The 144,179-nt window shown below is 43.5% G+C and overlaps 2 protein-coding genes across 2 annotated transcripts in view; both read right to left on the bottom strand.

Annotated features, from left to right (window-relative positions):
* The window catches only part of BFSP2 (beaded filament structural protein 2), a 69,092-nt gene extending 10,377 nt beyond the window's left edge, over nt 1–58,715 (bottom strand). Inside the window, exons 1-4 of the mRNA XM_047099556.1 lie at nt 58,224–58,715; nt 22,779–22,861; nt 16,926–17,082; nt 15,702–15,863 (exon numbers count right to left, since the gene is read on the bottom strand). Of these exons, the coding sequence (XP_046955512.1) occupies nt 15,702–15,863; nt 16,926–17,082; nt 22,779–22,861; nt 58,224–58,715 (894 nt within the window). The remainder of the gene's footprint in view (nt 1–15,701; nt 15,864–16,925; nt 17,083–22,778; nt 22,862–58,223) is intronic.
* A 4,072-nt stretch (nt 58,716–62,787) lies between these two features.
* Nucleotides 62,788–142,074, bottom strand: TMEM108 (transmembrane protein 108). The gene is made up of 4 exons (XM_047098885.1): nt 142,026–142,074; nt 76,349–77,776; nt 67,392–67,546; nt 62,788–62,910 (listed from the first exon to the last, which is right to left on the bottom strand). The coding sequence occupies exons 1-4, from the start codon at nt 142,072–142,074 to the stop codon at nt 62,788–62,790; spliced, it is 1,755 nt and encodes a 584-aa protein (XP_046954841.1).
* Nucleotides 142,075–144,179: the final 2,105 nt, after the last annotated feature.

Genomic DNA, 144,179 nt, shown 5'->3' with positions numbered 1-144,179 from the left:
CATGAACTTTGAGATCATGACCTAGGCAGAGGTCAGATGCTTAACCGCCTGAGCCACCAGGCACCCCTCAATTACATTCTTTTAAACGGCTCCATAGTATTGCCTTGTTTGGAAGCACCTTAATTATTTAGAAGCCCTTGCACCAATGAGCACTTTGTTGCCAGTCTTTGCCTGTTATAAACAATGGTGTGAAGAATGGCTTTATAACCCTCGTTTTCCACATAGGCGTATCTCGGAGGGGGTAAATCCTTGCAGTGGAACTGCTGAGTCAAAGGGCATGCATTTATCATTTTGAGTAACGTTGCCAAATTGCCCTTTAGAGAACTTCTAACTCTGTCCGGTACTGTAAGGCAGTGCCAACTATCCCCACATCTGCTTCAGACGAGGAGCACTCCAACTTCTCTGACAGCCCCTGTTTCCTCATAAAAAGCAGTCTGGCCACAATTGTGAACACAGGGGGAAGGTCTGTGTTTCGAAATTTCTCCCTGAGCGAGATGGACACAGTCTGGTTCTTCCCCATACTTTCAGTGGAGTAGGTCATCGCTCCCCTTTTCTTTGTGCTGGAGAACAGGGAAAACTAGAGGTCACCTTCATTCATCTGAGAGTAGTCGAAGAGTTATCTCTGAGCCAGTGATATGGGAGAAAACACCTGTTTTCTCTCCTAGGTTACTGGCTGGCTGGGTTGGCCATTTTTACTACATCTGAATACTTATTTATAGGGTTATGCAAAAATAGCCCAATCTAACTGACTAACTAAGAACACCCAGGTCAGAGGGCTCATATCTCAGGAGTAGTTCTTTCTGTGTGAGGGCTATAAAGACCTCAACAAAAACACCCATTAAAGAAAGGTCTGGGAGGGGCGCCTGGGTGGCTCAGTCGGTTAAGCGTCTGACTTCACCTCAGGTCGCGATCTCGCGGTCTGTGGGTTCAAGCCCCATGTCGGGCTCTGTGCTGACAGCTCAGAGCCTGGAGCCTGCTTCAGATTCTGTCTCCCTCTCTCTGACCCTCCCCCGTTCATGCTCTCTCTCTGTCTCAAAAATAAAGGTTAAAAAAAAAATTAAAAAAAAAAAAAGAAAGTTCTGGGATTGGGAGCCTGAGTGGCTCTGTTGCCTCCAGATTTCAGCACAGGTCATGATGTCATGGATTGTGGGTTTGAGCCCTGCGTTTGGCTCTGTGCTGATGGCATGGAGCTTGCTTGGAATTCTCTCTCTCCCTCTCTCTCGCTGCCCTTCCCCTGCTCATGTTCTCTCTCTCAAAATAAATAAATAAACATTAAAAAAAAAATTCTGGGATCGGCTGAAGGAGAATGGAAGCTGTGGGCCCAGCTCTGACTGGTCAGTGCATGGCTGTGTGTCCCTGGACTGTCATTCAGCCTCTCTGAGCCCCGTCCCTGCCCACAGAATGCAGATGACAGTGAGTGGAGAATGATAATCATATGACTATCTCTAGGGGTCACTCTGAGGCTTCCATCAGGTTATGCATGTGGAAACTTTTAGAACCTTAAAAGCACGCAAATAGTGACAGCATATATTCTCTATATATGTAAAGAGTACTATTAGCCAATAAATGAGTTTGTAAAAGATATTGTGGGTTGGATACTACTAATGATAACTCATAGGCGTTAAGCACTTAACTGTGCCGAGCGCTTCATTAACAGGGTTAAGTCCATGATTTCACTTAATCTTCACGACCCTATGAAACAAGTGTCATTGGTATTCCTATTTTACATGAGGAACTGAGGCACTGAGAGACTGGGCTATTTACTCAAAATCGTATGTCCTAGGAGGGCAGAGCTGGGCTCCAGTGTAGAGACAGATGCCAGACCTGTGCTCTTAACCAGTACTGAGTGCTGCCGTTTCCACCAACCCATCAAGACTCCTGAAAGCAGAGTTGCCTTCACCCAAAGTGAAGGTGGACCACTCTAAAACATCTTTGTGGTCTGCCAAGCCCTCCTGCGATGGGTTGCCCTATTTTTCTCTGTCTCTTTCCGGTTGGGACTTGACCATGTAGGCCGTGTGGCTGGGTGGGCAGTGGGAGGGTGGTGCTCTGGCAGACAAATGGAGTCTGGCGGTGCAGGGGCACAGAGCGGCCAGGGGCAGCCGGGAGCTGGAGTCGGCCCCTGACCCCTCACAGGAGCTGAGTGTTAAATTCTCAGGATGTTTGTAAGCTGGTTGGTAAACACCGCCATCATTAAAAATTAAATTGCATCAACTTACACTTAATTAAGTTTTATTAAAATGGTAACAAATACTCCAAACACATCACTTGCTAATTTATTTACATTTTATCATTATCTGTGCCATCCATGGTCTTTATATTGATGGAACCTGTGTGGTGGGAATAACATTTAATGGACCTCTGAGCATGTCTTTCAAACTCTGTGCTCATTTACATCAAGTTAGGAGTTTGAAATCAGCCATGAGAGTATTTACCTCATGGAAATTGGTAAACACCACAAATCAGGGATTGAATTATTGTTTTGCTGACTATCTAGACTTAAGGAAATGTTAATAATGCAGATTAAACTTTAAGTTGGGTCATGTCTGTAGCCATTGCATTAAGAATAGCAAAAACAGGGGCGCCTGGGTGGCTCAGTCGGTTAAGCGTCGGACTTCGGCTCAGGTCACGATCTCACAGTTCATGAGTTCGAGCCCCGCGTCGGGCTCTGTGCTGACAGCTCAGAGCCTGGAGCCTGCTTCACATTCTGTGTCTCCCTCTCTCTCTGCCCCTTCCCTGCTCATGCTCTGTCTCTCTCTGTCTCAAAAATAAATAAACATTAAAAAAAAAAAAAAAGAATAGCAAAAACAGGGGCGCCTGGGTGGCTCAGTCGGTTAAGCATCTGACTTCAGCTCAGGTCATGATCTCACATTCGGGGGTTGGAGCCCCTCATCGGGTTCTGTGTTAACAGCTCAGAGCCTGGAGCCTGCTTCCGATTCTGTGTCTCCCTCTCTCTATGCCCCTCCCCCACTCACACTCTGTCTTTGTCTCTCTCAAAAATACATAAACATTAAAAAAAAGGAATAGCAAAAACATTAGAGGGAGTATTTTCCCAATATTTACAAACTATTATCTGATTTGCAAAGAAGTTACTCATATCATTGATGAAAGGACTCATTAAGGTCAATGGAAATATCAACCAAAAATTCATGAGAGCTATCCTCATTTATCTTTGACATGAGTGACTTTTTGCTTAATCAGATATTAATAATCAAGCATATTTTATAATCTGATTTTGTGACATGGTTGATGACAGAATTGTAAAAACAATTGGCAGATTTTGCAAGATTTCAGCAAGTCACACTGAAGGTATAGGTGCAAATGGAAAAGCAAAGTGAGTATTTTATCTTAAAATTTATGTTATCTCTTATCACCTCACATCTGTCAGAACGGCTAAAATTAACAACTCAGGCAACAACAGATGTTGGCGAGGATGTGGAGAAAGAGGAACCCTTTTACACTGCTGCTGGGAATGCAAACTGGTGCAGCCACTCTGGAAAACAGTATGGAGCTTCCTCAAAAAGTTTAAAATAGAACTACTCTACGATCCAGCAATTGCACTACTAGGTATTTATCCAAAGGATACAAAAATGCTGATTCTAAGGGGCACATGCACCCCAGTGTTTATGGCAACATTATTGATAATAGCCAAAGTATGGAAAGAGCCCAAATGTCCATCGACTGATGAATGATAAAGATGTGGGGTGTGTGTGTGTGTGTGTGTATATATTTACATATATATATATATATATATATATATATATATATATATACAAAATATAATATTACTCAGTGATCAAAAAGAATGAAATCCTGCCATTTGCAACAATGTGGATGGAACTAGAGTGTATTATGCTAAGGGAAATAAGTCAGTCAGAGAAAGATAAATATGATTTCACTCATATATGAGATTTAAGAAACAAAACAAGTGAACATAGGGGAAGAGAAGGAAAAATAAGATAAAAACAGAGAGGGAGGCAAACTTTAAGAGACTCTTGAATACAGAGAACAAACTGAGGGTTGTTGGCAGGGTGTTGGGTGGGGGAGATAGGCTATATGGGTGATGGGCATTAAGGAGGGCAATTGCTGGGATGAGCACTGGGGGTTATATGTAGGTGATGAATCACTAAATTCTATTCCTGAAATCATTATTATACTATATGTTAACTAAGTTGGATTTAAGTTTAAAAAAAATTAATGTTATCTCTAAAATTATATAAAGAAAACATCAACAGAAACTTCTCTGTTACCTTTCCAACGTTTTTTTTTTTTTTTTTTTTTTTTTTATTTTTGGGACAGAAAGAGACAGAGCATGGACGGGGGAGGGGCAGAGAGAGAGGGAGACACAGAATCGGAAACAGGCTCCAGGCTCCGAGCCATCAGCCCAGAGCCTGACGCGGGGCTCGAACTCAGGGACCGCGAGATCGTGACCTGGCTGAAGTCGGACGCTTAACCGACTGCGCCACCCAGGCGCCCCACTGTTACCTTTTAATGGTACTGTGAAATCTGACTAGCACATAAATACACATGCTTATGTCTACCCCCTCCAGAGAGCAGGTGTGAAACATGACCAGCACATCCTGGGTAAGAAATGGAGATGGGTGGAAATCAGGTCCTTTGGAGGGCAAGTTTCAAAGCCTAGGTGGGTGGGTCTGGGGTGAATCTGCTGGCCCAGGCTCTCATAGTCCCCCATATGATCTGCCCTCCTCTCAACTCAGGCAGTAGGTGGTTTGTATTCAGAGTTTCACACTGGTCTTTGAGGGGATGAACACTTTATCCAAGTGTTTCCACAAGCAGCATGGTTTTGCACATACCTGAATACTGATTTAAACAATTTTTATTTAAATCAATTCATTTTTTCTTTATAAAGGAATGTGTTCAAAATGGAAACTGTAGATAAGTTCTCAAATTTTGTGCACATCAGAATCATCTAGGGGGGCTTGTGAAAACGTAGATTCTGATTCAGGAGAGTTGAGCGGGCCTGGGAACCTGCATTTAAAAGTCCCATGTGATTTTTGGCTCAGGTCACGATTTCACAGTTCGTGGGATCCCTGATTGCCCCTCTCTTTCTCAAAATAAATAAAGTTAAAATAAAAAAACTGCCATGTGATGCCTGGTTCATGGAAGCAAAGTTCTAGATTGCTACAGAAACTGCTAAAGCTGTGTCACTTGTCACAGACAAAAGATAGTTGAAAAATTAATCACATTAAAAAATTTTAAAAATGGAGCAAATTTTGGTTGTCAGGTTGCTAAGTGCCAAACCCTGCTTTCTCTTCATTGGAAGTTGAAATTAATAATGTAAGAGAAGTGTCGGGGTACCTGGGTGGCTCATTAAGTGTTCAACTCTTGATTTTGGCTCAGGTCATGATCTCACAGTTCACGGGGTCAAGCCCTGAGTTGGGCTTTGCACTCACAGGGCACAGCCTGCTTGGGATTCTCTCTCCTTCTCTCTGCCCCTCCCCTACTTGCGTGCTCTCTCTCTCTCTCTCTCTCTCTGTCTCAAAATAAATAAATAAGCTTAAAAAAATAAGTACAGGGGAAGTGTTAATGACCTACCAGCAGCAAATGGAAACTTTCTTATACAGTTTAATTAATATGGAAAGAGAAAAATAAATTAACTTGCTTACTATGGGTTTCAGTATCATTTTATATCATGCCCAATACGTTCTCAAAACAGCTTACCACAAGTAATACTTACCCTTCATTTAGGGACAGTTAACTGCTTTAACTCACCTAAAAGTATTACCTGTTCTCTCCAATTGCTTTTTGGAGTTACGCTTTCTGATTAATAATTACTTTACTTCTATTTCCATTTCAATCCAATGCTTCCAGATTTCTCCTCACAGACCAAACAGTAGGTGTGTCAGTCTAGACCCTGAGGATAGGAACATAGGGCTCTGTTTTGTTGCTCAGTGCAGTTGCTAGGATGTGTAATGAGATTCAAATATGTTGGTCCCCAGGCTTTCAAACCAGCTTGAAATCTTGGCTCTACTGTGCAGGAGAAGGCTCCCATGTTTGCACTCCATCTATATTTCTGGGACAGGAGAGTATATTGACATTTTGAAATCTGGCAAAAGATTTCTTAAAAAATTTTTTAGCGTTTATTTATTTTTGAGAGAGAGAGAGAGAGAGAATGAGCAAGTGTGGGGGGGGGAGGGGCAGAGAAGGGGACAGAGGATCCAAAGTGGGCCCTGTGCTGACAGCAGAGAGCCTGATGTGGAGCTTAAACTCACAAACCGTGAGATCATGACCTGAGCTGAAGTTAGACGTTTAACCAACTGAGCCACCCAGGTGCCCTGGCAAAAAAAAAAAAAAAAAATTAATTTAAATTAAGGGGGCACCTGGGTGGCTCAGTCGGTTAAGTGGCTCAGGTCATGATCTCGCAGCTCGTTAGTTCGAGCTCCATGTCAGGCTCTGTGCTGACAGCTCAGGGCCTGGGGCCTGCTTCGGATTCTGTGACTCCCTCTCTCTCTGCCCCAAACCCTCTCATGCTCTGTCTCTGTCTCTTTCAAAAATAAATAAACATTAAAAAAATCGTTTTAAATTTAAAATTTTGCATGTTATTGCACATGTAAGATGGGTGTGAGAAAGAACAGCAAGCATGCTTTGGAGTGAGTCAGAATGAAGTCTCTGAGAGTCTCCAAATGGAGGGCGAAAAGGGCCATCTCCTAACCCAGCCCTCTGCTATTCAGGCGTGTTCTTAGCAGAACATGTATCCAGGATGAGCGCTCAGACGTGGAAATGTGCAATCTGCCTTTTCCCAGCAGGTGCTGTGTGGATTTCAGCAAATCACTGGAGCTCTCTCTTTTTGCAGCTGGTGAAAAACAGCTTTACAAAAGCGTTGCTCTGCTTCAGAGTACAGCTAACCGCCTTGCTCTCAAGCCTCTTGGATCTCACAGGGTCACACTAACCTCATAATGTTCACTATCGAGGAGAAAGGGAAAGCAATGGAGTCCTTGAAGATACCGGGGTTCCCGATCTTCTATCACAGAGGAATCTTATCCCACGTGGGGGCAGGACACAGAAACATGATTTGGAAAGATCATGACAAGAGTCTGGCATACCCTTTTGGACCCTCAAGACAAAGGCTTCTCAACCTCACATTCCACAAGATGTCACTTGCTCATTTCTAAGTAAAGAAAATGAATCAAGACACCCCCACTCCCACCCCATGTGATCTGTCCAGGTCAACCTAGCTGTTAAGAATGTTGATACTGGAGTCAGAATGTGTGGTTTGAATCTCAGTTCTGCCGCTTTGTAACTGTGTATTCTTGGGTAAGTTACTAACCTCTCTGGGCCTTCCTTAGTTCCCTCCTCTGTAAAATGGATAATATTTCAATACTTATCTCATCATGGGAACACGAAATAAGAACAAGCCTGTGAGGTGCTCAGAACACCGCTGTCCTTGGTAAATGCTCTGTTGGCAATGCCTTCATGACACATTGCATTCTGCCTTGCGGAAGTCTTTTTCTTCGTTTTAAAAATGTTTTATTTACTTTTGAGAGAGACAGACAGAGACAGAGTACGAGCGGGAGAGGAGCAGAGAGAAAGGGAAACACACAACCTGAAGCAGACTCCAGGCTCTGAGCTATCAGCACAGAGCCCGATGTGGGGCTCGAACTCATGAACTGAGAGATCATGACTGGAGCCGATGTTGAACGCTTAACCGACTGAGCCACCCAGGTGCCCCTAGAAGAATGGTCTTTCTCTCCATTGCCTCCCACATGCACTCAGCTAACCTCACACTAGATTGTAGGTACCTTTCCTGAGTGGACAACTTCTCACTGACTCCTCTGTCTGCCCTGGTGACCTAACATGGTTTTTTACACCTAGGACATGCTCAGCAACATTTACTAAAGGTCTACAATGTGTCCTAGGCACATTCTAGGGACTACAGAAGAGGAGGGTCTACCAGCAGTGGAATTAAATCACATCTCCTTTTCATTAGGAGGATTAGCTATCATTATTATAACGACTATAAGTCACTTTATAGTCCTGCGGTGTCATATAAATGGTATTTAGCTAAGGATAGCTTTTGATAAGCAGCACACACACCCCTGACCTATCCAGCCAGATGTAGGATTTATTTGGGAGAAGGCTGGATGCTATCCAGTCTTTACCTGAGACATGAGTTCTCCTGTGTGGGAACTAAAAAGAAATACGTGTCTCGCTCGGTGAAACTTCAGTGTTGGCAGGAGAGCTGGCCTGGTGAGGCTAAGCCAGGTTTCTCCTTGAATTTACACAAGAGCCACCTGGCTGTTGAAGCTGCTCACTTAAGGCTATAGGACCAATTCCCAGTCTCAGTGGAAACTGGCAAAGGGCACAGCGAGGAGCACGTGGCTTTGTGGTCTTGCGGCCCCTTGGCCATCAGTAAAGCACGTCCCGCTGAGGAAAGTGGCAGAAGAGGCTCGGCAGTGAGTGTAAAAGTATGAAAAGTATGTTTTCCTTCTTAAAGCAATTGTTGGAGAAGTCTAAATGATAGTATTTTTCTTCTGGTTCATGGAGACCATCCCATTCCTAAGAAGGAACTCCTCTGCTCTGTCTCTTCTTGGAGATTAACACGTGTTGAATGAAAACCGTACTACTTTAATTTCTCAGGGATTGGAGCTGTTTCATCTTTGCAAGTGTCTTATTTTAGAAACAAGGTCCCTGTACTTTTCATGGGGAAGAGCTACCACTGAGAAATATCTAAGATATTTTGAGACCACAGAATCAGGTGGCCAGGGACGGGCCAGGGACTTTGTGCCCACAGCACCAAGCACCTGGTCTGTGTTTAACAAATGGAGTCCGAGTGAGTGAGCGAGTGAAGATTTCTTGGTAGAATGTATGAAGAGGAGCTTACAATGTTGGGTGATCCTCTATATAGATAGTCACTCAAATATTGGTCGTTGACCGGTTATGAGGTTGGAAACACAGTGTGGATGGTGAGGGTCTAGGAGTGCCCTCTGCAGTATACACATTATACTTGGTAGGGTAAAGAACAGGTGAAAGTGGCCAGTGCCTACCTCAATGAGACGGTCGCTTTATTTTCCCTTCTAATAACTACTCTGATTCCCCCGACCTGTCCCCCGGCCAGACCAGCCAGGCTACACTATTGTACCACACAGTGACAGGAACCAAATCCTGGTCTCCTGGCTCCTCTAGTAACCCTGCCTTAGTGGCTAACAATACCTTTTGAAAGCTAGCTGGAACTACCATAAATTAAGTAAAAAGACAATTGACAAGCTGAGAACACATTTACAACTTATTGCAGGGAGAGGATGAACTTTTCTAACATACAAAGAGTCACTACAAACCAATAATAAAAAGTCCAAGACTGGGGTGCCTGGGTGGCTCGGTCGGTTAAGTATCCAACTTTGGCTCAGGTCATGATCTCCTGGTTCATGGGTTCGAGCCCTGTGTTGGGCTCTGTACTGACAACTCAGAGCCTGGAGCCTGCTCCCTCTCTCTCTGCCCCACCCTCGCTCATGCTCTGTCTGTCTCTCTCTCTCAAAAATAAACATTAAAAAAAAAAGTCCAAGACCTAACAAAAATGGGTAAAAGGTATGATCTGATAGTATACATGAGAGCAAATATGGCTGAAATTCAGCATGTAAAGAGATGTTCTACCCACCTTGTAACATGAGAAATGCAAAATAAAACTGCACCGAGAAACCATGTTTTACCTATAATATTGACAAAGATCACAAGGTATGAGAACTCACAGTATTGGCGAGGATGTGGGGAAGTGGTCACTCTCAAACATTTCTGAGGAGAACGTAAATTGTTACACCCTTTACCTAGGGTAATTCGACAACATTTATCAAAATTACCAATGTACATAATTTTTGACCCAGCCATTCCACATCTAGGAATTTATTCAGTAGATGTATTTCCATCTTGGGAAGTGAGGGACATACGTAGTTAGTGACTCATCTCATTTATAAAAGCAAAAGATTGGAAGCCACCTTAATATTCATCAGAAGGGCATTAAATAAATCCTGGGATATCCACTAGCTAGAACAGGGATTGGGAATTTTTTTCTGTAGAAGGCCAGATAGTAAATATTTTAGGCTTAACAGACCATATGGCCTCCAATGCAATTTTTCGCCTCTGCTAGCGTATGCAAATGCAGCCATAGACAATATGTAAATGAAGGAGCATGGCTGTGTTCCAATAAAGCTTATTTGCAAAATACAGGCAGTAGGTCAGATTTGGCTGTGGGCCATAGTTTGCTGCCCACTGGGGTATAATATCATGCATCTAAAAAGCATGAATACTACTATTTGTGTAAAGAGAAAGAGAATATATACGTATTCTCTTTTTTGTGGATAAAATATCTCTGAAAGGACTCATAGTATAAGGATAACATTGACCGGCCCAGTAGAAAAGAACTGTATGTCATTTCGCACATTTTGAATTTTGAAGCAAGTGAAGGTATTATATATCAAAAATGTTTAAATAAAATAAAAGTAAATAAAAAAACAAAGAAAGAAAAACAAGCTGGGCCCAAAGCTCTTCCTGTGACACTCCCCCTCAGTGCTTGTAGTGAGCACATCAGAATAAAACATGGCTTATTTCACTGAAGAGGCATCAGGATTATAGCCAACTCATCAACACACAGGGTCTCCTAGATTGCAGATGCTCTTAGGGGTTCTGCTGTTTCTGTCCTCCTTCAAAGGGACTCTCCCAGTTGGCTATCTCGCCATCTAGAGTCAGTGACCCCAGGTGACTAGCAGAAACCCATTTCAATCCAATTTCATATATTCTAGAAAATATTCACTTTTGTACAAGCAAGCAAAGGGAATGTGTTGACATGGCAGCCTATATAAAATATTTGCCCTTTCAGGATAAATTATTATTTGTGAATATGGGTAATGTGGAGACATGTTATCCAAGGTTTCTAGTCTCCTATGGGTAGATCTAGACCTATGTTGTCCAATATGATAGCCACTAGCCACACATAGCTATTTAAATAAACATTAAATAAAACTAAAAGTTCAGCTTCTCGGGGGACTTGGGTGGCTCAGTCGGTTAAGCATGCAACTCCAGCTCAGGTCATGATCTCGCGGTCAGTGAGTTCAAGCCCCACATCGGGCTCTGTGCTGACAGCTCAGAGCCAGGAGCCTGCTTCAGATTCTGTCTCCCTCTCTCTCTGCTCCTACCCCGCTGGTGCTCTGTCTCTCAAAAATGAATAAATGTTAACATTTTTTTTTTTTAAAGTTCAGCTTCTCAGTTGTATGAGGCACATTCCAAGAGCATAGTAAGCACAGGTGGCCTGTAGCTGCCATACTGGAAAGATGTACAGATTATACAACAACAGTTCCATCTTTGCAGAAATTTCTATTAGAGGGTACTGCTCTATCTAGTCAGTTGCTAATGTGTCTTCCAGCCCTAAGACCATCAATAACCAGAAACCTCACAATTCATCTCAATCTGTTCACCTCTCTTCATTCTCTACTGTCTCCACAATCTGTCATCCTGACTGTGGGAGGCATGATGGTTAGAGCTCCAACGAAGTTCCTGACCACAAATGCCTTGAACTGATCTGAGGCGAGTGCAGACCACCATCAGAATAGGTAGCGTGGGAGCATTTGCTGTGGGGTTCCTGGCCCCCAGGAGCTATTAATAGGAAGCTGAGTTCTCTCTCAGTGGCACCTCCCACCCCACCCCACCAGCTTGTGCTGGTAATTGAGTAAGCCTTTGGTTATTGCCCACATCCTCCCGCTGCAGTGAACAAGGGGCAGGGATGAGGCTTCCAGGAGTGAGGGTGTGGAGACCCCAGGGGGGTGGTTAAGAAGGCAAAACAGAGCCTGTCTTGCTTGCTCCAGAATGGAAAATCTCAGATTAGGAATGCTAGGAAAGAGGTGCATGATAGTGGCCCCCCCCATATTCCCAAGGTGGCCTTGTGAGGGTCTGTGGGCTGCAGACTGGGGGATGCAGTCCATGGCTAGCCAGGAGGTCTGGAGGGTGGTATGGCATGTTGTCTGTGGTTCCCTGAACATCCCCAAATACCTTGAGGTGGGTAACCACAATAAACCAAAGGAAGGGTCAGGCTGCAAGACCCTCCAGAAATTTTCTGGACCAAACTGATCTCCCCAAACATGGAGTTATACAATTTGAGAAGTTCCAAAAACTGGACCGCCAAAGTTCCTGACACCCACGACCGTGGCTGGAGAGAACCTAGCCATAACCTCTTTATAAGCTTTTATTGATTTAAAACTAGGAGGAGTTAGCAGATAACTGGTAGCAGATGCTGATGGCATCCACCTTTATCCCTCAGGCTGAAACATGTTTGTTCTCCCCAGCTTCCATTCCACTGCCAAATTCCATACTTCTTTGCCTGGGAGAGCTTTCTCTGAAGTCTTTGAAAGGTCACTCTGCTAGCAGATGCCAGATGTCTGATGGGGATGGTATTACTACCCCAGCTTCCTCGCCTTTCCCTTCTCTTGTATTCTGTACTGTTCCCCAGAAGCCCTGTGGCTTCAGAGTCCAGTCTCCCACAGTGGCTGCTGGTTGGAGAATGAGTTCTTTGTTGGTTCCCTTCTCTACCGGTATTTTGTACTCCCCACCCGCCCCGGCCAACTTCCAGATAAACCATTTCCACTTTAATATTTGTCTCAGGGTCAGTTTCTGGGGAAACCTAAACAAAGACATAAATTAATCATGTCAATTAATTTTCAGGCTTTCCAGGCTGAAAGGTAATTAAATACATGTTTGTATGCTCTCTGCAAAAGGTTTTGAAAGGAGTGTGTGCTAAGCCATTTCACATTTATGCTTTGCTGCCAGGAAACCGACAGGAGATGCTCAGGACGGGCAAATGTCAGCCCCCAAGGGCATGACAGCAACTGACAAAACTATTTATTGGAGGACTTCTGGCTGTCAGTTCTGATCTCTGTTGATGATCAGAGGAATTCACTCATTCTGCAAATATTTTCTGAGCTCCGCCTCTCTGCAAGAGGCCCAGGCAGCATTAGCCAAATGAAAACAAGTACTGTCTGTTTTCTCTGAGATGCAGCTTTCAGATTACTCTATTAAAAAAAACACTAATGAATCTGTTCAGAATTAATGCTTGAATTACTGTTGGGTTGGTAATGATTCTCAAGAGTGTGAAGAGTGAATAATAATGGCCAGGAGTTTTTTCCTTTTCAAACTATGCAGGATTTATTTCTGTGAATTCAATGCCCCTTCCCTCCTCCCTGAAGAAATAATTGCTACAGGGGCACCTGGGTGGCTCAGTTGGTTAAGCCTCCAGCTCTTGATTTCGGCTCAGGTCACGATCTTACGGTTGGTAGATCCAGACCCTCGTCTGGCTCCACACTGACAGTGTGGAGCTTGCTTGGGATTCTCTCTCTCTCTCTCTCTCTCTCTCTCTCTGCCCTTCCCCTCTCTTCAACAAACAAACAAACAAACAAACAAACAAAGAAATGATCCCTACAGTGTGGTGTATGCCCCAGGAGGGTTGGGACAGAACAGGGTTGCGCACCACAGAGATTCTGCTTTGGGAACAGAGCCAAGCAGGAATGACAGCCCAGTGTGGAGTAAAGGTGCCTGGACTGGGAGCCTGGAGAGCTGGACAGTGGTGCTGCCAGCCAGCTGTGTGACCTCAGGACGTCACTGCCCTCTCTGGATCTGTCTCCTCACCTTTGAAACGAGGAAATGGGATGGTCTCTAAGGTCCTGGATTATAAATATTCATGACTCTTCTAAAAGAGAAGCAATGGACCAAAATCAAACCTGTGGTTTGGTTTCACTTTCCCTTTGTGTTGTTCCACCTCTGGCCTGGTTGGAGGTGGGGAGCTGCATTTTGTGCAGTTAGTAGGCACTATTTGCCATAAAAAATGTTTGCAGTGACCTGGCCCATGGAATTAAGGTTAGAAAGAAAAGGGGCGTTGAAAGGGGATAAGGGGAAGAGAGATGGGGGAGTAAAGATGTTTCCTGGGCTGCAGAACATTAGGGGGTCCAGAATCTGTGAACACCCTGATCTGGAGGTTTCTGTTGATACTTAGGGGCCAGGGGATTGAAGGGCCACAGGGGGAAGAAAGAAGAACAGAAAACGTCCTCCTGGTTTTCTTTTAGTAGCTTTTATAAACTCTTGTGGCTCTCCAGCCTTCCTGTATATTAGAATCATCCAGCGAGCTTAAAAAAATCACAGAGGCCCTCTCCTTCTTTGGATTTGAGTGGTCTTTGATGGCACCTGGAAATGAGCGTTTTTGAAAATGCTCTGAAATAATCCCGCCATGCAGCTGGAATGGAGTCCCACCAAACAGTGACTCAAAGCATAGGAGCAGTCCACTTGCCTTCTCTCCAAAAGATGAGCTATCTCATTTTTCATACCTTTTCCACACCTTTCTTTCTCTTCTGTTCCTCTCATCCTGGGCCTCAAAATGCCCCAAGTCATACATGGCTGGGAGATGGAGAAGGGAAGAAGAAACCCTATGCATTCTATTTTCTCGTTAATTTCTTGATTATTTATGAGGTTTAATAAAAGATATTTTCCTCCATGAATATAACTCATAATATTTAAGAAAAACTTTAAAAACACCGTGCTCAAAAACAAGCGAGCAAAAACATCTCAACATGTCAAATAGGCCCCTCCCTCAAAGACAACTGCTGCTAACTCCAACACATTTTTGCGTTTTCTTTCTAATTCTTCCCTGATGCCTCATTTCTTTGTTTGATTGCTTCACCCTACTGTATATACCAGGGGTTGGTAAACTGCAGCCCACAGGTAAATCCAGCCCACCTCTTGTCTCTGTAAATAAAGTTTTATTGGAACACAGCCATGCTCATTTGTTACCTTTTGTCTACAGCCGCTTTCACAGGACCATGGCAGGATTGAATAGTTTCAACAGAGACTGTCAGGCCCAGGAAGTCAAATATTTATTATTTAGTGCTTTCCAGAAAAAGTTTATTGGTTCCTGGCATATACCCTTCTGTACTCTTGTATCCCCCATTTTACCTTATTATGTGAGCATTTCCCGTGTTGTTATAAATGCTTCGTAAATATTTCTAACAACTTCCTGGAATTTCATTGCATGGTTAGGTTGTGGCTTAGCCTTACCCCTATTATTAAACATTTCTGTGTCCCCCCACCCAGTTTTTTCATTCTTTTTTTTTTAAATGTTTATTTAAACATTAAATAAGAGAGAGAAACAATGTGAGCAGGCAAGGGGTAGAGAGAGAGGGAGACACCAAATCTGAAGCAGGTGCCAGGCTCCGAGCTGTCAGCACAGAGCCTGACGCAGGGCTCGAACTCACGAACTGTGAGATCATGACCTGAGCCGAAGTTGAACGCTTAACTGACTGAGCCACCCAGGCACCCCAGTTTTTTTCATTCTTTAAATGAATGCTTCAGTGAGTATGTTTGGATGTAAACTTTATCTGTGTTTTCAATGATTTGTTTAGGAAAGTGTCCAGATTATTCAACTGGAAGGTAGGGGCATTTCAAGACTTTTAACACATATCATGAATTCCCTCACTCAAACATGTCATACGAGTTTGTACTCCTCAGTAGTAATATAGGGGAGAACCTACTTCTCCACACACTTGTCGGCATTAAGTGTTAAACATGTTCTGCGTTTAGACAGGTAAGCCGCTATCATCTTAAATTGCATTTCTTTTATGTCTAATGAGATTGAAACTTGCATTTCTTCTTTTCTGTGTTGACTGCTTTTCACCTTTGCTTGGCCTCCTTCTGCACAGGGCAGAGGGGAGCACACTCACCTTGGCTTGGAGCAAGGCTCCTGCCTCCGCCCGGTTCTTTTCCACGTCTCTCTCCCAGTGGATTCTGATGGTCTCGAGGATGTCGTCCAGACCAGTGCCAATGGGAACACCCATTTGTTCCAGCTCAGACCCTGCCAGCTGTTTGTACAGCACTTTCACATCCTGCAAATGACGATAGACGCTTCAGGTGAGTTCCAGAGGTGAAGGAAAGGACACAGAAGTTGAGCCAGCATAAGCCCAGGTCTGTTGGGTAATCCTTATGCTTCTCATTCTGCTACTGCCAAAAGTGGGGCTTCGCAGAGACTGGCAAAGTCCCTGACCCTGTCATCAGCGCCGGTGCCATAGTCTCCTTCCCCAAGGACCTATTTCTTGGGCTGGTCTTTGCAAGCCCAGACCCACTCAAAGCAAATGTCAAAATAAATAAATAACCAAATAACAACACAAACAGAGTAAGCAACAAGAGTAAGATGAAATTGATGGATTTCGTAAAGTCACAGTAGGCAGGAAGAGGTTTAAAGGTAACTCTGTAGTCTCTCAAGGGTTGGAGGTGGGGGGAGTGGTACCAAACGACTGAGCTAGGAACAGGAAGTGGGCTTTGGGTTCCTGGTCAGCCTGAGGTCGGACAAAAGAAGGGACTTCCCAATGGAAGCATGGTTAAGTGAGTTTTGACTTTTTCAACTGAAAGCACTTTAAGTGTCTGATCAGCGACTTGTGTGAGGTGGTTTAGAGTCAGTGCCATTCCGCAGGGAACTGGAGGGCTTCCCCGTTGGAGGTCCCACTGAGTCCTGTCACTCAAGCATCTGACCTAATTTCATTAATGAGTGTGTGTAAACCACAGCTTGGATCTACCTTCAGAGCTGTCTTGTTTGTCCTATGCAGTGCTAAAAAAAAAAAAAAAAAAAAAAAGACGTGAAATACAGTGCCTTGAGGTAGAGGATGCTCTCTCCAGTTCAACACAGACTCCGTCACTCTCGCCGGTGTCGACCTGCTGTCTCCTCCATTTATGTACCAGCCTGGTCTCAAAGCCACTTGAATTTGAGACTCCCCGGGGTAACCTTACCCACTACAAGGATTTGAAGGTATTTTACCCGCATTTTCCCTGCAGCCCTGGGCAAGGGACGGGGAGAGGCTGAGATGAGCCACCATCACTGTTGTGAACCTCCGTCAGACAGGTGAGTGCCTGTGGTCTGTGGCCAACCCAGCGTTGCCCCTGCCCCCACCTACCTCCTCATAGCCCCTTGACAGAAAGCCAAGTTCTTCTTTCAGGCTTTCTATTTGACTCTCCAGATCCATTTTTGTCAAATTAGCCTCATCGATGACTTTATACAGAGAGTTAATTTCCTCTTCTGCTGCCTTTCGAAATGGCTGCTCATTTTCATATCTGCAGATAAAGGAAGGTAAAGAGCAGAGGTGGGCAACCCAAAAGGGAAAATAATCAGAAACGTTACCAATAGGCCAATTATGTCATAGACAAACAGATGTGAAAAGTCACTGTTCCAACAGCTTTGAGGGCACTGTTAATGCAAGTCTTAGATGTTGATTTATTATCATGAAAATGATTGCAGCCAACTTCTGATGGCCCAGCTTCACAGGCTGCCAGGCTCAGGGGCTCTGGAGGCACAGAACTCTAGGGAAAGCTTCTCCGGGAGTTGAGATCCAGGTAAGGGGATCTGGCCTTGTCACCATTATTGTGATTTGTCATCCTTTCCCTTGAGGATCTTTTAACAGACATGACTGAGAGTCTGCTAAGTACCAGGCTATGTGCTAGTGATCCCAAAATAAAAAGCATGGTTTCTGCTCCAAAGAACCCATGTGAAATTTTAAAACTGTGGCTGCAAACCCCAGTGCCATCAGGGGCCAAGAGGGGAATATAGATGAGGGACGAGGCCCAGGTCTGGGAAGCAGGGAGAGGTGGGGACGGGACAGGAGCACACAGGACGGCTCACCCTTCAGGCAAGGGGAGGCTGCTGTGTGGAAAGGTGTGTGCCCTTTCTCTTCAAGAGAAACGAGGAAACCTGGATTTATATGTAAAATATCCAGAGTTTTAAAAACTTGCAGCTTATACAATCACGCACACACACACACACACACACACACACACACACACACTGACACAAGTCTGAAACTGTGCCCTTCCCTCCCACCACCAAGTTCTTTCTTTTTTTCCCCAAGTTTTTATTTAAATTCTAGTTTACATACAGTGCAATATTGGTTCAGGAGTAGAAATCAGTGATTCATCACTTACATATGACACCCAGTGCTCATCCCAACAAGTGCCCTTCTTAATTCCCATCACCCCTTTAGCCCATCCCCCCACCCACCTCACCTCCATCAACCCTCAGTTTGTTCTCTGTCTTTAAGAATCCCCCTGAGTTCTTTCCATCTCTGGTTTGTGCAGAGCCTTCTTTCTAAAAGCCACTCAACATCTTTGCCAGTTTCCCCCAGTGTTAACTCCTTTTCTTCCACAGCCTTCCACCCAGGTGTACCCCATCAGCCAAATTTCACACCTTACCTTCACCCATCCATAGGATGGAGAAAGCTCACACTTCTCATTGAAGAAAGCGTCTTAGGGCTTTAGAGTTTTAAGGGCATTTAGGGTTCCTAAATGTCTCCCACTCCGTGACAATGCCTCGATAGCATTCTTGATAGGTGATCATGTAGTCTCTGCTTGACTACTTCCAGTGATGGGGAACTCATCACCTATCAAGGCCACCGTTCCATTTTGGGACAGCTGTAATTATTACAAATTTCTTCCTTAAAGAGCTTAAGCCTTCATTCCTGTAAGAGTCTGAGTTCCACTCTCTGGAGTACCCAAAGTCAGTCTAATCCTTCTTTCTGGCAGCCCTATAAATATTTAGAATGTCTCTTATAGCACTCTTTCTTTCCCGCTCATCTCTCCCTCCAAGCCTTTTGTTCCTCAGGTTAAACGTTCCCGGTTCTTCCGTTCTTCATACAAATTGGTTTCCATGTCCCTCATCATCCGTGGCAGGGACTATGACCTTTCTGTCTTTGTATTCTTAGCACCCACCTCCGGGCTTCAGATAGATTTGTGGAATGATTAGAAATGCCCTAATTGGTCCATGTCCTTCTCAATATGTGATACAGAAAATGGAATGTAAAACTCCGGATGTTCCCTGATCAATTCAAAGTCCTGGGGGACTGTTTGCTCCTTTGTTTAAACACTTCAGTTCTATTCACCATGGGCCCAAAGGTTTCCTTTGAGGGGGTTTGTTTTTTTGTGTGTTTGTTCATTTGATTTTGACCAGCTGTATTTGCTGTTGACTAATATTGGGTGTCCTCTCAACTAGAGACCCTGAGCATTTTTCACAAGTCCAATTACCTTGTCCTTTCTGGGTGCACCTGGCATTTGAACCCAAAGAGAGGATCCGCATATATCTTCTCTCAGTATCATTGGCCCAGTGTTCCAATGTGTGGGGATCATTTTGATTCCTAGTTCTGTCTGTCATCTTTCTCTTCACCACCCCTCCTGGCTTTGTATCTTCTGCCATTTTGCCCTACCTGCTTTCATGCACCTGTGGTTAAAAATAGTAAATGAAGGAACCAAGGACAGAGCCCTGTGGCATACTGCTAGAGACCTTTCCTCAGAGTTGGACCTGCACCTTTGAATCACCCCCTGAGGAGCTGGTTTCTAAAGCATTTTTATGTACTCTCTATGTGGGATTAGATTTTCTACCCAAATGTATTCTTTAGGAAGTACTGTATTTTTATTAACATTTAATCTTTTGGAAACGAGTCTTGCCCTTCTAGCTGGAATGAAAACCCACCCATAGCACTGGGATTGGTCCCTTTTGACCCCCGCTGGAAGAGTCTCTGTGTGCCTCCAAAGTTCTATTGTGCTTATCTCTCCAGGGAGCCTGGTCCTTCCCAGGATATGTGCCACTCAGCATTATGGGGGGTCTTAGGTGCTCTACAGACCTTTGTTTGGAAGTCCTTTAGAATTTGACACATATCTGTGATATCCCCAAGGCTGCTGCTAAACTTTCAGCTTTCTCTCACTGTCTTTTATTCCTTTCCCCTTCCATGTTGAAGTCATCAAATAGAATCTCTGTGTTGGTGATGCCCAGAAGTGCCTGTCTTGACCTGTGGGCCACTCTGGCCCGGCATCTTCAGTGGCCCACCACAACTGCTCCATCAGCTCAGCTCAGCTCAGCTCTGCTTGCTCAAAGCCAAGCTCATTACTACCCTTGAATTTAGACCAGCTTTACTTCCACAATTTTCTATTTTTGTTGAGAGAATGGCAAATCTTCTCACTTACCCAAGTTCAACACCTGAAACTTACCTTTGCCTTCTATTTTCAGGCTGCATATGTAGATAATTATCAACCCCTGCCAATGATTTCTTTGACCCATCCCTCAAGTCTGCTCGTGGCCACCGTCCCAGGCAGACCTTGAGCTGTAACAGCCTCTGATCGTCTTCCCACAACTGACCCACAGTAGTGCCTCCAGAGGAACCATCCTTAACCATACATATCCAGTCACCATCTGCTCAGAGCCTTAAGTGTTATCCTCTGGCCCCTAAGTAATCTGATCTCACCTTACTTTCCAGCCATGGCTCCCAGTACAGACTCTGCCCTTCCACTGGTCCAGCCCCTTTGCTCCCATTGCTTCTTGCTGGTTTGCCCTGCTTCTCCTCTCCACCAGTACAAAGCTGAAATTTTGAAGCTGAAGACTAGTCATGATGAGCCACTGCTCAGATCCCTTCTATGGGTCTCTTCTTCTCTCAGGTCATCTCTGAGCTCTTTGGTAGGCTGACATGATACTCCAGGATTTGGTCTCTCCCTGATTTTCAAGCCCCATTGGTTGTCCCTCCTTTCTTCACTCCACATGCCCCAGTTATAATGAGCTACTTGGTGGCCACGAATACACCATGTTTTCTCATATCCTGCCTTAACACATACTGCCCTCTCTGCCTGGAAATTCGTGTCTCCTTTATTGGCCTGCACAACTCCTGCAAAGGACCCAAATCAGGCATCACCTCTTTGGTCAACCCTCCCTGGCCGACTAAATGTCCCCACCCCACCTGTGCTCTTCTCAGTGATGGCACAACCACCCCATGATGCCACTATCTGTTCACTCCTCTGTCTTTGACACTGAACTGTGAGCTCCTCGAGGTTCCATTTACTTCATCCCCAGGACCTGGCCAGGGTCCGGGCAGCTATTCAAACATTTCTTGAATTTATTCATTTATTCACTAATTTTACAACTATTGTCGGGCATCTATCTTGTGCATGGCACTGTTAATACACTGGGGAACAAAACAGACCAAGCCCCTGCTACTCAGTTGGATGGATGGATGAAGAAATGTATGAATGCATAATGAATAAATGAATGAATTAACGAATGAATGAATGAATGAATGAATGAAATTTTGGTTACATCCTAACTTAACTTCACACCTAATTAAATTCTATCTTAAATGTAGCACAAATGGTTTCATGTCTCTTGGCATCCATCTCTAACTGTGCAGTTAGCTGTCAGTGGCCAGCCGATGGCTTCGCTTTTTTGTGCTTCTGTGACCTTGGCCAGCACAGTGTTGTCCAAAACAGCAACCCCAGCTGATTGAGTTTCCTTGACTCGAGAGTGGCCACTAGTGGAGGTCCTTTTATCAGATGGAGAAGCCTGGTCTTAGAGAAAGGAAACGACTCTGGGTCTGAGGAGACGGTAGCGATTTTCCTTTCCATCACGATACCCTTTCTATCCTAAGACAAGAATGGCAGTGGGGTCACTGTCTTCCCCAAAGGCTCCCAACTATATGCCTTTCCTCTTTGCCTTTATCAATTTAAGGAAATGTTCCTTGAATAACTATCCCATCACCCATCTAATTGCCCAACATCCAGAACACCTTCCCCGCAGAATATTCCCCAAATCACTGTGTTCATCAATGAAAGGTCTTTTTCATTTCACTTCTCCAACACGGACCACAGACCTCATGCACCATCATGACTTTGCCCTAAATGCATCTCTCTCCTGTCACTAGTACTTCAAATTGTTCCTTAAATTTATCTACTTAAAAAGTACATGTTAAATCAGTAAACTTTAAAAGCTCTTTATATTGAATACATTTTAAATTGCTACTATAAATTATAGTAGCTATAGTGGAAAAACAGTTTCATGAGTCATAAATAGAAGGTAACTGTAAAAATCCATAACTATTAAAAACAAAGTGTCTATCCTTCTATCGCTTAAAATGATCGTCATCAGTGGTCTACACACCATATTTTAGGAAACACCGTACTAGACTTCAAAAGATGTTTTTCAAGGCTGGTGAGTTAAAACTACTGAGGCCTGGACCCACCCCCAGGGACGGTGGTTTCATCCATCTGTGCAGCCTGCACGTTGGCAGCTTTAAGTGCCCAGGTCATTCTGACATGTGGCTGCAATTGAGAAGCATTGCTCAAAACTAGCTGTTCTCCACGTGTGGTCCCAGGACCAGCAGGATCAGCATCATGGGGACCTCATTAGGAATGCAAATTTGGGGCCCCACCCCAGACTACTGAGTCAGAAATTCAGAGGGTGGGGCACAGCCATCTGTTTTCTAGAAGACCTCCTGGTGGTTCTGAAGCACACTACAGTCTGAGAATCCCTGCCCTGAACCAGGTGACACTGGGCAAAGTCTCTGAGCCCTGGGGACCTGGTTTGTGTCTAGAAGGAGGGTTTGAACTGGACGATCTTTCCTCTGGATTCTCCTGGGGCTTCCACTATCTCACTCCAGCCTTCTGTGCCGCTGGAAGGGAACGCTGCAGACCCTCGGAATAGCAGTCCCCGAGTTGCACAGTGGTCTGAAGGTGCAGAGTGACTGTCCCCCCTGCTGCAGAAGTTACCTCTCGGGGCACCTGGGTGGCTCCGTCAGTTAAACGTTTGACTCTTGATTTTGGCTCAGGGCACGGTCTCACTGTTTGTGGGATTGAGCCCCATGTCAGGCTCTGCACTGACAGCACAAAGCCTGCTTGGGATGCTCCCCCTCTCTCTCTATCTGCCCTTCCCCCTCCTCTGCTCTCTCTCTCTTTCTCCTTCTCAAAATAAATAAACTTTAAAAAAAAAAAGAAGAAGAAGTTACCTCTCTTTAAAGTCGTCTGCACCCGCCTGGATATTCTCTGTCTGAAGCATGAGCCGGGCATTTTCCAAGACCGCCTCGCCCACCTAGAAAGATCACACACATCAGAGGAGACAAGGTCACTGGACCATCTTCCCTTACTTCCCACTGTGACTCGCATTGGGCACAGAGGTTCTGGGGAATAGAGCACTTTTCTTACAGCAAATATTTTTAGAATTCAAGTATCTCTCTCCAAAAAGGTAGGGAGGAGATAAACCACAAAGCATAAAATCTGGCTGTCTTTTAAGAGCCTTTAGAGTTGGATTTTTGGAACTAAAATATTACTCAAAGGCAGACTTGTTCCTAGCCTCTGTCATAATGCTGAGCTCTCAACTGCCAGTGAAGCTTCTGGCTCCTTAAATGAAGTTTCACTGGTTTGATTTAGTGGCTCTTAACATTTTCTGCTCATGGGTGCCTTTGAAAGGCTAACGAAATCTTTAGGTCAGTGCTGTCCAATAGAACTTTCTGTGGTTATGGCACTCTTCTATGTCTGCACTATCACGGCCACACGTGGCTACTGAACACTCAAGATGTGGCCAGGATGACTGAGGAACTGAAAGTTTAATTTCATTTGAATTTAAATAGCCACCTGTGACTAGTGGCCACTGTACTGGGCAATGCAGCTCTAGAATTTCATTCATCCTCAAAACGTACATATGAACATAGATACACTATGCATACAGTCTGGGAGTTTCCTGGAGCCACGAAGAGTGGCTTTTCAAAACTGGCTCCCCAAACCCTACAGAGTCCTTCAAAAGTGGGAGTTGGGGGGTAGTTCTCTCCTTGATCTGAGAAATATACATATTACATACGTAGCTTTTCTATAATCTTCAGTTTGGGGGGGATAAGAGGACAGTTACTTTAAAAGAAGGACGCAAGTCACTGTTTTCAGTCCTTTTGTACTTGGACGCGAAAGTGTTGTAAGCTCTTCACTGAGTGGGAGGTCTTCCAGCACCAGAAGTCAGAGATGGCATGAGATGAGAAAGTAGGAGAGGAGAGACCCTCATCTGCCTGTTCCCCAGGGTTCCCCAGGGCTGGGCTGGAGCTGAGAGAAGATCAAATTTGGTAGCAGGAAATTCAATGAAACGAGACAGAACATCCCCACTGAAACAAGGCAGGACGCAAATCAGTACTCTCACTGTGGTTGGGACTTGGCCCACCCCTGTGCTCTCTCCGTTTCCCCATGGGACCCCTAGCCCACTGTGTTGACATGGACCCTCCCCAAGCTTGGCTCCTTGTTAACTGCTAGGTCTCCAAAGCCTGGCTTATGGTAGACATTCCATCGATACCTGCTGAATGAATGCATGCACGAATGAATGGTGCGACCATGGGTAAACCGTACCCCTCCCTTCCCCCGTCAGGGTTTGGAGGTCATTTCTATTCCTCAGAAGCCCCCTGAGATTTTGTTTTTAGTTAGGTAGGGCGAGGCCAACAGATTGGGAGATGGCTGACCTTGAAAAGATATTACTCACAGTTCCCAAAGGCAGGGGCAGCCACACCAGGAGGGGCCATATAACGAAGTACAAGGGTTGGCTGCAAAAGGATGAGGGGAAAGTATGGGCAAAAGCCTTTATTGTGGTTTTCATGGGAAGGATGGGAAGGAATGGGTGAGGCAAGGTAAATAGCCAAGCGGGTTTAGGATTGAGTAGTTTGAATCATTTCAGCGGTCTCTATGGGTCCCTGGAATGGTCTCGGCCACCTGGGATGATTAGAGCAGAGGAATATCGCCTCCTGGAGTATAAGTGCCAGAAAGAGAAGGCAGATGGGGTACAGACTCTCGGACTCTTGGACTGGCTGGTTTGCATATCAAAAGCATGTTGGGCAAGTGGCTTACTATCTCTAAGATCAGCTAGCTCAGTGAGGGGCTAACAGCGAGGCCCTAGATGCCAGAGCACCAAGAATACAGAAAAAAAGAAAATACAGTCAATATTGTTGAATATAATTCATCTAAAGGACCACGGCTATGTGAGGCCTCCCTGAGGACTGGCTTTGGCTGGTCTGGCCGAGGCTCTCTTCAACCTCCTGCACGCAGTTGTGGCCCTCACACTCAGGAGCCCCTTTTCCAGACTTTGGTTGCCACTTTACAGATGCCATTTTCCAGATGACAGACTTAAAGCCAAAGGCAATCAATCACCCTGCTGGATTTCTCACAACAATGCCCGAGCAAATGTCCCACTCTAGTGTGGGACACCAGATCACAACAGGTATCTAGACTGCGGGCCCCAAAACTACGGCTGTTAGAGAAGGCGGCTTTACAATCTCTTTAGACAGAGATTGTGGCCACGCAAAGGCAGCTGTGGGCAGCTGTGGGGCCTGGAGCTTATGCAATGTGGGAGACTGCCTTTAAGAAAAAAAATAAAGACTAATACAAAGGGCCATGCACAAATAAGGGACCCTGAAGCTTAAATTCTTAAAATTCTTCACCTTGGTACAGCTTAATTTTGTCTGTTTGTTTCTGCTTTTTAAATTTGGGCCCCAGGGGGTGGGCAGAAAAAGTACAAACCAAGCAACACTCTGGCGCCTATGTTGGAAACGCGTATTGAGAGCCCTACGATTCGGGACGAACAGAAAGATGGCTGAAAATGCAATCGCCCCAAGTCCTGCCATCCAGCATAAGCACTGCCAGCATTTGGATATGTTGTATTTCCTCTCAGCCTTTGCTTTGCCCAGCTACAACAGTACCCGGTGTGTTCATTTTTAACGCTCCCCTAGTTGATTGCAAACTTTATGCAGAAGAGGTGGCAGGGAGCCATCCACGAAGGAGTCTGATAGGAAATGTCAGCCGCTGCGTGACTGGCTGCGGTGAGGGGTCGGCTGCTCAGTGGTCCTCCTGCTCAGTTGGGGTTGAGGACAGGAGCGCTTCCTGGGGTAAATTGGATAGCAGACGGGGTAGTTGCGTCCAAATGTCTGTCCCAGGCAGCTCGTGTGGCACTGGGCTCAGGGAAGCTGGAGGCCTTCCTGCTCTAACTGTTGTTTAGTGACAACCAGGGGCTTATTCAAGCCTCAAGCAGAGGCTAATTATAGGCCCTGACTTGCCAAAGCACGGTTGCTGTCCGTGCTTCCCCATCTCCTTCACATGAGGAGCTTAAAATAAACCGCCAGCCCCCAATTCAGCCATAGAGCCCTTCACTGTTCTCTTGTGGGCACCTCAGCCTAGCAGAGGGGCGTCCTCTCTGGAGTTCGTGGTGGCTCAGCCTCCCCCACTGTAGAAAGGGCCCGTCAGGCAGCATGACCAGGGCTGGCACCTTGGCCGAGGTTTAGCACAGGCTGGGGACCGGGCTGGTGGCCAAGGCCCAGAGTAAAGCACGGAGCCTGCCTCGGCACAGGCTCTTTGTCTTCCCACCTGGGAAAGTTTTGTGAAATCCTCCCCAGGGCTGAGCACGGGAACTGCAGAGGGGAGGGCATGCACTGACCACCTACAGATGTGCCCGCACACCTGCTGGGGCTGGCTTGTACTGGCTTGCCGGGGCAGGCTGGTAAATACTTCAGGAGTTTTGGGAGCCAGTGGTTAAACACAGCCATCACGAACATTTTAATTATGTGAACTTACAATTAAATAAATTATACGAAAAACACCATTAATAAATGCTCAGAATACAAAGGCCATGATTACTCATCACTTCCTCCTATGTTTGACTATCATCCTGCTAGTGAGGTTATTTCCTTCTGTTGTGTCTGCACAGTGGAAACACCGCATGATGTATGTTATGTGCGTCTCTTCTCAAGTGTGCATTCAGTGACAGCATGGTGGTAGCTTCGTATCAGCCGGGGTGAGAGTGTTTACACCAGGGAAGTTGGCAAACACGGTAAACCAGAGCCTTTTATTTGTGGAAAGCTGATTGTTACACAGATCCTGGCTCAGTGGCTGGGCCTCCCATGCTACTGAATACTTAACACTCATGACTTCGCTCAGTGCTCCTGATATTCAGCCCTGACAGCAACACACCTATTTTACAGAGGAGGGTGCCAAGGCCATACAGAAGTTGCCCCAAATCACCCGGACAGAGCAAGGCAGAGCCAGAACGCCAGGCCAGGTCAACGCGACTCCAAAGTGTGCGTATTTTTGTCATCAGCTTTGGAAACTAAAGGGCTCATCAGCATCAAGAGAGAAACTCATTGCGGAGGACTGTCTTCTGTCTTTTTCCTGGAACGGAACAGCCAGGAATCGTGGTTCCTATTTGGGCTGCGTCACGGAGAGAGAGGGATGTCTTCCCCACTGGCGTGAGGCAGCTCACCAAATCAAACCATAGCAAACCAGCTCCCACGCCAACCTCCTGAACTTGCATTTCTGAGCCCGTAAGCTAAGCAGAGCTGAGCAGACAGTGGGGCCAACTCTGAAGAAGGCCTGGAGAAATCCTGCTGCGGAGTGCTTTGCTGTCCGGCCTACAGAAGAGATGGCATCTGCATTTAAAAGTGAGGGAAATGCACATTCGCTATCTGGTCCTCTGAGATTCACGCTTGAAGAGGATGCAAATTAACTTCACCTCTCTGGTCATCTTTTCTTTCCAGGAGTGAAGGCCATACAAAGACCAAATAGTAATATGTACGGTCACTAGGCTGATGCCATGCGTACAAGTGTCCTTGCTCGTAACCCCGGAACCCCTCCTGCCCTCTTTTCTAATAGGAAGAAAGTCAGAACCAAGGTAATAGTTGCACAGCAGTGTGAACCATAAGGGTGGCTGGCTGGCAGCTTGCGTGTGGCTGCTGGGAGGGCCAGAGGGGATGACCTCTCCTCCTCCTCTCTCTCCTTCTGCCCAAACCAAGCTGACTCCTGCCAGCAGCATGTGATGTTGTTTCGTCTGTGCAAGATGATTTAACACCAGGTCTCCTGGTAAAAAGAGACACCGAGGGGTGCCTGGGTGGCTCATCGGTTGAGTGTCTGACTCTTGATTTTGGCTCAGGTCATGATCTCACGGTTCGTGAGGTGGAGCCCACATCGGGCTCTGTGCTGACAGTGCAGAGCCTGCTTGGGATTCTCTCTCTCTCTCTCTCTCTCTCTCTCTCTCTCTCTGCCCTTCCCCTGCTCTCTCTCTCTCTCAAAATAAACATTTTTTTTTTTTTTAAGACAAGCTGATTTTCATAGCAGCATCAGTGAGAATTGGTGTGGGAAATCAGGTGGTCTTGAGGGGATAGGTCTCAGGATTTGGAAGTTTTGCTGGAGTGAGAAACGGAAGATACCTTCGAAGCATACAGTTCAGTGGAGGAGAACAGCAGAGCTGACTAAGTACCACGGGGACAGGCAGTCAGAAGTCAAGTAAGGCACAGGCTTTGTTCTGAGACGGATGGTGCAGGTAGGGGTAAGGGAGTGTTTACAAACTGCTTTGGCTTGGCGCACAGCTCTCTTAGTTACCTCCCTGGAACCATCTTCCTCTCGCCTCCACGTGGAGAATTTCTTAGCACATTTTATGTAGGTGGTTCTCAAAGTACGGTCCCAGGCCCGGCAGCATCAGCACCACCTGAAACTTGCGGGAAACGTGAGCTCTCAGACCCTACCTCAGACGTGTGAGTCAGTCTCTGGAGGGCGGCCCGACAATGCGTGTTTGAAAAGCTTTCCAAGGGCTCGCAGGGCACACTTGGCTTGGAGAACAGCAGCTTTGCGCAGACCTTCCTCCAGTCCTGCTCGTGCTGCCTCCCACCCTGTTCCTGGCTGTTCCTCTGTGACCTTGCCTGTGTCGTTGTGTAAACCTAGAGCACCCCATTTTACCACTTCACACTCCTAGGTCTTGCCTCCTGGAAACCTCCCCCCATTTTAATGCTCATCTCAAACATGCCTTCCTCTGCAAAGTTTTTTAATTTATCTACTCACTCATTCTTGCCTTCATTTCTTCAGCACACAATTATTGTTTCCTCTGTGGCGGGCTCTGTGTTGGTTGTAGGGGAATCAGCAGCTGCTATAAGGGATGCCGTTAGAAAGGTAGGGAAAGGCCAGGCATGAAGGGAAGGCTGTGGGAGCGACAGGAGGCGGGATTTGCTGGGCAGCCAGTGAAAGGTTTTGAGACGGGCACAGGTGCGATCTGTGCAGTAAGTGTGCCCCCTGACTCCTGAGGGAAGGGCAGATTGTAGGATGCACGGGAGTGCGCTGAGGGCCCAGCTAGGAAGCTCTGTGAGAGCCCAAGGGAGATGATGGCGGCTTTGACTAGGGTGGTCATCGGGGCCATGAAGAGAAGCAGACTTATCTTGTGGATGGAACAGATGGGTTTTGGTGATGGAACAGTTGTGGAGAGAGGGAAAGAAAGCAATTGAGGGTGACTTCTAAGTTTTTAGCCTGAGCTACTGGGTGCATGGTGTCTTTGCTGACTCTCTTCCTCCCTCCTTAGATCATTCATGCATTGGAGCCACACCCCGACCTGTGTACCACACCTAGTAGACAATGACATCGGTCATGAACCCCCCTCCTCCACTCACCAGCTTGGGCCAGTTACTTGGACATTTCTAAGATTCGGTCTCCTCATCCAGAAAATGAGGATAACACCACCCCCTGCCTCCTAGGGAAGATGTGAGAGTTAAATGAACCACAGAAGGTAAAGCACTTGGCCGGCTGCCTGGCACAGAGTAGGCTCTCCATGCATGGCAGCCGTTATTATCACTGTTACATGTCTTAGGCCACAGCACTTGGCCCATGACTGCTGAATGGATCTGATGGGTGTGTGCAGCCTGGCACTGTTCCCTCTTCTCTGTGCAGGCAGTTGAATGAAGACTTCCATCTAGTGGCTTTTTTTTTCTTTCAGTTTTTTCCTGTCCATAGTCATTTGAAAAAAGCCCTGGTCACTGGTACTATGATGAAGAGGACCTTAGTCTTTCCTACTGCTGTTCCTTGCTATGGGTACAGTTATTAAAATAAATGATGCTGCTGGTGGCAGGTGAGGAATCTGACCCTCCTTGTGTTTTAAAAAGGCAAGGACAGGGAGTATTTTTAGAAGGGTTATCATTTGGCCCGAGGGTACAATTAATGCTTTATTTGGAGTTAAAGACATTGGCCTGCCAGCAGCTAGAGCTGCAGGTGTGGGGAGGAGGTGGGCAAAACTGGGCCCCTGGGAAATTAGACGTGGCTGGTGCAGTGGCTGGGGATAGGGGTCCCTGGAAACACTTTACACATTTCTTTGACTCTCAAGTTTAGGAGGAGTGCTCAGCACGACTTGTTCTGGCAGTAAACGAACAGGAAGTCATTATCTGTCCCTAGCACCCCGCTGAAACTGCATCTTCATCACGATGGTGAAGACGCACCATGTTACCAAGCCCAACAGATGCTTCTCTGCGCTCAGCTACACCTGCCAGCGACATTTGTCACAGAAGATGTACTTTACTCTCTTGGCCGCCGTGACACAGCTCTTCTCCCGCGCTTCCTCCTACGTCAGTGGCCATTCTTGCTCAGTCTCCTTCACTAGGTCTTTCTCCCTCAACTGACCTCTGCGTGCTAGAGAGTCCCAGGCTGGGTCATGGGACTTGTTCTTTTATCCCTAGGTGATCCGGTACAGTAGGTATCAGTTGAACGAATGAGCCCAGCAACAGCGCTGTCCCTCTAGGGAGAACCAAGGCGGTGAAGACACGGTTCCTCCCTGGCTCCCACCTAAGACCACCTCCCTCACCTCCCAGGTCAGAACTCCATCAATCCCCTGCATCGATGTGCTCCAGTTCCTTTCTGCCGCACTGCCCAGCCTGGGTTCGAGGCCCAGTCGTCTCTCCGGTGGTTTTACCTCATCATTGCTACCCAGGGACGGACAGCACAAAGCCCAAGCACATGGAGTTAAGATTACAGCTACAAGTGCAGTTAGGGAGCGTGTCACAATGTCATGGAGAAGTTGAACCTTCTCCAGCAATAGCTCACCCCTGAGTGCAGTCACAGCCGGTGGGGATCCGGAGAGGACCAGGGACACCTGAGGGCTAAGGTTGGGTCTTACTTTGGGAGGCCAGGAGAGTAGACATTTCTGAGTCTGTACTGCAGAGAAATGTTGACTTCATCATCAAGCTGTGCTCGGTCTGAAGAAAGAATGTTATTGTAGAAGGGGTCAGATGAGCACGGGCTGAGAGGCCAGAACTGGTGAGTGGTGTTATAAACAATTTTGGGGCAATCAGGAACACTCTGATCTCTACAGGCTGTCCTCTGTCTTGATGAGTACAAACCTCCTCAGGCCTCACCTTTCCCAGAAATGTCTCTACCCTTCCCAGGACTGGTTCTGGGCTTACCTAGCATCCTGCCTCCTCTCTGGGAAACAGAGGGGTTGATCTGGAGAGCAGCAAAGCCCTAAGGAGCTGAGCACCAAAGAGTAGCCACCACTGTGTGGGCCCCCCTAGTCCTGGGTGTCTGTATCACAAAGCCTGCCCTTCAGGGCCTAAGTTTCTACAGACGTCCTAACAAAATCTGAGTTTTGAGTGCCAGGCACATCAAGATACAGTGACCCTGGGAGGCTCTGTCTGGGCAGCCAGCTGATTGGTCTCTCTCTCTCTCTCTTTTTCTTCTAGATTTAGAGTGAATGCTTTCTAATCTTCCATTCCCTTTCTTACTGTAATGAGCTTACTACAATGCAAACTTGAACTCACATTTATTCAAGAGGGTGTTCTTGAATAAACCCTTAGTTTGCGCCTTTCTCTGCACTTAGCTTTCTCTCTTCTTCACTCTCCTGCTGTGAATTGAACTATTTCTTCTGAACAGACTCAGGCCTTTCCAGCTTTCAGAACCTCGGCCCATGCTGCTGCCTCTGTATGTCATGACCTAACCATGCCACCCAGCCTCCATGCTTTCCTTCTCTGCCAGGTAAACTCCTAGCCATCCTTCAAAACCCCAGCTCAGGTGCACTGGGAATCCTCTGTCCTCCCTAGACCGCCCTGTGGGCATATCTCTTTCAAAGCAGTTGTCACGCTGTATTTTATTCTGATTCATTTCTCTTTCCCTACCACTGACCTGTGTGTCCCTGGGATGGGGACAGTCTCCCATCTCTGCCTCCTCAGCACCCGGCTCAGTGCCTGGAACAGAGACACTAAATATTTGTTAACTCAGTAGGTGAGGTAAGCTAGCTGAGGAATGCAAATAATGCAAACACATAAGGCAGTACGTAACGAGATGTGTAGGACTAAGAATAAGATGGCTGAGAACTCAAAACTTAGAGCCAAACTTCATAAAACCCAAAATAAAAGCAAAGCAAACCCAAACATTTTTAAAGCACTTAACAACGTTTTATGCCACGATAATCCCTTCACAGTCAATGAACCCCACACCAGTGGCTGCACAAAATGGGTGCGTGTTCATTACAGGGGAGGATATAGACCCAGAGAGTTGCCCACAGCACCACACGGCCCTGCTGAATTTAACCTGTGTCTCCTGGACTCCACAACCCATGCTCTTTTTTACACCCCCTTAAAAAGACACCTTTTTTTATGGGGAATTTCAGCTAGGTAAAACTATATATAAAGGTGGAGAGAGAATAGAATAATGGCCCCCCTGTCTCCCCACTTCAACAACCAAAATCTCACGGCTAATTTTCAAAACCTCTGTTGCTGCAAACCCCCTCTCCCGTCTGAGATTATTACATAAGTATCACTTCATCTATAAATATTGCAGGAGTCATGCTCGATGTTGTACTCCTTGCATTTTAATTTAAAAGGTATCAAAGTAACACGTACACTTGATTAGAAGAAATGCTGGTAAACACTGAGAAGAAATGCTGGTAAAGAAAAGCATTCCCTGCCCCACGTCTTGTCCCAGAGCCCCAGTCCCCAGCAGCTTCCACTTTTCATTTGCCCGGAGCTTGCCCCATATTTCTACAGGTTTTTGATTGTTTGAGTTATCAGCCGTAGACATCATTTACTGACTTCCCAGCTGACAAATGAAGATTATGTCACTCACACTCCACCACCCTTTTCCTGTATTTATTGACCATCTTGATAACTTTAAATAATGAAGCTCTATTTCTCGCTGCATCAGTTATGGAGTTTCTCTTTCACACTTTTGCTCCCTCTTACAATCACAGGTGATTTATCTTCTAAGGTCAAAGGGAAGACACAAAACCAGCTTAATTACTAACCTACTTCACTGATGCTTGTGTGAAATACAGGTCCTTTCTGCTAGGAATTACGATGTAGGTGCCCCTGTCAGAAGCTATGGGCAGATAGCCAAATTGTTTTACTTCCCAGCTGAGCATCCTCAGGCCTGCAGAAAAATGTCAGCTACTTGATTATGTTCCACGGCGCTGCATGCACACCCCCACGAAACCACCTTGCCTTACCACCACGCTGGAGTCCAACGTTAGGTGGCTCCGTTTCTTCTCTTGAGAGATGGGGCCACTTTATCGTGATAGTACCAGGCACACAGTAATCCCTTAGTGGATGTTTGTTAAATGAATAAGTGATACATGTTTAAAGAGGCAAACGTATGAAATAACGAGAAACCAATTCGCAAGCAACAGACTGGCAAACCTGTGGGAGGAGAGGGTGTGGAGAAAGCGGAGGTCGGTCTCACATGCTGTTCCAGAACGTAAATTCGTGTAGCCGTTTTGGGAAGCAATTTGGCAATGCCATAGAAAAGCTGACGGCAGGCATGGCCCACTCTGCTCCTACCTACTGGCCTAGAGCAGGGTCAGAAACTTTGTCGCTTTGTCTACAAAGGGCCGGACAGGAGATACTGGAGGCTACGGGCGCCCACAGTTTTTGTTGCAACTACACCACCCCGCCCTCGTAGGATGAAAGCACAAGCACACAATTAGTATATGAGTGGACGTGACTGTGTTCCAATCAAACTTTATTTACAAAAGCAGGTACTTGTTTGCATTTGGCCTGCCTATTGTCTGCCCACCTCTGACCTAGGGAAGCTCTTCTGTGTGTGTGAGGTTTATGTATGCCCTCTCCTGTTTGCGACAGAGAAAACTGGAAGCAACCTACATCCATCAACGGAAAACTTCATAACCTATGATGTATATACAATGAAATGCTACATGTATCACCATGGATAAATCTCAAAAACAAAATGAGAAGCGAAGAAAGCAAGTCGCAGAAAGAAATATTATGGGATGGTTAATTTTTTTTTAATGTTTATTTTTGACAGAGAGAGAGACAGAGCATGAGCAGGGGAGGGGCAGAGAGAGAGGGAGACACAGAATCCGAAGCAGGCTCCAGGCTCTGCGCAGTCAGCACAGAGCCCGATGCGGGGCTCGAACTCACCAACTGTGAGATCATGACCTGAGCCGAAGTCGGATGCTCAACCAACTGAGCCACCCAGGTGCCCCTGGGGTGGTTAATTTTATGTGTCAACTGGCCATGGTGGTCAGATTTGGACAAACGTTATTCTAGATGTTTCTGTGAGGGTGTTTTTGGATGAGATTAACATTTAAATCAGTAGACTCTGAAAACAGTAGATTGCCCTCTGTAATGGGGAGGGGGGTGGCCTCACCCAATGGGTTGAAATCCTTAATAGAAGAAAGACGAGTGCTCCCCTGCCCCAGGGAAGGAATTCTGCCAGCAGCAGATGATCTTTGGACTTGAACTGCAACGTTGGTTCTTTCTTAGGTCTCCAACCCGCTGACCCCTTAATCTGGGACATGTAGACTCCATTATCCTGTGAGCAAATTCCTTACAATAAATCTTTTTCTCTCCAGAAACATCCAATTGGTTCTGTTTCTCTGGAGAACCCTAATGCACAGTATGATACAACTTAATATCAAGTTTAAAATCATGCAAAACAATCCTATAAAGGGTTTATTATACATATATAGCAAAACTGGAAGAACATTGGTGGGAGTGGTAAAAAGCCAAATTTAGAGTGGTGCTGGCCTCTGGGGAGGGGATTGGAATCAGGACAGAGCACAAATGAGGTTTCCACTGAAATCTTTGATTTCATGTTTAAATATAAAAGGTCTGCAGCAAATAACACGGAGACTGACAATTCTGGATGTTGAGCACCCATTTTCATATGCCTGAAATATTTCATAATTAAGAAGAAAAGAATGAGAGAACATCAACAACAAGGGAAAGAAATCTAGCATGGTGAACGGAATGCAATAGACTCCTAATGTGCAGAGAGGGAGACTGGCTGGAGAAGGCAGGTGACGGAGACTCGGGGGAGGGGAGCGCCTCTAGAGCTCCAGAAAAGGCCTCCTTGGGCCGCCGGAGGTGAAGATGGAGTGGGACTGGCTGTGGACTCAGGTCTGGGGGCCAGCAGAGCAGGACAGGAGGTATGGGGACAGGGGAACCGAGAACAGCTGGGCGACTGTGGGAGAGGCAGTGCGCGTGTGGCTGTGGAGGTGTGGGTGGGCCAGTGTCAAGGTCACAGTCACTGGAGCTCTCCCAGCGGCCCTTTGTATTCATCCTAAGGGGGCCCTTTAGAAATGGTTAGCCTGGACTTCCTTCTGACAAGGTTTGTTTCCTGCGTGCCGGCCAGAGTCAGAGGAGTCCGTGTTCTCACCAGGGACCTGCTGAGGATTAAAGCAAATGAGGAGCTCTTCTTGTCTACTTCAGGGGTGGCTGCTGGGGCAGACCGTCAGTGCTCAGCCCGCAGAGTTTTTTCAAACCGCCTTTGTATGCCCCCAGGTTCCGCTTCTTTTCCCTTCCCACAGTCTGCACCTGGGCTCTTTTTGGAGCGGTGCGCTCAGGCCGCCCCAGCCCACTTTCCAGTTCCCCTGGGCTAACTGCCGCTCTGGGAATGACTGACAGGTGTGGGGTGGGAAAGCCAGCTCCCTTGCTGGGGGCTGGGGCAGCTCTGAGGTGGAGCTTCCCTCCCAGTTCCCTGCAGGGTCAGGCTGAAGCTGAGACCTGGCCAGAGACTGTTCTCTTGCTGGTTCCCCCCTTGCTGGTCTCTCTTGGGAGCACCTCCATAGTGTGTCCCCACTAAAGAATCCTGGACTCGGGCTCTGCTTCTTGAGAATCCATCTGGGACAAGTGTTCTTCTCAGCCTCCTGCCTTGCATCCCAGAAACCCTCTGGAGTACAGGTGCCTTAAGCCTGGTCTGTCTCAGTGGAGCTGGGCACACAGGTTCTAGAACCAAACTGCCCAAACCGATCTCTGTCTAGATGTGTGATCTTGGAAAAAGTTATTTAATTGCTCTGTACCTCAGTTTCCTCATCTTCAAAACAGGAGTCATGAAAGTATTGGCCTCATACAGTTGTTGCGAGGTTGAATGAATTAAGAACCTCAGAACAAATGCTGGCATATATAGATGCCCAATAAATGTTAGGTGCATTAATTAATCTCCACTGGAAGTTTAAATGGTGTTTAAATGGCACTACGTTTTTTTAATGTTTATTTTTGAGAGAGGTAGAGACAGAATGTGAGTAGGTTAGGGGCAGAGAGAGAGCGAGACACAGAATCCGAAGCAGGCTCCAGGTTCCAAGCTGTCAGCACAGAGCCAGATGGCGGGCTCGAACTCATGAGCTGTGAGATCATGACCTGAGCCAAAGTCAGACGGTCAACCGACTGAGCCACTCAGGCACCCCTAAATGGCACTATTTAAAGAGCATTTCTCTCTTCCCCATTCTTGTTTAGGGCACGTGCCTACAGGAGATACAGGGTGTGGGAGCAAGAGGTGAAGAGCTAAGCTGTGGGCTGCCTTCCACATGGGAGGTGGGGGTGGGGAAGGGGGTGGGGGTGGGAGGCCTCTGCAGAATTCTCCGCCATCTGCTTCCAGGAGACCTAAGTCAGAAATGTCATTACACAGTCTTAGAATGCAAAGGGCTCATGAAGATCATGAAAGATGAAGACCTGAGGCGCAGAGAGGTGTGATGGCCGACGCCAGGCCCTAGGGCAGGTCCTTTGCCCTTTAGAGTCCAGCAGCAAGGACTTCTGGGAAGAGCACGGGCTGTGACTGGAGATACAGGTCTTCAAACCCTGTCTTTGTTACTTGGGGATTGTGATGCTCTATTTGTAGACTATCTGTAGCCTGGGGAAAAGGAAACTTGCTCCCCAAGGTTTCAAGATGATGAGAGGAAATGTATGTGGGGGTGCCTGGGTGGCTCAGTTGGTTGAGTGTTGGACTCATGATTTCGGCTCCAGTCGTGATCTTATGGAGCCCCTCATTGGGCTCTGCGCTGACTGAGGAACCTGCTTGGGAGTCTCTCCACCCCTCCCCCGCTCCCATGAGCGAGCACACTCTCCCTCTCTCAAAATAAATAAACTTAATAATAATAAGAAAGAAATGTATGTGTAACAACACAATGTTAACTCATCTGGGCTGAGACTGGGAAGTCCCTGCACTCCTCTAATGGTCCCCAAAGGTGCGCCCATCCTGGGCACAGAGGTGGAGCCCATGACAGGCATGTTAGCCTGGGCTCATTGGAGAGGGGTCCTACCCAGGAGGGCAGCCTGGGGCTGGGGCTGAGGGAGAGGGGCTGCTAGGGGGGCATCAGCTGAAGAAGGGGCTTCTTCTTGTGGTGGGTCCAGCAGGGGACTCTTAGAAGAACCCAGAAAAATCTGTTAAGAGAATCTGTTTTAAACTTTAGTCAGACCCAGACACTGTGAAGTGACCTCACAACAGTTTCTCTCATGGAAGAACTCTCTGGCCCTCTTTCCCTTTCCTTTCTCCCTGTTTACACTTTGGTCAGGTTGAAACAGCAGTGGGGTGTGAGGATAGAAGAACTTCCAGCAAGAGGTGCTGGGCCCTACCTGGGGCGGGGGTGGGGGGAGGGAGACAAGGGTCCACGTGTTGAATGATATACCGACTAGACATTCTATTTACTGACTTGGGACTGTGTTTCATGACTTAAAATGAGCATGGAAGTTTTAGGTAATGACAAGTGATCAGAAAAGTCATGAGACTACCCAAGTTTTCAACCAGAGGCAGGAGACGATATTTACCTCCCAGTGAACCAGGAGAGGTTCCTCTCAAACCAAAGCTGCTTTTAGAACGATGCCTCATGAGTCCTTCCTGTTCAATGTACGGTTGACATCCATCATACAGGTCTTGGCACGTAGCAGGCACTCAACAATGTATGGATTTATTTACTCATCATACCTCTTAGAACTTCAGGTCCTAGAGTCTGAGAATTTTGACTCTTTAATATTTGAATTCCCATAGTTCCTGGTACACAGTAGACCCACATTCAATGCCTGATGAATGAACATAACAAAACTGAATTCTGTGCCAGCCCCACAGCAGCTACCATGACAAATGTAACACTGTCAAGACTGCCGGTGAGGAGGGAGGCAGGGCCAACACATGCCAACATCACTAAAGATTCCGTACTTACAAGTGACACTAATTACACCCATGGACTGAGAATCTGCAGCTGAATCTGTGACACTGACAAAGACTTTTTCTACTCACATTATTCTCCTTAAATTTTAAAAGGGTCGGGCCATGAAGCTGCAGATGGGAGAGATTAGGGACCCGGGTGAAGCCTTTGGAGCCAAGACTTGGGGTATTCAAACTCAAGCTCTGACCTAAAACCCAAATGCACAGAAAATGCAACTGAAAGAGAAAAGGAGCGGGGGCGGGGGGGGGCGGAGAGAAGGGGTTGTTTCTCCATCATAAATGGAAGCAGGAGAGAATATGAACAGACTTGCTGGCTAATATATGCAAAGTCTCAGGGAAAAATGAAATTTTATGGTTGATTTATAATCCTCAGGAAATGGGAGCCATTGTGGAAATTCTGACATAAACAGACTGCAGGGCAGCACGGACCGTGTGGCTGGCCTTTCAGATCAGGGTGGCGTTGGCAGTGAAAGGATGATTATAGCTGTCCAAAACTTAACACAAATGACATCTTGCACCTGGTTGACTAGGTATGCAAGACAGTGCTCGGAGCAGCTAGAAGGTGGTGCCGCCCGCCAAAGGGACAGAGTCAGAGGCAGCAGTCGGGGACTCCCCCATCTCCAGGGGGGGCCCCCGCTGGTTGGAGAAACCTGGGGTATATTCTGGCAGATGTGGGGAGCTAATAAAACTGCTGCTTCACCAGGGGTGGGGCACAGGCTACCACCCGACCCTCAGAAGTGAAGGAGGTGGCCGACATGTACTGACTGTTCCGGGTCTGGGTTGGCCAATCAGCCGAACCACAAAGGGTTCTTTAGGTACTTCTTCCCTTTAGGCTTTGCACTGCTCAGAGATAATGATGGGCGGTGACAGACAGGTGTATTGTTGGAGGCTTGGGAGATCAGAGAATTCCACCCTCTCATTTTACAGATGAGGAGCCTCAGAGCAAGAGGGATCGCTGCAGGGCACAGAACTGGTTAGCTGTCAGAAGCGAAGACGGACGAGGGGTTGGCTGTACTTGGTGTCTTCACGTCCATGAAGGGGTTGGATAAGGCGACCACCTGCTCACCAGAGTTAGGGAAGGCAATCTGGCCTATCCCCTGTGTGTCTGCAGGGAGACGTCAGTGTGACCCAATCTCTTCATTTAACAGTTGAGGAAACTGAGGTTTGAGAATGTGGGGTCACTTGTCTAAGATCACATAGAAACATAGTGACATTTACTGTATTTCTACTACATGAATAGTCCTCTCTTAGTCTCTCTTTTCTGAACCTCCAGCTCCATGCGCTTTGATAGGATTTGGGATCTGATTCCAAGTGCAAAAGGATTGAGGGTGAAATGGAGTATGTACAGAAATATTGATCATTCTGGAACATTTTAAAATGACATTTGAGGAACTGGGATAAAATATTGGGAATCAGGGGTCGCCTGGGTGGCTCAGTCAATTAAGTGTCTGGCTTTGGCTCAGGTCATGATCTCACAGTTTGTGAGTTTGAGCCCCACATCTGCACTGGTGGTGCAGAGCCTGCTTGGGATTCTCTCTCCCTCTCTCTCAATCTGTCCTTCCCCATTTGTGCTCTCTATCTCTTTATTTATTTTTATTTTTTTAAAAATTTTTTTTAATGTTTATTTATTTTTGAGACAGAGAGAGAGCATGAACAGGGGAGGGGCAGAGAGACAGGGAGACACAGAATCTGAAATGGGCTCCAGGCTCTGAGCTGTCAGCACAGAGCCCGACGCGGGGCTCGAACCCACAGGCTGTGAGATCATGACCCGAGCCGAAGTCGGACGCCTAACCGACTGAGCCACCCAGGTGCCCTGTCTATCTCTTTAAATAAATAAATAAACTTAAAATTTTTTTTAAAAATATTGGGAATCAGGACTACAGTGTGAAAGAAAACAATAGTTACTCTTATGTATCGAACTGTGTACCACCCAAAAGATACGTTGAAGTCCTAGTCCCCCAGCACCTGTGAATGTGACTTTAAATGGAAGTAGGGTCTTTGCAGATGTAATCAAGTCAAGATGAGGTCATTAGGGTGGGCTCCTGGCCAATGTGACTGTCCCTCTTGTGAGGGAAAGGTGGACACAGACACACAGGGAAAAGGAAGGCAGAGGTTGGAGTGATGCTTCGACAAGCCAAGAAAGGCCAAGGATGGACACCCAACAACCAAAATAGGAGAGAGATCCAGAACAGAATCTCTCTCACTGTCCCAGGAGGAACCAACCCTGCTGATTCCTAGATTTCTGACTTCCAGCTTCCAGAACAGAAGAGAATAAATTTCTGTTGTTTTACTCCACCCGACTGTGGCACTTTGTTATGGCAGCCCTAGCAAACCAAAACAGGTACCTCTTATTAACCAATTACTTTGCTGGATAAAGACCATTTGTTGATTTAGCCAATGTTCCCTGTGTGTCTGTTGGGTGGAAGGCACTATGCTGGGTGCCAGAGAGAGAGCAGGGAGTGAGAGAAGCTAACTCCTGTCTTCCCGAAGCTTACATTCTACTTAACCCGTATCATCTCCCAGAGTCTTCACAACAGTCCTGCGAAACAGGGATCATTCTCTTTCAACTTAGAGATAAGGAAACCCACTCTTCAGGTGTTAGTAACTAGGCCCAGGCCTCACTTCTGGTAAGGATTAGGAGCCTGGACTTGGCTCGGTCTGAGCCACTGCCCTGCATTCACCCCTCACTGTGTTCTACCTCATTTACTGCTTACGTGCGTGACTGCCTAGATAGACTCTCGAGGGGGAGAAGGGTGAGAAAGGCGGGAGTGTGGGTCCCAGAGGCACCGAGTGGGCCCCAAGTCACGTTAGTCAGGAAATGACACATCAGCCCCAGGCCTCCAGGGGCCTCATAGTTGTGTGAGGCAGAGACCCTTCACACTCCTGCTCTGTCTCCACAGGCCTGCTGTCCCCGTTGAGAATGAGGGGGCTCAGGAGGCCCAGTTTGGGGGGAGGAAGTTGAGCCACGGCCCCGCCAGCTAACAAGTTGGCCATAGAACCCTCACCTGCTCTGAACGTGCATACGGTATCAGTGATAGCCAGACAGGGTCACTCTGTGATCCTGGTGGAAAGAGACAGAGATAAGACCATGCTGAAATCATATCCAAACAGAGAGGAAAGGATGCTCTGCATTCACAAAACTCAACATCCCTCTTCCAGCAGCACAAGTGATGAGGTTTACTACTTACTGTTTATGAATGCCCCCCCTGTGCCTGCTTCATGCCTCCCATCTCCTGGATAAAACCTATAAGACACCCAGTCATCACACTGCCCCCAATTTCTGACAGCATCAGATACAGAACAAATCCTCGCTCTGAACCTTTACTCCAATCAACCAGCACAAGCGCAGACCTCAAAACAAGCCCCTCTGACTCCCTCTTTCTGAGATGTCCCAGGTTCTCCCTTGCTGCAGCAAGCTGACAAACCTGACTTTGTCCACCGGGAAGTGTGTTCTCAGTGGCCTGTCTGGTTTAGGCAGGTGCACACCTCACCCCTCTACCAGGATGCATGGGGGTTGGTCCTGGGGGCTCCTCCCACTGGGTGTGTCCCTTGAGGAACCCTCAACTCTTCAAGTAGTACTTGGAACTGGGTGGTGGAGGGGGGTCACCCTGCAGGGGACAGGGAGCCAGTCCAGAAGTCTGTGGAAAGCACCGATGCCTTTGTGCGGGGTTTGGGAGGAGGACTCATCCCACCTACACTGGAGCGGTGCCCCTCGGGGAGTTCCTGAACTCTGCTCAGATATAGACATTCTGCCTCAAGGGCCGACCGCTCAGCACTTTTTTCTGGGCATTAAAATCACTGAAAAAGAAAAGTTGAAGTCCCTGGGGCAGGGGGAGGGGGATGCCGCACCATTTCCTGGCAGCAAAGCTATTAAACTTTCAAGTCCCAGTACTGAGCTGCTTGACAATCTGGAAGCCACCCAGCCTCACGCATTCTAGCTACAGCAGTTAGTTCCAGTTAAAGTGTGCTTGGCTAAGGATCAATCACTGTTTCTGACAGGTTTTTTTTTTTTTTTTTTTTTTTTTTTTTTTTCCAAATTAAAAGCGAGACAGAGGAGGAGAAAAAGGAGGTTTATCTTAGTGGTTAAACTCCTCACAGAGAATGGCCCTTGTTGACTATGACTCTGTCTTTTCAGACAGTGGGTGCTCACAGTATACCCTTTTAGGGCCTGGGGTGTGAGGCAGGACTGACCCTGTTGTTATAAATGAGTATAACAGGAGGACTTTCATAATATTTTGAGGGTGGAAACAACATTGAATTGTCCTGGCTGGGACACTAATTCAAAGGGGGAACTTAATCTCTGTAGGTCTCAGTTTCTTTGTCTATAAAATGGCAGTTATAGGGTGAATTATGTCCCCCCTCAAATTCACATATTGGAGTCCTAACTCCCAGGACTTCAGAAGGTGATTGCAGATAGAGCCTTTAAAGAGGTGATAAAACCTTAGAGGAGAAAACAGACAACAGCCTCTTTGACCTTACTCGACTTGTCTCTGAAGGAGAGGGAAACAAAAGCAAAAATAATCTATTGGGACCTCATCAAGATAAAAAAAAGTCTGCACAGCAAAGGAAACAATCAACAAAACTAAAAGGCAACTGAAGGAATGGGATAAGATATTTGCAAATGACATATCAGATAAAGGATTAGTATCTAAAATCTATAAAGAACTTACCGAACGCAACACCCAAAAAACAAATAATACAGTGAAGAAATGGGCAAAAGACAGGAATAGACACTTTTCCAAAGAAGACATCCAGATGGCCAACCGACACATGAAAAAATGTTCAACATCGCTCATCATCAGGGAAATACAAATCAAAACCACACCGAGATGTCACCTCACACCTGTCAGAATGGCTAAAATTAACAACTCAGGAAACAACAGATGTTGGTGAGGATGTGGAGAAATGAGAACACACTTGCACTTTTGGTGGAAATGCATACCGGTGCAGCCGCTCTGGAAAACAGTGTGGAGGTTTTTTTAATCAAAAAAATTAAAAATAGAACTACCCTATGACCCAGTTATAGCACTACTAGGAATTTATCCAAAGGATACAGGAGCACTGATTCATAAGGGCACATGTACCCCAATGTTTATAGCAGTGCTATCGACAATAGCCAAATTATGTAAAGAGCCCAAATGTCCATTAACTGATGAATGGGTAAAGAAGATGTGGTTTATATATACAATGGAATACTACTTAGCAATGAGAAAGAATGAAATCTTGCCATTTGCAACAACGTGGATGGAAATGGAGGGTATTATGCTAAGTGAAATAAGTCAGTCAGAGAAAGACAGATATGTTTTCACTCATATGTGGAATTTGAGAAACTTAACAGAAGATCATGGGGGAAGGGAAGGGGAAAAATAGTTTCAGAGAGGGAGAAAACCTGTAAGAGACTTAAATACAGAGAATAAACTGAGGGTCAATGGGTGGGTGGTAGGGAGAGGGGAAAATGGGTGATGGGCATTGAGAGGGCACTTGTTGGGATGAGCACTGGGTGTTGTATGCAAGCAATGAATCATGGGAATCTACTCCTGAATCTAAGAGCACACTGTATACAATGTCTGTTAGCTAACTTGACAGTAAATTATATTTAGAAAATAAACAAATAAAGAGATGATTACGGGGCACTCGGTTTGCTCAGTTGGTTGAGTGTCCAACTTCGTTTGGCCCAGGTTACGATCTCGTGGTTTGTGAGTTCGAATGCCACATCGGGCTCTCTCCTGTCAGCCTGTCAGCGCGGAGCCTGCTTCAGATCCTCTCTCTGCCCCTTCCCTGCTTATGCTCTCCCAAAAACAAACAAATATTTTTAAAAAAATTAAAATATAAAGAGGTGATTAAGTTAAAATGATGCTGTGGGGGTGGGGCCCCAATCCAGTTCCACAGGTGCCCTTATGAGAAGAGGAAGTCTGGGCATACATGTCCAGAGGGAAGACCATGTGAAGACACGGGGAAGGATGGCCATGGAGAAACCAAAGAGAGAGGCCTCAGAAAAACAATGCTGACACCTCGATCTCAGACTTCCAGTCTCCAGACCAGAGGGCATAAATTCTGCTGTTCACGCCATCCTGCCTGTGGTACTCTGCCATGGCCGCCCAGCAGACAGTGGGCGTCTTCCTGGGTGACACAGACGTTGTTGAGACAACCAAATGAGACAGTGAGTGACAGTTCTTGTTAATGCTGATGTCACGCAAAATGAGCATCGCACGGAGGCCTGCTTTCATCGTGAAGTGTGGACAGTCATCTTTATGAGACTTATCACAGTACTTGGTTTTCTCAGGAGACATTTGAGGGGAACCTGTAGAACCCCTAGAGTGACTGTACCTCCTCCAGGGGGTGGCTGGGATGTGGGCAAAAAACCCCAGGAATTCAGGGGCCTGCCTGTAGTGCCTGGCAGGGCTGGCCTGGGGGTGTAGACTCCACATTGAGGGGCCCTGGGCTCCCTCCCAGTCACCTGCAGGCCCTCTGAAATACCACCAGAAGCAATTCACTTCCCAAGCAGGGCTCCTTAGGGACAGGGACAGTGAACTCTAGAGATGCCTCAGGGCTTCACCTCCTTGCCTCATTTAGGCCTCACAACACTGCAGGAGAGAGTTTTCACCGAGGCTCTGAGACAAGCCCAGGTTTCCTTGGCAAGTAAATAATAATAAATCCATCTGTCAGTTCAGCTTCCTCCTCAGCGTTGGCTGGGAGTGGGTCTGAGGAAGGGACTGTTACCCTCGGGTGGGAATGAGGATGAGGAAGGTGTGTAGTCGCAGGCTGGGGATGATGCTTGCAAGTGCTCCCAAGGGCAGCATTGGGGGGGGGGCGGGCGGAGCTGTGGAAGGGTGCCCGGAGGGAGGGGTGCGAAGGGAGGGGGCGCTGAGGGAGGGGAAGGGCACTGGTTGGGGTATGGAGGGAGGGGGGCCTGGAGGGAGGGGCTGTGGAGAGAGAGAAGGCCTGGAGGGAGGAGCAGGGTAATGGTGGGGGCAGACAGGTGTGGGCATTTAGAATTCAGGCAGGGTATTTTGCCTCTGTACAACTTTGCCCAGAGTCTGCGGAAGGGGCCTTTCTAACTTCGTTTCTCTCTGAATACTGTGGTGTTTCCTCTAAGACTTATTCAGAGTTATTCACTGGCCCTCGAAAGAAATAAATAGAAAGTCCCAGTCGTTTTCTGAGAGCAGGTTGCTTTTGTGACGGACATTCCCTGTGCACAGCTTTTCATTACTTACTGATAACAGCTGAAGCAACTTCTCATTTCTGCTGAGTATTGACTTTGTGACAGTCAGCTCTATTAGCTCGTTTACAACCAGATAAATGAGTCTTTCTGTGCATTTCTCCAGCCAGACGATGATAAACTGGGTTTTATTTCCCTAAATTGAGTCCTCGGCTTCAGTGGATCTGCATGAACCCTGTGGAGGAGTGCTGGGGACCTTGGTTCACCCATTCTTTTGATAATTCCCTGGAAGGAACCATCACGTTTGTCCTTGGCACCTGTGCCACCTGCCTGGATGAAATTTTAATTTAGTGCTTCTGGAGAGTGTAGGCCACTACGAAGTCTTGCCTATTGCTCTTACACATGCTTATGTAATTTGGTTGGGTTTTTGCTTTGAGATGAGAGTGTTGAGATGAGCCTTCTTTCCCACCAGGACGTGTCAGTAGCTTCTGTGAGGTTGTGAGGGCTTCGCCCACCCTGGCCCGGCTGGAACACTCCCACTCCCAACCCAAGTCGCTGGCAGGAGTTTTATTTATTATTTCATTAAAAAAAAATTTTTTTTAACGTTTATTTATTTTTTTGAGACAGAGACAGAGCACAAGCGGGGGAGGGGCAGAGAGAGAGGGAGACCCAGAATTCCAAGCAGGCTCCAGGCTCTGAGCTGTCAGCACAGAGCCTGACATGGAGCTCAAACTCACAAACTGTGAGATCATGACCTGAGCCGAAGTTGAACACTTAACCGACTGAGCCACCCAGGCGCCCCTATTACTTCATTTTTTAAATTTTAGGTAAAATATAGCAACATTGCAAAAAGAATAATCGCCCGAAGTACTTCTGCTCCTACCCTTGTCTCCAGCCCTCACTAGAAGCATCTGCTGCTACCACCCCTGGTGTATGCTTTGAGTCTGCCTTCCCACATGGAAACAAAACAAAACACACAGAGTGCCGCATAGCATAGATGGGGTTTTGCAGCCTGCCTTTTTCCTCAAAAATATACACTGGTGCTAGTCCCACATCAGTACATAACAAGCTTCCTAGTTCTTTTCCTCCAGCCACAGAGGATTCTGCTGTGTTAGTTAGCTATATTGGACATTTCAGGCTGTTGCCAGTATTTCGGTGTGGTGTGGGATTTTAGGAGGCTTTCTGCCCGTAACTTCAGGGTTCCCATTTGAAACCTTGAATGTGTCCGATTCTGTATTCAGCCCTGGCTGTGCAACCATCTGCTGGCCACATTTTGTGTACTGGGGCACACCCACTCCACACCACGGACTTAGAATAGAGAGCTGAGGGGGACAGTGCAGAGACCGGGAAGAGCTTGGTGCCTGGTGGTGAGAATGAAAACCCTCAGCATCAATGATGCCATCTAGCCACCGCCCCCCCCGCCCCTGCCCAGCCACTAAGGAGCCTGACCACACTGTGGCATGGCTTCTGTCAGCCCAGACCATGTTCCTAGCGTGGACCTAGTCCCCTTAAAATGCCTGCCTGAGAAAGGTCAATGCTGCCAAAAGAATTTACTCTTCCTTCCAGCTAAAACCTGACAAAAAGCCCCTGACCTCCCTTTTCCTTGGCAGTTATTTTTTTATTTATTTATTTTTAAAAAAAATTTTTTTTTTTTCAACGTTTATTTATTTTTGGGACAGAGAGAGACAGAGCATGAACGGGGGAGGGGCAGAGAGAGAGGGAGACACAGAATCGGAAACAGGCTCCAGGCTCTGAGCCATCAGCCCAGAGCCCGACGCGGGGCTCGAACTCACGGACCGCGAGATCGTGACCTGGCTGAAGTCGGACGCTTAACCAACTGCGCCACCCAGGCGCCCCTCCTTGGCAGTTATTTTAGGAAACTCGAAATTGTAAATCCTTTATCTGCTGCCTTTGAGAGGTAAATCTACAATTCAGAATTTTGCTTCAAGGACCTGGGAGCCATCTCTGTGAAATGCACACTTTGAGGAGATAGTTCCCTGTCTCCCAGTTCCTGTGGGAGGGTCGGATGCTGACTTTGGTGGGCGTCTTTCTCCAATTCGCTCCTGTCATAAAGCTATGAGAAGTGTGTTTCTCCTTTGGATAAGCACCAATTAGCAAACACAGATGGCCGGATCATAGACCACCCCCTCCTTTAACCTCCTTCAGCACTTTTCCTTTGGCACACCCAGCATTTAAAAAGCCTTCTGTCTTTTGTTTCAGTGGAGTCGAGCTCAGTTCTGTATCCTCAAGTGTCTCTCTTCTACTGCAGTAGTCTGAATAAAGTATGTCTTGCCAATTTTAACAAGTGTTCAGGGCAAAATTTCTCTTTGACAGTTGAGAAGTCTGCCTCATGCATAGACTGCTCTGTGGATGGTCAGACCGTTTCCTGATTCCCAACCTTCGTCCATGTGGGGCCCCGGTCTGAAGGGCCATCTTCTGGCATGTTCTGTGGGTCCCACATTGAGTGTCAACCTCCTGGGGTACCCTCACTGAGGACCAGTGAATACCCTGTCTCTTCTCTAAACTCCCGCAGCATGGGTGGGTTGAATGACTCATGAATCCACGTGTGTGAACACAGTTGTTTATGTTACTACTCACTTAATATCTGTAGCTTCTCCTTTACTCAATTCCACAAATTTAATTGGGCATTGGTTATACACGTGGCAACTTACAAGCATTATTTCATCCATATACCCGTCATCCAGCTCCAATGATTATAAATGCATGGCCTATTTTGTTTCCCCTATATCCCCTCACATTCCTACTACACTTCAGATTCTTTTGAACAAATTCCAGATATCATTATTTCTTCTTCATATATTTCAGTATGTAGTGTTAAATTATAAAAATGCCTTAAAAATAACTTCTAAAAACATCTAAAAATGACATCTAAATATTAATAACAATTCCTCAAATACCCAGTTCATCTTTCCTCAATTGTCTAATTTTTAGTTTGTTTGGATAGTGGTTCAAATAATGTCAATTTTAGTGGGGTGATATGTCAGTTTAATCTCTTTTAATGTATAGCTCTACCTCATCTCCCTTTTTGCTCCTTGCAGCGTTTTCTTGTTGAAAACATTGGGTGTTTAGTTCTATAGTTTCCCCAGTCTGCGTTTTGCTGATTTCATTGCAGTGGGTGCCAATAAACATGTTCATCTGACCTCTGCATTTTCTGTAAATTCGTAGTTTTATTTTGAAGCGTAATCACATTCAGTTTTCTTTTTCTTTTCTGGCAAGACTATATCATAGGTGATGTTGTGTACTCTACTGGGGGGTACCTGTCTGCTGGTTTCTCTTTTTGTGATATTAGCAGCCATTTGATGATTGTTATTGCCTAGATCCAATTTTTAAATTATGTTTGCAAAGTGGTGATATTTGAATTCTATTTTAATGATTAATATTAGTTGTAAATACAAATAAAATGTTAATAGTTACATTATTATTTATTTTTTAGCTGTATTATTTCTAAAAAAAGATAATTACTCTCTTCAATTCTTCTTTTTTTTTTTTTTGTTAATGCTGATGGATCTACAGTTCTTATAGGAAAGGTAGGAAAAATGACTAATTCTTTCTAGTTATTTACCAGGTTTCAAAATAATGAGTTGGTTCCCAGTGGACTCCAACACAACTAATAAGTGGGATTTTTTTTTTTTGTATTATACTGAACTCATAGATTTATTTATTTATTTATTTATTTATTTTTTTTAATTTTTTTTTTTTCAACGTTTATTTATTTTTGGGACAGAGAGAGACAGAGCATGAACGGGGGAGGGGCAGAGAGAGAGGGAGATACAGAATCGGAAGCAGGCTCCAGGCTCTGAGCCATCAGCCCAGAGCCCGACGCGGGGCTCGAACTCACGGACCGTGAGATCGTGACCTGGCTGAAGTCGGACGCTTAACCGACTGCGCCACCCAGGCGCCCCTGAACTCATAGATTTAAACATACTTGATGTGTCTCAATGCCTTGTGGTTAATATTCTTATTGATATGTAGTCATCTTTGTTTAGTGGCAGCTTATTCAAATTGTCTCCTAAGTCTTTTCACATGACTCTAGCAGTTCTTTATAGCTTCCTTGGTTTTGGTATGATAAGAGGTTTCATATTCATCTCTTACACTTCCTGTTCCCAAACCTGGATTCAGTCATTTCTCTAACTAAGGAGCCTCAGTTCTTGTAATGAAAGATGGTACCTAGTGATCCAAATCAGAGGCTAAAAATACTCATTGCTAGTGGGTTGACAATTGTTTCTAGGTCTTTTCACTGGCCAGAGTTAGTAAATGGGTATATATTTATTTTGGGACCACATACACCATGATTTTAAATGGATAATTTCAATTCAAATTCAGGACTAGAGAATTGTCACTAAACTTTATCTGCTTTACAAGTGTGTCTCCATTTATCCATACTAAAAGTCTCAGATCTCAATGACACAAATAGAATTACTCTTTTGCTTTATCCCACAGTACAACACACACACACACACACACACACACACACACACCAGTGTCAGAATAACAATATGAACAATATCATTACTGAAAATGATTTAATAAGTTTTTTTTCAGTACTCTTTGCATCCCACTAGGGATGTGCAAATTACTTTAGTATAAAAGTCACTTTTATAATTCCGCAAAAATACTTTCATGGTTCCAAAGTCATCTCCACATAACAAGATAAATTAAAAGAATTCTAGTGCCTATTCCTTTCCCCTCTGCCCTACTCCCTCCATTCTCCTATAAATGATCATTTAAAAACAATTGTGGTTTTTATTTTCAATTACAAGTGAATATGTATGTATATGTTCATATATCTTCCTCTTCCTTAGATAAATGGTAGAATGAAATACACACTATCTCCACCTTGCTTTTTAACTCAACAATACATCTTGGAGATCATCACTCCATAATACTTATAGAGCTCTTCCTCATTCCTTTTGTGGATGTATCATTGCTTATTCAGCTCGTCCCCTATTGCTAAGTATTGGGGTTTTTTCCAGTCTCTTGCCATTATAGCTATGATTGAAATGAACAACCTTGTGCGTACTTCTTGTTCATGTGTTTGCCAGGGTATCATCAGGAGAGATTCCTAGAAGTGGGATTGCTGGATTAAATCACATAAATGCATATATAGTTTGTCTAGATATTGCCAAGTTCTTCTCCATAGGCATTCTAACATTCTATTCCCATCAGCGCTGTGTGGAATTGGCTGCTTCCCTAGCACTTCACCAACAAAATAGATTGACACGCTTTTGGAGTTTTGCCAATCTGATAAGTGAAAAGGATATCTCAGGTAGGTTTTTGTTTTGTTTTGTTCATATTTCTCTTATCATGGGTGAAGTTGAACATCCTTTTACGTGGTTAGAGCCATTTTCATTTATTTTTATGTCAACTCTTCATTTGTGTCTCCAGCCTATGTAACAGTAAGCACATTGTTGGCTTTTATTTTAAAACCTCAAATTCTAAATGCTGTTTATAGAATAGAGGTATTAATCCTTTGAATTCAAAGTTGCAAATACTTTTTTCTAGTTTGTCATTTATCTTTTAGTTTTGCTTATGGTGTTATTTTGTGATGCAAAATTTAAAAATTTTTGGTAATAAAATTAACAGTATTTTCCTTTATTGCTTTTAGATTTTGAATTATATCAAGGAAGACTTCTTCCACACCCAGGTTATAAAGGAATTCACCCATGCTTTCTACTTGTATGGTTTCCTTTTTTACATTTAAAAAATGTATCCAAATGGGATATATTTGGAATTGATTTAGGGAACAGTGAAGGATGGATCCAATTTTATTTTCCTTATGACTATCTAGTTGTCTGAATACCATTTATTAAAAAATCCATCATTTCCTCCATTAGAGTCAAATAGTGCATTTATCAATACTAAATTTCTGTATGTAGCAGGGCCTACTTTTGAATTTTATATTTTGTTCCATTGGTCTTCTTATCTTTTATGGACCAATATGGAACTGCTTTGTGAATGAGATTCTAGTATATTTCAATGTCTGGGAGAGCTGACGTTTCCCTCCTTGCTCTCCTCTTTCAGTTTTTCTTTTTGGCTATGCTTGCCTTTATGTTTAAAAAACTATTTTTTAATGTTTTATTTATTCTTGAGAGAGAGACAGACAGTATGAACAGGGGAGGAGCAGAGCAAGAGAGGGAGACACAGAATCCGAAGCAGCCTCCAGGCTCTGAGGTGTCAGCACACAGCCGGACACAGGGCTCGAACTCACAGATGGTGAGATCATGACCTGAGCCGAAGTCGGATGCCCAACCGAGCCACCCAGGCGCCCCTCTTGCCTTTATGTTTTTACAAATGAAATTTACAATAAGCCATTGTAGTTAAAAAAAAAAAACAACCCCTATGATATTGTAAAATTAGGATTGCATTAAATATGTAAATTAACTTAGGGAGAACATTTTTCTTGAGTCTTTATATTCAAGCACATGGTCTTTGTTTCCATTTATGCCTTTCAAGAGAGGTTTATTATTGTCTCATATACATTTTGGACATTTCTTGTTAAGTTTATTTAGAGTTATTTTAACTTTTGCTATCATAAATGAGATGGCAGCCATTTATATGTGAAATAAACATATGTCTATGTGTGCGTATATATATATTTAGCATATACCTTTAATGTGTATAACCTGCTACTTTCCTAAATTAACTTATTTTCTATTGTACAGTTTTCATGTGGATCCTTTTGGGCTTTCCAGAAAGACCAGCATTTTCCTTCTTTCTTTCCAATCCTTATACCTCCAATTGCTTTCTCTTGTGTGGCATTAACTGTGACCTCTACCAGTGTTCCATAACAGTAAAGATAGTGGGCATCCTTATCTTGTTCTTAATTTCTATAGGAAGTCCTCTTGTATTTCTTTCTTAGCTATTTTATCATGTCAAGAAAGTCTCCAATCATCCTTATTATTCAGGTGAGAAATCAAGATGTAGCAAGATCAGTGAAGAATTTGCTGTCAGTCTTTGTAGCCCATCCCCTATTTTTTGTCACTGGGACAGCCCAGTCCTCTACCCTTCAACATGGCCGGTGCATTTTAAGAGATGTTACGAGATTTGACAATGAGCCTCCAATGATAGGACTCCTTCTCCCCCCTGTATTCTGTAGCAGAATTTTGCTTCTGCACAGATATCCTCTATTTAGCAAAGCTAGAACCCCCAGGAAATCAGAAACTACCCTTCTTAGAAAGCAGTTTGGTGACTGCCTATATTACTGGACCAAGACCCTTGGGGGAAGCCTCATGCCTCCTTCCCTGCCTCTGCTCCCTCCAAAGATTTCTTCCTCTCTTATATGTCACTCTCCCTGAGAGAAATTCTCCTAAATACATTTTTTTCTCCATAAAGTAACATTTCTAATGATACTTTAGTGTCCTTTATAACTTGGCTAACAAAGTAGTTAAATTACTGGCCTCCTCTGACCAAAGTATATGTACAGTACTCAGAAGAGATGGGGTGGTTTATCTTGGGTAAATTTATGCAGGGTGTTGCGGATACTAAAATAGCTCAGGGTTCTTTCTCCCTCCCCCTTTCAGGGACACCAGGTTGTGAATCATGAACAATGATCTTATGGCCTTCTTATTCAGGGGCACTGGGGGCTGGGGCTGGGGGGTTAGTTCTTGTTTCTTTTTCTTTTAAAATAAAAACAAAAAACCCTGTTAGGACCACAGGTTCTGTGGGGAGAGAAACTGGCCCTCACCTGGATTGGCTAAGTTTCCAGCAGTTTCCCCAAATAGGCAGATCCCCAGAGTATGGGTCTCTCTTTGCAAGGACAGAAAGAGGAACTGTGAAAGGCAGGAAATATTCAAATCAGGTTCATTTTAAATTCTAATTCTTTTGCTTTTTAATGATTTTGATTTCCCCTTTCTTCCAGCTAACAACCTTTGCTGTGTGAGGTGTAAGCTGCTGTTTTCTCCCACGGAGACCAATAATTTCAGTGGAAACCGAAGCCTCCACATTCCCCTTTCTTTCCCAGGCAGCATCTCTCTGGCCTTGGCCTTGGCTTGCTCCCTGTGCTCTGAGACTCTGCCTCCATGGCTGCATCTCTTCTGTCCCAGTCTCCTTTTCTCTGCAGCTCTGAGACAGGGAGGCTGCCTAATTCCAAGCTTGTGTTTGGCCTATTTGAAGATGAAAGGGTCTGACATTGCTGCCAGAACTTATTATGAGCACCATTCACTTGGCAAGAGAAGTCGGGAGCACTCGGCAAAGCAGGAGAGGAAAAGAGTCAGTTTCTGCCCAAGCAATGGGCAGGGACTGTGCCCTCTTTGGCCTCTGGGGCCATCACCTGAGAGTTTTACTGTCTGTTTTTACTGCTTAGCAGAAGTGGCTGAGTTTCTAATATAACTGAGGAGTGGGGAGAGAGAGGTTTGGAAGTGAAAAGGGACTTTGTATACATTAACCCTAGCAGGATTGGCTATGGGATTTGTGGGTCCTCGTGCAAAAGGAAAACATGGAGCTCCTTGTTCCAAAGGCAGGGGGTAAAGTGCTTTGAAAGGTGGTAAAATATAAAATAAATAAATAATGGTGGCAAAATATAAAACTCTGTGGTTTTTCTCTTGTCTTGTCATGGTAATTTTTGCTAGTTAATCTTGCACATCCTCAGACACAAGGGTACTCAAGGGGGCAAATGCAAACTCTTCTAGGCCCCCCGGGGGCCCTGCCCCACTATTTGTGGCACTGTGTGGTATACCAACTGCTTGGTTAGCCTTCCTTCCCTGCCTGGCATCTGCCTTTCCCACAGACCGGCCACTCTGACCCATGGAGGATAGGCAACGCTAAGAGGATTGAACTTCAGTGTGGCCCTGCAGGTGCCTGGGTCAAGGGTAGACAAGAGGCTCGCCCTTCCCCTCTAGCTGCCTTCTAGATGCAGTGTGGTGCTGCCATTCCTGGTTCTGTGCCACACCCAGGAAGCAACCCGCCCCTCCCTGAGCCTGTGACGAGGCCCTAACTGGAGTTGGTGGCGGGTGGGGGCCTGGAGTTCCCAGGATCGCAGGACTGAGCAGCTGAGAGCTTTGGATTCTCGGAGCCCAGACACTCTTAGCATGGCATGGCTGCCTCTGAAGCCTGTGTGAGGGGAAGGCAGCACTTTCTGAAATAAATGAATTTCTGGTAGTCTGTTCTCTAGGCCTGGAAGAGGTTAGGGGCCCTGGTTGGGGTGGGCCCCTCTTGCATTTCTATGGGAACTGGCTGGTTGGTGGGTCCAAGGCTCCATGACAAAGCACCCTGGAAGGCAGTGGGGGCCCCCATTCCCCAGTGGGAGAGGCTTTGTCTCTGATTAGCCAGAAGTTGGGTTTCTGAGTAGCCAGAAGTTGGGCCTGCCGTTTGAGGACAGATAGGGCTTGGGAAGGAGCTATCATCGCATGGCTGTTGGGTGAAGAGGACTCTTGGGGTGGAGAAAGGAAGAAAGGATCCAGCTAAGGCCCTGAAGGGGGGCCATGGCCTCCAGAGGCGAGTCTCTTGGTCTGAGGCTCGGCTCCCAGGGTACTGGGGTAGAGTGTTCTGACTCAGGATGGCCTGCTGCCTGCGTACTGTACTTCACAGTTCCCAATGCACCTTTTTGCATCTTATTTCATCTCATGCACACAGGGACCCTGGGAAGTGCTCATTCATTTTATAGATAGTGAAAGGGGGACATAGAGCAAAGGAATGGCTGGTCCACGTAAGTGGCAGAACCAGGATTTGAAGCGGGGCCCCACTCACGGTTGAGCATCAATCCTGTACATGGCTCCAGGTAGCTGCAATGCTGTGAGTGAAGCAGTCTCTCTAAGCTGTCAGTCACTAATTTTACTGGGTCCGTAACATTCAGTTAACCCCCTTAACAGTTCTCCTCAGTAGATAAAGTAATCCCCAAATGGCAACTGAGGAGACAAGTTGAGAGAAGTTAAGTAACTGACCCAAAGGCACCCAGTGAGCAGGTGGCAGAGCCCACATCCAAATGTAAGTTCACTGTAAGCTGAACTAGTTTAAGCTCTTTCCAGTCTTTCCACTGGTGGGGAGAGCTGGTTCTTCCTAAGTGGCCAAGAGTGCTAGGGCACGGCCAGGCAAGGGACCACAGGACAACATGGTAACTAACTACCACCGTGGATGTGTGTAGAGGCTGTCATGAGATCACAGAAGGAACAGGGGGAGCATCACAAAGGAGCAGGCTGAGGACACGCCGTTGTGTTCAGGGTCTCTTAGGTGGGTGGTGGGCTGGGACAGAGATGTGGCTTCATGAGGGCTTTGGGGACTGAGCCCAGAGTCATGGATTGTGTCCTGACAGTGATGAGGAGTCCAGAAAGGTGTTGGGCAGGGACATAATACAGTCAGATCCCATATGTCCAAAAGAGGATGCTGGCGACTGGTAGAGAACACCAGGAAGGAGAGCAGGCATCAGCAAAGCCATCTTAAAGCTTTATGTTGAAGCCTGGAGGGGTAGAAAGCGTGGGTCAGCTCTGTAACTGCAACAAAGGAAAATTAATGTGCATATGTAGAATTTTCTTTGGTTCTTTGTGGCGGAACAGAGCTTAATATGGCTGGAAGGCTGGGCTGTGTGATACAGAAATAACTTCATTTTACAGGTTGGTCTAACTGTATCTTCAAGTTCATGCTTTAAAAAAAGGAAGGAAAAGAGAACTCTGTAGTCATATGAAGGATTTCACTTATGGTCATTTAATGTTTATTTATTTCTGAGACAGAGAGAGACAGAGTGTGAGTGGGGGAGGGGCAGAGAGAGAGAGGGAGACACAGAATCTGAAGCAGGCTCCAGGCTCTGAGCTGTCAGCACAGAGCCCGACGCGGGGCTCGAACTCACAAACCATGAGATCATGACCTGAGCCGAAGTCGGTCTCTCAACCAACTGAGCCACCCAGGTGCCCCAGTTATGGTCATTTAAGAGGAAAATGACCACCAGTGTCAGGGCTGAATGTCTTGGCATCCAGCCTTTGCTTTGGCAGCCCTGTGGCTGTGCTGCTGTCATGGTGTAGCTTTCTGACCTGTAGTCTACCTGCAGGCAGGAACCATGCAACTTACATATCTATGGATTCACTGTAATAGCCACAGCATTAGACCCGTTTTACGGATAAGGCCAATGATGCATAGAGAAGTTGAGTAAGTTGCCCAATCTCCTGTAGCTAGCTACAGCTGAATATGGACTATGTTTTGTGGCCATACTTTCTGACTTAGAAATCAGGATGCCTGACTTCTCATGAAAAGCCTGTGTGGCATCTGAATGTGAGAAATTGTCCTGCACATGCTGAAATATTGGAATATCTGGGGACAGCCTGGTGGTTTATAGGACAAAAATATTTGGACTCAGGGCTGCCAGGGAGGATCTGGGAGGGATGGCTGTCTTAGATTTGACAGCTTTAAGCCCCAAGCTGCTCTTAAGTTGGCTTTCTCTCACAGCCCAGATCGATGCAAGCAGGACAACGGCTCCAGAGGAAAGCCAAGAGGACAGTATTGCACATCACACATACTGAGCTGACAGCCGGGCACTGATTGCCTATGAGCCCATGAAGGAGAAGCATCCTGGGATGAAACGGGAGGCAGGCAGGGAATGGGGAGCCTCTCAGTGTTCCTGCTCTGCATCACCCAGTCACACACAAATGGAGGCTTGTGACCTCCTCTCCGGGGACTGCGTGCTGGGCCCCAGGGTATACAAGGGCAGTTCCTAGCTGAGTTGGAGGATGATCTAGCTCAGAGGGATCCTAAGGCCAGCCTTTGTTGGGTGGAGGTGGGGGAGGGAAGGGACAAGAAAGAGCCACCCACAGAGACCTGATGAGATATGCAATGCTGGCTGGAGTCCCAGTGGTGGAACCATAGGCCGCAGGCCAGACGTGACAGATGAGCTCAGCATTCTGCAGCAATCAGCCTGGAGAGCACATCCTGACCAAGCAAGGGGGAATGATGAAACCTCTGTGTCCTGCCCTGTCCCATGAGATAGCCACTGGCCACATGTGGCTATTTAAATCTATTATTATTATTATTATTATTAATTTATATAGAAAGAAAGAGCACACACAGGGCAGAGGGAGAGAGAGAGAGAGAGAGAGAGAGAATCTTAAGCAGGCTCCACACTCAGTGCTGAGCCTGACCTGGGGCTTGATCTCATAACCCTGGGATCACAACCTGAGCTGAAGTCAAGAGTCAGATGCTCAACTGACTGAGCCACCCAGGAGCCCATATTTACATTTAAATAAAATAAAATAAAATAAACATAAAAATAAAAATTCAATTCCTTATCTTATTAGCCACATTTCATGTGCTCAATAGCCATATGTGGCTAGTGGCTACCAGACTGGACAGTGTGGGTATAGGACATTTCAATCACGGCAGAAAGTTCTATTTCAGTGTAAATTATTTCATTAATATTTTAAATATTGACTACATGTTGAAATAACATTTAAAATATACTGAGTTAAATAAGATATGCTAATATTAACTTTACCTGTTTCTTTTTTACTTTTTTTTTACTGTGGGTAATGGAAACTTTTTAATTACCCTGAGGCTCCTATTTCTATTGGACAGTGCTGTAGTCGATGAATACAGGAACACACCCCCATTTATCCATTGTTTTTAATGCCATATCCATTCGATGGTGTTCCATTTGATGATGTCTGTAAAAACTCTTGCTTAATACAAAGGGTACAGAGTCAGCCTAGGCTAATGCGATGAATGCAAGCTTTGGAACTGGAACAATTTGGGCTCAAAGCTCAGCTTCCCTATGGGCTGCATGATCTGGACAAATTACTTAATTTCTTTGTGCCTCAGTTTTCTCATCTGAAAAATGCAGTCAGTGAATAAGTCCCTGCCTAGCACTGCTTTGAACACAGGAGACAGTGCATGTACAGGGACTCCTATGGACCTGGCCCTTAGTCTACCTCAGTAAATGGCGACTGTCATTGTTATCATTGCCATCAGTATTTCCGAGCATGAAAGAATAAGAGGCTATGGTCAGTTTCTTTGGCCTGAGACCATTCACTCCCCTGCCCCTGCCTCAGCATCCTTGCTCTCTGATGATGACCCCCCAGGCAGCTGTGAGCATCCTCTCTTGGCCCTACACAAAGCCCTTGGGCATAGCCCACGTACTCACCTGTTGGCAGCTGCTGGCCCAGGAAGCCCTGAGGGCACCCCAACTTTCGGAGCGTGTGGCCTTGCTCTCCAGGTGCACGCGCAGTTGTGCCTCCAGCTCCTGGCTGACGTTCTCGAGGGCATGAACCTTGGCCATGTATTCCACCAGGCAACCCCCCAGGTCCTCAACGGCACCGAGGTTCCTCTCCAGGCCTGGAGCTGGTGCTGTGGCCAGACCTGAGCTCCGCAGGCCCTGCAGGAAAACACTGCTGATGCCCAGGGCCCGGCGTGTCACGCGGGTGCCCAGGCCACCTGTGTACCCACTGGGCACCATCCCTACATAGACTCTGGGTCCTCGGACGAGACCACCCATGGCATTGGTCCTGGAGGCTGGGGGGCTATCCAGGGAGGATGATGACCATGTTCCCCCAAAGGACGCCCTGTGCCTCTGGAGGGGCAAGCTGGAGCTGGTACCGGTGGGCATGTCCACCACCACTCGCCTGCTGCTCGTCATCCCTTCTGCCTCTGCTGTGCCTAGTGGGCTTACAGAGCCCAGTGACTTTTGGTTTCCAGCCCCAGTGTCCCTGTGGCTCAGTTGTGGGCCTCTCTGGAAGCTCCCGTATCCCCAGGGCTGCTTTGTCTGCTGTTTTCCATGAGCTTCCACCATTCACCGAGCTGAAAGGGAAACAGGCCCTGCCCAGGACTGCGTGCAGAAAGGCACTCATGCATTCTCTGCAAGGTCATGTGCCTGACCTCCCAGATTTTTCTGCTGGTGATGGGGGTGCTAGATCAGTGCGGACTGTGGGGGTGGCTCATCTGGATTTGTGTACTTTACTACCTAAGAGAGAGCAAGGCAGGCATCAAGCAGCCCATTTCACAGGTGAGTAAACTGAGACCCAAAGGCCTCGGATCACAAGTGTAGTTACCCAGGACTGAATCCAGGTGTTCCAGGGCCGATTTCAGAGCTTTCTACATCCTTACATGTGTTGTGTATGTAAATGTGTGAATGTGCATGCACGTCCACACAGGTAATAGAGGATGGAAATGGATGTGAACCAGCCACAGTGGGAGGCAGCCCCATGAACTGAAGAGAAACAAACCAAACCTGTTGCCTCCCTTCCCCTCCTTCAATCTTGGTAGCAGCTTCATGTCCTTCTGTGGCATTTTTCTTCCCCCAACACTGCTGTTTATCAGCTGCCTGACCATGGCCACGTTGCTTCACCTTTCTGGATCTTGCTTTCCATGCACTGGCCTGAGGTCTCCCTAATGCAGTGGTGCAAGGGATCCTGGGAATTCAGGTCCCACACATGTTGGGCACCTTTTATGCTGTAGCTGTTCCCTACACCTCTGTTTCTCCATTTGCCAGAAAACTAGTAAATCAAAACAAAGAGAAGGTTTTCCAGTAAGCTCTTTAAGGGTGGGTGCTTCAAGTTAGGTTTTGATGACACCCCCTGGGTTTTAATTCCTGCTGTCAGCATCCAGTAAGGCCTGTTGTTATGGTCACACCTCAATTACTTTCCCAGATCTAGAAAAGATCCTCTTTGTTATCCTGAGATAACAAAATGGACCTAAATAAACTCCACTGCATGTAAGTTTTACAGTAGAGAAACCAAGTAGCCAAAACCCAGAGCTGGATATTTATCCCAAATCCTGCACCACAGGATGTACCTCAAGTGAGAGAAGGGGAAGGAAGCCAATTTCTAGTAAGTACTGAATCTATCCTAGTGCTGTACATAATTTCCATACTTTGTTTCATTGAATTCTCAATTTAACCTTGGAAGGTAGGTACAGGGTTGACATGTACTGCTATGTGGGCTGTGCACTGTACAATTCCAGAAGTATGATCACATGTCAAATGATCAGTTATTAACTCCTTATGTGATGAAGATCCTGAAAGCTGCAATGACTTTTCCAAGGTCCCCTCTCCAGAAAATAACAGAGCTAGGACAAGAAAATCTCATCCGACCCCTAGTCCAGTGACTTATGTAGGACACCCTCTGTCTCCTACCACCTAGAGAACAGGGTACTATCCAAAGTCACACAAGCAGAGTTCAAAACTACAGTTACCTACTGGGATATTCTATGTGCTCTTCCTTGCTGATTAGGACACCATAACTGTTTTTCCCCTTTCTACTTTGTCTGAGTTGACACAGAAGATACTGTATAAATATCAATGTTGGTATATGATTAACAGATTAAGGAACCAACTTGATCAAGTAAAAGGTGGCAGTGTCCTTATTTAGACGTGGCATTCTTGGTGCAAACACCACCTCTGAGGCACCCTATAGGCCCCACCGCACCCGCCAGACTCTTATAATAATATCCTCCTAGCACAGGGGGTGCTGCCTGGGTCTTGAGGGGCTGCAGGAATTTCAGGGTGTATCATCCAAGGCTAAATGAAGGGTTCAAACTACTGATGAAGCTGTTTGCACAGGTGTCATGTTTAGGCACTGTTATTTCCTACAGAATGGTAACTCTCAGTGGACAGGTTAACCCCAGCTTTCTCTAACCTTTCTCTGATACGTACAGTAAAACCCCCAGCCCTGTGGAGGGAGAGGGGAAGAAGGGATGTACCTTAATTGACACCAGAGTTTCCAAAGACCTAAAGAAAGAGGACTTTTGGAGAAGTCACAAACATGTTCTAAAGGATTGGTATTACCAAATGACAAACTGCCAATAGCTCATTACTCATAAAACCCAACTTATTGTTAAAATAGATTAAAAAATACAGATGGACATTAGGCAGTGTCGGGACTTAAGGAAGACTTAAAAGTTATTTTAAAACGAAAAGAATGCAAAATGTATTAGCAACTTAATCCTCTGGCTAGTAAAATAAGTTTATTTATATATACATGGTAGTTGAATTCTGTGGATAAGGAAAAATAAGTCATACATCCACATATGTATATATAACATATGTATCTTTGATTACATATATTATATATAATTTTACTTTACAAACAGATTTCTTTCTATATATACGCACACACATTGCTATATTAAATGCAATAGTTAACAGAAATAGAAGGTTAAAAGGTCATACAGCAGCACACTGGGAAATGAATCTCAGAGCAACATTTAACCTGCTTCCTTGTGGGTTGAAGAGTCTTTAAAGAGACACATCCACCAAACTCATGTTAAATAGGTCCATACAACATTGAGAACACACATTTTTGAAGGCCATCTTTAAAAAAAAAAAAAAGAAATGTAGGAAGAAAGGAAAAAGGTGTGATAAAAAGACCACAGCAACAACACGAACATACGAATCAACATTCAAGTTCAATTCCCAATCTGACTATAAGAACATCTATATTGAAAATATACTATCAAACTAATTTTCTTGTAGAGAAAGAGTCAAAGCAGTTATCTTCTCTCCCAACCACTCTCTATTAGGGAAAAGGTGAGAAGCAGTCATCTGTGGAAGCCTCTGTTGCGTCTCTGTGGGTCTGAGCCCTCCTGAGCGTGGACAGGCGAGGGGAGCAGTGGAGGGGAGACTGGAGAACGCGAGCTGGACGGCAAGCCTGTCTGCTGACCCACAGGCAGGTCTGCAACGCCAGGGAGGGATATCAGGATGTCTTCTCCCAAGTGATCCACTTTAGCAATCTTGTTTAAGATCACAGGAGGGCTTAGAAAATTACAGCCCCATAATTCAAGGCCTCTTAACATGTTCCTCAGGGGCACAGTGCGATGCCTTTTGAGAAAACAAAGCTGAACCCCAATAAACATTTGATCCTTGAAGGAGAGCAAGCATACCAAAGCTCCGGGGCTAGGATCCACATCTAAACCATCTCTAGAGAAAGGCACGAGTTTTAAAGCAGATGTGGGTGTTGGAGGGGATGCAGGAATGTGCTTAAGGGGGGGGGGCTTATTTTCCACCAGGGCAAGGCAGTCCTGTTGTTAGCACAGTGGAAACTCCCTGTCGTGGGATGTTAGGGGGATGTGGCCTTGACGGGATGCCCACGATGTCCTCCACAGGCTCCTGAGGGCTGCATGTTCCTGCCAGCGGTCCTTAACTCAGTTGGAATTACGCTCGACAGCCAATGGTGCCACTGTGCAGGTGCAGGACGTTTATCTGCTGGGGTGGCGAGGTGCTCCCCCTTCCTGCTCTGTACACGAGTCTACTGCTTCTCCCCCGGTGGCCCACTTGCCTTCACTGGTGTGTACACAGAGGGGGAGGGAAGGGAATCCCACTGAATCAAGAGGAACCAGAACTTTAAGGAGCATGCAAAGGGCCGTACTCTTGACCAATTTAAAATCGCACCTCTACAGGTCTGTCTCTTCCCTCACCTGCCTGGGGCTGCTGGGACCCCAAGTGCTCAAGGACAGTTATTAAGAGAAGCAATCAATGCAACTGCTTTGCTTAGAAATACCTTTATTTTATAAAGCCACGGATCGTTCTGTAAAGTTTTTTTTTTTTTTTAAACCACACTTGTAAAAAAGATGTTGACAATTCTTAGGGGGAGAAAAAGCTGAAAATGTTTCTCATTTAAGTCAGGGTTACACAAAGGTTATATTTATAATATATATTTGTATATTTATAATTTAGAGACGAATGGTAGGGAACGGCAAAGCAAGGGTTGCTGCTGTTAGATCTCCGACACTTGATCATTTCCCACAAATAGTGTTTCCTGGCAGAAGGGGTTAACAAGGACCATCCCAGTGTCTCTGTAGTCGCCGTTGGCTGGGGAGCGGGGCTCTGAGAGCTGGTCCTGGGAGGAGAGAGGCAGGACATGGGATGATCTCAGAGGGTTTAGGCAGTGGCCATTCATAAAGAAATACACACACGAGGACATTTGTTTCCACATGGGATTGCTTTGGTAAACACCTTTCATCATCTTCACTGCCAGTGTGGAGGCGCAGAGCCCTCTCTGCTCTTCTTTCATATTTTTGCAGCAGCTTCTGAACAAGATTTCCTGCTTCCTGAATCACTCCCAGCTCAGGCTGCCAGAGATGGTGTTGCTCTCCTTGTAAAAGTCCGAGAGGGCCCGCCATGAGTGACATTCAGTGTATCTCGGTGCTCTAGTGGGCAAACCCACACTCTCCCTCCTGCCTCTTTCTCACAGATCTTTGGGAGATGTGGCTGCCTTTCTTCCCTCCACCTTCACACCCTACGCTTGCCCACCTCCTTCCTCTCCTGCCACCCACCTGGCAGGGCCTTCAAGGGCTCACTCCTCCCCATCCTGAGTCCTCTCAAAACCTGCTTAGAATTATAGCCTCATTTCTTGTAGTACTAGATGGTTCTGAGGTGAAAGGACCTGAATCTCTGTGTGACAATGGGTGGTTAAGTGAAAAATACAGTCTGTCTCCACAGCCCCAGAAATGGAAAAGCCTACAAAGAGGTAATTCACTGATTAGGTCATCTGAATAGATTTGGCCTCATCCAATAAAGGCTGCAAGCATTTGTGGGCCACTAAATGTCTATACTCAGATTCAGGCCCAGGTATAATTTAGGGGGGAAAAAAGTCACAGCTTGTCCTAATTCTCAAACACTGAAGTCTCAGAACCTGCAGGCTACATCAGGGCAAAGACTCAGTAATATGCTAAGGCAGAGCTGGCTTAAGCCAGACTTGCTTAGATGTCTCCACTTGAAGAAGACATAATTAATTCTCTTAAGTTTATTTTTAAGCAAAACATGTATAATTTTTGAGGAGTACATATTGCCTTATGGATAATAAGGAGAGAAAGAAAGAAAGGCCATTTGTCGGTAAAATGACTTTCCAGAAGATGAGAATTTCCATCAATGTCTGGAATTGGTTGAGTGCCCATCTCAGAGGCAGACACAGAGTCAGCCCTCTAAGTAAGGAACACAAGGCAGCATGTCACTGAGGGGACTACCATTCCCATTCTTCATTGGGCTTTGGGTGGAGCTGTGGAGGGGAATTTTGGAGGATGAGATCTGGTGTGTCGTTTTATAGTTTTGTTTTGTTTTTTAATGTTTATTTTGGAGAGAGCGAGTGTGAGCAGGGGAGGGGCAGAAAGAGAGGGGGATAGAAGATACAAAGTGGGCTCTGTGCTGACAGCAGTGAGCCTGATGCAGGACTCGAACTCATGAACTGTGAGATCACGACCTGAGCCGAAGCTGGCGGCTCAACCAACTGAGCCACCTAGGCTCCCCCTTTATAGTTCTTACAAAGCAAGTGTTCACCATGGGTGAACCATGTGGACACTTTTTGCAGCATAAAAAAGAAAGTTACTTAAGAAATAACAGACAAGAAAGAAGAAAAAAAAAAAAAGAAGAGGAGGAAGGGAAGGAAGAGGAGGGGAAAAAAAAGCATGGAAAAATTTCCAGGCACTTTTTGGGCATCACAGTTTTGCCTGTATAGCCTAGATTTGTGCTTTGCTCTTTCATCAACCCAGAAGGGGAGCAGGGCACCAGAGAAACTTGCTTAGGCAAAGCACTTGGCAGCCACTGGCGCTGGCAGCCTACAGGGCGGGCGGTAAGGGCTGCCCCAGCTGTGGAGTGTGGGGCACATGCCCTGTGATGGCAAGGCCACTCTCGGGGTGGTCCACAGTGCCTGGGTGTGCCCAGAGAGTGAGAACAAACTAACAATGAGCTAAGTAAAGCAGGATGAGGGCAGGAGGCCTGCTGGGAGGGAAACAGCCATAAAGCCCGTGCTGAAGCCAAACTGACCTTTTTGCTGTTGGTTCTGCTGCAACCTCCTGACCCTGGGAGGGTGACTGCTGGAGGCAGCCTCTACTAGAGCCTCTGGCTTGTGTCTGATGGCAGCCCAGGTGCCCTGGCTGGAATGACTAACTGGGACGCTGCACAGGCAGGGCCCTTTCTATAGTAAGCTCACAGGCACGGCCCTTTGGCTTTGGTTTTCATTTATCAGTTTGCAAAGATACTATGAGAAATTTATTTACTTAAACTTTTTAAAAAAAATTTTTTTTTAACGTTTATTTATTTTTGAGACAGAGAGAGACAGAGCATGAATGGGGGAGGGTCAGAGAGAGGGAGACACAGAATCCGAAACAGGCTCCGGGCTCTGAGCTGTCAGCACAGGGGCCCGATGCGGGGCTCGAACTCACGGACCGCGAGATTGTGACCTGAGCCGAAGTCGGCGCTCAACTGACTGAGCCACCCAGGCACCCCTACTTAAACGTTTTTTAACGTTTATTTATTCATTTTGAGAGAGAGCGAGCGAGCAGAGGAGGGGTGGAGAGAGAAAATCCCAAGCAGGCTCTGTGCCTTCAGCACAGCCTGACACGGCGCTCGATCTCATGAACCGTGAGATCATGACTTGAGCCGAAATCAAGAATCGGACACTTAACTGAGTCACCGAGGCACCCCAGGAATATGAGAAATTTAGAGTTCAGGGATTCACAGCCCACATTCAAAGTGTGGCCAGCCCCTCTGCTAACTTAGCCATTTTTCGCTCATTATAATAGTTTTCAGAAAATCTTTAAAATAAATTTTTATTTTTTATTGAAGTTTAGTTGACATTCAGTATTATTTTAGCTTTAGGTGTACAACATAGTGATCTGACAATTGTCTGCATGATGAAATGTTCACCACAATGACTGTAGCTACCACTTTTGCTGCACTGACCATACTAAAGGTCACTGCTTTCATGAAGCCTGTCCCTCTGTCCTTCAGTTAAAATTTTTTATTGAGCGTCCACTGTGTGTTAGGCTTTGGGCTGGGTGATGGATCAATAATGAACAAAACTTGTGGTTCATTCATGTGATAAACATTTACCAAGCACCTAGCAAGTGCTGGGCACTGTTCTAGGTACTAGGGATAGAGTGGTGAGAAGAACAAACAGGGCTCCTGCCCTCAGGCAGCAGAGACAGATGACAGGCCTGAGTGATAGGGAGAAGTTATTGAGGTGAACATGAGGGGGTGCTGGGGAGGGACAGACAACATTCCAGCAGAGGGGAGAGTCATGCACAGCCCTAGAACAGAATGTAACTTGGTGCCATAAAGAAATGAAATCTGGTGTGGCTAGAGCTTAGCAAATGAGAGGGAGAGTGGAGTGACGTGAGGCTGGAGAGTCGGGCCAGGGCCGGGCCAACCTCCCAGGCCCTGTAGATGACTCTGAACTTTAACTTGAGAGCACCAGGAAGCTACTGAAGGACTCTGAGTACATGAGCGATGTGATCACATTTATGTTTGTAAAAGCCCACTCTGGCTGCTGTGGGGGATGGATCTGCAGGGGAAGAGGGCACTGTGTCTCCAGAAGAACTCTTCTTGGCTCTCCCTGCTTTTACTCAGATGTCTGCCATCTTTCTCCTGGACCTTGATTGGTCCCAGCTGGCCTACTTATTTTGAGTCTTTCTTCCGGTCATCCCATCCATTCATCCATCCATTAAACCACCCTTCCTTTCCTTCCTATTCACTCACTACTCACGTATACAGTGCCTTCATCAGACCACTGGCACAATCTTTCTAAAACTAGGCCACACAAAGCTCAAAACTTTCAATGACCCTCCACTGCCCAAGACTAAAGTATGAACTCCATTCAAGCCCATTCAAGCCCATGCCCAATCCATGTACCTTTCCTGATGTGTCCTGTCCTCTGCCCCACCTGTGTGAGGGTAGAAGGAACACCTCAAAGCCTGGCTCTCTCACTGGCCAGACAGGTGTCTGGGCAAACACTTCTTGACCCAGTGTATTCTTTTCCCCCATAATATGCTGTGTCCAGTCCACATTCTCACCTTTACTCAGGCTACTTACTTTGCTGGGAAACCTGTCAAAATCCATTTATCCTTCCGAAACCCCACTGTGAAGGCCTTCTTCTCCTAGGTTTCTATACCTCTGCAACTCTTCTTGTATCTCCCCTAGTTTGTTTGCTTTGGAATGATGTGTGGGGCTCATCATACCTCAACCACATCTTGGAAACTGGGCCCCCTGAGAGCAAGCTCTCATCTTGACAGTCCCCAGGGACTGCCAGCCACAAGCTGGGTCCTCAGTGAATACTTATCGAACCGTTCCCAGAAACTAGAGGTCCCAAGAACAGTGCTTCCCAAACTTTAACATATGTAGAAGGCACCTGGGAATTCTTGCTAAAATACAGATTGACCCAGTAGGACTGGGTGGGGCCTGCAGTCTCCTGGTCCAGAGACCACCCTTCAAGGAGCAAGACACTGAGAAGCAAGCAGAGGCTCCATAGCTTACTTTGGAGCCTGGGCTTTTCCCTGTGCTGGAGCCAGACCTTTCAGGGGCACCCCTTGGTTTGGGGCTCATTACCTCAGAGGTTTCAAGGGACTGGATCTCCCTTGGTAACTCCACAGCATGCTTGTTGAAGTAGTCCATGGTGATGGCATTGTTCCAGTAGCTCAGATTGTTCTCTGGGTTGGCCGTCTTTTTCTTCCTCCTCAGGCAGCACACTGTCAGCAAGACGGCTGTGGAGAGAGTCCAAGTTAGAGACAGGGGAGGGAGACAACAAGCATGGAGCCAGCAGTGCTGAGTGACAGGCGCCAGTCTCCAGGTGGGGCTGTGATGGCCATACATGCAACCACTTACTCCATCAGTCAATTTGTTTGCTTGTTCATTCAACAGTTATCTACATACGCTGAATGCCTACTGTGGGCCAGGTTCTGGGAGAGAGGGAATGAAAAAAAAAAAAAAACACAAGGCCGCCCTGCATCATAAACATCCCTCCTAGTGTGTGTAAGGAGGGATACTCGGGATGAGGGGCAGGGTCACACGATCTATAAGAAACAAAATGAATAAATAAGATAAATTCAGATAGCAGTAACTGAAGAAAGAAAATAAAACAGGGTGAAGTGAGAAAGACAATGGACAGGGTTTGGGGAGAGAATGTTTTAGGGTCATCATGTAAAGCTTTCCTGAGGTGACCTTAAAGCTGAGAACAGAATATGGAGAAGGAGCTAGACAAGAGCAGAATAGGGCAGTATGCCCCAGGTAGAGAGAACAGCATGTGCAAAGGGACCGAGGTGGGGACACACTTGATGTGAGTGAAAAGAGTAGCCTGGCTGGAGTGTAGGGGAGTGAGGTAGGAGATGAAGCCAGGGTCATGTCCAGTGGCTGCATCCATAGGGCTCACAGGCAAGAGGCCTGGATATAATTTCAGATATCTGTGGGTGCTGCACTGCCACTCCTCGAGTTTGCTCCAAGAAAAGGCCTTGCTCATTTGGTGGAAAGGCTTAGAGAATGGCTGTGTGCTCTCAGTTGTACTGCTGGACTGGTGAGGAGAATTCTCAGCCAGAGTAGGAGTATGGCAGAAAGAGGAACAGGACTTGGTGAACTTTACAAAATGAGCCCTTGAATACCACAGGAGCGCTTGATGGTAGAGACTTAGAATAGTATTACTGAGCAGAGGTCTTGGACCCTGATAAAACAGCTGCTCCGGCACCATAACCATCACCTCCACTATCACCAACCTCCTCCTCCTCCTCTTAAAAAAAAAAAAAAAAAAAAAAAAAAAAAAGCTTCTAACAGTTATATAGTGTTTATGTGCCAGGAAGTTTTCCTAGCACTTTAGAAATATTAATTAATTTAATCTTCCACTTCACTCCATGAAGTACTTTTAGGGTTCCCATTTTGCAGGCAGGAAAACCGAGACTCAGAAAAGTGAAGCGACTTGCCCAAGAGCAAACCCAGACATCTGGACTCCATAGTCTGTGCTCTTAACCATTCATGATTCTGCCTCACAAAGACTGATGCGCAGAAGTCCACACTGCACAGATGGGCCTGATTGGGGCTCTATGCAGCTTGATGTGTGACCCCGTCTGTCCAATCTTTGAGATTTGCAGGGCCCCAGGGAGGAAGGAGTATGTTTGGATTTTGCTTATGAATCAGGTGTGAACAGAGGGCTTTCGGCATGCCAAAGGGGAAGGCTTTTGAAGTTGGGGAGGTAAGGTGGCCTGTCCAGGCTCACACAGTGCAACGGGTGATGTTTTGACAAGGGTGACAGTAACCCTCTTGGGGAGAAGCCAGTAAATGAAGACTGGGCATCCCTTGCCCAGACTCATCATCACCACAGCCTGTGCAGTGGCTGAAACTCCAGGCCACGGGTGGGCAGGGCTGCACTTAACATCCTGGAGGTGCCAACCATGTGTGCTCCAGAGAGGGGACCCCAGGCTGAGCATTCCAGAGGCCGGCACCAAGATAGCAATGACCACCAGGGGGCAGCAGAGTGCCAGCTCTGTTCGCAGCAGCCTGAGGGTTAGCCAGCATCAGGGCGCCTGTACTTGCCAGGGTGTGGGGTACCTGAAAAAGCTGGCACCCACACAGGCTAAGACCACAGGGCCCACCCTGTAGGCCCCTGCAGGATGATGTAGGAATTCTGTAACTCTCTTATCTCAACCTGAAAAGGCCTCCAGACAAGACTGAGGTTGGGCAAGTTTCTATTGGTCCAATCTCCTTCGATGAGAAAGACTTCTCTAATTTGCTCATTATTCTTCCACGTCCCCTTAAAAAAGTTTTAAAGATATAAAGGAGACTTCTGAATGTTTGAGCTAAAAGGAATTTTAGATTGGCTGGTATAGACTTTTTTAAATTTTGAAAAATTTCCAAATTCAAGTTCTCCTTTCTTCTTTCCCTTCCTTCCAAAGACGGGGGTGGTTGGAGGATGAATGGGGGTGAGGAAGGGGAGCTGCAGAACTCAGCCTGAAAATCTGCTAATTTATGGACTCTCCTTATTTTACAGATGAGAAGACTGTGGTCCAAAGCATCCAGCTGACTTGCCACAGCTCACAGGTCTGCGAGTGGCAGGGCTGGGGCAAGACCCTAGGTCCCGTGTCCCTTTTTCTGGCATCTTTATTATTCATTGTCACTACCTTTCTACCCTGCTCCTGGAACTGGGATGGTTAAGTGGCCTGAGGGGGGGATTCGAACTGGTGAAACAGAAGCCAGAAAGAGAGGGTTAGGCTGCAGTGAACTCATGCTGCTAACCTGGGCTGGCAAGGGTGCAGAGTCCAGGTCCTCTGACTCCTAGTCCAGTGCTCCCTCAAGCCCACACTGCCCCTGGCTCCAGAGCCAGGGCCTGTTTAGAATGTGGGACCAGGACCCTGTCTCGATGGGAAGGGCTGGCCTGCTTGCAGGATGGCCTGGGGATTGGAAAGGGGGCTCAGTTCCTAGCTTTCTCTCCTCAAATGTTGTTAGTGCTCTAGGCCTGACTGTTTCTCTCCAGGAGTTCCCAGTGCCTCTCAAGTGCCATTTCATTTATATAATAGAAGCTGGCCTGACATAGAAAGAGCGTGGGCTTGGAGTCCACAAGACCTGGGTTGAAGTCTGACTGCTGCATGTTACACTAGGTAAGTCACTTCCTCATACTGACTGCTATGGACTCACAGGGCTGTAATGAGAGCTAGAGATCATGAATGCAAAATGCTGAGCAAACTGCCGGATGCACAGTGGGTGCTTAATTAATGACAGTTTTCTTCTTGTTCTTCCAGTACCCTCCACAAGAGAGATGTAGAAAGAAATACCGGGCTGCATGACTGTTGAGTGGCTCAAGGCCAAGGCACCACCTGTGGTTTAGAACTTTCATTGTTTTGCTGGCCTGACCTTTCATCTAAGAAAGAAAAGTACAGTTCAGATTTATGGAGTCTCTAATACATGCCCAGGGCTGACCTAGGCACTTTATAGTCTGATTTAACCCTCAAAATAGCTCTCTGAGAAAGGTACTGTTACTCTTCCCCTTTGCACAAGTGGCAACTGAAGCTCATGGAAGTTAACAAAATTGATCTTGATCACTCAGGTAATTAATGGAACCTGACCTGGGTCTCTGTGACCCTCAGAGTGATGCTTGTTGTGTGAGATCACCCTGAACATGGCTGGGAACACATCTGAGGCATGTGGAAGCACTTGGTAAAGGACACAACTCTGGGCAAACACAAGCCCATGCTGGCATCTGCCTCTTGAAGGTCCTGAACTGACACAGAGGATGTTAGTCCTATTTTTATAGGTGAGAAAACATTGGACTGACAGTTAAATAACTTGTCCAAGCCCCACAGGTGGCCGGCAGGAGAGCTGGCATGACATCCAGGTATGTTTGAGTCCATGAGCCAAGCTTTTCTGTCACACCAGCCTTCTTCTCCAATGATTTATGCAGCAGAACAGGGGCACCTGGGTGGCTCAGTTGGTTGAGTGTCTGACTCTTGATTTCAGCTCAAGCCATGATTTTGCTGTTTGTTCTTGGGATCGAGCTCCACGTTGGGCTCCGGGCTGGCAGCATGGAGCCTGCTTGGAATTCTCTCTCTCCCGCTCTCTCTTTACCCCTCCTCTGCTCGCTCTCTCTCGATCTCTCACATAAAATAAATAAATGAACAGTTTTAAAAAAAGTGTTAGAAAGTTAGAGGACAGGGAGGTGTGACATATTTCAGTTTGGGCACTTCATCTTATAGAGGAGAAGCCTGACACCCTGGAGGGAAGGATTGGTCCAGTGGTGCCGGCCTGAGGGGCCAGACTGTGGACCATTGTCTCCCACCTTTGGGAGTTTGGGAAGGAGGCCAGGCTCAAAACGAGGCTATGGGCCTCAGGAAAGCAGGTTTAGGGGCTGTCTGGCTCCCCATCCTGGTGTGTGGGACTAGAAGGCCCCCAGCAGGAGGTGCTGACTGGGAAGCAGAGATGAGCTGTGAGAACATAGGTATGACACTCTGGTCCAGCTGAAGTGACATCCCCTGGCCCTGAGGCTGCTCCCCACCACCCTGGCGTCAGTTAGCTCATAAGCCCCAAGGAGACAAACCTCCTGGACACACTTCCTTCTCATTCCAATTTATTCTATTCTTCTCATGGAAAGAGTAACTCTGACCCGTGTCTTCTTATGTAGTAACTACAAAGTTATTTTGGGCCTATAAAACACACACACACACACATATATATATGTGTGTGTGTGTGTGTATGTGTGTATAACATACACACACACACCCACACATATATTTTATACACACATACATACACATACATAACTAAATACACACATATACACACATTCAGATTGGACTAACATTCACAGAACAATGAACATAGCCAAGAACTGCATGACCACAGGATATATTATCTTGCTGAACGCTGCACTGATACTCCAGTGCCATTAACTGCATGTCTGCAAGAAGCCAGAATGCTCTGGGGTGAGGTGCACATGGACCCTCACATATCCGGGGTCAGAAAGAGTTGCTTCCCGGTTCCAGCCAGGCTCAACTTAGATTAGTATGAAAAACATCTGCCGCTGGCCTGTTTTCTGTTCTCACCCTCCAGAAAGGCTTTCATCTTTTTCAGGGAAGCAGAGTGAAGACATTCTCGAGAACAGATGCGTCATGTGCAAGAGACGCCAGGGAGCCTGGCAGAGTCACAAAACTGACCTCCTGATGAAAACCCAGAGCACTGATGGCAGTGCGGGAGGATCAATTCAGTGCCAGGTCCAGAGGGTTCCGGCAGGAGTTAGTGGGCTCTTTGATTCCTGATGGTGGCAGCAGAGACCAACTCAAGAGCCACATGGCTCCCTGCCCCAGTCAATTGTGGCCTGGATCCAATCAGTTTCGGTTCTCAGCACATCTGAAACCCTGTGTGGCTGTCTCTGTCATGTCTCAGGAGACAAAGCATTTCTCAGCTGTGACATATCTAGCCTTCCAGCCATTGGGTGGAGCTTTCAATTTGGAAGGGCTGGTGTAATTGATGACATCCCTTCTTGCACAGGCCTGAGATTTGCTATGATCACCCCCTGCTTCCAACAGAAGTAGAGGATTCACCCACCTGCCTAGCAACCCTGGCCACCTGAAGTCTGGCTTCTGGTGGATGGAGAAAAGCAGGAACAAGACCAGGGCCTGGTCTGAAAAGCCAGGTGTGAGGAAATCTAGGCACGCACTTTGTTACCAACCTAGACTGCCTGAAATATCTGGCAAACTGGCAAAGACCCATCTTTGAGGGCAGCAGAGTGAACTTTCGGATAAATGCAGCCACTGGAAGAGGTCTGCTTGTCTAATGACTGGAGTGGGATTAGGCTATGAAAACAGCTGGGATATTTGTTCATCTGTGCTCTGAAAGAGCATGGTATTCTGCAGCTGGACAAATATTCTATCTTGATGTCCTTTGCATCAGGGCCTTCACAGGGCCCCAGAGGACCCACAGGAGTTGGGGCCACGACTAAGGGCAGGGAGCCCTATGTGGAGGCAGCCAGGGCTAAGGCAGGGACCTTAGGAGTGAGAGGTTAGGGGACCCTCCCATGTGGACGATGGAAATGCAAGACAGATGCTAAAGAAGTGGAGTCTGGTTCCAAGAGGCTTCAAGAGTCCACTTTGAACAAAGACTCATATCTTCCTTTACGAAGTGGTATGTTCGGTCCCAGCACCTGAAGGCTCTTTTCAGACTGCCGAAGCATTCTCTGGGTGCAGTTCCAGGCTATGTATTTGCTACTACCTTAGTTGACATTATTATGCATGGTTTAGGCAGCCCATGGGTTTTCTGGCTTTGCAGTAAGATCTGATCTAATTTCAAACTCACACATGTAAAAAGGGCTGTAGAAGTCTTTTCAGAACTATAAAACACAGGTGGGTGTGGCCTGTGGGGTGCAGGCTGGATCTACTCTGTGCTGTCCAAACCAGGCAAAGAGAAAGGCCCAGGTGGGGAGAGGGCTCTGGGAGCTGGGGAAGGGAGCCACATCACATATATCAATTCCCTAATGCTTGGCATAGTGCTTGGCACACAACGGGCACTTGGGAAATATTGTGTTGAATCAAACAGATTCTACCACCGGATTTGGGCTGACTTATGTGAGCTGGGACCCTGGAAAAGTCACTTCACCTGGTGACTTATTCCCTCCCTGTAAAGTGTGTTCCTTGCATAGCATGTTTATGTTTTTGTTTTTGTTTTAATCCCTCTGGCTAGTCTGTTTTAAGGATGGAATGATTTTTTTTAAATGGCCATTTATTTTTGAGACAGAGAGAGAGAGAGAGAGAGTGCACAGGAAGGGCAGAGAGGGAGGAAGACAGAGGATGTGAAGAGGGCTCTGCACTGACAGCAGAGAGCCCAATGTGGGGCTTGAACCTATAAACCATGAGAGCATGACCTGAGCTAAAGCTGGACACTTAATCAACTGAGCCACCCAGGTGCCCCAAGGATGGAATTATTAAAAATAATGGGAACTCACTTTGTAAACTAAAGCCTCTAGAGACATGTAGAGAATAGAAAATTAGAAAGCTGTTTCTAATGTGGTTACTTCTCAAATATGACCATTATTAATAATTTATTGGCTAACAGTGCTACATTTTCTCATTATCATTCTTCTGTTTCAGAAGTGGGCAATCAGTTTTAAGAATTCATTTGTATTTCCATGAAAGACAATAAAGCCATTTAATGAAAGAATGAAATATGCAATCTGCAAACATTTTCACTTTTCCTGAATTGGGTCCTTGAGCAGAAATAGGCCGCCCACTTTTGACATGGAAAGTTTGCTTTGCTTATCAACTAGAAGGAAACAAAAAGCTGGGAGAGGTGGCTTCTGGAAAGAATCCAGAATCTAGATTTTAAAAGATCTTATTGGTACAATGCCAAGCAGAAATGTTCATGTTAAAGGCACACACCCCCTGTACTAATGTTCAAATGACCCATGGGTTGAGGAAAGGCTAGGAGAGCTGGCTTAAAAGCCTCCTCTGTGGAAAGTTTCTGGGGTTTCATTCCTCTTGAGATCAGGATGAGCCCATGGTGTGATGTGACGGTACCACCAACAGAGCCGATGCCAGTGTTGGCTTCCTGAATGTGACCGAAATGTCCAGAACAAAGGAGTGACCATCTGCTCTCCTCTGCCATGGCTGGGCATGTGAAATGCTGTGCTTCCTTCTAGGAGAGCAGGGATAAACTGGTGGCCATCCAGAGTGTCAGACAAGGGGGAAGTGCCAGGGCAATTTGGCCCTACAAAGAGACTTGAATGAATAGTAATGAGCAACTTGGGAAAAGAAAGGCTGCCCTTGAGTGCCATTTCAAATGTTTTAGGGATTGGTAGATGGACTGGTTTTGTGTGGTTTCAGAGGACATGGCTTAGGACCACAGAGTGGAAATTACAAAGAGGCAAATGTCAGGCTCCCAAGAGAGTTGGGTAACAACCTGAGGGGGTCATAGGAGAATGGGATGTCCAATGAATGAGGAGCACAGGGGGTTTCTCACCCCTAGAAGGGTTCAGAAGGAGGCCAGATGATAACTGTTATGGGTGAGCTGAAGCTAAGATCAGTGAGGATTCCTGTGATGTTATCAGAGAAACTCTAAGAATCTAGGATCAAATACATGGCAAAGACATAAAAGGAAGCCCTAAGGTTCTGAGTGATTATGTTAGGTTCTGTATGGAGACATCAGGGAGAAGGTCTCCTGAATTCTCATTAAAGTAATGACAGGGAGCAGCAAGGAGGTGCTGGTGGCCTGGGGAGAGCCCTTCTCCACCAGTACCAGTGGAAGCAATGATGGGATCTACATCGTTATCTAGCTCACACCATCCATGAACAAATAAAACCAGGGAAGAGAGAGAGAAGAGCTAAATTTACATGTAACTCTCAAGGCTCAATTTAGCTATAGGAACTGCTTTTGCCAAGGCTGATAGAAATCCCTGCAAGATCAAAGCTTCATTTCTTCTTTTTTGGAGAAAGACAGAGAGAGTAGGAGGAGAAGAGATGAGGGATGGGAGAAAAGGCAGGCAGAAAGATGGATGTGAAGTGGGAGAGGAAAGTGAAGGTTTTGCTACTTGGAGGTTGTACGTTTAGAAGTGCCAACATTCACCTACGGTGTCTTGGTGCCATGTCACTATAGCCATTAGCAGGCTGCCCTCCAGGGTGAGTGTGGCAGGGTGCTGTCATGACAAGAGCACTGGGTGGGAAGACAGTCCCTTCCCAGGCCTGTCTCTCGCTTAACTTTGGGCTCCTGAGTGAGCCATGGGACCTCTCTAGCTTGGTGTTCCTTTCTAAAAAATGCGGTCAGACTGGACTACTTGGAAGGTTCTTCCCAACTCTTGGGAGCTTTGTCTTTATGATCAGTGAGGATCTGAGCCATAGCCTGGCAGAGCAGAGGACTAGGGGTAGAGATAACCCATGATTCTTGTCCTGCCACCTGGTTTCCTGTAACTCTGGGAAGTTTTGCAGCCTACTTGGCGGGGACTGTCCAGCTCTAGGGCAAAGGAACTCTGGGGACCGACAAGTTGATGTGGTAGAGGGAGAGGAGGGAGAGAGGGAGGAGTAGGGAGTGGGTGAGGCACTTACAGCAGGAGGAGATGGGCACACTGATGGCCAGGATCACCCAGGCGATGTCCATCTTGCTCAGGCAGATGGTGGCTCTGTGCTGGGGTTTGTCCCCTTCAGCCACATGGGAGATATTCCCTGCTGTTCCAGGCTTCCAGGTCCCAGCAGGAACCAGGCGGTTGAGGAAGTTTCCTGTGGCCGTGGACACCACTGTGGAGAGAGGACTGGGCACCCTGTTGGTCATGGTGGGGGTGGCTGTAGCCTCCTCCTTGGCTTGGAAAACAGTGCTTTCTGAGCCCCCGGTGGGGTGGGCTGGGGCCTGCGAGGTTGAGGATGTTCCCTGAGGAATCCCCTTGGAAGGGGCTGAGACACTGGCATTGAAGGCAGCCTGGGTGGGCCCCGCGGTGGCTGTGAAGACCCCAGAGCTGGTAGATGGAGGTCTGTCGGTGCCAGGGGTGACAGTAAGCCAGGAGTCACTGTGGCTGGGGCCATCCTGTGGGTCACCGCGGGGGCGCAGAGAAGGCACTGGGGCAGGTTGTGGGCTGGCAGGGGCACCTGAGGCTACTGTGGTGTCCGGCTCCCCTCCTTGGCTGGTGAAAGTGGAACCACCCCCCTGGTCTGCTCTGCTAAGGCCTGGCTTGTCCTCTGCAGGCACAAGGGGGTTGGTGGGTGGTGCCCACGAGGTCCTGCTGGGCGCCATGGTTGTGGTCACTGTCTGGGGCTGTGGTGAGGAAGAAGAACCCCAGAGTGGGTTCCTGGGGGTGAGGGTGGAGGGGTCAGTTTCTACAGACCCTGTAAAGTTGCCTTTGTAGATCTGAAAGATCTTCCCTAGGGGCCGCTTCTGCCCCAGATGTGTGGAGCTCTGATTTCGTCCCCGCTGGCCTTCCTTCCTCCCAGAGTGGCCACTGGGTGCAGGCAGGACAGAGCGTGATGAACTGCCGGCCCCCTTTCGGGAAGAGCCTGGGGGCCTGGGAGGCCTGCGCGTGGTAGCCCGGGTGGGTGCTGTGGTGGGACGGCTGCTGGCTCCTGTTGGCTTTGTCAGCAGGATGGTGGGTGCAGCTTCTCCCTGGGGGCGGCCCTCTGAGGGGGAGGATGTGGTTGCCATGGCAGTAGGAAGGGGCCCTGTGGGCAGTGGGCCTTCAGAATGTGGGGTGGTTGCTGTCGCCATAATGGTGGAGATGGTGTTTGTAGGAGGGTGTCCATCTGGATGGGGTGCTGTCATTGCCATGGGAGCTGCAGCCTGTGAGGAAGGTCCATCAGGATAGGGGGTCAGTGTCATCACAGAAGTGGGTGCAGTTGCCATGGATGAGTGTCTGGTAGAGCTGAGGGATTCTGTCACCATGGTGCCTGGGGTGGTGCCTGAGGGGAGGACCTGAAGAGATTCTCTGGGAGATGGTTCCTGGGTGGCAAATACCAGTGCTTCGGTCAGTGCCAAGATCAGGAGGAAGCCTTGAGAGGAAGACAGAGAGAAGAGGTGAAATGCCTGGGGAATAGCTCAGAGTCTGGACCTTCCTTACCCATGAACCTGTAAAGCTCTGGGAACTCAAAGGAAACGTTGGGAGCATTCCGGAGGTCCACACTGCCATCCTGACCCTCATCAGATACAAGATCATGTGAAGTTGGGCAGGTCTATTAGGTAGGTGCTACCCAGCACTGTTGGGGAGAGGCAGCTAAGCTGGTCAGGACCATCCTTTGCTGAGTGCCTGTGAAACGCCATCAGCCCTCCACCCAAAAGCAGCTTCTGAGAACAGGCTGGGCTGGGTGTAGGAAGAAGGCTTGTGGCCTCTGAGTGTCTGCTACCCCTCTGCAGCCAGAGGGTGGTCAAGGCCAGGTTGATCAAAGGGAAGCTGGCAGCTCTATGTGGAATGTTTACATAAGCAGAGCTGACCAACTCTCATGCCCTTTCTGAATCTTCCATTTATGGACTAGACAAAGGCAGAAATGGTCAGAAATGCTCTCTTTCTTCAGACCCACTCACCAGGCAAGTAGGGAGGGTCTCCAGACCTCTCCTTGACCCTAGAGGACAAAAAATGAACAGGGCAGTCTCTGGCTCTGGGTGAGCTCAAAGAAATCCACAAACAATCCTAAAGCAAGGCAGCGACATCTCAGTGCCATAGAAGAGCAACAGGTAGAGGGGGACAAGGGTCCAGAGGGTGACCAGATCTGGTGCCCATACAGCACTTAGCACAGAGCCTAAAAGAGATGCACACTGTGAACACCAGCTGGTTTTGTGGTTCTCATTAATGTTAACTGCTTTTCCTGTGGTGTTCATGTGGCTGAACTCTCTGTGGAAAATCACTTGTGATGCCCAGCCTTTTGAGTAGGAGGACGCCTTTTGAGCATTAAAAGAAAATCATGACTTTTGCATGATGATCAGCGTGTATGCTTTTGGCTCATTGAGAAAATGCACAAGGACAAAAACCTATAAATTTAAAAATACTTCTAAATGTATGTGGATTTTATGAATCATAATAGCATGTGCCACATTTTACAAATAACACACCACATATAAATGTGAGACATAGGATCTGTTCAGATTATAAACTGGAAGACTGGTCACCCCAATAGAATACATGGGCTGAGAAGAACTGGTCTCCACTGCTGAGGTGTGGCCTGACAGACTTCTAAGGTCTGATTCTGACCTGTGAACTCCTCCTTGTACTTATGAAACCCCTCCTGGTCACTCTCATGCCCTTCCTTCAGCTCTGCTGGCCACCCAGACAATGGTAGAGATCTGTCACTATCTGGTAACTCTCTGGGAGCTGCCCTCCCCCACCAGATTCAAGCAAGACAAATGGCCAAAGCAGGGGCCCGGGCAGTGATTTCTGCATGTGTGGGACAGTCAGCAAAGCTGCTGATGGGAAGACAGGGGCCCTGGTGAGCTTTCAGAAACAGAAGGGGAGATCATCTCCTGGCATTCCTTTGAAAGGAGGCCCGGGATCACCACTGAGGCCACCTCTGACTTATGTGGAGTGGGGAAGAGTCTGAGCGTGGACCTGCTCCCCGTACTCTGCACTTCTAAATTAGTAGGTGGAAGGAGGCCAAGGGACTGCAGATTGAACGGACTGTAGCACATACAGTCTCTAGGACCAACAGTTTGTCCTAAGCGACATATTTTTTCTTCTAAACTTTCATTGGTGACCTAAACCATGTAACAACTGTAAGCTCTGTTTGTTCAAGTCAATCCTAAAAACTGTTTACAGAGCACCTGCTCTGACCCAGTCTCTCACGCTCGATTTAATCCTCACAACCACTCGACAGGGCAGGAAATTGAGATTTCAGGTAGATTAACTAACATGTTCAAAGTCCCACAGTAGCCACAGTATATGAAACCGACTATGTCTAAGATGCCTGCTTTTCCTGGTCAGCCACACCAGTGATGCAGGAGGAGGAAGTGGCTGACAGGAAGTTGCTGTGCCACGGTGCTCTGATGGGTTCAGGGTTTTTCTAACTCCTCTCTTGCAGTCAAACACCACAGGGACAATCTGTTCTCATGGCTGGGAGTCTTGACCTTGGATGTTTTGAGAGACATTCCCTTATGAGCCTCATAAATTTACTCATAAGTTCCTTGGTTCAATATAAGTGTTAAAGATTGAATTGTTTCCCCCAAATTCATATGTTGAAGCTCTAACCCCTAGCACCTCAGAATGTCACTGTATTTGGTGACAGGGCTTTTAAAAGGGGTTATTAAGTTAAACGAGGCCATTAGGGGTGGTCCCTAATCCAACCTGACTGGTGTCTTCATAAGAGGAGATTAAGACACACAGAGTGATGCAGACATGATTGTGCACAGAGGAAAGGCCATGTGAGGACACAGTGAGAAGGTGGCCATCTTCAAGTCAAAGGGAGAGGTCTTATCAGAAACCAATCCTGTCAGTACCTTGATCCTGGTCTTCTAGCCTCTAGAACTGTGAGAAAATAAATCTGTGTTGTTTAAGCACCCCAGCCTGTGATACTTTATTACAGCAGCCTGAGCTAAGACAGGTGTCTTATCTTACATTACAGATATCTCAGAAACAGGAAAGGGAGACCAGGGCTTGTGTGAAAGTAGCTTATTTTGGGAAGTGATCCAAGGGGACAACCATGGGGGTCTGAGATGAGTTAAATAGAGAAAATCAATCTGAGCGTAGGTTATGAGTTGATCATGGTGAGCAACTCCTATTTCCTGGGGACCTCTGAGGGGCTGAGTAGACCGCACCTCAAACTGAGTGAGAAGAGCACTCACTTACCCAGCAGCTCCCGTCTCCACTGGTCCAGGGCTGCTCCCCAGGTGCTCATCCCTCTGTACTTCCTCACTCCTGCACGAGGCCCACAGCCCATGTGGCTGAATAAGAGAAGCCCTTGGCAGAGGGGCTGTCAGGGAATGTCTGTGCCCAGCTGGTGGCTGGAGTGACAGCTGGAATTAAAATTAAGGGCCCAGAGGAGTCCTGGGGTCGAACACCAGATGTGTTGGAGACAATCAGAAACCAGAGACCAAGGACATGGCAGTCTTTTGGCAGCAGCACCAAGGGCAGTGCAAAGCTTTCAGAGACCCTGAATGATCCCAGTGACAGGCCTGGGAGTGGGAGAGGAGCCACCCTGGCCTCCAGAACTTCTGCAGCACTCTAGAGGCACAGGGGTTAACACATCCTAGTCTTTAAAAGACTTGGGGAGGGAAATGTTCCTGACTTTCCCACTGGGAACATTCCAGGGACTAAAATCCCCCCGGCTGGGAAGTAATATGACTACAATAATTTCTTGCTACAAGACTTACAGTATAAGTAAATGTTTGCCTTTGTTGCTTTTTTTTTTTTTTAAGTTATCAGTGTCCTGTAAGGTTATTTTTCTCTCTGTGAGGACTGTTAAATTACCTCTCAGACCTTTAGACTTTAGAGCAAAACTTTGTTTGGTGCAATGAATGGATACTGTCATCCTGGGTGCACAGAGTTTTCATTTGAAGGATGACATTTAGCTGTCACAGTGAGAGGGGGCCCTAAGAGGTAACTTAATCAAATCTCTTCATTTCACAGAAGAGGCAATGGAAGGAGCAAAGTGACTTGTCCAAGAACACACATCAGGTTGGGGACACAGCCTGGACCACAGCCATTATTTCAAAGCAACTTTCATTTGTGTCATAAAAATTGCTACAATGTTGCACTGCCCAAACACCTCCTTCAACCTCCACTGTTACCTTCACTAAGAAAATAAGATGTGACTTTACCTCTCCTCCTTGTCATAAAAGGTTAATAACTTAATGGAAGGGCACACAATGTCACAATAACTGTGCAAGGCCTTCAACCTGGGGCTCCCCTAACAGATGCAAATTTTCATTCAAGTCCCTTTGTGTTGGTCTGCTCACTCCTCTCCCTACAATCTGGGGCTACCGCTTCTTTGAATATCATTTGCATAGATTATGCATAACAGCCTCTGGAGGCTCTAATTCCAAATATGTGAGAGAGACTAAAACTAAAATCTAGCCTGACATGCTTTAAATGTGGAACTGATTTTTAAAGTATCTTGGAATAAGGACAAGTGTGGGGAGTGGAAACTCACAGACTGATGGGTGACCAGATGTCACAGGAAGGCCTCCTCCTACCTAGAAGTCCAATGTATACATGATCTCAGGGCCCAAGGAAAGGAAAAGTCCTCTCTCTTATGTTTATTTGGTTGGCTGCCCACAGTGCATATTAGGCATGATATTTGCAACTGGAAAGGCAAGGAGGGAGTTAGTGAAGAGAGAAATGGCTAATTGAATGTACTGAGGTGCTTCTTATGTACTATGCACTGCTTGAAGGGCTAAGCCTCTCCTGATATATTTAATTCTCATAACAACCTGATGAGACAAACACTATCATTAGCTCGCTGTTGCAATGGGGGAAAAGCAGCACAGAGAGGTACAGGAACCTGTCTACTTTCACACAGGTGGGGAATGGTGAACTGTGATTTGACCTGGCACCTCAGCTCCAGAGTCTACACTCTTAGACACTTTCACTCAGGGATCTGCTTGGCACCACACCTTCTCCCATCCATCAAGCTACTCTGCACATTCAAAAGCAATGATCCACAATCTTTTGGGAACTGATTTCCAATTATTGGTCTTTTGGATTTTCTTCCCTCTTACCAGTTTTCTTTCAGGGCTCTATATGACAGATTTGATGTTGTTTTTAATAAGACAGCCAATTAACTTTATCCTGTAAGTAACTAGGGAAACTTGTTGTTGTACAATAAAAGGGCCTTAATTCTGCTCTTCTCCAATCCTGACATATCATGTATATTGCTGTTTAAGTTTTGTCTTAAAATTGCTTACACACACACACACACACACACACACACACACACACACACGACATATTTCTTACATGGAAAAAAATTCCCTTCCACATCTAAACAATTCTATTTCATTTTCCTTGTAATTTAAATGTCTTCATCTTCTAAGTAGAGCTTCCCTCCCCATTAAACTAGATTTCTACTGCCAGACATTTTCCCCATTGCTTTAAACTCTGTGACAGAATCATAGAATCAGGAGTCTGAGAAGTCTTCTGAGCCACCCCTGTCACCAAGCAAGAGGGCACCTCACCCATCTTTTGCAAGTTCAAGGACACTCTACCCACCAAGAGATAGGATCAGTTTCCTCTCTCCTTGGACCTACGCAGGCCTTTGTGACCCCCGGGACGAACAGAACAGGGCAGAAGTGACAGCACCTGACTTCCAAGATCAGGACAGAAAAGGTCATGTACATTCTGCAAGTTTCTTTCGGGGGACTTTGGCCCCATGTACGAAGTCCAGTGGCCTCCAGGCCACTGTGGAGAGACTGTGTGGAGAGTGAGAGGAAGGCCTAAGGAGTCCCAGGTGTTCCAGCCCCAGCTAGGCATCAGACATGACAGTAAAGAAGCCTAGAGACAACTGTGGCCCCAACCACTGTTGGGTTGCAACCACACAAGACACTCCAAGTAAGAGCTGCCTCAGTAAGCTCAGTCAGCTCTAACATTTGGGAACAAAGTAAATGATTAAGCCATTGTTTTGGGGGTAGTTTGTTTTGCAGCAATGAATAACTGGAACACTTAGGAATTTAGCTTCCGCATGTGATGTTTTGACAACAAAAGGAACGCGTATTCACAGCATACCAAGTCTGATCATCAGGGGGTTCTGTTCTCAACATGGGCAGGAACACACCTTCTTGCTAGGAAATGGGCTTTTCTAATTTCAATATTATTACCTTTTAGTAGGAAGGGATGTTAGGACTCTCTGGTATCTAACTCCTTCACTTTATAGATGATAAGGCTTTTTGAAAATTTTTATTAAAAATAATTTAAAAATTAAAAAATATTTTAAAATATTTTATTTTTTATTTTATATAGAAAGAAAGCAGGGGAGGGGGCAGAGGAGAGAGAAAGAATTTTTTAAAAACATTTTTAATGTTTATTTATTTTTGAGAAAGAAAGTGCAAGCAGGGGAGGGGCAGAGAAAGAGGGAGACCCAGAATCCGAAGCAGGCTCCAGGTTCTGAGCTATCAGCACAGAGCCCGATGTGGGACTCAAACTCATGAACTGTGAGATCATGACCTGAGCTGAAGTCAGACACTTAACCTACTGAGCCACTGAGGTGTCCCCCCGCTTTTTTTTTTTAATAATTTTTTTAATGTTAGAGAATCTTAAGCAGGCTTCATGCTCAGTGCAGAACCTCATGTGGGGCTTGATCCCATGATCCTGGGATCATGACTTGAGCTGAAATCAAGAATTGGATGCTGAACCAACTGAGCCACCTGGATGCCCCCACAATCCTCTCTTTAGATCACTGGTCCTGATATTCTAGTGTGTTCCATCCTCTGAACTTCAATGTTCCCTTTTATTTTAAAGATCAAACATGAAATCCTCATTTCTCAGACCATGATTTCCCTCAGAAATAAATAAGCATCATTGCCTTTAGGGTGTGCTGGACAAATGCTCTTAAGAGGTAACTTAGGCTTATGACCTTGGCTTCTTTATGAAACCAGGGAGTTTAGGGTGCAAATCTTTGCCGTTGCCCTCCTTCCAGGTAGTAGCCATACCTGTGGCCTCCAGCCAGCATGAATTTCCTTGTGCTATAACTCTGGGAACCTAACATAACACAGTTTCCTAACGAAAATATTATATACATATATGAACACACATATGTGCATGCATACACAGCACTGATTCTCTCTTAGGAACAGGAAACAGGCAAGAATTTGCAGCCGGGGTCCTCCTATAATCTCCATGCTAACATATGGTCAATTCATTTGTCTAAAGTCAAAACAGCTACCATGTAGAAGTACCAGGATTTAGATGTAGGTTCTCTGATCTTGGCTGCTTGAGACCCTAGGAACAGAAAGATTTTTGGCCCAGGAAAATACCCTACGTGAGCAGAAGAACATTTTATGAAGACAGGCAATGACGCAACAATAGTAACAACTATGATGACTACAATTAAAAAATAAAACTTTCCCCAAAGATAGCAACACTTAGGAAAACTATGCTGCCTTCTACCTTCAGCTTTAGCTTTTTTGCCTTAGCCATTCAGCTCCTCTTAGTACAAACATTTTCCACCTAGGACTCCTCCTTGGTCTAGAAGACCTTTTAGGTATCCCTCCTTGTGTGCCTGTAATCTCTAAGCCTAACCTATTCTAACCCCTATCTCTTTGAATGGAAATAGACAGCATCTTATCTATTTGCATGTCAGAATTGTAAGCTACCAGAAGGTAGAGACTGTGTCTGGTTCAATGTTATATCTCCATATCTAGTGTAACACTGTGGCTACAACAAATATTTGTTGAAGGATAAGAAACCTAAATTACTCACTAGTCAGCTGTGGTAGTTTGTATTTTCCAAAAATAATCACCACAATACATCCCAACCCACCCAACTCTTCTTAAACATGACTTGGCACTCCTAGTGGAGAGGCGAGGTCTTTGTTCTCTCCCCTTGAATCTGACTGGGGCTATGACTGTGGCTGAAGTGAAGCCACATGACTTCTGAGGCTAGGTCATAAAAGGTGGTTTGGCTTCTTCCTATGTCTTATTCTTGGGTGCTTACTCTTGGAAGCCAGCCACCATGCTATGGGGAAGTCTGAGTAGTCCATTGAAGAGTCCACGTGGAAAGGAAATGAGGCCCCTGGACTTCAGTCCCAGTGGAACTTCTGAGATAACAACCAGCACCAACTTGCTATCCATGGGAGTAAGCTATCTTGAAGACTGATTTCCCAGCCCCAGACAATCCACCCTAGCTAAATCTTGATGGAGCAGAGACAAGTGATCCCTGCCCAAATCACAGATTTATGAACCAAATGAATTATTATTTTTGTTTTTTTTTTAATTTTTTTTTCAACGTTTTTTATTTATTTTTGGGACAGAGAGAGACAGAGCATGAACGGGGGAGGGGCAGAGAGAGAGGGAGACACAGAATCTGAAACAGGCTCCAGGCTCCGAGCCATCAGCCCAGAGCCCGACGCGGGGCTCGAACTCACGGACTGCGAGATCGTGACCTGGCTGAAGTCGGACACTTAACCGACTGCGCCACCCAGGCGCCCCTATTATTTTTGTTTTAAGCCACTAAGTTTTGGGGTGGTTGGTTAGGCAGCAACAGTGACTGGAATACGACCTATATAGAAGTGAACTTAGAGCTCTTTCAGTGATAATTCTCACCTTATGGATCAGAGTTATTTTTTGTTTGTTTTTTTTTTTTAATTTTTTTTTCAACGTTTATTTATTTTTGGGACAGAGAGAGACAGAGCATGAATGGGGGAGGGGCAGAGAGAGAGAGGGAGACACAGAATCGGAAACAGGCTCCAGGCTCCGAGCCATCAGCCCAGAGCCCGACGCGGGGCTCGAACTCACGGACCGCGAGATCGTGACCTGGCTGAAGTCGGACGCTTAACCGACTGAGCCACCCAGGCGCCCCTTTTTTGTTTGTTTTTTTAAGTGCAGGAACTCAACATGCTGATTTTGACTTGGGTTCCCTTATTTTCCTTCTCTTTTGCTCAGACTTAAGGAAAGGGAAACATCTTAATTCTGGGTTCTTTCTATAGCATCATGATTTCTCCAATTTAGGCTACAAGTTCCCCCAAAGGAAGAAAGGAACATGGCAGCCTAGGAGTGCCATGGAGCTTCTTGGTCCACCATGCACTTTGTGGCTCAGGGAGACAGATGGAATACAGCTGGAGGCTAGTATATGGTGGCCACAGATTGGAGAATATGACCATTTCCTTCAAGGAGCTACAATTTTAGAAGGGAAGAAAATCAGCTATGATAGGGGCATAAACCCATACACCAAAGACATTCTCTCAAAGACTTCCCTCAAATAAACAAAAATAAGAGTCAGAATTAGATGGATGAAAAGGTCAACTCAGCTTCTAATAAAATAACGGATCATTAATATTCAGGGAACATATCACTGACATCATGGGAAAGAACACAAATACAGCCCCGACTGGCTTGTACTCTGCCAAACTAAAAGGAAAAGGCTAAAAAAAAAATGTTCCAGCTTTACAGTAGAAGAACCTGACAAATACTACCTCAGCCAGGCGATGAAGGTTAACATCAACAGAGATAAAGTCATGGCGACAGTATGTACCCTTGACATGAACATAGTACTTTACCTCTGTAGTTTTCCTTCTCCTATACCCCCACTCTAATGATAAGAAAAACATATGAAAAATCTAAATTGAGGGACAGTATACAAAGTATCTGATTGATACACCTCAAAATTGTAAAGGTCATCAAAAACAAGGAAAGTCTGAGAAATTATCATAGCCAAAAGGTGCCGAACGAGACAATGTGATGTGATATCCTGGATAGAGTCCTGAAACAGAAAAAGGACATTAGGGAAAAATGAAGAAAATGTGAATAAAGTCTGGACTTCAGTTAATAATAATATATCATTTCATTAATTGTGACAAATGTACTATAGTAATATAAGATGTTACTAACAGAAAACCGAGTGCAGTGTATATAGGAATTCTCTGTTCTACTCTTGCAAGTTTTCTGTATGTTTAAAACTACTCTAAAATTAAAAAAAAATTTTTTTTTAAGTTCCACGTGGGTCCTGGAGGGGGACATAGTTGAAGGGAGGTTTGCAGGCAACTTTCCCAGCAACCTGGTATAAGATCATGTGTCCACAGAAGGGGGCATGCAGATACAACACTGCGTAGGGGGAAAGACTGAGTCCCACCCTGCCGCCCTAATGGCAGCTTCCAGCTCCTCCTATCTTTCTTTTTTTTTTAAACGTTTTTTATTTATTTTTGGGACAGAGCGAGACAGAGCATGAACGGGGGAGGGGCAGAGAGAGAGGGAGACACAGAATCGGAAACAGGCTCCAGGCTCTGGGCCATCAGCCCAGAGCCCGACGCGGGGCTCAAACCCACGGACGGTGAGATCGTGACCTGGCTGAAGTCGGACGCTTAACCGACTGCGCCACCCAGGCGCCCCTCCTCCTATCTTTCTTAACTTAGTGGGTGGATTCTGATTTAACCTAGCTACTGATATGTTGTGGAGCCTACCTGAAGAAAGAGAAAGGGGAAAAAAGATTCCATGACTATTGCCAGATACATTTATCTATATTCCCTCTGATTCTCAGCTTTTTAAATATTTGCATTCAGATCCAAAGTGTAGAGTTTGGAGGTGAAACAGAGAGACCAACAGCCTGAACACATAGTTTTTAAATCTGTTCAAAATCCAACTGAGGGGTCAGGGTAAATGCCACTCACTTAATATAGTCACAACTTCCTTGACCCAGGAAGCAGGTTGCATGAAAACCAAAGCTTATTTATCATTACTATGGGGCTAGATTGCCTTACCATTTAACCATGGGAGCCATATAAGGTGTTGGATATAGATACTTCTAACCTCATTCAAAATTTCTACCCATACCCCCTTCCTGCTATGTGATAATGTATCCATCTCTAAAAACCCAACTTGGCTGTCAACTTGTTTTGACAAGATCAAGGCCCTTCAGTATTTCTGGTCAGAAATGATGGCTCCCTGTGCAGTGCTCCCAGGGCACTCTGTTCCCATTTATATTGTGGCCCTTCTCCCTACAGAGTTCTTTATTCAAGGGTGTGGTAGGAAGGCATGGGACTGGTGGTGGTGGTGGTGGTGGGGTTAATGGTATTTAGGATCAATTCTGGCTCTGTAATTTCCTAGTTGTGTAACCTCAGGCAAATTAGTTAAGCTTTGTTTTCCCCAGCTATATAATAAGGATGATGATGCCTAACTTCAGGGTGCTTTCAGAGGTGGGAGAGGAGACTAAGAGGTACAGAGGGTCCACACAGTAGTGGCATTCAACAGGTAGCAACTGTTGTTTTAGTTTCTACTACATTTAGGTCACTCCCCTGGGGCTGTGAACTTCTTGAGCATCTGGAGCCCCAGAACTTAGCTCACTGTCTGACTCGTACAAGGAACAGAATAATGTTTTCTGAACAATGTGGGAATAAAAGAATACTTAATTTCATGCATTTGAGTTATCTGCAGCTGAATGCTTACAACAAAATTATAGATGTTTATTTATTTGTTGACAATGTCAACAGAAGAAAGCAGTAAAAAAATGTGAGTCCTGTGATGTGGCTATACAAAGCCTGCGTGTCTTCATGTGGGTATTTATCTCACTTTTACTTTGCTTGTTTTTGTGGTTAACATTAACTAGTTCAAATGAACACAGCAACGCATAAGACAGAGTGAGGCAGGAGAAGGCTGAGACGGAACCTACATCCTATGTATCCTCCTAAGATCCTCTTCCGCAATTGTGCCCACTGCTGCACGTTCCATTCCTAATTACAAAAGCAAATAAGCCTTGTTTCTTCCAAAGTTCTAAAGGGTTGTGTGAAAGTGTGTGCCAGGAATTGGGCTTTACAGAGATATGTCTTGGCTTTGGCTTCCTGGTTGAAGGGGTGTGCTCTGGGCAGGTTTTCTGTTTTTGTTTTTTAACTTTTTATTTATTTAATTTGAGAGAAAGAGAAAGTGCAAGTTGGGGAGGGGCAGAGAGAGAGAGAGAGAGAGAGAGAGTGAGACAGGCACGCAGGCACACAAGAGAGAGAATCCCAAGCAGGCTCTGCACTGTCTGTGCAGACCCCGACGCGGGGTTTGAACCCGTGAACTGTGAGATCATGACCTGAGCCAAACCTGGACACTTAACTGGAGCCACCCAGGTGCCCCTGGGTAGGTTTTGATGACAGCAATAAAGAAGTGGGACAAACAGAAGGACTTATGTTGAGGGCCAGCTGACAGGGGAGCCAGCCCTGTGAAGCCCATAGAGTCTCCAGATGCTTGGCTCCTATAAACCCAATAAAATGACTCCTCCAGGGCCTGAAGTCCCACAGCTTGGGGTCTTGGCCAGTGGGCTTCTCAATGAGCATAAGAGAATCTTTGGGACTCCTAAGAAGCCCCTTAGATAGTTCTGAGGACCTTGTCAGATAGGCAAGGTCACTAGGATCTGTCTACCCTCAGCTTTAAATTCTCAAAAGGAAGAAGAAAAGGCACAAAGTTTGGGCCTGATCATGCCTGAGAATCATTTACCTAAAAAGAGCAATGGGGTTTTTGACCTGACATCCTCTGGGGCTTGTCTGAAGCATTATCTCTCAGCACCCACTCCTCTTCACAAAGAGCTTGCTGTTTACTGAGAGGAAAATGGGAGGCCAGCAGGGACAGTGGCAAGCCTGAGGGGAAGGGGTGGGCTGAGTGGAGAGGCTGACATCAAAGAAGGGTGTCTGCTCTCTCTGGCACATTGGCTTGCCTGCTCCTGAGCTCCTGCAACTTCTCCACTAGCATTGTGCAAGGCTGCTTGGTATTCTCCTGGTTCCCTGATAGGGCTGGCTGCAGACTGTCTGGTACAGCTCTCATCAGTTGCCAAAGTTCACTGCCTGTTCCAGTTTGCCTGGAACAAAACGGCTCAGGCAACACAGCTGTGCATTCTTGTGAAATTGCCTAATTTCCCATTTCAAGGCAGAATGCCCATACTCTAAGGTATAATTTAGGTTTTGGGCATGAGCTAGATTTCACAATTGAATTCTGAGTCAGCCCTCCAGGCTGTGCGTGCTTGGGGATTAAAGCTTTGCTCCCTCCCTGCTCGTCCCTCCTCCCCAATACTGATAACTATTCACTAATTTTAGATTTCCACTTATTGAGAAACTACTATGTGCCAGGCACTCTACTAGGTGATTTTTATATATTATCTTACTCAGTTATCGTAAAACCCTATGAGGGAGAAAAGAACAAACCTTAATCCATGTGACTACAAGGGTACCCACCCTCCACCTCTTTATTCTTCTCTGTTGGAGTAGAAATCTATGGATTTAGGTACTTAAACAATTCAGTGTGGACTTAGAGGTAGCTTTCTGGAGGAAAAACTAATAAAATCATCTTGTGCATGTCAAACCAAGGAGATAAGAACAACATATACAGAACAAGGAAAGAACAATGGAAGATAGTCTGTAATTCAAGACTATGTGGGATGTAACAGATTTGATGTACACTAGCTTGGCAGGGAACCCATGAAAGGCAGAGGAACCCAGCAAGTCTTCCTGGAAGAGGAGAAATCTGAATTCTCTTACTACCATTCCACCATTCATTCATTTCTTCATTCATATATTCAACAAACATTTATTGAGGGCTAAGCTGAGGGTAGCTTTGTGTTTTCTAGATAAACTCGCATTCTGATCTCAGACATGGGGATGGCTGCTATTACCTCATTCCCCATCATGGGCACTAAAATGCATAATGGTAGAGAAAATTCTGGCAAATTCTGAAAAGGAAGTTTTTCAGAATTTATCCATGGGTAGAAAACACTTCAGCATTTTATATTTTACAGTATGCTTATGTTCAGAATCAGAACACACATTTATTAAATATCAAATTAGGTTTGAAGGTATTTTACTCTTAAAAACCCAATTAATACTCATATTTTATAAGAGGTGGGTTTCATTCCCTAAAGCCAAGTTTCAGAGATGTTAAAAGACTTATTCAAAGTCACACATTCAAGGGGGAGCCAAGATGAATACATAGCACACAGTTCAAACACTGCCTCTGACTTGAACCAAAGAAAATAAGATCAGAATCAAACCTGAAGCACATCCTGAAATGTTCTACTCCCAGGCTAAGCCTAGGGTGACATGGGGACCACCACCCCAGCCCAACTCCAGAATGTTGTTTTTTGTAGACATCTTCTTCAGTAGCCTAAGGTAGCTGCCCCTACCTCCTAGGCATGGGGAGGATGGGAGGTGGTTCCTTGCCCCAAATTTGGTTAGCTGTTCTTCCCTTACTCTAGCCACAGCTCCCACAACAGGTACTGAGGCACATAGGTAAGTGGTGTCCCCCCGACCAAATGTGACCCAAATTTCTTTTAAAATCTAGAACACACTGTTTAAATCCTACAGACCTAGGAATAGGACTCTTTGCAATAAAGGGTGCTTAAGTTCTATCCTTCTCCTCCCTCTTCTCTTTCCTGGAGAGATATGGGGAGAAAACAGACACTGGGACTAGGTAGAAATTCACTCATTAGTTGTATGGCCTTGTATCAATTTCCCAGGCAAGGTGGCTATGTTGGGATTCTGTCTGGTGCTTTCTATTCACCATGATGTTCTTTCATTAGTTCTCAAGATTTTGTACTAAGTTGGTGCAGTGGACAATGTTGCTTGCCATCTAGATTCCTCCTTCCACCCCTAGTAAGGAGGTCCTTATTCTATAGCTACTAGGAGTATTGGCAGCTGATGGCACACAGCTGAGTTTCTCTTTGGGAATTGCTCTCAGTTGACAGAGCTGCCTTGTTCATGGATATACCCTCTTCCTGGGAAACTTGCATCCAATGACCGGATCCTGTTGTTAAAAGGACTAATCTCCTTGCTTCAATTTGTGACAAGCGTAAAGGGCCACTCCAGCTCCAGAGTTCCCCATAGGGTTGGTTGAGGATTTTGGTGTGACTGCATCACAGCCAACTTCTCCCCCTGCCCAATACTGCTTCCTTTACTCTACTAAAGGTATTGATTCTGGGAACACTTCCAAAAAACATCCAGTATGCAAATTTACAGCTCATAGTATGCTTTCTGGGAATAATACCTGCAACATACAGTATCCAATCAATGCTGATAAGGAGGAGGATGATGATCCCCCCCCCTTGTCATTCTTTTCCTATGTCTTACTCATATATTACCCATTATGTCCTGTGTCTTAACCATATATTCCTTCCATCTCACTTAATATTCCCTTAAAGATTCACCACTTTTAGATACCCTCTCTTGGTGTACCCCTTTCCTGGTCCTAGTCATTATAACCATGGTTATCACTCTAAATGATATGTAAGATCTATATTTTTGTCATTGTGTATTTCTGACATCTTTTCATTATCCTGGAAGCCCTTTGAGAGAATAAGTATTTTCAAATTCAATTTAAAAATATCAGTCTCACCCAAATTTGAGGAGGGGAAGATGGCAGTGGAGTAGGAGGACCCTAGGCTTGTTCCAGGAACACACTAGATAACTATCAAATCATCCTAACTACCCCAGAAATTGTACTGAAGACTGAAAGAACAAATTCCACAACTAAAGGGAGAGAAGAGACCACACTGAAGAAGGAAGGAAGTGTGGAGATGTAGTTTAGGAGAAAAATGGATCATGTGTGTTGTGGAGGGGAGGGAGCAATGGTTATAGAGAAGGGGGAGAGAGAGAGAGAGGAGAGAGGAGAGAGAGAGAGAGAGGAGAGGTGAGGTGAGGTGAGGCAAGGCGAGGAGAGAGGTGCACACAGGGGAATGGACAAGGAGAATGTTTCCTCAAAGCCACTGGAAAACGAGAGGGGCTGAATTTCATGAGTTCTCTAACCAGTGGGTCTTAAAATCTGGAGTTTTAAAGGTCAGGAGGCTTGGCTGGAAAACAGCCCAGAGGGCACTGCCCTGTTCCTGGAGAGAAGGCAGACAAACCACCCAGGGGCAGACAGTATAGAAACAACAATCTGAAAAACACCTGGGGCATAGTGGGGAGATTATCTTGGAGATCATCTTGGAGACCAACCCTGGGAGGCAGCATTCATGTAGATGTCTCTCTGGGAACAGGAGAGCTGGCCAGGGCCATTTCCCTCCCCTGCCCCTCTGCATAAACACAGAGCCACCTGTGGGAAGCAGCACAGCACCAACACTGGCTGCTTAATTTGCTTATATCAAGCCCCACCCACCATGCTTTGGTGGGACTGCCCTTCTCAGTCAAGCTTGCCTTAGTCACAGCATGGCAGACCCTGCCCCTAGAAGACCAGCACAAACCCCTGCCCAACTATGTCGCCTAATCAGAGAGTGAGTTGTACAGGGTCTCAGTTCTGGTGGCATTGGTGTCAGGTTTCATTTCACAAGCAAACCAGAGCACACCTAAAGATAAAACTTGCCACATTCAGGCCAGGCACCAAACACTGCCCATAGCAGGCAAGAAGAACCTCTGCAGACAACTGGCCTGAAGGATACAGCAGCAAAATATAATAGCAGAGTACATGCAACATACACCAGAGACATTCCCTGAAGCACCAGATCCTGAGCACTACATCATCTCTTCTTTATAAGGCCATAACTGTCAGAAGCAGGAGACATAACTGGCTTTTCTAACAGACAGAATGCATAGACTCAGAAAAAGTGTCAAGATGGAGGAATTTATCCCAAATGAAAGAACAAGATAAGGCCATGGCTAGAGGTCTAAGCAGAACAGAGATAAGTAATATACCTGATGGAGAATTTAAAGCAACAATTATAAAGATACTCACTGGGCTTGAGAAAAGACAACATCAATGCGACCCTTACCACAGAGATAAAAGAGTTAAAAAAAGAATCAATCAGAGATGAAGAGTGCAATAAATGCGATTGGAAACAGGCTTGATGTAATGAAAAGCAGGCTGGAAGAAGCAGAGGAATGAATTAGTGGCCTAGACGACAAACTAATGGAAAATAATGAAACCAAAGAAAAGACAGAAAGAATTATGCAAAATGAGAATAGATTTAGGGAACTCAGTGACTCCATCAAACATAATAACACACATATTATAGGAGTCCCAGAAGAAGGGAGAGAAAAGAGGGCAGAAAATTTATTTTAAGAAATAACACCAGAAAACTTCCCTAATCTGGGGAAGGAAACAGACATCCAGATCCGGGGAGGCACAGAAAACTCCCATCAAAATCAACAAAAGCAAGCCAAATCAAGACATTATAACTACATTTGCAATATACAATGACAAAGGAAAAATCTTAAAAGCAGCAAGACGAAAGAAATCCCTAACTTACAAAGGAAAACCCATAAGGCTAGCTGGAGATTTCTCAATAGAAACTTGGGAGGAAAAGAAAAGAAACTTGGCAAGCTAGAAAGGAGTGGCATATTTTCAAGTTCTGAAGGGGTAAAATCTGCAGCCAAGAATACTCTATCCAGTAAGGCTATCATTCAGAATAGGAGAGATAAAGAGTTTCCCAGACAAAAAACACTAAAGGATTTCATGACCACTAAACCGGCCCTGCAAAAAATATCAAAGGGAACTTTTGAGTGCAAAAGTGACAAAGACAAGAAAGGATTAGAGAAAATCTCCAGAAACAAATAATAAAATGACAATACATATCTATCAATAATTACTTTGATTGTAAATGGACTAAATGCTCCAATCAAAAGATATAGGGTGTCAGAATGGATTAAAAAAACCAAAACAAAACAAAAAAAACAAAACCAAGACTCATCTATATGCTACCTATAAGAGACTAATTTTAGACCTAAAGAAACCTGCAGATTGAAAGTGAGGTGGTGGAGAAACATTTATCATGCATATGGATGTCCACAGAAAGCCAGAGTAGCAATACTTATATCAGACAAACTAGGCTTTTTGTTCTTGTATTGTTATTATCCTGCTTTGGGTATGATGGTAGTACTGGCCTCACGGAATGATTTTGAATGTTTCCTCTATTTCATTCTTGGTAAGATTTTGACCAAAACTGTCATTAAATATTTTTTAAAAATGTTTAGTAGAATTCACTAGTGAAACCATGTGCTCTTGGGCTTTTCTGCGCTGGGAGATTTTTGTTTGCTAATTCAACTTTCATTCTTGTTATTGGTCTAAGGAGATTTCCTATTTCTTGGATTCAAAATTCATGATTCCATCAAGGTAACTTGGGCATTTCTAGGAATTATCTGGTTTCTTTTTCTAAGTTATCTGATTTGTTAGTATCTAATTTTTATAGTAATCTGTTATCACACTATGTATTTCTGTGGTTATCTGTTGTATTGTTTTCTCTTCCATTTCTCATTTTAGGTTTTGACTCTTCTCTCTCTTTTTTCTTTAATGGAGTGAAAGCATTGCCAATTTTATTTTTATGGAAAACTTGGTCATTATTTTCAGTGTTATGTTATTGTTTATTCTAGTCTCTATTTATTTCTGATTTTTCTTTGTTATTATTTCCTCTACTAAATTTCAGCTGTCTTTTTTCTAGTTCCTTATGGTATAATATTATTTATTTAAAATTTTTCCCTTGATACAAGCATTTATAGCATAAATTTCACTCTAACATCTCCTTTTGCTGCACACTGTAGATTTTGGAATATTGTGTTTTCTTTTTCTTTTGTTTTGAGACATATTTTGATTTGACCTTTGATTTCTTATTTGGTCCACTGCTTGTGCAGTAGTGTGTTAATATTTACATATTAAATATTTAATATTTACAGTGTAGATTTTCCAGCTTTCGTTTATTGTTGATCTTTAGTTTTATACCATTTTGGTTGAAAAATATATTTGGCATGATTTCAGTCTTTTTCTGAAAATTAATTTACTTATTTTGAGAGACAGAAAGAGCATGGGGGAGAGGCAAAGGAAGAGGGAGAGAATCCCAAGCATGCTCTGCCATGTCAGTGCAGACCTGGCCATGGGGCTTGATCTCATGAACTGTGAGATCATGACCTGAGTTGAAATCAAGAGTTGGATGCTTAACCAACTGAGCCACCTATGTACACCTGATTTCAGTCTTCTTAAATTTGTAATATTTGTTATATCTCTTTTTATGTGGATTCTTTTGTGTGTACTTGAAGAAAATGTGTATTCTTGGATGGATTTTATTTTTTTTATATACACACACATATATATGTGTATATATTTATGTATATATGTATGTGTGTGTATATAAGTATATACATATACATATACATACATATATATATATAAGTAAGGGGTTTGAATCTTGGCAGTCTGGCTTCAGGGATGGCCACATTACCACAAGGTCCTCCTGCTCAACCATAACTCCCTGAAGGATGGGAGGAAACGTTATTTCTTTGTACATTTCCATAGCATAATGGAATGGAATGGATGGAACGTTTCTTAGATGGAATGGTTTATATATCTTTTAGAACCATTTATTCTGAAACATGTTTCAAGGAAAAAATGTTCTTTTTGAAAAAAAAAAACTAACTGAGGGTACTCATTTAAAATAAAGCATATCAGCCTGGCTCAGTTGGTAGACCATGTGACTCGATCTCAGGGTCCCACATTGGGCATGGAATCTACTTAATTAAAGAAAAAATTTTAAATAAAAAATAGATAAAATAAAAATATATAAAAGCAAATAAAAAATAAAAAAATAAAAGAAATAAAAGAAAAATTAAAAAAAAGCATATCAGAGGTGAGGGGTGTAGGGGATGGATGAAATAGGTTAAAAGGATTAAGAGTAAACTTAATCATGAAGAGTACTGAGTAATGATATATAGAATTGTTGAATCACTATACATAACAATGTATGTTAACTATACTGGAATTAAAATAAAAAAATTAATACACCAAAAAAAATCTATTCCTCCTACCCAATAATATACGCTGATGATTGAAGGCATCTAATCCTGTTGGCTGAACATTTGACAAATCCCTTATAACCACCTCATCTTCCTCTCAGTTAATTCATTCAGCATATATTCACTGGGTGTCCTATCTGAACTAAGCATTGTTTATGCTATGTGAATACACAAAGAAATAATGTTTCCTCCCTATCCTCCAGAGAGTTATGGTTGAGCAGGAGGGCTTGTGGTAATGTGGTTGACTCTGAAGCTAGACTGCCAACATTCAAACCCCTTACTCCCATGTTCTAGCCCAGTGACCTTGGGTAAATTAAACTGTCTGTGCCTTAATTTCCTCACCTATAAAATCAGATTAAAAACACTATCTTATAGGATTTTTGTGAGGATTAAATAAGTTAATATATAAGGGTTTTATAACACTGTCTAGTAGACAGTATTATCTAAGTCTACACTCTCCAATATGGTAGCCATTAGTCACATGTAGCTACTGGGCATTCTAAATGTGGTTAGTTCAAGTTGAGATGTTCTGAAAGTGTAAAATACATATCTAATTTTTCCAGGTGATTCCAATTTCACCAAATTTGATAGGCACTGCTAAGGGAATGCAGAGGAACTGGTGACAGGTCCTGTTAGAAGAGAAGACCATGTCATCCACCATCCACACCAGTTACAGAGAAGACGTAGGGCAGGGGAGGCCACACAAGAAATGGTCTAGGCATTTTAGTAAGTTTGAAATACAAATAGGTAGCCTACAGCAATGCTCCATTCCACACTGCTTGGCAACTTCAGTTGCTGCTTTTTCTGGAAACAATGCCCTCTTTGCCAGACTGGGTCTGCAGTCTTCTACACCTTTTTAATCTAAAGTGAGCCTAGAACAAAGGGAAGCTAAACTCTTTGCCCTAGGTCAAATTAATTTGCATTTGTAAAGCACAACCTCAAAAGGCATGCTTGTTATTCCCTGTGTTGTGCTCCCTACTAGGTGGATGTGGAGCTGACTTGGCAGCCTAGGTTCAGAAACAGTGCAAGAGAGCAGTTGCAACAGCTCAGGAGCTAGCCCATGACAAGTGGGTCAGCTTCTAAATAGAGCCACTTCTTGAGAACATCATAAGCCACGGGAGGATTAGGGGGTAGCTATAGAGATCTTTTTCCATTAAGAAACAATTCTACACTAACTCCATGATTTTGCACTTTGGATTTATAATCTTTTTTTTTCTCTTGGGCACTTACCAAATAAATGCCTTTCATTTAATGAAGTCTAAATTCTGCCCTTGGTCTTCAGTGGGGCTACACAGAGGGACATGAATCCAGAGAAGTCCACGCATTATGATGTGGGTATGACACATTGTGAATTAAAGGACTTAGTAAGCTGATGCTGCATTACTCTTCCTCGGGGAGAGGAGAGCTGGGGATAAGGGGCCCCATGGGACATCATCACCCGGGAGGAGGTTGCAGGTGCATAACAAACTCATCTTTATATGGAAACCTGTCTTTGCTCTCTGCTCCCCAGGTTTCTTCTTCTTCTTCTTCTTCTTCTTTTTTTTTTTTTTTTTTTTTTTACAGCTTGTGTATTCATAGACCTCTCCATTCACAATGATGAATGATATCACCTTCCCTCACTTCCCTTAATGCAATTATGCTGCAGAAGTTTTGGGCCAGTGCAAGGTTTCCATTAAATGATTTCTTGGAAGTGGCATTGTGTCTGTGCCTTTCACCTACCAAAAGAAGGGCAAGCATCCGAATATTAGCAGTGATAGGTGTCTCATGTTTACTGGCAATTATGATAATAATAATAATAATAATAATAATAATAGAAGTGTAGCAGTGACAGTGGTCGTGGCAATAGTAATGGTCAAAAAGGTATTATTTATTTGGTCCTACTATTTCAGCTTCTGTGCTATATACTTTGCTACAATGCTACATTGTAGTTTTCAAACAAGACTGCCCTAAAATATCATCCCACAGGTTCTTCCTACAAGGTGATGCTGACATTCATTGAGATATGAGGTCTATGTTATCTTATACCTGGGTAAACCTGTGACTGTGGCAGAAGTGACACTATGAGTTCCAAGTTCTATTAATGAGGAAGCATAAGGCAAGCTGGGGGCAAAGCACAAGCTAACAACCTTCTCTGCCCCCACCCTAGATGGGATAAGTGTGACATCCCTCGGCACTCCTGAGTGTCCAAGAACAAAGGAAAAAAAAAAAAAAACAATGGTTAACTGATAGAGATCACCGTCATGCAGGACATGAGTCTCATGTCATCAGTTTACAAATGTCTTAGTAAATGATAAGAAAATGGCAATCTTATCAAAAGCCTAATCTCCAGAAACCGTACTCAGTTTCCTGGACCCCTAACAACACAGCCCCCTTCGTGGTGATGTGAGAAGGAAATAGCAAATTTCCTTATAACCTGCAGCCCATAGACAAATACTTGAGATAGGCAGAGTAAAACATTCTTCCAGGAATTCCCTACTATCTTAAAGTTAATGCTTTGCTAGAGAAAAAAACCACCTTAACTTGACAATAGCTAGGCTTCCAGTATCTTATGAATCCTCGTTAGCATATGAAAATCTGTGTGGAGTCCTCTCTTTTGCCTTTACCTCCCCCAACTCCATCCTATATAATCAGTCACTCCTCACAACCCCTGTGCAATTCTTTCTGCCCAACGGTCCTGTCCTATGCTTTAATAAAATCACCTTTTTGAACCAAAGACATCTCAAGAATTCTTTCTTAATTGTCAGCTCCAGACCCCCACCATCACTCCAAAACCCCATCACTATGACTTCATAAAAAATAACATGCAATAAGATGCTGCTGCCATGGATCATACAGAGATGGACATGCCCCAGGAGCCCTAGCCCTTTAAGCCCCCAGCTGTAGGTGTCTCTCCAGCATTGACTGCCAAATGGGAGTAAACTAATCTTTAGGTGATTTCAGCCCAGTTCATGCCAAGTGAAGTCCCCACTGAGTCCTGTCCAGAATGCAGGTTTGTGAACAAAATAAATGGTGTCATTGTTATAAGCTGCTAAGTTTGGGGAAGTTTGTTACACAGTAATAGTAAATGGAACCCCTACGTTATCTCATTAAACCTATGTGATAACCTTTCAAACTAGGTATTATTGTCATAGCTACCTTACAGATGAGGAAACACGCAAAGAATTTTAAGTTATTTGGCTGAAATCTCACAGTTGGTATGTGGCAGGGCCGAGCTGCAAGCCCAGGTCTGTCTTGCTCTGTGTGCAGGTTCTGAGTCAGATCCTACCCAGCCTTGGCTACACATCCCATTCATGTGCTACAGTCTGCACCCCTGCCTAGCATATCTGCTAGATTACACATGGACATCTGTAAACAAAGACGGCCTCTGGGTTTTTCACTGTGTGGTAAGAAAGATTACCTTTTAAAGGTCTGCAGATACAGCTGATTCCTATGCTCAGTATGAAAACACACTTGGCACTGAAATGAAAATGGGAAAAAAGAACACAGGCTGCCTTGAGGTTAGATTTGGGTTGCAATGTCTTAGTTCATTCCGGTGGACTTTAAGATGTTGGCTTGTATGTATGTATGTATGTATGTATGTATGTATGCATGTATTTAACCATCCATAATGTTATTTCCATCATGAGATGTATTCTAAGAGTCAAATGGCTTCTTTGCTGTCTTTTATTTTGGAGCTCAATTGGTTTGTAAGCAGGAGACAACCCATTTGGGATACTCTTTCAGAGCTGTAGCAAAGTTAGCTGTGTTGCTTGTATTTTCACCAACTGTTACACCCCAAATGACAATTGGAGCTACCCTTTGAATTAGCAAGGTCTCATCAGATACAGAAGAAATACAATCAGTGACAGCATGAAGCACAGTATGATCCAGTGCATAACATGTGGGAGACAGGGTCACCAGTGTCACTCATGGCCAATAGGGGCCTTCAACCAGGTGGAGTAGCTCTGCTCCTGCAGAGCTGGTTTGTAAATCAGAATCCCCAGGTAGCAAACAGAGAACCAATGCAGGGAGGGTCTGCTCATTTCTATTTCTCTGGGGTTCCCATACTATAGGGCAGAGACTTATCCTGTGTACAATCATACTGGAGGGCTAACTTGACTCCATCTTCTCATTCTTGAATATTCCTTCATTTTTCATGGCTCCCTTTTGATTGATTCAGGGAGACATTTATTTCTCTCCTTTTAAATTTAAATTTATTGAGGTGTGACTTATATGCAATTAAATCCACACATTTTAAGTGTACACATTGATGAGTTATGACAAGTATACAAACTTATGACAAGTGTCCAAGTATACTTGTGACAAGTATCCTCAGTGAAGATAAAGAACATCTCCATCTCCTTGGAAGGTTCGATTGTGTCCCTTTGCAGTCAGATCTCCTCCCCTATATCTACTCTGGGCAACCAATAATCTGACTTCTATCACTACAGGTTTGCTTCTTCTGTTCTTGTTTTGTTTCTCGCTTTCACTCAGCATAACATCTGTGAAACTTATTCATTTGCTGCATCGGTGGTTTGTTCCTTTTTTATGGCTGGGTAGTATTCCATTACATGACTATGCCCCAGTTTGCATTCATTCATCTAATGATAAACATTTGGATTGTTTCCAGTTTAGGACTATTATGAATAAAGCTGCTATGAACATTTGTTTACAAGTCTTTGTATGGACATATGTTCTCATTTCTCTAGGGTAAATACCTAGGAGTAGAACTGCTGGGACATATGGTTAAGTATATATTTAACTTTGTTAAAAACTGTCAAACTGTTTTCCAAAGTGGTTTACCATCTTACATTTTTGTTTCAAAATTTAATTATGTTGATTGACAGATGAATTAATTATTTAGGTAATAAAGTATATCGGTATGATTGAAAGTCAAAATGCAGAAAATACAGTGAAAAGTCTCCCTCCCAGCTTCAACTCACCTGAAAGTAAGCAGTGTTACCAATTAGTTGTGGACCTTTCAAGAGATAATTGAAACATTCACAAGCAAACCCTTAACTACATTTTCCCTTCCCACTCTTTATACAGGTGAATGTGTCCTTGACACCTCTTGCTTTTCTTACTTAATAATGTATCTTGGATATTGTTAAAGGGATATTTTCTAAAGTGTGTTCTGAGAAACTCTATCCCCATCAAGAGCTGTGTAAGAAAAATGGTCCCAAATAAACTTGGGAAAATGCTGCATCCTTCAGCCAATCCTCAGAAATTCACAATTCACATTCAGGTATTAAAGGCTCTAAGAAGTCCTGTAATTGAAAAGCAAAGTTTCTAAAAATATTTGACCTGAGAATCTTTTTCTTTCCAGCAACATCTGTTTAACTTTGCAGAACTAGAATTCTGCAGAATATTCTTGGGAAAGCACATTATATAGACAGGCTAGTAAACATTTTAGGCTCTGTGGATATGGTCTCTGTTGGGATTATTCAGTTCTGTCATTGTAGTGTGAAAGCTGTCCCAGGCAAGATGTCAATGAATGGGTGTGGCTGTGACTCAATAAAGCTTTATTTACAAAAGAGGCAGCAGGCTGTAGTATGCAACTCCTGATCTAGGATTTGAGATAGTAAAGGACTGGCAATTATAAATTTTTAAAGTGTTTTGTCAAGGCCTGCTGTTTGTGCTTTCTCCCTACAGGCCCCATTCCCTTCCCCACCCCAATTAATCTGCCATCTCAAGGTTTAGAAGGACAGCAATTGAGGGAAGGAGGGGACAGAGACAAAGGAAGAAGATGGGGATGGAGAGAGAAGGAAAAGGTGAGAGGGAATTGTGGAGAAGGTGTCCTGGAGCAGAGGTTAAAGAAAATAAACACTGCTAAGGGCTAAATCAATAGCTGCCTGAAATTAAAGTTCCTCCTAACTGCTTTTCCTTTTTTTTTTGCCTCTCCTTCCCCTCTTGTCCCCTCTAAGCCAGGTGTCCACATGGAACACTGGGAAAAGGGCATCCATGTTTCACACTTTCATGGTCCATTTGATTAAATAAATGTCCACTGACTGAATGGAGACTTTTGGATTCTGGGCTTTAGCATCTCCATCTGTAAGACCATGAAATCTTTGTTGTTCATGTCAAAACCATCTAAGGATGCATCAGGTTGTGGCCAGACATGTAATTCTGGGAGTAAATTTTCCCTTATTAACAATTGGGCAATAGATATAACAGTTATCTAAGAAAATTTTAGCTATTGTTTTAAATACCAGATTCCATCAACTAGAAGAAGTAAAATACTATTGTTTTATGTATAAGAAAAAAAATATACCAAGTATGACACAATGCTTTCTTGCAATTACAATTTTTATTTTATACTTATTAAAAGAGCTCCTTTAGACTTACCTAGACACATTTATCATATATCCCTTCACTTACATCATGAAGTAATTGCCAATCCTTTTGCAAGCATCTCAGGAAAAAAACACAACCTGATTTCAACTGTTATGTAAGTGTTTTCCTTCTTTTGATTTCATCTAGAGTTTAATTGTTGCTTTGGTTTATGGAATGGAGACCATTCATACAATCATGGACATTTTTTCCACAAATATCAAATTTCGGCCCTGCTGCCCTACTTCAATGCCCTTTGCAAATGCAACTTTTTGTTTCCATGCTTTGTCACAGTGAATCTTTGTGACCTTTGTGTGTGTGTGTGTGGAAACTCTTCAAACAGCAGTTAAACATGCATAGTACCAATGGTGCATTTGCCTCAAATAGAGAGATGAGGTGAACAACTACAACCAACATTCACCTGTGCACAGACAATGATGACTGTCATGAGTGCTGCCTGGCTGACAGCAACTGCAATATGCATTGTAGTTCCAGGGATGTTAAAGTGAACAGAAGTGTTTCTAACAACATAAACCTACATGAAGATGTGTGTTTAAACAAAGTCCTAATTTCAAACTTTAGTAGGTAAAGAAAAAAATCCAGTGCCCTGAAGCAGGATGTTGTAACATTTTTCTTCTTCACAACCATTTCCAAATGCTGCACAGTGATATTCAGATACTTCCAGCTGAAAACCTGTGCACTGGAGTCACCTGGATGGTAACAGGTCCAACTATGAGATTCTTGCAGGTGCTAACTTGGTATGACCCACGTCCAACTATGAGATTCCTGCAGGTGCTAACTTGGTATGACCCACAAAACTGTATTTTCGCACTTGTGTGCCCTCCTGTGAACTCAAAAAAGATGTATGGTTTACATGATGAATTATGCATAAGAGTGTGAAGTGCTGATCATTTTAAAGTAAGAAAATCAGAATTGAACTATAGCTAGTTTTTTTTAAACATGTGCTTAGCACATATGCCAAAGGAATGTGTAAAGGAAAAAGCTAATTTAGAAATTTATATCCCTGTAAAAAATGGTTTCATGACATTTAAAGTAAGATCTGACAGGCTTCTGCTACAGTTAAGGAGGCTGCCTGGCTCCATAAACCCCTTTCTGAGCTGGGCTTGCCAGGTTCTGTTTGGTAGGATTGGAAGAGCAGGGATCTAGTGAGATGTGAGTGCATGTTGGCGTGTCAGGGAAAGCACCACGCTACACTGTGCGCTCTCTTGGTTATGAATCTTGTGTCTCTCTTGCCTGAGGTTCAGACCCAGGTCCTTGTCTAATCCCAAGCTCCTGTTCTTTTCATCCTCTGCCATTTCACAAATGTGCTGATAGAACCCCCAATGTCAAAACCCTAATATTTCTGTTCTATACAATTCATTGTAGTAAATAAGCTTCCTGGCAAAGCTTCCCCAGGGATAGGGATGGTTGCCATGTGATATTCTGGATGCCAGCTCATCCTTCTGTGCCTATTCTAGCATGGTAGAAGTCTGTCAGATGCCTGATCAGATTTCTTGGGTGGCTCCACACGAGAGTGAATTTCCAGATGTGTCCCTGGCTCCGAGCTTCACTGGCATGCACCTAAGGTGGTGTATGCCATGCTCTCACCACAGACATGGAAGTCTGAAATGGTAGAACTTGTCTACGGTGTGTGCCATTCATGCTTTCAAAATGTTTTCAAGGTGGTTTACAAGAGAACAGGCACAAACATAAGTCTTGTAATATGAAAACTGAGATCAAGACTTTACAGAGCAATAAAAAGACTAAAATGCATTGAAACAGAGGGTGGAAACCAATGCAACAGGGAGAAGCAAGAGCCACCTGTGAAATTCCATGCTGCTGGCCCTGCCTCCTATGGTTTCATTGCTAAGCAACCTTAAAGGACACAAGCAAATCAATGCTTCTCCAGAATGTCAAGGAACAAAATGTAGGAGTGATCATGAGCCTGTCTGGTACTTATGAAGCAAAGTTTGGGAAATGGGCTGTATGATTAAATTAGATGGTAGGCAAGACACAATGCTGTTCTTTTTCTGAAAGGGAGAGCCTGAGCATTGCAACTGGAGAAGACAACGAGGTCCTTGGCTGGCTCCAAAGCTGCTTCCATGTTTGTAGTGTGTAAGAAGTGATTATTTCCTTTTACTGTACAACCTTTATCTCAATTCAAATCTCATACCTAGTACTTCTCTGTCAATCTAGAAGCATGAAGGTAATAGAGCTGGGACAGATGCCACATGCCAAGTCAATTAAGGTCCTAAGTTACTGAATGAGAGTTGAGTAGAATACACAGGGCAGAAGCAGATACAGCAGTCCTTGGCATGGGACACTGGGCTTCCACTTCCCCAGTGGATAGGATCTTTACAAGATCTGAGGTCATACCAGATTCTTGTTATGTCATTGCTCTTGCAGGCTCGCATCTTATGTGTTCATTTTCGAACAACTAAGGCTAATGATGGATATGCTCCAGTTTAAGGAGCCCTTACAAAAAACAGGGTCTCCTAACTCTTAAGCCCAAATCAGCATCAGATTGCTCTCCTTATCTTGAACTTCATGAAGATTGGAATGGGTGGGTGAAGGTAGCATTATTAATACCCTGGTTGCCCTTGAACAACATCTTGGTCTTTTGTTTTCTAATATTCTAGAAAGAGGTTCCCTCTAAACCCCAGCCTGTCATTCTGCTGTTCAAATATCTAGTTGGCCTCTTTCAGTTCAAGGAGTTATTTCAAGATCAAGATCACATAGGTGAAAAAAAAAAATCACATAGGTAGTAAGTGGTAGGGCTGAAACTTGAACCAAGGCCTTCTAATTTTGTTCAGAGCTATAACTCCCGATCACACATAAGGATGCATGGCAGTGCCTAAAATTTCTTAAAATTTTTTTTTTAAATGTTTATTTTTGAGAGAGAGAGAGAGAGAGAGAGAGAGAGAGAAATACAGAGTGTGAGCAGGGGAGGGGCAGAGAGAGAGGGAGACACAGAACCTGAGGCAGGCTCAAGGCTCTGAGCTGTCAGTACAGAGCCTGAGGCAGGGCTCGAACTCACCAACTGTGAGATCATGACCTGAGCCGAAGTAGGACACTTAACTGACTGAGCAACCAAGGTGCCTGAGCACCTAAAATTTCTAGGCCAACTAGAGCCTCTATGTTCTGTGTTTTTGTTTAGTTACCATTTCTGTTAGGTTAACATGACAATAAAATTGTAAACAAAACTCTCAAAGTAGTCACAGGATATCCAATGATACAATCTCAAAGTTTAGGAAGAGAGGTAACATTAGCTTTTAAGAAGACACCAATTTTGTATTCTAGGGTATTTTCGTGTGCATCTAATATATAGTTCCCAAACTTGGCTTTTCACTAGAAACAATAGGATTTTGGAAGCTTCTCTGATGAATCTAATGAGAAGCCAAGACTCAGAAACACTGATCTAATTAAAGCTGCATGTTAAGTGGTTTCCATAGCCTGTCTCATTGAATGGGGCACGAGAGGAAATGGAGGTAGTACAAAGAGTGAGGTGTTTGGAATCAGAGAGATCTTAATTCACATCTAGGTGGCTCCAGAGAGTGCTTCCAGCTGTGTCACCTGGGGCAACTTGGTCACTTTAAGTCTCACTTCCTACATCTGTTAAGTGGAGACTTAGGATGATTTGGTGAGATGATATATGAAAGTGCTTCTCACAGTGTCTGGTACAGTCACTGTGGCTGCTATTATCATAATTATTATTAACCCTGAGGATGCCTTCTTTCTTCTTAGAGCATCATAGTCTCTATGCATCAGCCTTCCCAAGGGTTCAGAACAAAGTAACAAGTGACAACATGGGACACTGAGAGAGCACACCTGGAAAAAAGTCCACCATGCTAGATGTTCAGCAGCTCCTTGATTTTTTAAAACAGACTCACAAAACTGGGGTGAGGCCACCTGTGATGTGTAATTGTAAGGAGAGGTAGGGGAATATTTTCTGGAGATCATGCTTATAAGCATACTGAGTTTGAAATACTTTGGGTGATTGAAACCAGCCCCTCCCTACCAGACACAAGTGTGAATTAATTCTGTGAATTAATAGGAGCAAACAGTTCAGGTCATAAGCCAAGGCAGGCATGCTCTATTTCTCAGGGCTTTGAGAAAATCGCTACTGGAAGGAAAAGCCAGTCCTCCAGATGTCCAGCCTTGCAGGCAAGGGAAATCACACCTGGACCACAGAGATGCTAGTGGCTTTTTCTACTGCTTTCTCTTCCCACCTATACTCCCAACCTTGATAAAACCAATTGTCACAGTCGCTGTTTTACAACTCTTCTTGTCTGATTTGGAAAGTATCATAAAAAAGTCCTTCTGAGTCCTATTTTAGGAATATTTATCAATATTTTCCTCTATTTGTTTCATAATTTCATCTTGTACACTATGTAATGGATATGTGTGCCACACAGATCTGTCTTCAAGACTGAGGCTCTTGTCCACCAATAGCTGGGAGTATTGGTTGTGGATTGGCTTATAGCTGAATTCCTCTCCTGGAATTTCTCTCAGCTAAAGGGAGCTGTCTCACCCAAGATTACAACACTCTGGTGTGAACCCCATATCCAACATCTGGTTGACATCAGGGTCCAAAGGCCCTTGTCTTAATTTGGGACAATTTTGAAGGGCAATTCCAGCTCCACAGCTCCTCCTGGTGTGGGCTAAGTTGTCTTTGTTGACCACATGTCAGCCTGACTACCCTTTTGCTCCAGCAGACTAAGTGCCTCAGCACTGAACCTTCTATATAGCCAATCTCCTTAAGGTCTGTTTTCCTAGGGAATCTTGGATGAACAGTTGAATGCATTTGAAACTTACTTTCATATAATGTGTGTGGTGAGTCTCTAACTTATTGTTTCCAAATAATTATCTCAATAACACTTATTAAGTTATCCTCTCCCCAGTTTTTGGACTGCTACTTTTATTACATTTTAAATTCTTAAATATACTAGAAACTGTTTCTGGGCTATGTAGTATGCTTTTCTAATTTGTCCACTTTTTGTACTTGTAATACATATTTTAACTAGTATTACTTTATGACATGTTTGACATGTTTTGATTTTTGGCAGAGAAAGCATTACTCTTATTTAAAAAAAACGTCTTTACTACTTTTGCCTGTTCATACTTAAAAAAAATGTTACTTAAATTTTAGTTAACATACTTGTACAATATTGGTTTCAGGAGGAGAATCCAGTGATTCATCACTTACATACAAAACCCAGTGCTCATCACAACAAGTGCCCTCCTTAGTACCCATCACCCAACTAGCCCATCTCCCACCCACCTCCCCTCTGTCAATCCACAGTTTGTTTTCTATCATTACGAGTTTCTTGTGGTTCATTTCCCTCTCGTCCTTCCCCACCCCATATGTTCAGCTGTTTTGTTTCTTAAATTCCACATATGAGTGAAATCATATGGTATTTGTCTTTCTCTTACTGACTTATTTCACTTAGTATAATACACTCTAGCCCCATCCATGTCTTTGCAAATGGCAAGATCTCATTCTTTTTTTTTGTTTTTTTTTTGTTTTTTTTAAGATCTCATTCTTTTTGATGGCTGAGTAATATTCCAGTGTGTGTGTGTGTGTGTGTGTGTGTGTGTGTGTGTGTGTGTATACACGTATGTGTATATACATTTATCCATTCATCCATCGATGGACATCTGGGTTCTCTCCATAGTTTGGCTACTGTTGATAATGCTATAAACATTGGGGTGCATGTACCGCTTTGAATCTATTTTTGTACCCTTTGGGTAAATACCTAGTAATGCAATTGCTGGGTTGTAGGGCAAGGTCTATTTTCAGTTTTTTGAGGAAGCTCTATATTGTTCTATAAAGTGGCTGTGCCAGTTTGCATTTCCACCAACAGTGTGAGAGGATTCCCCTTTCTCTGCATGCTTGCCAACACCTGTTGTTTCTCCTGTTGTTAATTTTAGCCATTCTGACAGGTGTGAGGTGGTATCTTGTCATGGTTTTGATTTGTATTTCCCTGATGATGAGTGATGTTGAGCATCTTTTCATGTGTCTGTTAGCATCTGGATGTCTTTGGAAAAGTGTCTATTCATGTCTTCTGCCCATTTCTTCACTGGATTATTTGTTTTCCGGGTGTTGAGTTTGGTAAGTTCTTTATAGATTTTGGATACTAACCATTTATCAGATAGGGCATTTGTAAATATCTTCTCCCATTCCATCAGTTGCCTTTTAGTTTTGTTGATTGTTTCCTTTATTGTGCAGAAGCTTTTTATCTTGATGAGGTTCCAATAGTTCATGTTTGCTTTTGTTTCTCTTGCCTTCAGTGGTGTGTCTAGTAAGAAGTTGCTCTGGCCAAGGCCAAAGAGGTTGCTGCCTGTGTTCTCTACAGTTTTGATGGTTTCCTGTTTCACATTTAGGTCTTTCATCCATTCTGAATTTATTTTTGTGTATGGTGTAAGAAAGTGGCCCAGTTTCATTTTTTTGCATGTTGCCATCCAGTTTTCCCAACACCATTTGTTGAAAAGACTGTCTTTTTTCCATTGAATATTCTTGCCTCCTTTGTCAAAGATGAATCAACCAAATAGTTGTGGGTCCATTTCTGGGTTTTCTATTCTCTTCCATTAGTCTATGTGTCGGTTTTTGTGCCAGTACCATACTGTTTTGATGACTATAGCTTTATAACATAGTTTAAAGTCTGGAATCATTATGCCTCCAGTTTTGTTTTTCTTTCTCAGGATTGCTTTGGCTATTCGGGGTCTTTTGTGGCTCCATACAAAGGTTAGGATTGTTTGTTCTAGCTCTGTGAAAAATGCTGGTGGTATTTGGATAGGGATTCCATTAAATGTGTAGATTGTTTTGAGTAGTATAAACATTTTAACAAAGTTTGTTTTTCCAATCCATGATCATGGAATGCTTTTCTATTTCCTCGAATCCTCTTCAATATCTTTCATAACTGTTCTATAGTTTTCAGAGTATAGATCTTCTACTTCTTCATTTAGACTTATTCCTAGGTATCTTATTGTTTTTGGTGCAACTGCAAATGGGACTGGGTCCTTGGTTTCTTTTTCTGCTGCTTCATCATTGGTGTATAAAAATGCAACAGATTTCTCCATGTTGATTTTATATCCTGCAACTTTGCTGAATTCATGTATTAGTTCTAGAAAGTTTTTGGTGGCATCTTTCAGGTTTTCTACAGAGAGTATCACATCATCTGCAAATAGAAAAGGTTTGACTTCTTCCTTGCCGACTTGAGTGCCTTTTATTTCTTTTTGTTGTCTGACTGGTGAGGCTAACACTTCTAGTACTATATTGAATAGTAATGGTGAGGGTGGAATCTTTGTCTTGTTCCTGACTGTAGGGGAAAAGCTCTCAGTTTTTCCCCACTGAGGATGATATTATTTGTGGGCCTTTTGTATATGGCCCTTAAGGTGTTGACGTATGCTCCTTCTATCCTTACTTTCTTGAGGGTTTTAATCAAAAATTGATGCTATATTTTGTCATATGCTTTTTCTGCATTTATTGACAGGATCTTACGGTTCTTATTCTTTCCTTTATTAATGCGGTGTATCACATTGATTGATTTGTGTATATCGAACCAGCCCTGCAGCCCAGGAATAAATCCCACTTGATTGTGATGAATAATTCTTTTAATCTACTTTTTTTAAAGGTTTATTTATTTGAGAGAGAGAAAGAGAGCATAAGCAGGTAGGGGCAGAGAGAGAATCTCAAGCAGGCTCCATACTGTCAGTGTAGAGACCGATGTGGGACTCAAACTCATGAACCATGAAATCATGACCTGAGCCGAAAGTGAATCTGACACTTAGCCCCAGGCACCCCTAATGTACTGCTGAATTCAATTTGCTAATATTTTGTTGAGTATTTTTGTATCCATGTCCATCAGGGATACTGGCCTGTAATTCTCCTTTTTTTTGATGGGATTTTTGTCTGGTTTTGGAATCAAGGTAATGATGGCCTTGTAGAATGAGTTTGGAAGTATTCCTTCCATTTCTATTTTTTGGAACAGTTTGAGAAGAAAGGTATTAACTTTTCTTTAAATGCCTGATAGAATTCCCCTAGGAATCCATCTGGCCCAGGACTCTTGTTTGTTGGGAGATTTTTTTTTAAATTTTTTTTAATATTTATTTATTATTGAGAGACAGAGAGAGATAGAGCATAAGTAGGGGAGGGGCAGGGAGAGAGGGAGACACAGAATGTGAAGCAGGCTCCAGCCTTTGAGCTGTCAGCACAGAGCCCTATGGGGGGCTCGAACCCACAAACTGCGAGATCATGACCTGAGCTGAAGTCAGATACTTAACCGACTGAGCCACCCAGGCATCCCTGTTGGGAGATTTTTGATTACCGATTCAATTTTTTGCTGGTTATGGGTCTGTTCAAATTTTCTATTTCTTCCGGTTTCAGTTTTGGGAGTTTGTGAATTTCTAGAAATTCATCCATTTCTTCGAGATTGCCTGGTTTGTTGGCATATAATTTTTCATAGTATTCTCTTATACTTGTTTGTATTTCTTGGTGTTGGTTGTGATCTCTTCCCTTTCCTACATGATTTTATCTATTTGGGTCCTTTCTCTTTCTCTCTCTCTTTTTTTTTGATACGTCTGGGTAGGGCTTTATCAATTTTGTTAATACTTTCAAAGAGCCAGCCCTTAGTTATGTTGATTTGTTCCATTGTTTGTTTGTTTATATGTCATTTTTTTTTTCCTGCTCTGATCTTTATTATTTCCCTTCTTCTTCTGGCTTTAGGCTTTATTTGCTGGTTTCTTTTCTAGCTCCTTTCGGTAGAAGGTTAGGTTGTATATCTGGGACTTTTTTTGCTTCTTGAGATAGGCCTGAATTGCAATACACTTCTTTCTTAGAACTGCTTTTGCTGCATACCAAAAGGTTTGGATTGTCACATTCTCATTTTCATTTATTTACATGTATTTTTTTGTTTCTTCTTTAATTCCCTAGTTAACCCATTCATTTGTTAGTAGGATGTTAACTTCCATGTATTTGAGGGCTTTCTAAATTTTTTCTTGTGGTTGACTTCAAGTTTCATAGTGTTGAAAACATGCATGGTAAGATCTTGATCTTTTTGCACTTGTTGAGGGTTGATTTGTGATCCAGTATGTGACCTATTCTGGAGAATGTTTCATGTGCACTCAAGAAGAATGCATATTCTGCTGTTTTAGGATGAAATGTTCTGAATATGTCTGTGAAGTCCATCTGGTCCAATGTGTCATTCAAAGCTATCGTTTCCTTGTTGATTTTCTGCTTAGATGATCTGTCCATTGCTGTAAGTGGGATGTTAATGGTATTAATGGGCAATAATGGCATTATCTTTGATGAGTTTATGTTTGTGATTAATTGATTTATATATTTGGATGCTACCAAGTTGGGGGCATAAGTATTTATAATTGTTAGATATTCTTGATGTATAGACCCTTTAATATGAATTAATGCCTTTCTTTATCTCTTATTACAGTCTTTGTTTTAAAATCTAGTTTGTCTGATGTAAGTATGGCTACTTCAGCTTTCTTTTGACATCTACTAGCATGATAGATGGTTCTCCATCCCCTCTGCCAGTCTTTGTTTATCTTCTTTCTTTCTTACTAAATGATGAAAGCTTTTAAGGGTATGGATTTGCCTGAATTGAGCCTTAAGGATTTTCATTTTGCTTTTGTATTCAGAATTTATTGTTGGGTTGCTTGGGTGGCTCAGTTGGTTAAGCGGTTAAGCATCTGACTCTTGGTTTTGGCTCAGGTCAGGATCTCAAAACTCTTGAGTTCAAGCCCTGCATTGGGTTCTGTGCTGTCAGCTTGGGATTCTTTCTCTCTCCCTATCTCTCTGCCCCTCCCCTACTCTGTTTCTCTCAAAAATAAATAAACATTAAAAAATTTATTTTCAATCACACTCCTTCAACCTTTACATATGACTACTTCTGTAAAATATTTTAATCTCCTTTCAGCCATAAACTTTGACATAAGTTTTTGTACTACCGTTATTTTCTATGCAATCTGCATTTGAACTTTTCACTTTCCTTAATGTCTGATATTTAGGATGATTTAATGGCTGTGAGATTTGGTTCAAATTTTTATTTTTTTATTTCTAACACTACTTTTATTATATTAAGAATAAAATTTACCTTTTTTGAATTTAGCAAGGCTTTTTTTTAATAATAATTTTTAATAAATGATCCATGGATATATGAAGATATCATCTGTAAGGTACAAAATTTGATATATAGTTATCAGATGAACTTTATTAAGCATATTTACATTCTATTTAGTTTTGACTCCATGATTTACTAAAGACTAAATATGGTGTGCTAATTTTTTCCATAATAATGGTTTCTTTTCAGGTCTTTGTCTTCTAACAGCTTTGCTCTCCATATTTCTGCATTATGTTATAGTACATTATACATTCATTGTATGTCACAGTTTTTATAAAACAATCTTCCCACTGAAAACTTTTATCCCTTAAGTTTCATTTTAACTAACATTAATATTGCCACTCCTGTGTTATTTTGCTTCCTTTATTTCCTTTTTTGACTTAAAAATATATTTCTGAGGGAGGGAGCCAAGATGGTGGAACAGCAAGGAAGTTTTTTGTGTGTCTCGTGTCTATGAAATACAGTCAGACCAACACTAAACCATCCTGCACACCTACAAAACTGATCTGAGGATTAACACAACAATCTGCACAACCTGAACCACAGAATTCAGCAGAAAGAGAAAAAATTTTTATTTTTAATTTTTATTAAAATATTTTTAATTTTTTCTACTATATTCTTTACTTTTGTGTAAATTTTTTCAAATTCTATTTTACTTCCATCATTTCATTTTAGTCTTTTTTCTCTAATCTATCAAGCCACTTTCAACAGCCAGACCAAAACACACCTAGGATCTAGCATCATTTATTCGATTTTTTGTGTGTGTGTTTTTAATTTTTTAATTTTAATTTTTTTAATTTTAATTTTTTATATATAATTAATTCCTTTTCTCCCTTCAAAACGACAAAACAAAGGAATTTACCCCAAAAGGAAGAGCAGGAAGAAATGATAGCCAGGGACTTAACCAACAGAGATACAAGCAAGATGTCTGAACCAGAATTTAGAATCATGATAATAAGAATACTAGCTGGAGTCGAAAATAGATTAGAATCCCTTTCTGTGGAGATAAAAGAAGTAAAAACTAGTCAGGATGAAATAAAAAATGCTATAACTGAGCTGCAATCATGGATGGATGCTGTGGCGGCAAGGATGGATGAGGCAGAACAGAATCAGCAATATAGAAGACAAACTTACAGAGAATAATGAAGCAGAAAAAAAGAGGGAGATTAAGGTAAAAAGCATGATTTAAGAATTAGAGAAATCAGTGACTCATTAAAAAGGAACATCAGAATCATAGGGGTCCCAGAAGAGGAAGACAGAGAAATAGGGGTAGAAGGGTTATGTGAGCAAATCATAGTGGAAAACTTTCCTAACTTGGAAAAGACACAGACATCAAAATCCAGGAAGCACAGAGGACTCCCATTAGGTTCAATAAAAATATATTTCTGCTTTATTTTTGCTCAATTTTTCTCTATCCTCATATTTTTGAATCTTTTGTGTCATCATGTTTTAGGTGAATAGAGAAAATAGCTATATTTTGTTTTAGGTGAAAGTCTTTATTATCTAATAGAGACTTTAGTTATATTTATTGACATAAATGTTAGGTCTTATTTCTCTCATCTTGCTTTGTGATTTCTATTTTATTGTTTGTTGTTTTGATGTTTCCTTATTTGTTTTTAAAGTATATATGCTGCTATTGTCCTGCCATAATTACATTTCTTTAATTATCCATGCTAAACACAAAACTTTTTAGTTTATTAAAAAAATACTTTATTTATTTAAAGTAGGCTCCATGTCCAACGTGGGGCCTGAACTCACGACTCTGGGATCAAGAGTCACATGCTCTAGCCAGCAAGGCACCCCTAAACACGAAACTTTTAATCTTTCTCTCACCTTTCCATCAATCCTACTTACAACAGGAAATTTATCAAGCCAGGTTGACCTCACCCATTTCTTTTTATAAACAATTGTACTTATTTAAGCAATCTGTTCCAAAGAACTACCAGCAAAAAATACCAATTGTTCTTCATTATTCTACCAATTGAATTATCTAACTAGCACTGGTGCCAGGGACATTGTGCATCAGTTATGCTTAAAATGTCATTTAAAAATAAAACTGCTTGAGGACAAATCAGAAAATAGCATATAATTAATTATAAGAGATCTTGGTCATTGTTTCTACATTCTACTTCTCTCTGTTACAGAGTGAAGTCAGTCAGATTGCCTCACTATAGATAGATAACTTCAGAAGAATTCCCTGTCTCTGAGGACCACAATTCATAAACTCTATCTCACCATCTGCTCCTGAAGGATAGATTTCATCAATGTCCTCCTGGCTGATCATGTCCATGACTTTGCTCTTGCTGCTTTCCTTCATCCATAATGATCTTTTATACCTATCCATTTTTTCAAAGCTCAGGTCAAATACCAGTGATTTTCCTGACAACTTGCTCCTCTGAATGGCCAAAGAGGTGAGACTATTGTTCTACTTACAGGTGCTCATTTGTTGTCTTGTAATAACTATTATTATAGGTAAGTGTTAAGTGTCTCCTTAATTTGATTATGGGATCCTATGGAGCAAAAATACTGTCTTGTACTTTGATCATGGAATGGCAAGGTTTCATGACTGGAAGAATTTCAAAACTCATCCATAGATTGAGGATCAGGAAGACCAAGTTACAGTGCCAGATTTTATTCTAAATCAATGACTTTCAAGAACTTCATTTCTTTAGACCTGCAAAATGGAGATGAGCTCCAAAGCCACTTCAAAAGATAAGATGAGGGGCGCCTGGGTGGCTCAGTCAGTTAAGTGTCCGACTTCGGCTCAGGTCATGATCTCACGGTCCGTGCTGCGTCGGGTTCTGTGCTGACAGCTCAGAGCCTGGAGCCCATTTCAGATTCTGTGTCTCCCTCTCTCTCTGCCCCTCCCCTGTTCATGCTCTCTCTCTGTCTCAAAAATAAATAAATGTTAAAAAAAATTTTAAAAAAAGATAAGATGAGGGGCGCCTGGGTGGCGCAGTCGGTTAAGCGTCCGACTTCAGCCAGGTCACGATCTCGCGGTCCGTGAGTTCGAGCCCCGCGTCAGGCTCTGGGCTGATGGCTCAGAGCCTGGAGCCTGTTTCCGATTCTGTGTCTCCCTCTCTCTCTGCCCCTCGCCCGTTCATGCTCTGTCTCTCTCTGTCCCAAAAATAAATAAACGTTGAAAAAAAAAATTTAAAAAAAAAAAAAAAAAAAAAAAAAGATAAGATGAATAGTCATTTTACAAAGAAGGAACCAACTCACAGCCCAAGAGAGAGAAAGTCACTTGCTCACATTCACAGAATCAATTAATGCCCAAAATATAACTAGAAGCTCAATCTCCTGCTCCCAGCCTGCTGGTAGCTATCTCAGAAGGCTCTTTGACTCCTCCAAAGCACCAGCATGGAACCTTGTGAGTGAAAATACATACATGGACTTACTAAGAAACTAAACTCTTAAGAAAAATGCAGTTGCCTCCAAACTTTGACTATCCATAAACACTTATCATTTATTACAAAATTGTATAACTATTTCTTCAACTCCTGGAAGGCACCAATTCCTTTTATGTCATGCCAGAGGTTAGCTCTCTTTTTTTCTGTTATAAAGTCTTATCCTTGGGGCATTAGGGTGGCTCCGTTGGCTAAGTGTTTAACTTTTGATTTCAGCTCGGGTCATGATCTGATGGTTGTGGGATTGAGCCCCATATTGGGCTCCACAGCATGTAGCCTACTTAATATTCTGTCTCTCTCTCTGTCTCTCTACCCCTCCCCTGCTCACATGTACTCTCTCTCTCTCTCAAAAAAAAAAAAAAAAAAAAACTTAAAAAAAAAAAAAGTCTTATTCTTGACTTTGGAACTGCCTGCCAAGCTCTATTGTTTTTTACACGTTTTTGATTCTCTACTTGCTCATCTTTTCCACCAGAAAGATAAGTTATAGCAGAGACATATTTTTTGTGGATCTCTGTTTACTTATCTGTAACCAAAAGGTATAGAAATGGATATTCTCTAAAGGTCCCTCTGACTCTAAGATTATTTGATTTTTTTTTTTTAATGAAAAGGCAGGAGCAAAGTAAGGAAAGTAAAACAAGAACAGGGTGTTTTAACCCTGATTTCCAAAAAATAGTAGTCTGAGATGTGGCTTAAATGTAGGTAGTTTATTGTGCACAGTGATGTCAGGGAACACAGTTGTAGGGGACTGGAGATAAAAAGAAAAGGAGAGAAAGAACATCCAAGGGTATGTTACTGAGCTGGTTGCCACCATGGTCAATTGGGGCATAATCTTGCTGGGGATCCTTGGAGGAGCTGTGTAGAATGTACCTTCCAAGGTACACAAGAGGCAGAATCTATGCATTGGTTCTGTCCCTCATTAGTCAAAGGGTGCCTGCCTCTTGGATGTTAACCTGCACATGTCAGGAGTGTGTATGCAACAGAAGGGCTTAGTGGCCCTCACAGATATCCTACATGGGAAGTCAGGGGTAGACTGAGAAAAATGTGGCATTAGCTGAGGCGGTGCTTTCCAGTTACTTCTCCATGTGGCTGATTCCTGTAGCAACACTAGAATAAAGGGCAAACAGGTTGGTGAAGGTGGTGGGGCCAGGGGAACTAGATTTGGGACTGCGGTCCTCAGATCCAAATCAGTGCCTGGGTGACCCAGATAAAAGGAACATTAAATCAGTCTGGAGTGGGCTGAGAGATAATGGTGTTTCCCAGAAGGCTTAAAAATAAGGGGCAAAATATCATTCAGAGAAAGATAATATTAAACATGTGATAACAAATCACTTCTCTGCTGAAAACCCTCTATAACTTCCAGCTTACCTAGAGCAAAAAAGCAAGTCTTAACAACGGCCATCAACCTTTTCTCTGACTGTATTTCTTCCCTTTTCCCCACTCTGCTCTAGCTACATTGACTTGCATGTTGCTCCTCCAACACACCAACCTCTCTCCTCAGGGTCTTTGAACCTGTTGTCAGTGCCTCAAAGACTCCTCGTGAACTTGACGTTGGTTTCTGCTGTGATGTTATCTGAGATGCCTTCTGTGACTATCCCACATATAAAAGTGCATCTTATCACCCTTCATATTACTTACTACATATTACTACTTTCATATTATTTACCTAATTTTTAAATATTACTACTTTTTTCTACGATACTTATCACTACCTCAGTTCATATTATATGTCTATTTTTAAAAATTAATTTCAGTATCCAGTGGAATGAAGCACCACCAAGGTAACACTTTTTTTGTTGTATTCACTGGCATATCTCTAATATCCAGAAGAGTTCCTGGAAACAGCAGGCAATTGATAAAATAAAAAAAATAAATAAAAAAGAATGAATGACAGATTGAATGAAGATGTTTGTGCCTTGCAAAAACAAAATAATAAAGGAGGACCTAATATTTGTCAAAAGTCCCTTGAACAGAAGCACAAAGACTGTTAGATGTTCTCTCTGGATGGTGATGAAAGCTGTTATCAAGCAAGACTTGAGCTTTTTAGACCTGGAAAGACCAGTGTGCAGTGTCATCTGCTGTGTTACTCTAAGAAATTCTTGGACTAGAAGGAGAATAACTATCATATTCTCCCTCTGGTGAGTCCCTCATCCTGTGGCTTTAGACAATATTTTGTCCTCTTGGCTAATTGAACCAAGTACTTAAGCTAAATTTAGAGAATTTCTATATGTGTGTGTGTCCATACGTGTAGACAAATTCTCTTCCAACCAACACAAAAAAAACTGCAAAGATGTGCTATAGAACCTTAAGAGGGCAACCCCCTAAGTGTGACGACAGCAGGACGTGCACATATTTGAGAATGAATGGAATAGCTAGAGGAAGGAGAAGCCTAAATGAAAGTGTTTTAGTAATAAAGATCTCAAGGACTAGAAAAGATGGGAAGTATTTAGGATTTTGACAACTTTCTATACATAAACGCTTAGGTAGTAAGTCTAACAAAAAAGTCACTGAATCAGACTCTTAGAGGAAGAATTAAAAGTAGGAAAGCAGCACATGGGTGGCTCAGTTGGTTAAGCGTCCAACTCCTGATTTCAGCTCAGGTCATGACCTCACAGTTTGTGAGACTGAGCCCCGCTTTCTCTGTTCCTCCCAGCTTGGTCCTCGCTCTCTCTCTCTCTCAAAATAAATAAACATTTAAAAAAAAAGTAGGAAAAGATTTATATTAAGTGGAGTGATTCTTAAATGATGGTGGGCTTGTCAGTGAAACTCAGCATCACTGATTCTATATGAAAGGGGCATATACAGTAAAACCTGAAACTCTGTAGTGGCATTAGTTTTTAAGGTGTTTTTAATCTTTTGAAATATCAATCTAGCATTTATGGATATCAGTAGTATGGAAATGGCATCTGAAGATTCTAGAAAAATGGAACTAGCAGAGAAGCTTGTAACCTGAGTTTGGTTTACATGGATGGAAGTAAGTGGGTTCACTTATTTCCTAAAATTGTGTATAAAACTTTGTATGTAGCCATGTACATTTTTTGTTTTTTTTTTGGGCAAAGAGTATAGAGCAAGTTTGGTAAATACTTTCTATAAAGGTCCAGATAGCAAATATTTTCGACTTTGTGGGCCAGATGGTCTCTGTTGCAAGCTATTCAACCCTGTCCATGTAGTATGAAAGCAGCCATTGATAATATGTAAAAGAATGGGCATGGCTGTTTTCCAAGAAAAGTTGATTCAGCCACAGAATGTGGGCTGAATATGGCTGATAAGCCATAGTTTACTGACCCATAGTATAGAGTGGTGCTATCCACAAGATCTATAATAACGAAAATGTTCTATATCTCTGTTGTTCAATAAGGTAGCCACCAGCCACATATGGCTGTTGAACACCTGAAATGTAGCTAGTATTACTGGAGAGTTGACTTTTTAATTAATTAAAATTTAAATTTAATAGCCACATGTGGCTATTGGATACCATAGTGGACAGAATTACAGGCCTGACAAAACCCCCCAAAGGCTCCCAGAGAAAAGAACCTTATCCTGCAAAGAGAGGTGTTGCACCCAGGGAGAGTTTTCTAGGGCCTTGCTGTCATGGCATATGCAGTCATTCAAAACTTGCCTCAGATATGATCTTGATGGGTAAGTGTCAGGGAATGTCAGGGAATGAGGAGGTGGTTTGATTCTATGGCAAATGCTCAGGGATCTGAAGGGGATAGACTCCATGTTTTCTCTGCTTTCTCTATCTTCCTGAAATAGTTTGCAAAAAGTGACACTAATGGTCACCAACTTTCCTAATGGTTCCTTGGTTACAAGAACATGCTGTGCAGTGTTACTAATCAGCTTAAAGGATAGGAAGAAGACTGAATGTAGTGACTGATAATGCATAATATTGAAGGGCTTTAAGATGTAGAGGTTTCCTTTTTTTTCTACCATCTTCAGAAAGTCTTGAAATACATCAGAACCTGACTCTAAATTTAAGCTCAGGGCTACAAGAATTTCCAAATAAGGCTGATTACCATAGCGGCAGAAGGATTCTAGTCAAACATTATTTCATTTACTCCCCTCTAGAGAGTGTTTAAGTTGAAATGGAGATCTCTGATCTCTATACTTCAATGTTGGTGTCTCCTGACTATGTATTCCAAGTGTTCCAATTTTTCCTGTTTGGTGATCATACTATCCTTTAGAGCTAGTGGGAATGAATGGGTCAATTCACAGTTGGTGCCTGGATTTCAAGAAGTTCTCTCTTGTGAATTTTGGTCATGGCTATAGCAGGAGTCACAGAGAGACTTTTCCAGATATTCAGCATCTCCCTTCAACAGAATTACTCCTAGTGGGATCTCTAGCCTATGTTGAATGTGTAGTTTCCTCACCTCTCCAAGAGATGAGATGATTCCACGAAGAAACCATTTTCCAAACTTCTTTCATACACTGCTCTTTCTAATACAGGGAGTGGCTATTCCAGTGGCAAACTGAATACCTCAGTCCCCTCTTAGGATCCTGACTTACCCGGAAGATCATGATTCAAAGCTGCCAGTCAGGAAACTGAATTCAAAGTTTCTGAATGTATTTCTGACACAGATTGACTTCTAGTCTGATTTCTTGGATCTTGAGACTTCCCCATCCTCCATCACTAGAATTCCTTTGACAAATATTAATAAGAGTGCTTCCTCTGATTCTTGAGATTTAATTAGGTTTGTCCCCAGGTAAGTATGTACATCGTGGAACACAGGTGGTCATACTTCTGGGGAAACCAGAAGAGAAAGAAATGATAATCCATATGGGTCCTTGGGGGGCGCTGTGTACATGTAGCATGCAATGTATAAATGGCACTAATACAGTAGCTAAGGGCAGAGATCCCATATGTCTTATGTTCCCTAGAAGGTTCTAAAAAGTGAAGAAAGGCAATATTTTGGCTATTCAACACACACTGCAGTCTGCACTGGATGTTTTGTTGTTGGTTTTAGGAAATAGAGTCATTTGTCTAGTTTCTCTGCCTCTATTAGAATGTCTCATCAGAGGAATGCTTCATTAGTATGGTAAACTGCCCCATAACATAACTAGCAATGGAAGAGACCTATTAAGTCTGGATCGAACCCATAGCCAGGTGTTTCTTTATTCTAGAATTTTTACTCATTACCAATGAGACAATGAATAGTGAACACCCCCAAATAAAGAAACCACTCCACACTAAATATCAGTATCTTCCTTTTAGTAGCCTTAAGCCTGATTTATTTCAGATCTACTGTGATTTCTTCCATATCTAAGGGCTGACAGACATGTGTATAACTTTCACTTTTTAATTACAAAGATGTCTATATAAAAGTAGGCATACTAGTATTATAAACCTTACACATGCCAGTGGTTATCAACTCCTGGATAGTCTTGTTTCATCTAAACCCCCATCCACTTCCCTCCATTTCCACATAACTTTGAGGTAAATTCCAGGCATTATAAAATTATAATGATTACTTAAGGATCCCTTTTATCCCCCTTGCCTAATATATCTTGCCTAATATATGCCCTTGTCTACTTCCCATCTCTAAGGTTTTATTTTGAAGTGAATCTCAAATATCATACTTTTAAGGGATTCTTGGGGCACCTGGGTGGCTTAGTCAGTTAAGTGTCCGACTCTCAGTTTTGGCTCAGGTCATGATCTCATGGTTTTGTGAGTTCGAGCCCCATGTCAGGCTCTGTGCTGATGATACAGAGCCTGCTTGGGATTCTCTCTCTTCTCCTCCCCCAATTGCACGGTCTCTGTCTCTCTCTAAATAAATAAATAAATAAACTTAAAAAATTTTTTTAGAAAGGGATTCTTTTCTTCCCCCAACCTGATATGTTTTGTTAAAAAATTATCTGTTCAGGGGTGCCTGGGTGACTTAGTCAGTTAAACATCCTATTATGGCTCAGGTCATGGGCTGAGGTGATGATCTCGCGGTTTGTGGGATGGGACTCTGTGCTGAGAGCTCAGAGCCTGGAGCCTGCTTCGGATTCTGTGTCTCCCTCTCTCTGGCCCTCCCCTTCTTGTGCTCTGTTTCTGTCTCTCTCTCAAGAATAAATTATTAAAACATTAAAAAATTAAAAAATTTATCTTTTCATTAATTTTAATGGAATTGAACACATTAAAACAAAACAAAACAAAAATGGTGCAACCTGGTTAGCATAGAAAGCATGAGTTAGAATCCAGTAAGGCCAACAAGGCAAGCTCCATTCTCTAGAAAGGGCTGAATTATAGTTGGAAGACATAGTATTTTATTTTCTCAAGAGCAACAAAACAAAGCAAATACACTAGCAGCAGCAATAAGAAAGAAAAAGAAAAACACAAGTTATGCTCTATCTGATCACTTTCCTGTAAAACCATATGGTTTTATTGTGCAAGACTTTCTCCTACATCATTCTGGAAAAGGATTTTTTTTTTAAGAAAATTAACTATAACTCACAGATCAAGCAAAACATATTCCCTTTATATCTTGTTTGTGCAAGTGCATGGAGCTTCCTCCCCACCTCTCTGCCTCCCCCATGGAACCTCCTGGTCCAAGCTGCTGTCCACAGCAACACAGAAGTGTTCTTGGAGCACAGCTACTTAACCAAAGGCTTCCACGTGAAAAGTGGAGCTGCTGAAGAGAAAGCTTTTATCTATAGGTAACTTACTTATTTTTAAAAAGTTGTCTTCAGGAAGGGAATTGTGTGTACCCGGCTGCCCAGGCCTGTTTTAGGGTAGGTAAATAGCTGGAGGTATTCATGGCATTTTTAATGTTCCTTTTCCTCCTTCACATTATCGTGATAGTTTCTTTTCAAAAGCAAAACTGCTAAATGCAAAGGATGAAAAGACAGGAAACTCATTCCTTAGAGAACCCTTATTGCATCTTCCCTAGCATCAGTTCCTCCATGTGGGGAATTCTAGTTTTAATCTTCTCTATGTGGAGAGGATGTAAACACGCACTGTCCTATAACCCTTTCTCCCAGAAATCCTGATCACACCCTAGAAGCATGCTGAATTCGCAATTAAGCATTCATTCCTAGGATGGTTCTTAGATGGATGCCGTTTTGGGTGAAGGCTGAATAGAGGGTTCTGGGCCTTCACTTTGTGTGCCTGCGAGCTTTGATAAGGATTATTTGAACTTTTTCTTTGCCTTAAAAGAAGCCAATAAAAATGAGGCTAAACAAGCAAAGGAATGGGTAAGTAAAATCTCTCCCAAAAGATGTTCGTATGTGATTAGCAAAGCTGCTCAGAAGTTAAACCTACGGGTGAAGGAGGAATTGGAAGTTGGGTTTCTGCCACTTCCAGGATTTTCCTCCTCCACTTCCTCAAGAGAGCTTTTCTGTGAAATCTTGGGATCCTGTCTGGCAGAGACAAGATCCAGTAAAGCTCTGCCAGTCACAGCCAGGCTGTCACAGGCTGTAGGCATCAATAAACTCATGCTGCAATGTGTCACCTGCTTAGAGAACAATATTTATCTTTCTCAGCAAAGAGTCTCAATCTCATCTCCCAGATTCCTTCCCTGATTTTAGTGACACAGACCTGGAAAATGTTCCAAGGCATTAGGCAATAGTGGGGATGTTGCTGTTTTTTAAAGCAGATGCTTTCCTTCACCCTTGCACCTGCCATACACACAATGTGGCTGAACTGAACAGAGGAATGGGGTTTTTTAAACAAAATGGTAGTATTGTCACATATAATCCAAGATTCATTCATTTAATAATTTTTCAAACACTTATTTACCACATACTATATTCCAGGGACCATACTATATTATGAAAATGGTTAAAACAGTCCTGAGAGTCTTAGGCCGCTCATGGGTGGGTGGAGGGAGATATATAGATAAACACCACCCAGAGTATGATAAGAGTTAAAACATAAGTAAGAGTTTAACACAGTGAGACTGAAAGGGAGGAATGAATAATTATCTCTAACCATTTTCCTTTTTCCTTATCTCCCAATTATTTGGGGAGACCGTGGCATAGGAAGTTCAGAAAGTGTTGCCCAGAGTTCAGTCCTACGTTATATCCACCCTACTGTAAACTTGGACATTGAAAGTAAAAAACAGGGGCGCCTGGGTGGCGCAGTCGGTTAAGCGTCCGACTTCAGCCAGGTCACGATCTCGCGGTCCGTGAGTTCGAGCCCCGCGTCGGGCTCTGGGCTGATGGCTCGGAGCCTGGAGCCTGTTTCCGATTCTGTGTCTCCCTCTCTCTCTGCCCCTCCCCCATTCATGCTCTGTCTCTCTCTGTCCCAAAAATAAATAAAAACGTTGAAGAAAAAAAAAATTAAAAAAAAAAAAAAAAAGAAAGTAAAAAACATACTGGCTTCCCTGTCCACTGCTCTCTGAAGGTGGACCGACCCTGCAGCCATATGATAGTTCCACAGCAGGAGGTGTAAGAGGGTAGGATGAGGTTAGGAAAAATCCACTTCTGCTATCTGCCTGCAAATGACTGATAACATTGTTCTCACCCTGATTGGGTAGAAACAACTGAAGAGTCCCTCTGTTTCTCACAGGGTGATAGGGAAAACACCCTGCTGAACCAGGCTGGGGACTCCAGACAGTAAGCAGTTCAGTGAGAGCTCACACAGTGGTGATAACTGTAAAAAAAAAAGGAAGACTGATCAAATTATGGGGACTTTCATTTATCCCTACCAGACTTTCAATTATAGGTGACAGGCTTAAAGTTCTTTCCAACATCCTTTTATTTCCTTGTGGTCGGATGGTCATTACCTTATCTTACATTCAGGCACAAATGATGAATCCCCTAGTAGGTGCACACCACTGCCCAAAACAGTTCCTTTTGACTTTGGGAAGGATGTTTAGGGTTTATGCTAAAATTCAAAATGACAAAGAGAGGAGCTCCCTGTTTGAGAAAGCACACATCTAACTTCAGTTCTGAATGTAGTCCCAACCCCCTTGGACTAGTAGCTAGCTCTCCTATATATCAACTCAAGACACTGGCATGAGATCAGAGACAGATTAATGAAACTAAATAGAAATCCCCAAAAAGATGAAAAATCAGTCTGAAAAGGTGGTATTGGGAAAGAAGAAAAAGTAGTTTTCAACAAATGGTTAAGCACTTGGAAAAAATGTGTCTATTTGTGTATTTCACTTTATACTCTTATGTCAGCCTTTCTCTTGACTTTCCTTCTTCCTTCACTGAGCCCTGCTACTCTTCTTTTCAATTTTTTTTTGTGGCTTTTCTCTTGCCTTTGCTTGTCCTGACCGGCTTTTGAATCATTTTGACCTTCACACCAAAGACATCTACAGAAATGGGCCTTGCTTCTGGTCTTTTCTTTCAGAAGAGTGGGATCCCTGCCCCTGAGCCTCTGCAGCCTTGAACTTCTGAGATGAAATAACAAGACAGTGACAGGGAAAGAGAAAGTATAAATGCTCACCCCAACCAAAATGACCTTGACACCACTCTGGAGAGGCAGCACCTCTTCAAACACTTCAAGGGAAGCAACAGTCCTTGGACCTTTCTGCCCATGGATATTTGCCAGGGGGACGCTTACCACTATTTAAGGTTCACCTGGCATCAGTAAGAAGCTGGGCATGCAGAGCTGTGACTTGAGGGTAGCCTGGGTAAAGTGAGTCCTAACAAGCAGCCAGGCCCTGGGTGGTCACCTCATTCAGACAGCTGATTTGGATAACTGGCATTTTCATACTTCTGTCTTCATAATAACTTTGGTACCATGATGCCCACGCTACGGAACTGAATCAACCAAGAAGACATTTTAACATGGTCTAAAAATGTGGTTTGCTTCCAAGAAGCCCCAGGGCTCTGACAGTATCAATTGGAGTTATTTTTCCTCTTGACTCTTGGCACTAGTGTAAGTCATGTATTATAAAAACAAATTCCTTTCTCTGAGTAACTCATTTTCCTTCTGAGTAGGGACATTGATAGGCTAGTTGGCACCTTTGCACAAAGTAGACAAAGCCACCTTTCCTTTGGACAAAGAGTCTCACACTCAGGTGCACATCCTCAGGAGTCCAACCAATGCCTTTGTCCAATGAAAACCTGGTGATTTGTTTCTGAGGCACCCACATACCAGAGAGACATCTAGTTAAACTCAATCATTCAGTGAGCATCAAGAGAGTATCTGAGGATGGTGGGAAACTAATACTACCCAACTGTAAGCTGGGCACTTGAATGTCTTCTTTCATTAAATCCTCTTAGTGGGCATTATTATTGCTATTTCACAGATAAGGAGGTTAAAACATTTGCCAAAGGCTCTACAGTTAGTAAGCAATGCAGTCAGAATTTGAACCCAGGACTCTCTGATCCCAAGTCCACATTTGTCCTACCTCATTATGCTGGCAACACAAAAAAGCACAAGGTATGGTTCTTCCATTCAAGGGGCACAGACCAGTGGAAGAGAGAGATGATCTAGAAAAGTGCCTGTCTTGCTATAGAGACCATTTCTTCTCCTGATTCATTTTGCTGCATCTTAATTGACCAGTGCATTTAAGAGCCCAGATTCTTGGGAGGGATCTTTAGGGTTTATGCTTTTCCATTAGGTTTATGCTTTTCTATTTCAACTCCTTCAGGTTCAGCAAGGTAAAGGGTTTTGCTCAATATTATGCAGCCACTAAAGGGTAAGGCCAAACTTCTAATGAAAGGCCAAGATCACCTTCTTTTCATTGTATCACAATGCCTCCTGGTATCCTTGGGTGAGATGGTCTATGGGGCTGCCTGCATAAAAGCTGCAGACCCCAGAAAGGAAAGTCTACTATGGGTAGGAAGTCCAATGCCTAGGCCAGCTCTATAAAACCAAAGCAACAATAGGCAGTGGCATACGTTCTTTGACCATTAGATTTGGTCCTTGTCCCCAGTCTAATAGAGGAGATAGCACCTAAGAAAGTGGCAGGTAGTCAGTGCAACCAACTCCACATTCGCTATCCCAGGCTGTTTGGTTTGGTTCTAGTTTTTATTTTGGAAAGCTTTAAGCATATATAAAACTGAGAGAAAAGTATAGAAAGATCTATGACTCAGGTATAATAGTGATTAACATATGGTCAATCTTGTTTATTTGTACTCCCTCCAATGCATTATTCTGAAGTTAATCCTAAACATCAGATCACTTCCTCTGGAAATATGTTAAGTATGGACCTCTAAAATAACTCTTTTTAAAAAACAGAGCCACAATATTATTGTCACACTTAAAAAAATAATTCTTTAGTATCAAATACCCTGTTAGTATTCAAGTTCTTGAATGTATTTCATATATTAATTTTAAATAGTTTGTTCAAGTGAGGATCCGAATAAGGCCTAACCACTGAAACTGGCTGTCTCTTAAATCACTTCCAATCTAGAAGTAATTTCTCATGCTATTTCTCTTTTTCTTGCAGTTTGTTTCCTGAAGAAATCAGGTAATTTGTCCTGTATAGTGTCTAGTATCTCACATTTTGGGTTTTGTTGACAGCATCTCTATCTGGGAAAGATGTTTAAGGTAAAGAATAAGGCACTTATAAGAATGTGGCCAGGTGCAGTGGAGATTATAGATTCTGGAATCAGAGAAATCTGGGTTTAAATCCTTGAACTGCAACTAACTATTTGCATTTGAGCAAGTTACTTAATCTTTATTTTTTAATTTCCTAATCTATAAAATGGGCTTGAAAAATGACACGTTCTTGCAGGTGGTGAATTCTAAGAAAAAATGTGAAAGAGACAATTATAAAAGTCTGTAAGATCCTCAAGATGTAACCAGTTACCCCTGTTTTTCTCCTCCCATAAACTATCACAGGAGTGGAAAGCACCAGTGGTGACTTCTCAGAGCATTTGCCCCAAGGCAGGAGCCTCCCTCTGGACAATCTACCTAAGAATCACTGTCTAAGGTTGAAATTCAATCTGTTTCTTACTTTCGCTTCTGTTATCTATCAAAGCATCACCGTTGAGCTTGCTCATGATGAAGATCACAGTCTAACTGCTTCACGTGATAGGTGGAGAAACAGTGATCAGAATGAAAAGACTTGCTGGAACCTTCTGCCTCCCACTCTGAAAACAAGTTCTTCCCTTTCCAAGCTGAAGCACCATCCTTCCCTTTTCTGGCTTCAGATTTCCTCATTGCATATACCTCCATTTCATATACCATATATTTTGCTTATTTATTCCTGTTTTATTAGCCTTTCCCCACTAGAACATCAGCTTCACGAGGTCAGGGACTTGATCTATTTTGCTTGCTGCTGTGTTCCTAACTCCTAGAATGTGTCTGGCACATAGAAGGCCTTCAATTCATATCTGGTATGATTGAACCACGTTGCAAGAAGCCTTTTCAGTTGTCACTTGGGGCATCCACACCAAATAACATCTTTAACCAAGATGACATTGAAGGTTACAAATAATTACTATTTGTTAATGCTCTTCAGATTTCTATCCTGCTTATTTTCAGAATTTGGTTTGGTGTTTATGTTCCTGCCTATAATTTGTTTTGTTTCCAATCTGTTATTCACTAAGCCATCTGGGCAATCTGTAAATCCATTACCGACAATTTGGAGAATCTAATTTCTTATAAAAATCCTATTATTGATATCTGCCAAGATCTTTAAGATTTGGCAAAAATCTTCCCATTCCTCCTGCTGAGATAAAGTTCACTGTTTCCTTAGTAAAGGTGGTAGAGTTCAGCATTTTTAACAAGAGCATGTCAAGCATCTTGTGTCAAGGGAATAGTATATATTTTTTAAAAGCCATTCATTACAGCGATATAGTAACAGCAATGCATATCTTCCTTGGGGATAGGAAACCCTTTCAATTTCCCTATTGTCAGAGTTAGATGGGCATAGTTGGGTTGTGGAAACACAGAGAATGTCTGTCAGTCTGCGAATTTGGATTGAAAAGCATTCAATGACTCACAATGGCATAGCTGTAGTTCACATCTGACTAAATCCTCACTCTGACCAGCTCAAAGGGGTTTACAAACCATTCCATCCAGCCTACAATGGCATTTTTGGTGGCACCCCTCTTTCCACACATGGAACTTTCTCCCACCCACAACTTGATCTCAGTGGGCCTTAGCTCCCTGGGCTCTGTCTTTTGGCTTGCTATCCAGCTTTTTCTGCTCTATGCCAACTCACCTGGAAAGTCTTCTAGCTTTTGATTTGCATCTCCCAAGACTGGTTTTTAGATTTGCCATAAACTAAGGGCCACATATGCCCACCTTGGGTCTTATTCAGGTCCTTGGGGACTTTGTCAGTTGGGCCCTGTTTGGGTAATAGGAGGAATCTGGTACTTTGACTCATTCTTAAGACATTCCAGAGGCATCCATAAGGTTTATCCACAAAGAAAACATGTTCACACCTGTTATTATACCCGCACCCATCCTTGTAATGGCAAGGTCCTCAGTTTCCAAGGTTCAGAACTCTACTTGTTTAACCCCCTCAGCTATCCAGGTGTCCCAGAACTCTACTTGTTGAATAGAAGGCATAGTAGCTGTACTCTCACAGAGCAGATTCTCACTGGGATGGAAAGAAATCTGGCAACCACACGGCTCCCTAAATGATGATGTTAGAGATCAATTGTATACCTTTACACCTGGTGCCCAATGAGTACCAATTTTCTTTTAAAAATATTTTTAAAAATGAGCTTTCTACTATTTCTATTGTAAAGTACATTCTTTTTTTTTAAATGTTTATTTTTGAGAGAGAAAGAGAGAGCATGTGAGTGAGTGGGGGAGGGGCAGAGAGAGAGAGAGGCAGAGAATCCGAAGCAGGCTCAGCGCAGAGCCTGATGCAGGGCTTGAACTCATGAAACTTGAGATCATGACCTGAACTTAAGTTGGATACTCAACTGAGCCACCAGGCACCCATAAAAGACATTCTTACAAAGATGGAGGAATACTTACAGACAGAAAGAGAACCAAACTGAACACCCACTATCTTACCACTCAAAAGGAATCACTCAACCCTTTGGTACATTTCTTCCAGATTTTGTTTTGTTTTGTTTTTTTTTTTAAAGAAAAACGAGGAGCTCATTTGTTTCTTTTTAAAGTCTTCCCTTCTCTCCCCTTCCCTCATATGTGCATTTCCTTTTATTCTCCGTTTTGCATGATTAATGAAATATCTAATGAAACAGGAACTCCAGAACAGTTGATTATTGGAAACAATGTTTGCCTTTTTATTATTCTCTCATTCTTTTTTGTCATTTGTACATGTTTCAGGAAAAACTGCAGGGCTTTCAGTTGTCTCTGGATCTTACTAGTAAGGAGGTCTACTTTGAGAATAGGTGCTAGCTAAACTGCAGACTATGCACATATGCTTTCTCTCTCTTCATAACTGAATAATGACAGTGTTCATTCAATTATGTATGAAAATGATTTTGCAAAAAGGTGCTTCTATAGTGTCCACTGTCAAAGTTGGGTCAAATTTAATTTTCATTCCCTAGAGATCTGAAGTTACAAAATCCAACTATCAGATATTTCTTTGGTCTTCATTTCTGAGGGGGATCTAGCTCTCTACATTTGCTATTGGGCTTGGTAGAACTAACACGTCAGTGAGATTTCCTCCTGTGGTAGCTGGGAGCCTGGAAGGGGCATGGGAAGTGGGGGTTGTGTTGTTCCTGCCCCCGTCTTGACTGGTTCCTCATTAAATCTGTGTCTGGTGGCTATCACAGATCTAAGCTCTGGTAAGCCTGGGGGCTGGGGTGAGGGGCTAAGCATTTTTGTGGCTACACAATCTGGTCCAGTCCTTATTCCATACAACCAGGTGAGGTCATCAGGCTTTCTATGCTTTCAAACCATTTAATGTGATACAATGCTCAAAAGACTGGAGAAGACACCCTCCCTACAGACCTGAAACAGGACTTTAAAACTTAGAGTGGCTTCCCTTTGTCTTGGATCCTGCATCAATTACTATGTGACACAGGCAAGTCATTAAATTTTCCTTCATCCATCAAAACGGGATATTAATCTGCCTTTATCTTCTTCCATAGGATATTAGGATGACGATGATACTTGTATTAAGTACTTCCTGTGTTCCAGGTATTGTTCTAAGCACTTGATCAAAATTATCTCAGTTTCTATAACCACCTATGAGCAGGGAACCACTATTATCTCCATATTACAGATGAAGAAACTGAGACACCGCAAGATTAAATAACTTTAAGATTATACAGTCAGGAGATGGTGATGCCAAAATTTAAACCAAGGCATTTTGGCTGTATTGCTTCAAAGGAAATATTTCCAAGAGTGCTTTGCAAGAGCAGAGAACTATGTAAAAGAAATTTTTTTAATGTTTATTTTTGACAGAGAGGGACAGAGCTTGAGCGGGGGAGGGGCAGAGAGTGAGGGGGAGACAGAATCCAAAGTAGGCTCCAGGCTCTGAGCTGTCAGCACAGAGCTAGATGCGGGGCTTGAACTCACAGACCGCAAGATCATGACCTGAGCCGAAGTCGGATGCCCAACTGACTGAGCCACCTAGGCGCCCCAAGCAGAGAACTATGTAAATCAAAGATGTCACTGTTGGGGTGCCTGGGTGGCTCAGTCAGTTAAGCGTCCAACTTTGGTTCAGGTCATGGTCTCACGGTTCATGAGTTTGAGCCCCACATTGGGCCCTTTGCTGACAGTTCAGAGCCTGGGGCCTGCTTCAGATTCTGTGTCTCCCTCCCTCTCTCTGTCCCTCCCCGTTAACACTCTGTCTCCCTCTCAAAAATAAATACAAAAATTAAAAAAAAATGTCCATGTTGTCATTATTTCTCACAGATAGATATACTGATAGTAATGAGCTGTGGGGGTTAGGCTGAGCCATTTCTAAAAACTGGGCCATTCCAAATCCTAAACTGATGCTACCTGTCCTTGCCGCATAGACTTACAGGCAAAGTCTAATTAATCCACTCACTAATCACCAGGACAGATTCCATGCTATAAAGCACCAGAAGATCCCCACCAGCCCTAGACGTCTGTAGGACTAGGTAGAGAAATGGATTTAGTATGCAGGTTACAGCTTTCTGGTGACCTTGGCTGTAATGTATAATTCGGGGATGCTTTACATCTTCAGATGCAAAAGTGACTTTGAGAAAGAGGTTCTCCACGAAGACCAGTTGTATAACCATTCCTTCTCAATGCATGCATGGTCCTAGGAGATCTATCAGTCTGAGAATTGGAAATAGAACTAGAAATTGTGTTCCATCACTGATATCACAGCTAATAATCTGAAAGTGCTTTTGAAAAGTAACTGATCCTCCTATTTGCTTGTGCCTTCAATTAGCATCTACATAATTTAATAACAAAGCTGTCATCCTTTCTCATTAGCTGAATGCTGAGATACTGATGAGAGGTGGCACACGCTTTGGATTTGTTACCATCCTTTTTATTTTCCCAAGCTATTTTTTTTTTTATTTTTTTTTCAACGTTTTTTATTTATTTTTGGGACAGAGAGAGACAGAGCATGAACGGGGGAGGGGCAGAGAGAGAGGGAGACACAGAATTGGAAACAGGCTCCAGGCTCCGAGCCATCAGCCCAGAGCCCGACGCGGGGCTCGAACTCACGGACCGTGAGATCGTGACCTGGCTGAAGTCGGACGCTTAACCGACTGCGCCACCCAGGCGCCCCTTTCCCAAGCTATTAAAAATATTTTTTTTTCTCCAAGCATTACTCTTTCCCATAAAGTCTGAGCCATTTCTTTTCTTTTGAGCTGTTCGTTTATCTTGATTTGATGGAATAAAAAAAAAAAAACAAACCTTAAAAATTCCTACAGGAACACAGCTCTATCCATTTATTCATGAACAGGCATGGCAGGGATCAAATCAGGCAAGTCTTTGACTGGAGATATTAATAGAACAGCGGAAAGGAGTTAATCTTATATTAGATTACAGTGGATAAAAAAACTGTCATATAATTGGTAGTAGCTTTCTCTAATTTGTATCATCCATGCATTAGGGAAAAGCCTTAAATACACATTAAAAAGGCCCTCACATTCTAATGCCACATTAATGCTCTCTTCACAGGAGGTAGCAATTACTTATAGTGTTGCAAGTAGAGGAACAGCTCCTCTCCATACCAGGAACACTGAGAAAAATCTAAAAAGCTGGTCTAAAAACAAAGGGGACTTACTAAATGTAAGAGGAAAATGGTAGTTATATAGTGGAGAACCTTGATTGGGTGATGAAAATTAGTGTCAGTGAGAGGCAGATGGACATTAAACATTATGCGCCTCCAGATGTGTGGCTCTGAGTACATGCCATCACCTAAGTGGCATTCCAGTTTGGAAAACACAATATGAATGGAATCAGGAGAAAACATCAGGCAAAGAAAAAGCAAAGAACATTTATCTTAAAATGTATTTTAAAATAATTTTTAAGTTATTTTCAAAATTATAAATACATCTTATAAAATTGTGGTTGTTTTTTGAAAATGTATTGTCAAAACTGTCGATATAAAACACAAAGAAAGGCTGCAAGTGGTCCAGATTACAGAAAGAGACATGACAACAGAATGGATTATGTGATTCCAGATTGAATTCTGTTCAGGAGGAAAATATGCTATGAAGCACATTCCAATTGGTGAAACTAGAATGTGGATAATTGATGATCAGAGGAAAGTGTTGTACAATTAAATCTAGTGAAGCTGGTGACTTTACTGTGCTTATGCAAGAGAATGTTATCCTTAGGAAATGCGCACTAAAGTATTTAGGGGTGAAAGGCATGATATATGCAATTTATTTTCAAGTGATAAAGAAAATGGACAAAGTGTTAACATTCAATGAATGTGAATAATGGATATATGTGTGTTTTTTGTACTATTGTTACAACTTTTCTGTAAGTTTGAAGTTATTTACAAATAAAAAGTTGTTTTGAAGAGTGATTCTGTTGTGTTGGGATGTCAATTATCTGAAAATTGACCTATAAATTTGATACAATTCTTATCAAAATCCTAATAGGTTTTTTAGTAGAAATTGACAAGCTGATCCTATAATTTATATAGAAATACTACGGACCGAGAATAGGCAAAAAAATTCTGGAAAAGAAGAACAATGTTGGAATACTTACACTACTTGATTTCAAAACATACTATGAAGTCACAGTAATTAAGACAATGTGGTATAAAAACACTATATCAAAGGGATATATGCGCCCCTCTGTTTATAGCAGCATTATTTACAATAGCCAAAGTATGGAAACAGCCCAAGTGTCATCGACTAATGAGAAGATGTGGTATGTACATACAATAGAGTATTATTTTGCCATAAAAAAGAATGAAACTGTGCCATTTGCAACAAAATGGATGGAGCTAGAGTATAAAGCTAGGTGAAAGAAGTCAAAGACAAAAATAACCATACGATTTCACTCATATGTGGAACTTAAGAAACAAATGAACATAGGGGGAAAAGACAAAGACAAACCAAGAAACAGACTCTTAACTACAGAGAACAAATTGATGGCTACCAGAGGGGAGGGAGGTGCTGGGGGGATGGGTGAATTAGGTGATGTGGAATAAGGAGTGCACTCATGATGAGCACTGGGTGATGTATGGAATTGTAGAATTGCCATATTGCACATGTGAAACTAACATAACACTGTATGTTAACTAATTGAAATTAAAATAGGAAGTTAAAAAAAAAGAAAAAGAAGACAATGTGGTACTGGCACAAGGATAGGCATTTTCATCAATGGAACAGAACTGAGAGTCCAGAAATAAATCCTTATATTTACATTAAACTGATTTTTGATAAATATATTAAGATAATTTAATGGGAGAGGGGAAAGTATTTTCAACAAATGATGCTGGGACAATTAGATAGTCTCATGCAAAATAATGAAATTAGATACAGTAAACACAAAACTTAACTCAACATGACACACAAACCTAAATGTAAGAGTTAAACTATAAGATTTCTACAAGAAAGTATAGGAAAAAAACATTCATGACTTTGGGTTGGGCACAGAGTTCTCAAAAATCATACCAAATATGACCCATCAAATTTAAACACTTTTGTGTGTCAAGAGATACTATTATGAAACTATAAGCCATAGATGAGAAAATACTTGCATAATATAGATTTGATAAAGGCTTATATGTAGAATATATAAAGAACTCTTAAAACTCAATCGTAAGAAAACAACCCAATTTAAAAATGGGCAAAAGATGTGAATGGATCTTTTGAAGACATTTCACTTCTTATGGTAAATAAGTATATGAAAAGATAATTAATAAGAGTATTAGTCACTAGAGAAAGACAAATTGAAACCAAAATAAGTATCAGTTCATATCCACTAGAATGGTTATAACAAAAAAGACAACACAAGTATTGGTGATGATATACAGAAACTGGAATATTTATACATTGCTAGTGGGAGTGTAAAATGGTAGATCCACTTTGGAAAATAACTAGGCAGTTTTAAACACAAACTTACCATATTACCCTGCAATTTCTAGACTCTGAAGAATCTACACAAGAGAAATGAAAATATGTCCACACAAAGACATGCACATGAATGTTCACAGCATCATTATTTTTAACATCCTCCAAACTGGCACAATCCAAATTTCCATCAACTGGTGAATAGATAAAATGTGGCTATCTATACAATGCAGTATTATTCAGCAATTAAAAGGAGTAAAATATTGATACATGCTTGTGATAATTTTATGTGTCAACTTGACTGGGCTAATGGATCCCCAGATAGCTGGTAAAGTATTATTTGTGGATGTGTCACTGAGGGTATTTTTGGAAGAGATTAGCTTTTGAATCAGCCTGAGTAAGGAAGATTATCCTTACCAATTTCCCATGAGCATCATCCAATCCTTTGAAGGCCTGAATAGAACAAAAATGCAGAGGAAAAGCAAATTTATTGTCTGACTGACCTGAAACATCCATCTTCTCCTGTCTTTGGACACTGGCTCCCTTGGTTCTCAGGCTTTTGAACTCACAATAGGACTTACACCATTGGCTCCCCTGGTTCTCCGGCCTTCAGATTTGTCTGGAATTATACCCCCCCCCTTTTTTTTTGCATCTCCAGCTTACATAACCATGTGAGCAAATCCTTCTTCATAAATCTCTTTCTATAATTGGTTCTGTTTCTTTGAAGAACCCTAATAGAATGCTACAACATGGATGAACCTCAAAAACATTATGCACAGTGAAAAAGCCAGATATAAAAGACTATGTATATTGTATACTTCCATTTGTAAGAATGTCTAGAAAAGGTAAATTTATAGAGAAAGAAAGCAGATCAGTAGTGCCTAGTATTGGAGGGGAAAGTGAGGTGCTGTAAATGGGCATGAGGAAACTTTCTGGGGTGATAGAAATGTTCTATAAGTGTACTAGGTGATGGCTGTATAACTGCACAAATTTATGAAAATCACTGAACTACATATCTGCAATGGGTGAATTTTATGGTATGTAATATATACCTCAATAAAGCTGTTTAAAAAATCAGGATAGCCAAGTTCAGAAGGAAAGTTTAATATATAAGGCTCTGTCAGACCACTGTTGCATGATTATGGCAGAATCAGGATGTCAAGCAGTGTTTTGAAGATGACCACAGCCCTTTTATGACACATGTAAGAAAGGTAAAGAACCGAGCCAATTAATCTGTAGCAGGCATTATGGTGGTTGGTTTTCTTACATTGTTCTATTTAATCACCATGACAGCCAGTGAAGTTGGTAATTATCCCCATTTTGCAGGTTTGGGTGCAGAAGATACTGAGATGGTAGAGACATACTAGCATAGCTTAACGAAGCTCGATCTCACATCATGAGACTTACTGAAAGTAACAGACACCGCACGGCAATGTTGGCTTATGTAGCAAAGTAAAGCTCTGAGCCACAAATAGTTATAAAGTCAGAAACTATATTAACAGAAAGAAATTCCAATTCCCTGCTTGGGCAGAAAGGAAACAGCAACCACATTATTATATAGTCATTTGTTTTTCCAAGAGATTAAAAAAAAAACCTCTATAACAAAGTAATCAATTAAAATTGGATTTCCTTGATATTTCATTATATCAGTCAAGTCTTTCAAACTGAACTGTCACATAATTACATGTTCAAAAATCAATCGGGTTAGTAAATTTACAGTATTCAATTTAGGGTTATATGTTATTTTTAATGACTAAGGCTTTCAATGTTTCATTGAGTAATGAATGAATAAATAATGAATAAACAATGACTAGATTCCATCAGTGCTTAACTTCCTTGATGTTAGGAGAGGGATATCAGGAAGTTATTTTCAGAAGTATACTGACTCAGTAAATTCTTATTAAATTATACTAATTTTCTACACAGTGAAATGTTTGTTTTTAATTATTTAAAAATGTTTATTCATTTTTGAGAGACACAGAGAGACAGAGTGCGAGCAGGAGAGGGGCAGACAGAGAGGGAGACACAGAATCTGAAGCAGGTTCTAGGCTCTGAGCTGTCAGCACAGAGCCCGATGCAGGGCTTGAACCCACGAATTGTGAGATCATGACCTGAGCCAAACGCAGGCTCAGATGCTTAACTGACTGAGCCACCCAGGTGCCCTACACTGAAATGTTTCGGAAAGCACCAAAGAAAGTTGTTTTGGCAAATCTTGATAAAGTTTATTGTCCGTGAACTTTGTCACTATTATTGGAACATGTCTTTTGAAAGAATAAAACATGCCCACTAATCCCCGTGAGTGCTATCTGTTCCCTGAGGGGACCCTGATTGACATAGCTGATGTAAGACAGGCAGAATACGTAGCATATACATCCTCCAAAAATGGTGGTTACTATTAAAATATATAGTATTTTAATAAATACTATTAAAAGTATTTATTAAAATAAAGTGTTTTCAAAATGACATCTCTAATAATATATAAAGTGATTTTTCTTGAGATACTTGTATCACTGTTGGCTTTAAAGAACATCTATTTCTACAATTAAAGTTATATTATAAAATTGAAGATGAGTGTGATGGAAAAATTTCCCAAAGAATGTATCTTTATTATCAAATAGGCCCCTGGTTCTGATTATATTTCCTGGACCACTTCAGTCTCTACTAGCAGAACTTGTCAAGAGTCAGTTAAAAAACAGGGCAGGGAATTATGAGGTCCACTGTCCATCCTCAACCTCACTTTAGATTTCAGGGTCCATCAAGGAGCAAAGAGGAGCATGAGGCTTAATATTGCTCTTCTTACTCTTGAGGGCAGGCATGACACATGTGTGGGGGTGTGCCAGGTATACCCAAATGTCATAGGAAAATGCTGACTTGAAGGGTCAATATTACTTGAACATTAGAGTAAAAACACTATAATATTAAATGTAGCTTAGAAAATTCAGAAGATTCATGAAATTTTACTTTTTTAATGAGTGGCTTTGGAATATGTCTCCATTCCAAAAAGGTATAAATGTCTCAACATGTAAAGTTTGGTAAGTGTGTGTGTGTACATGCATGCACGGTGTTATGGTCCCATTAATGTGTCAGTTTTAGTAAGACAGTAAGTAGAGAGACACCTGAAACTACACATTTAAGCTTCAATGAAAGTGGCAAGATGATCGATTCATTGGATGTAAATCCCTTGCTCCCACTGTACCTCCCTTCCTCAGTCGTTTTACAGCTGAGAACAGAGACACAGTGAAGTTCTTGGGGTCATCCATCACAGCAGAGGCAGGGAACCAGGTCTCCTGCCCCATGGTAGGTGGGTAGGTACACTCACAGTCGTGCCTCAGTTGTGCCCATGCTATGTGCAAATCAAGACACCAAAGGGCAACAAGAAAGAGTAGATAATATAAAGCTTAAAATATAGTTTCACCATATTTTGTTTGTGTATTTGTGTTGGGTTTTGAATATTAGGAATATGGACCCAAATGAAGTGAAAATGGTTAATGCAGGCTTGCAGACACTATGCAACTGAAAATAACTGTGCTAAATGCTATTACTTGCCTTTCCCCCTAATCCCATCACAATCATTGCTTTTATCTCCTAAATATGTATTGTTAAGAGTCCCCCAACGTAATTATTAACAAGTGAGCCAGCAGTACTTGTAAACCATTTTAAAAACACAATAGGCTCTGCAAATGTTTACTCTCGTTAATGAAACTAATCAACAATGGCATAATATAGTATTCCCAGATAATGCTTTTTAGCAATGCTCACTGTGAGTGATAGGAAATGACATAGTTAATGCCTGAACTCTGGTTAAACCTGGCAAGTGAGCTGGGAAAAAAAATACATTTTCCACTTTTCTGTGTTGAGACAATCAAAATGATCAAATACGAGTCTTGTACTAGTTGGAGTTATCCTTTTAAGCCTGTGTCTTGTGGACTATATGCTGGTATTGCATAAAATATTTCAATGCTTTTTAGGTACTAGGTGCAAATCTTGAAAGAATGGCTTTTCTGGAGGCACACTGTTTGGCATTAGAACTGAATGTAGGCTTGCTTTTGTGTACTTGGGTATTAAAGGGACAGGGAACAGGAGATCTTCCTAATGTTGTTCTTTAAGGTTTCTTACATACTCTGGGAAAACCAACCCCTAAAACACAGAAACCTCTTACGTTACAAAACAGACAACAGATCCTTTGCTTGTATATGTGTATTGGCTCTGTATTAACTATATTTTCTTATTTTCTGTATTCTGTGGCATTTGCAGATCTGAGGACGGACTGCCCCTCCTCGGATTAGCTAATTCTTAGATACAGTAAACTTGTCTGTGAGTCTGCCTTCGATATTCAGACCAAGCAATTGTGAGTCTGTACCCCCACTTACCTTTTATCAGGTCCTTACAGTACAGAACACTATCCCTCTGCCCCAATCATGCCCCAGGGTCAGGTACTGAGCAACTAGGAACCACCCCTACAGGCCACAGCCCAGTCAAATTATTTAAAAAAAATTATATTTAACGTTTATTTATTATTAAGAGACAGAGAGACACAGAGCGTGAGCAGGGGAGGGGTAGAGAAAGGGGGAGACACAGAATCCGAAGCAGGCTCCAGGCTCTGAGCTGTCAGCACAGAGCCCAATGCGGGGCTCTAACTCACAAACTGCAAGATCATGACCTGAGCCGAAGTCAGTCGCTTAACCAACTGAGCCACCCAGGCACCCCCACTCAAATTATTGAAACTAGCCAATCCTAAACTTGTCTAAACTGCTTACCCTGCCTCGCCTAGTCTTTCCCATGAAAACCACAAAAAAGTTGCTCACCCATGTTTCCCCTTGCTCTGTCTCCTGAGTGACCCTGGTGCTTCCCTGTGTGGCCTGCTGTGCCCCTTGTTTGTAGGGATCTGTGAGTATAAACTTCTTCCTTCGTGACAGTCATTTCCATGTCTGTGTATCTTACGGGACCTGATTAAAATCCTGGGTACATTTTAAAACAGAGTCCCTTACCCAATTCTTTTCAGAGTTAGCAAACAAGGGTAGGGGTGGTAAATGTGCTCTTCTGGACACATTTCCAATTTCCTTCTTTGCCTGGGATTCCATTGCTCTAGGACTGGCTACAGGTTGCCAGGCAACAGTATCAGGTATGCGGCATATAGCTCCTGGACATTAGTCACTCTCTTTTAGGTCTTATTTACTTAGGTGTTAACGTTCTTAAAATGTCATCAGGACCAACCTCTTCCCCCTCCTCCACCCCTGTAAAAACCCCTCCCACATTCATTATCTTTTGAACACTTTTGAGGTTTTCAATAGCTTGATACAGTGAGATACCGAGCAAGGAAAGGCGTGGGCCTGTGAGGTAGCCTATGGATTCTGTGACATTGACACATTTTACTCAGGCTCACAGGCTCATTGTAATTTCCCAGAAACTTAGGGTGAAAAATCAACTATTCCTGTTTTCCTCTCATTTTAACATTCTACTTTTCTTATTTCTGTTTTCACATTTGTCACTTCTATATGATAGGGAGACCATTAATAAAATATGCAAATGGGATATGATAATTATATTTGTAACTGAGGAGAATGGGAACAGATGTATGATTGTTAACACTGGAACGGTCCAGGAGAAGAGTGTATATGTCAGGTTGAAGATGTACATTGGCCTAGGGGAATGGGAACCATTTTCAGTTTTTGTTATTTATGGTATCATCCTAGGCAAAGAAGAACTATGGGCCTGAGACACAAATGAGAAAAAGAAAAGAAATGCCCTATGATCCACTAAGACCTCTGGTGGTTTTAGTTTATATCATGCAAAAACCTTAAACATAAGTTGACTGACCTGGTGGTGGGTCTAGGGGTGGAGTGAGGCATAATTTCCATGAGTTCATCCACTTCAAGCCATCCCCTAAACAGATGTACTGCAGAAGGAAACAGCTGTACTCACTATGCGAATGTAGCTTCAAGGCAAGTCCCCTCAGCACCTCCTTCCAAAAAGATTGCCAACTCCATCTCCATCTATGCAGAAATTCTAGAGAACCGGGCTTGATCTTTAAATCAACTTCTGTCTACAGGAGGTCAAAACAGCCATATTTAAGAAGAAAGACTAAACTCACCAACTGGTTGGTTAATCCATTTGCTGCTGAAGAGTTATCCCACTTTTGTTTCCCTCACTGAAACAAAGACAATTTGTTTCTCTTGCTTGGAGAGTAGCTTTATGGCTACCTGGTCACCCACGAGGCACTGAGTAACACCAGGCTGCAGAACATGATCTAATATCTGAAGCCTTTACTTTCACTAAACTGCAAGTTTAATTATTTCCCTTTATTGTTCCTAGATTACACTGGCCATGAATCAAGACCTAATAGCCTTGCAAGAAAGTATTCTTTCTCTCCACAGTTCAGATTACCCCAATGGGAATTTATGTAGGACTGTGTCCTCTGTCAACTCAAAACAGGGAGTGGAGTAGGAAGCTCTTCTGGAAACCTATTCTAAACAATCCAAAAGAAGATCATTCTTTGTTTATGAAGAAGCCATAAACAACAGTATTATTGTTTGCAGTTATTTATAACTACAAGCAGCTTAAATGTTAAACAGTATAAAAGTAGTCATATAAAATGTGAGAAATGCATAGTGGTCATAAGCACAGATGAGCTTATGCCTATCTCTACTGCTCACTCACTGTGTGAGTGAGTGGGCAGGTTATCTAACATCTCTGAGCCTCAATTTCCTCATCTATTACACGAGAATAATAGAGTTGTTAGAAGTGTGAAAGGAGTTTATATTTATCAATATTATGAGGATGAATTAATATTTGTCATAATATTTATGTACCTGGTACATGGGAACACTACGTAAGTATCTGATAAAGTTGTAATTTTCCAGATGGAGAAGTTTGCAGTTTTTTCAAAGATCATTATCAAGACTCTACAGTGATGAGGAAAATGGTTATAATCGAAAAGGTCCCATGAAAATTGTAAATGCTCTATGTAAAATATGAATATGGAAATTCATCAAGAAACTACATAAAATGGAGACAGTTGTATTGTGATTGAGGAGATCTGTTTTCTAGACATTTTGTATAGCTTTTGTAAGTTTTAGGAAGTCTTGACAAGGTTTACTAAGGAGTGATGGGATAAACAGAGGGGGACATTCTTCTTGAGCCTCTGGTTCTTCTGGCAGAGTAGGAGGAGTTGTCTGCTGTACCTAGAATTAATAGAAACCTACTCATAAGAATATCTCCAAGAGGAAGATAAATGGGGTAAGAGGTTTCAGTAGCCAGGAACAGAGAAGAGGGACTAAAGCCAGGGGGCTGGCACTTCCTTTCTACCTACCTCTGACTCACTAGTGGGGTGGTCCAGGGGGGAGGGGTGGAGCTTCGAGCATCTTTGCAGGTTAGATGGATAAAGACATCAAAGAGATCAAAACATTTGAGACTTACAAGGTGGGGATAAAAAACTTTCATTAGTGAGGGATGTGCCACAGTTGGTGAAATAACTCTGACAACAGAAAGATATTAACACGCACATCAAACATCCTTCTCTCGCCTCCTGTGATCTTGATATCTTATCAGACTTTACCAGAAGGGCAGCTTCCCCAGGATAAAGTAACATGGATGTAACAGTCATGCCTTAGATGTTCATTCCAACTCTTTTTATTTTCCCTTCCTTCTCATAAGCAAAGATTCTCAAGGCTAGAAAGAAACCTTAGAGATTGCCACAGCCAGTGGCTCTCAGGGTTGGCCCATGGCCTATAAAAGGTCCATGGTCTTTAAGAAGTAGCAGCTCTGGGGTGGGGCCAGGATTCTTCATTTTTTTTTTTTTAAGTTTATTTATTTTGAGAGAGAGAGAGAGAAATAGAAACACGAGTGGGGGAGGGACAGAGAGAGAGAGGAAGAGAGACAATCTCAAGCAGGCTCCACACTGCCAGTGCAGAGCCCAACATGGGGCTTGATCCCACCAACCATGAGATCATGACCTAAGCTGAAATCAAGAGT

Source organism: Lynx rufus, unplaced genomic scaffold, assembly GCF_022079265.1.
Source record: "Lynx rufus isolate CCGP_SWC_20201006 ecotype Redwood Valley unplaced genomic scaffold, mLynRuf1.p SCAF_5, whole genome shotgun sequence".
NCBI lineage: Eukaryota > Metazoa > Chordata > Mammalia > Carnivora > Felidae > Lynx > Lynx rufus.
Note: the sequence above shows the minus strand (reverse complement) of the source record. Positions and strands in the feature narration are given on the sequence as shown.

Excerpts from the sequence above, each read along its gene's own strand:
- TMEM108 (XM_047098885.1), bottom strand. The coding sequence starts at position 142,074 with ATGAACTCATGGAAATTATGCCTCACTCCACCCCTAGACCCACCACCA. Across the intron at positions 77,777-142,025 it reads ACCCCTAGACCCACCACCAG|GCTTCCTCCTGATCTTGGCA; the intron begins GTCAGTCAACTT and ends CTTCCTCTCAAG. Across the intron at positions 67,547-76,348 it reads TGTGCCCATCTCCTCCTGCT|CCGTCTTGCTGACAGTGTGC; the intron begins GTAAGTGCCTCA and ends CTCTCTCCACAG.